The sequence below is a fragment of the Oncorhynchus nerka genome, linkage group LG9b (assembly GCF_034236695.1).
Source record: "Oncorhynchus nerka isolate Pitt River linkage group LG9b, Oner_Uvic_2.0, whole genome shotgun sequence".
NCBI lineage: Eukaryota > Metazoa > Chordata > Actinopteri > Salmoniformes > Salmonidae > Oncorhynchus > Oncorhynchus nerka.
This window is the reverse complement of record NC_088424.1, coordinates 29,922,499-30,057,036: the sequence shown is the minus strand read 5'-3', so window position 1 is coordinate 30,057,036 and position 134,538 is coordinate 29,922,499. Positions and strand designations below refer to the sequence as shown.

The window sequence follows — 134,538 nt, the reverse complement described above, 5'->3', positions numbered from 1 at the left end:
TTACAGGCGCAGAGATTGTCAAATAATATTTTTTGGCCTCAGACGAAATATTGCATGCTGATTTCACAAACAAGCAAATCAAGGGACTGCAACTCTCAGACTCGACCATAACAAGACGCATAGAAGATATCGGCGAGGACATCGGTAAGTAACTGATTACTGACATATCTGTGGCACCATGTTTTAGTATTGCGCTTGACGAAAGCACTTATCCTCTACAGGATTGCTGGGTCCCCCTCGGGACGGTTGAGCTTAACGTAGGCTAATGCGAATAGCATGAGGTTGTAAGTAACAAGAACATTTCCCAGGACATAGAAATATCTAATATTGGCAGAAAGCTTAATTTCTTGTTATTCTAACTGCACTGTCCAATTTACAGTAGCTGTTACACTGAAATAATACCATGCTATTGTTTGAGGACGGTTACGAACTTGAAAAGTTATTAATAAACCAATTATGCCCATCAAATAAAATAAAATAAAATTTTATTGGTCACATACTCATGGTTAGCAGATGTTAATGCGAGCGTAGCGAAATGCTTGTGCTTCTAGTTCCGACAGTGCAGTAATATCTAACAAGTAATCTAACAAATTCACAACGACTACCTTATACACACAAATGTAAAGGGATGAATAAGAATATGTACATATAAATATATGGATGAGCGATGGCCGTGCGGCATAGTTAAGATGCAGTAGATGGTATAGAATACAGTATATACATATGAGATGGGTAATGTAGGATATGTAGACATTATTAAAGTGGCATTATTTAAAGTGAATAGTGATACCTTTTTTAGATCCATTTATTAAATATATTAATAAGTGACATTGCCCAATTATGTGTTTGGCTCCGCTTCCCTCAAAACGAGTCGTTCAGAGAGGAACTTTTATGTTTACTTCCCCTTCAGGGACAAACACGAGGAGAGGATATTTTGAAAGCCCTTGTTACATTTTTTGCTTGTAATAAAATATTGACTGGTCAAATGTGGCATCTGTGTGCACTGACGGCGCCCCAAAAGTGCGAGGGAAGGAGAAGGGACTCAACAATGAACATTGTGAAACAAAAACAGAGAAACAGACTGACCTGGATTGCCTCACAACAGACAATAAATCTATAATTAATTCAGTCAAGGAGCCGAAGGAAAATTTTCGCTCATCCAACTACTGAGGTAATCCTTAATATGTGTCTTATACATGTGATTTAAAGATCTGTGTGGCAATCTGAATGAATGTCTCAACTCAAAGTGTCCCCCTTACAAAAAATATTAACACTGATTTAGACCTACACAATAATAATATTTAACATTTAAATCAACACTAGGCCTGCTGCTGCTCAAATACACTCACTCCCAAATGCAAGCCCCGCTCTCCTTGTGCACTCTTGAATTAGGCTAACTTTGACTTGCCCCATGTCCACAACCTTTCAATAAATGTGTATCTTGTAAATGCTACCCTACCCTTATTGCTAGCAAGTTATCTATGTAATTCGAGTGAAGTTATTTTCCTTCAATTTGAAAATGTATTTCAGGTGCTTGTGTCTGTCTTGTTTCTGTTCCCGGCCTCTTGTTGGTGCACTCTTTCCATGCCACTTCGATACAAAGTGATTTTGGTAGCAGGTTAGCAGAGGATTTTTGCTAACCCTAACCTTTTCCTAACCTTATCCTCAGTCTCCTAGCCTGCTACGTTAATTCTCCTAACCTGCTGTGTAAGTTATCCTAACATGCTTCACTGGTGTTGAAGAGGCATGAAGAGTGCTTCCCGCCGCTTCTTGGAGCTCTGCTCATGTAGCACCATTTCACACACGTGTTCTGTCATTTTCTAATGTATTTATTTGTTTAATGAGATCTCTCATATTGAAAATGTATACTGGTATGATGGAGAAGAGCCTGTAAATGTTATGTGATGCTATGATTAAGTCTGCTTCTGTACGTTTGTATAGGCATCAGCTTAAATGTTATAATTGGCCAGTTATATTGGCACCCCGCTTGGTGAGGCAATGGTTTTTCCCAGGTTGTAGCCTATGCAGAGTTGCCAGAAAACATTAACATCCAGTTTTCAACCTAACTTACATTTCCCCTGAAAAACTGAAGTGGGAACTCCGCTCAGGAGTATTTCCACCTCTGCTACGTTATATTACCCAGCTATTGGCACAAGATAGGCCCTATTTCTACCTGGCTTTACCAGTGTTCTGTGCTCTGATGGGGAGCGTATACGTGTTTGTAGGCTGTACATTTGTTTGACATTATACCGTTTCCTAGACCAGGAAATATCCTGGATTGAGTTCAGTTTGATTTTGATTTCTTTGGGGCCATTTGTTTTTTCATAGTTTCTTTGATTTTCATAGTTTCTTAGATTTTTTAAGTCCTTTTTGACCTATTTTGCCGACATTATTATATATCCTAACCACTGCACCATCGCTATCCTTATTTTGGGAAAGAAACCACAATTTGAGCACATTTTTGCATCCTTTTCCTCCTGCCTGCTGCGTCATGTCCTTTAGCCAATATCAAATCTAACGACTATCATCATTAGCTAATTAATTTAATTGGTTTGTGATAGCTGTTGATAGACGTACGATGCTCCTGTTTAGCTGTATCATTTTCGACCAACCTTTACTTGGTTGAAAAGACCGGTGTCTTTTAACCTCCCATGGCTAGTTGCAGGTAAAACGTTGGAATTGAGAAAATGCTCCATTATGAAACTAAATACATTTTTGCTCCATGAAGTAATCCAACAATGTATACTCCCCCATCTTGTTGTTCGGCGCTTCCTCTTTCACCTGGCAGTCACCGGGAGTATGTGTGTGTGTTTGTGTGTGTGTGCACGCCTGCACGTGTGTGCATATGTAGCTGTTGCCTGAGAGACTAAGCTTTAACACATCTGTCTCGATGTCTGTTGGGCAGGATATGATAAATGACCTGATGTCTCATTACTGAATACCACTTAATATTCACTCTCTAGTAGACAGCTTGCTGGTTCCGTAAGCAATAAGCATTATGCCTCCAAATGAAATTAACAGGAAAAAAATACAATTAAAGGGAGCACGATATTTCTATTATAGCATATTGGCTGACTGTAATTCATATTCCATTCACCCAGCTCAATGTCAAATCAATAGGTTTAGGCTACTTCACCATAGTCAATATTTTCCCTATACCCAGCATGAGACTGCTACAATGAATCTAAGGGAGTGCCAGATAAAGGGGAGGTAATGAGTGAGGTAATGGAGTCCAGGTGTGCCTCATGATGATGCACAGGTGCGCATAATCATAATGATTGATGCCAGGTGTGCGTAATGTTGGTTGCCTGGACCGGTGGTTAGTAAACCGGCAACGTTGGATAGGTGGAGCAGGAGTAGACTTGACAAAAAAATCTAATCAAAATCAAATCAAATTTATTTGTCACATACACATGGTTAGCAGATGTTAATGCGAGTGTAGCGAAATGCTTGTGCTTCTAGTTCCGACAATGCAGTAATAACCAACGAGTAATCAAACCTAACAATTCCAAAATTACTACCTTATACATACAAGTGTAAAGGGATAAAGAATATGTACATAAAGATATATGAATGTGTGATGGTACAGAACGGCATAGGCAAGATGCAGTAGATGGTATCGAGTACAGTATATACATATGAGATGAGTATTGTAGGGTATTTAAACAAAGTGGCATAGTTTAAAGTGGCTAGTGATACATGTATTACATAAAGATGCAGTAGATGATGTAGAGTACAGTATATACATATACATATGAGATGAGTAATGTAGGGTATGTGAACATTATATTAAGTAGCATTGTTTAAAGTGGCTAGTGATATATTTTACATCAATTTCCATCAATTCCCATTATTAAAGTGGCTGGAGTTGAGTCAGTGTGTTGGCAGCAGCCACTCAATGTTAGTGGTGGGTGTTTAACAGTCTGATGGCCTTGAGATAGAAGCTGTTTTTCAGTCTCTCGGTCCCTGCTTTGATGCACCTGTACTGACCTCAACTTCTGGATGATAGCGGGGTGAACAGGCAGTGGCTCGGGTGATTGTTGTCCCTGATGATCTTTATGGCCTTCCTGTGACATCGGGTGGTGTAGGTGTCCTGGAGGGCAGGTAGTTTGCCCCCGGTGATGCGTTGTGCAGACCTCACTACCCTCTGGAGAGCCTTGCGGTTGTGGGCGGAGCAGTTGCCGTACCAGGCGGTGATACAGCCCGACAGGATTGTGCATCTGTAGAAGTTTCTGAGTGCTTTTGGTGACAAGCCGAATTTCTTCAGCCTCCTGAGGTTGAAGAGGTGCTGCTGCGCCTTCTTCACAACGCTGTCTGTGTGGGTGGACCAATTCAGTTTGTCTGTGATGTGTACGCCGAGGAACTTAAAATTAAAATGTATTACCCTCCCCACTACTGTCCCATTCGATGTGGATAGGGGGGTGCTCCCTCTGTTGTTTCCTGAAGTCCACAATCATCTCCTTAGTTTTGTGGACGTTGAGTGTGAGGTTATTTTCCTGACACCACACTCCGAGGGCCCTCACCTCCTCCCTGTAGGCCGTCTCGTCGTTGTTGGTAATCAAGCCTACCACTGTAGTGTCGTCCGCAAACTTGATGATTGAGTTGGAGGCGTGCATGGCCACGCAGTCGTGGGTGAACAGGGAGTACAGTAGAGGGCTCAGAACGCACCCTTGTGGGGCCCCAGTGTTCAGGATCAGCGGGGTGGAGATGTTGTTATCTACCCTCACCACCTTGGCGCGGCCGTCAGGAAGTCCAGTACCCAGTTGCATAGGGCGGGGTCGAGACCCAGGGTCTCGAGCTTAATGACGAGTTTGGAGGGTACTATAGTGTTAAATGCTGAGCTGTAGTCGATGAACAGCATTCTCACATAGGTGTTCCTCTTGTCCAGATGGGTTAGAGCAGTGTGCAGTGTGGTTGGGATTGCATCGTATGTGGACCTATTTGGGCGGTAAGCAAATTGAAGTGGGTCTAGTGTGTCAGGTAGGGTGGAGGTGATATGGTCCTTGACTAGTCTCTCAAAGCACTTCATGATGACGGAAGTGAGTGCTAGTTGTTTAGCCCAGTTACCTTAGTTTTCTTGGGAACAGGGACAATTGTGGCCCTCTTGAAGCATGTGGGAACAGCAGACTGGGATAAGGATTGATTGAATATGTCCGTAAACACACCAGCCAGCTGGTCTGCACATACTTTGAGGACGCGGCTGGGGATGCCGTCTGGGCCTGCAGCCTTGCGGGGGTTAACACGTTTAAATGTTTTACTCACATCGGCTGTAGTGAATCAGATTGTTCGGACCAGCTTTGAACAGACCTGATTCTGTCGACAACATGTCAATTTATATTGCAAGAGCTTTGATAGGTTAGAGGATGTCCTCCCCGGAAGTTGTCATAATTACTGTGTAAGTCTATAGAAGGGGCTGAGAACCATGAGGCTCCAAGGTTTTGCATTGAAGTCAAGGTACCCAGAGGAGGACGGAAACTAGCTGTCCTCTGGCTAATGTAGATCACCATTGCAAAACAGTGTTTAAATACATTATTTGGTGAAGTGAATATATTTAGTATAGTTTTTTTCTAAAAAGGCTAACTTTTTTTTGTTTCACTATTTTGCTGAAATTCAATGAGGAGGATGGTCCTCCCCTTCCACCTCTGAGGAACCTACACAGCTACCACTACTCTTGCTCAACTAAAAAGGTTATCTGTCTCATCTACATTTTTTAAGTCAATCTAAAAAAAACGATTCTGAGGTAAGTTGATCTAATATTTTGTAATTTACAAAAAGTTGTATATATATATAATCTATGTTAGATCTATAAACGCTTTACATTAACCATTAGGGGAGCCCAAAGATACTTTAAATAACAAAAAAAAGTGTAATCTGAGGCCACTTATTTCTCTTCATAGTTTGTTTGCTTCCATCATCCACATGCCTAATTTTGACCAAACTTTGCTTTTTTGTGTCAGCAATTGGATATTGTTCTTAGGGGGGCTAGTTACCCCAAATTAACATATTAATGCTTCTCCCTAGCCACATTAATACTGCTGCTTATACAGTATTTGGATATAGTCAAGTGTAGTTATAGTGAAAGGATCATTGGCTACAGTTGTCCTCTATAAGCATGTGAGGAAAATGGTTGTTGGGTGAAAATCAATTATTGATACGTTAAGATCAACAGAATAGGCTGCCAGAATCAATTTGTGAAGTAATCAGTTTGTTTGAAACACATATGGTTTTTTCCAGCTTGGGAGAAGATTGTGAGATTCCTTATCCGGCTTGGATCTTATTTCCTGTTTCTCAGTTTCCCGTTGGGAGATCTGAGTGTTGAGCTGTCAAGGCAATAAGAATTGCTGTCATATTAGATTGAGATGCGGGAGGGCGGCAGTAAACTATTGTTCTGTTGCGTTCAGAGAGAGTGTTTCCCCACCTTGTTTGTTGTCCTGGAACAATAATTCAACCATAATTAGAGAGATAAGCCAAAGCCAAAGTATTATACTGTAATGAAGTGTTTATTACCATCGATTACCTCATATTTCTTTCGCAGAGTTAGAGTGGATGAGGGATGCAAGCAAACTGGAGGACCATGAGCTTTTACTATAACTTCTACATAATGTATATTGAACAAAGTGTAAAGGGTTGGTCCCATGTTTCATGAAAAGTGTTGATCCCAGAAATGTCCCAAAAACGTATTTCTCTCAAATGTTGTGCACAAATTGGTTTACATTGCTGTTAGTGAGCATTGCTCCTTTGCCTGACAGGTGACAGGCGTGGTATATCAAGAAGCTGATTTAACAGCATGATCATTACACAGGTGCACCTTATGCTGGGGACAATGAAAGGCACTTTAAAATGCACAGTTTTATGTGTAGAGTAATGCCACAGATGTTTCAAGTTGCATGCAATTGGCATGCTGACTACAGGAATGTCCACCAGAGCAGTTGCCAGAGAATGTAATGTTATTTTCTCTACCATAAGCTGCCTCAAAACATAGTTTTAGAGAATTTGGCTGTACATCCAACTGGCCTCACAACCGCAGACCACGTGTAACCACGCCAGCCCAGGACCTCCACATCTGGCTTCTTCACCTGCGGGATCGTCTGAGACCAGCCACCCGGACAGCTGATGAAACTGAGGAGTATTTCTGTATGTAATAACGCCCTTTTGTGGGGAAAAACTCATTCAGATTGTCTGGGCATGTCTCCCCAGGCAGGGGCGCAGCCATGGGTGGGCCTGGGAGTGCATAGGCCCACTCACTTGGGAGCCAGGCCCACCCATGGTTGAGCCTAATATATATTTTTTTCAATTGACTGATTTCCTTATATGAACTGTAACTCTTGTAGAATTGTAGAAATTGTTGCATGTTGCGTTTAAATTTTCTTTCAGTATATATTGTTTGGGAAACATGTACGTCATCTACGTGTTGTTGATTTTGTAGTAAACATTATGCTTAAGTTTGTGAAATTCAAGCCTGAGGATTGGATCAGAAGGTAATGTTTAGAAGGTAAAAAAACAATAGTGGAGGTCGTATTTTGAAGAAACTAAAGAATCAAGTGAAAATGTTGGAACGCAACATTTTAAAATCACTTCATTGTGATTACATCCTTCTCCACAAGACAACAAAAGTGATAAATGTATCAAACACATCTATATTCTTGATATATATATATATACTGTATATATATATATATATGGATATATATAGATATAGATATAGATAGATATAGATAGACTCTTCAATGATGATGAGAAGTTAAAGTGAAAAGGCTACGAGTCTGTCTGTCAAGCTGATAAACTGTGCCTTGTGTCACATTGTGCAGCTAGGGGCATTAACCTGGGTCCCACTCTCTCTCTCTTTCTCTCTGAGTTTCCACATCATTGATCATTTCCCCTTCACTTCAGGCATATCACAAGGCATAGCCTACATAGGAGTGAATGTTGTGCTCTCACCAAGCAGATGACATCTATACAACTGATTAAGCAAAGCAAGATGCTCAGGAGGAGATGCACCATGCTATTTCTTATTCTATCTACAATGCCCATTCTACCCAACTGTGTTCCCAGATTGAGTCTGTATTTTACACTTTCGGGGCCGCTGACTCATGACTGTCATCACTAAGGTGTCCCAACAAAAAAGTTATTGTAACTTTTACTAACAGTATCGCAAAAAAACCTTGCAAAACATTTGGTATAATCTAGATAATGTTTAAGGGTGCTTCCCAGCCACCATAAATGTGTCAAATATACAGCCAACTCAATGATTTTGGTTGAGAGTTGGTATAAGATACATGTGAATGTAATGGGTTGTGTTTGGACATTGCAGTCCAACAGAGAGTTGAACTTTTGACCCAATGTATCCAGACTAGCTAGGTCCATCAACTAATTGAGTTCAATCAATGGAGTGTGCCCTTGTCTAAATTCTTTCCACTCGCAACCACATTCCTAAAACCCAACCACACATTGGCATTTAATGACTTTGGGTTTTAATTTGTCCAAAGAGGCCTTACAAACCAAAAAAAGAGACGCATACATAAAATAAAAACTATATTTTTGTCAAAGAAAACAATAACTTGTTGGAGACCAATTCAGAGGAGTGCTGAAATACGTGTAGTGTTTAGCTGGAACCTTGTTCTCCAGTCTTCCCTTTGTGTTGCACAGCAAATTAAAAACTACAGTCTGGTTTGCTAGATTAGATCTGCTGCTTTTAATCACTGAATGTAGATGTAAAAACACTTTTCTTGGGGTCATCTGGTATTGAAGCATCAAATTCTAGTGACAAGTTGAGTTCATTAGATAGTTGTTGTGCTTTTAACTCCTCTTGACCTATTCAATACTTTCCTGCAGTCAAATGACCTAGTGGCCTCATGAGTGGAACGTTATTAATATTTTTCATTTTTCATGATTTTGTTGTCTTTCAGTCTCCTGTGATGTAAATAAAGTGTAATATTGGGAGGCAAATACATTTCGAACTTCATATCTGACATGGTACGGTGTCATCTGTTTTATTTCCATAGCCATCCATGGTGGTGAAGTGTATACTTTTGTTTCAAAGTAGATTTGTTTTTGCCCCTTGAAATGAATCCATTCCCCTGATGGTCACCAGGAGTGAGTGTGTGTGTGTGTGTGTCTGCCTTTCTGTTTGTGTCTGTGTTTGAATGTCTGAGTGAGTCTGTGTGTGTGTGTGGTGTGTGTGTGTGTGTGTGTGTGTGTGTGTGTGTGTGTGTGTGTGTGTGTGTGTGTGTGTGTGTGTGTGTGTGTGTGTGTGTGTGTGTGTGTGTGTGTGTGTGTGTGTGTGTGTGTGTGTGTGTGTGTCTGTTGGGGGTGGGGGGTTGCTTGTAAAGGATAGAACCATAAATATGAAGTCCATTGCCATTTCACTCTGCACTATTTTGCATAATAGTAGCCTTATTTAATTGATATGGTTATATTATTATGACATGAATTGTTATCATTATCTTGTTATGCACAAAGTTCTTACTGTAGCACACATGTACTGTATATGTTATTTAAAATATCTTGAGTTCTTTCTGCTCGTATCAGTATGTGATAATAATGCATACTTTATCATGCATATTTGTTCCTTCTATCTGTCCAATGTTGAGCTATATAAACTGTCAGTTAGAATGACATCAGCTACAATAATTCACTTCATGTTCCTTTATATTTTCTTTGTAGAGTACATATTCTATTATACAGTTCAAGTATTTCACAACAGTATTGTGATTCAACTGGGTGAGACTATCAATGGAGGCTGCTGAGGGAGGACGGCTCATAATAATGGATAGAACAGAGTCAATGGTGTGGTACCAACCATATGGAAACAACGTCTTTTATGTGTTTGATACTGTTCCCTTGACTATATTCCAGCCATTATTATGAGCTGTCCTCCCCTCGGCAGCCTCCATTGCTCTCTAGAGCAGTTTGCCCTATGCATACACAATACATACACAAGGCCAGTATTTCTCAGATGTCACCAGCTAAAAACAACCGGCTGTTCCAATGTCCTAGTCTGTAACCAAAGTATTATCATCCAAATTAGCCTGCATGCCACCCTGTTTCATCCAGCCAGTGGGACACCAGCAACGGTAAGGTTAGAGGGAGTACGGCATAGCACACAAAACATAAGCATCTCATTATTGAGTATGTTGCAATTTAATGTTTAAATATGTGCTTATTCATGCATATAAATGACAATTTAAATGAATGTTTAACTCCTGCAGGACTGCAAGCTAGATAAAATGTGAAACATAAGACTACATATTGTAGAGACTATAAAATGTGATATCTCATAAGCATAGCGTATGCACATAGGAGTGGCGAGATACTCTTAGATGCCAAATCTATGCTGTGTGACAATCTCTCTCAGTGTGATATACGGTTGAGCATTTCTGTGGCACAGAAGCATCATTCTCTCCCATGTATAATGGATATGGATTAGATGTCGCCTTAATCCAAATCAATCTACTCACCACACACATCACCTTGTCGCTATGTCTATCTGTTCTAATGAGTAAGCAGTAAGATGAATGGTTGTGTCAGTACATGCAGTAGGGCGATTTATCTTCTGAACTTGACCAATTTTTCTTCTTGAGTGCATTACCTTTAAGGCTTCTGTACACATTGGTGGTTGATAGTCTTGTTTATTCATGGTTTTGAAAGAAGAAAAAAAACACAGTAGGCACATTTTTTGAATTTGTCACCTGAATGTGGTGACATTCTAACAGTGCAAGAGTACTGCAATAGATACAAATGTTCCTCTAACAAAACCAATCAATGAACCAATATTGTTCGACATTGCACTTATTGGCGTCATTAAGTCTACGTGCTGACTCACAAATCTATACAGAATCTATATAAACGATATGGTTGTATGGAAATATGCCAACAAATGAGTACAAGTATGGTTTTACAAACACCATGTCGTTATTGTAGAAAATAATATGTTTTCAATGACATAAATGCTTAAATAAAGGCAATTAACACCATATAGTATATGTAGAACAGCCATATACACTGAGTATACAAAACATTAAGAACAACTGCTCTTTCCATGATAGACTGGCCAGGTAAATCCAGGTGAACGCTATGATCCAGTATTGATGTCACTTGTTAAATCCACTTCAATCAGTGTAGATGAAGGGGAGAAGACAGGTTAAAGAAGGATTTGTAAGCCTTGAGACAATTGAGACATGGATTGTGTATGTGTGCCATTCAGAGGGTGAATGGGCAAGACAAAAGATTTAAGTGGCTTTGAACGGGGTATGTTAGTAGGTGCCAGGCGCACCGGTTTGTGTCAAGAACTGCAACGCTGCTGTGGTTTTCACGCTCAACAGTTTCCCTCGTGTATCAAGAATGATCCACTACCCAAAGGACATCCAGCCAACTTGACACAACTGTGGGAAGCGTTAAAGTAATTTTTTATTGATTTGACCTTTATTTTACCAGGTAAGTTGACTGAAAACATTTACAGCAATGACCCGGGGAATAGTTACATGAGGATTAATGAAGCAATTGGATGCTGGGGATGATTAGGTGGCCATAATGGTATGAGGGCCAAATTGGTAATTTTGCCAGGACTTCTGGGTTAACAACCCTACTCTTACAATAAGTGCCATGGGATATTTAGTTGCCACAGAGAGTCATCTGTTTAATGTCCCATCCTAAAGACAACACTGTACAACAGGACAACACTGCCCTGTGGCATTAGGATATTTTTTTAGACCAGAGGAAAGATTTCCTCCAACTGGCACTCCAGCACCACTTCTAGCAACATCTGGTCTCCCATCCAGGGACCGACCAGGACCAACTCTGTTTAGCTCCAGAGGAAAGCCGGCAGTGGGATGCAGGGTGGTATGCTGCTGTCTGAACATTGGTCAATATGGGCAAGCATCCCTGTGGAACACTTTCGACACCTTATAGATTCCATGCCCCGACGAATTGAGGCTCAATATTAGGAAAGTTTTCCTAATGTTTGGTACACTCAGTTTAGAATACCTAGAATATCCATATACAGTGCCTTCGGAAATGTTCAACATTTTATTAGGTTACAGCCTTATTCTAAAATGTATTAAATAGTTTTTTCCCCTCATCAATCTACACACAATATCCCATAATGACAAAGCAAAAACAGGATTTTAGAATTGTTTGCTAATTTATTAAAAATGAATTCAAAAATTTTACATTTACGTAAGTATTCAGACCCTTTACTCAGTGCTTTGTTGAATCACCTTTGGCAGCAATTTCAGCCTTGAGTCTTCTTGGGTATGACGCTACAAGCTTGGCACACATGTATTTGGGGAGTTTCTCCCATTCTTCTCTGCTGTTCCTCTCAAGCTCTGTCAGGTTGGATAGGGAGCGTCGCTGCACAGCTATTTTCCGTTTGATTGGGTTCAAATCCGGACACTCTGACTGGGCCACTCAAGGACATTCAGAGAGGACATTCAGAGACCACTACTGCGTTTTCTTGGCTGTGTGTTTAGGGTCGTTGTCCTGTTGGAAGGAGAACCTTTGCTGCAGTCTGAGGTCCTGAGCACTGGAGCAAGTTTTCATCAAGGATCTCTCTGTACTTTGCTCCGTTAATCTTTGCCTCAATCCGGGCTAGTCTCCCAGTCCCTGCTGCTGAAAAACACCCCCACAGCATGATGCTGCCACCACCATGCTTCACAGTAGGGCTGGTGCCAGGTTTCCTCCAGACGTGACACCTGGCATTCAGGCCAAAGAGTTCAATCTTGGTTTCATCAGACCAGATAATCTTGTTTCTCATGGTCTAAGACTATTTAGGTGCCAACTCCAAGCGGGCTGTCATGTGCTTCCGTCTGGCCACTCTACCATAAAGGACTGATTGGCGGATTGCTGCAGAGATGGTTGTCCCTCTGGAAGGTTCTTCCATCTCCACAGTGGAACTCTAGAGCTCTGTCAGAGTGACCATTGGGTTCATGGTCACCTCCCTGACCAAGGCCCTTCTTTCCCAATTGCTCATTGGTGTTTCCAGACTTCTTCCATTTAAGAATGATGGAGGCCACTGTGTTCTTGGGGACCTTCAATGCTGCATATTTTTTTTACCCATCCACAGATCTGGGCCTTGACACAATCCTGTCTCAGAGCTCTACGGACAATTTTTTCAACCTCATGGCTTGGTTTTTGCTCTGACATACACTGTCAACTGTGGTAGCTTATATATACAGATGTGTGCCTTTCCAAATCATGTCCAATCAATTGAATTGACCACAGGTGGTCTCCAATCAAGTTGTAGCAACATCGCAAAGATGATCAATGGAAACAGGATGCACCTAAGCTCAAATTTGTAAGAAATGTATAAACATGTATAAAACCCTGTTTTTGCTTTGTCATTACGGGGTATTGTTGGTAGATTGCTGAGGATTTTTATTTACTTAATCAATTTTAGAATGGATTAAGATAACAAAATTAGGAAAAAGTCAAGGGGTCTGAATACTTTCCGAAGGCACTGTATGTTCTTGCAATTTCTAGTGTATTAAATTTCAGATTTATATATGAGAAGTAGTTTCTTAAACGATAGGATTCATGACTTTTTACTCACCAATGTAACAACACATTGTGGTCAAAGACATAGTTCCTATAAGTAAAAACACAGTTATGTTTTTGGCTATTACATTTTTATTAACTTATTTCTGGATATGTTCTACACTATCCACAATAAACTATTTCTGAACATCATATGGAGGATTTCCTCTGTGCTAACGTGTTCGTAGGCTAGCTCGGTAGCTAGCTCAAGCTGGCTAACGTGAGCCACTAACCATGCTAGCATGTATTTACATTCCAGACCAAGTGTTGACGGTGGTGAGCTACAATCCACCGATCACAGGAAATGGAATCTATCTATTTGGGATTTCCCTGACTCTTCAAAGACTGGTGAAACACCCACCCACCCCCCCATGGTAGCTAACTCAGCCTTCACTCTTTTAAAAGTTTTACCGTTGGATGGGCCCATCCATCAAGTCGCTGCTCTCTCTTTGCTTTGATCTGTGGTTATCTTTTAGTTGTGTTGTGTTAGTTGTATTCTAGCTGGTCTCCAGTAGTTGGGCTCTAGGTTGCCGACCATAACCGTGGTGGTTGTCTAGGCTAGTTAGGCTAATAGCTAGTTGGTTAAATAGCTAAAGTTCACTGGCTGGCTAGCTTTCTGGCCAAGATAATTGCATTTAGCTAACATTCTTTGATAACTGGTTAGATGCCATTATTAATTTCCAAAACTTTAATGTAGCTGTAAACTAGGTGTTGATAGCAACTGGATGACTCATGTAGTGCTAACATAACGTTAGCAGGCTGGTATGGCTAACGTTAGAATGCTAATTGGTTAGCAATCTTGCATGTTGATTTGTAACAGTAAATGTAGAAAGTACTGTATTTGCTTGTAATTTTGCTGAAAATGAAATTGAAACTAGTAGCCATGAGTGCAAACAATTTGGCTTAATTTGAAGTTATACATAGGAAGTTATTTCGGTTGAAATGTACTTTATAGGGAATAGGCTGGCTTGTCAGTTCCTCCATTGTCACGCCCTGACCTTAGAGATCCTTTTTATTCTCTATTTTGGTTAGGTCAGGGTGTGCCTATGGTGGGTAATCTAGTTTTTGCATTTCTATGTTGGCCTGGTATGGTTCCCAATCAGAGGCAGCTGTCTATCATTGTCTCTGATTGGGGATCATATTTAGGCAGCCTTTTCCACCTGTTGTTTGTGGGATCTTGTTTTTGTGTAGCTGCCTGTGAGCAGCTACACACTGTATTGTTTTTGGTGAGTTGCATATTTATTAAACATGTTGAACTCTAAGTACGCTGTGCCTTGGTCCATTCATTCCAATGATCATGACATCCATATTACATCACCCCCGGATTTTATTTTTAACTAAATTACTTCGGCATTCTTCGGAATTCTGAAAGGTTTTATGTAATAACTAAAAAAAACTGAGGTGTAACTTCGCATTGGGATTTTTGATGTGTATACTATTGCAAATCAAGATGTTACATGTGGTTAAGTTTATGCTACCTACCCTTCAGCTTTAGTGTAGCTTAAAACTTCTTCCATTATGAAGTAATTGGTAGCTCAACACTGCTGAAGATACAATAGTTGGCAATTTGAAAGATTGTAAATTGTACATTTATGAAGGGTCACTTACATTTGGAAACGTATGTACTAATATAGTAACACTAACAATATGTATGTCGATAACAATTATATTATGACATAGTGGACATATCATGTTAGAGGATATGCACAGTATGACTAGGCTACAAGTGGAAAAATAACAGTGTAGGCTAAATTTGCCTGGAACATTTTACATCTCCTCCCATACATTATCTGTTGATAGAAAATACAATAAAATATGCAAATGTTAGCGTAGTTTGCTGTAATAAACTGGCAACACTTAGAAATATGTTGAATGTGGAGATTGTGTGGAAAGGGGTGAGAAAATACTGTATGTCATTTTAGAGACGTGGTTTACTCTAACGCAAGAGAGCGCGGACCAATGAGAACCTTTCACGCGCTTCTCTAATACCTGCCTCTTTCATCCGCCTTCATACTCTCACAACTGGTGTGGAGCAACTGCCGTTCACATCTGGCGCCGCGTTGAATATTAGGGTTAACTCTTTAACTTTCTGATTTATTTCGAAAGGAGGCTGCCTTTTTAGATTTAGGTGGTTCTGAAAAAGCTGAAATGCATCAGAGTTTGGTTTGTCACAAATAGCGTAAGTGTGATCTTTATAGCCTGGTTTGCGATTTCCTTGGACTGTCTACACCACCATGCGTAAACAGAGCATGGTTACGTTTGTAGATTTGATACATCCACATAGAATGAATATAAGTATGAAGTTACACTTTTTATAGTTCGATACAATGTCTAGAATAGTTGGTCATTCGTATGCATGGTCCATCATCTATTCAGTTTAGAAATTAATGTCTGGTGGGACAGCCTACACGATAAAATGTTTCGTCATAGCACGAATCTTATTAGAAAAAGTTGATAATTCTATGACTAACATGACGCTTTGCCTTGAGATTCACTTTTCATTTTAACACGGCTTCCCGAGAAAAGATTATGTAATTCAATTGTCTATAGTTCTTCACTGTGACAGATGACATGATGAACCATGCGTTTGTGCACTATATGTAAATGATCTTAGGTCATATAATAAGTGCCATTTTCATATGATTTTGTCCACTTAACAATTAACATTTGGACGGGGTTCTTGGGAAGGAAATTTGGGATATGGCATAAAGGCGCACAGCTCCATACTGAAGTGTTTAAGTTAGTCTGAAGGGAAATTTAAAAGACCTAAAAATACAGCGCTGGTTTCTTCTCCACAAAGAATCATTTGAACTTCCCACCGCAGAACGAGAGCGACATAAATAGTTCTGACATGTGGATGTAATTTCAGAAGAAGTAAGAAAAAAACAGACATGCAGATAAATAAAGTGAGTGGGCTCAGTTTGAACGTATTACAGATTTAAAAAGAGGGAGGGAAAGCGAAGAGATTATAGTTATGATTTTACAAGCCACTATCAAGACCATAATGAGAGGACAGATAGAGTGAAAGATGACTTGCTCTTTTGAAGACAGTTTAAAGTAAATTAAGTCATTTTAACTGAAGCATCAACTCAACCTTGCTTTCTGAAACGACTATTGGAGGTTCGGCATGGTTGTCTCAGGGATGGGCCCCCCTCTAGTGTTCCACAGTGTGGGCTTTCTTTTCTTCAGCTTGGTCCTCAGTCACATCTGTCTGGTAAGTTATTCATTTCATTATAGAACATGTTCTGCATGTCATTCTTGTATTTTACCACATGTGTAGGCAGCTACTTAATTATGTCGGAAATTGTTTTACTACAGTAGACTATAATGTGTGTCATTTCAATTATGCATGAATCTTACTGAAGCCCCATCGCACTGAGAGATAGAGTGCATGTGTTAAATCACTTTGCCAAGCCTAATCAATAGTAATGTTGACATCTCTGTTCAACTATGTTGGATACAGTAACTGCATGTACATCATCAGGAGAGACAGAGAGAGTCTAAATTCAGTTGTAATAGGTTGAAGCTAGGCTATATATTTTTTAATAATTGTGACCTTCATTGAACATACCAGCCTGTTGAAGCTGAAATTATGTTGACAGATGATCCACGATATGAATAAACTGTCTAGAAAAATGTTTCTTCATAATGGAACAAATTAAACAGACACATTCCTTAATTAACATCTCTTCCCATAGCACTTGTAGAGCAAGGATGTTTTGTTTAGACATTGTACCTACAAAATTATATTCTGACCTATTCCACTGCCCTGCTCAGAGCATACTGTGGATACATATACTTTTAGAAAAAAGGGTTCCTAAAGGGTTCTTCAGCTGTCCCCATTGTAGAACCCTTTTTGGTTCAAAGTAGAACTATTTTGGGTTTCATGTAGAACCCTCTCGGGAATGGTTCTACCTGGAACCAAAAGGGTTCTACCTAGAACCAAAAAGGGTTCTCCTATGGGGACAGCCGAAGAATCCTTTTAGGTTCTAGATACCACCTTTTTTTCTAAGAATGTACCCACCCACTCAGTGTATTGCATTCACTCAGGTACATAATGCTATGCGGTGCAATTTCCATGAATTAATGCTATTAAAGAACCTCATAAAATGTAGGCATTTACTTAATTATGTGGGAAATTGTTTTACTACAGTAGACTATAATGTGTGTCATTTCAATTATGCATGAATCTTACTGAAGCCCCATCGCACTGAGAGATAGAGTGCATGTGTTAAATCACTTTGCCAAGCCTAATCAATAGTAATGTTGACATCTCTGTTCAACTATGTTGGATACAGTAACTGCATGTACATCATCAGGAGAGACAGAGAGAGTCTAAATACAAATGTAGTTTTTTACCATTCTTTGTATCCGGCATGGGTATTATATGAATGAAAACATGCATTCACATGTCATTTCAGTGTGGTGTTTTCCAAAGGAGAATGCTAGTGTACATGCACCGCATGGGGGACAATCCTCATTAACATTTTATGTCTGTGTAATATCATGCTCATGTAGGTTTTGTCATGTTGATAGGTGATGTTAACTTATTAGTAAAGCCACAAGGTTGATGATGCTATTTTCAAAAGTCAGTATAACAGTAGCTCTACTCTGTAGACTACACAGTGGCTTTACCGACAGCAGTACAGACAACTGCAAGTAGCACTGCTGGTCGTGGTTGTCCTGTGTTTTTTGGCTGAGTGTGTTGAGCGTTCAACAGGCAGTTTGCTGGGGCTGTGAGGTACAGTGTCTTTCCCTGGTGATGTGGTACATCACTGTGCCGCAGCACTGCTGGCATCATTGGTTTAGATGGCAGGGGGAAACAATTCCAACATAGCTAACTGCATTTATAGCTGATTCAACATTTGGTCCTTAAAGGCTGTGTCTGTAAATTTGGTTTACCCTTTCAGTTTTGATGTTTTGTTGTGTTATTTTTCTCAAAAAAGTTATATTTAAGAGTTGTGTTTTTTATAGTATATGTCCAATGATGATATCCAGGTAACTGCCAAAATTATGGAAAGACTTGAGTAAGTGAGGGATACACAGTATATTGAAATCAGGTGCTTCCACACAGGTGTGGTTCTTCAGTTAATTAAGCAATCATGCTTAGGGTCATATATAAAAATGCTGGGCAGGCCATTATTTTGGCTACCATAGGATGACAATGCCCCCATCCGCAGTGCATGAGTGGTCACTGAATGGTTTGATGAGCATGAAAACGATGTAAATCATATGCCATGGCCGTCTCAGTTACCAGATCTCAACCCAATTGAACTCTTATGGGAGATTCTGGAGCGGCACTTGAGGCAGCATTTTCCACCAACCTGAACAAAATACCAAATTATGGAATTTCTCTTGGAAGAATGGTGTCACATCCCTCCAAAAGAGTTCCAGACACTTGTAAAATCTATGTCAAGATCATTGAAGCTGTTCTGGCTTGTGGTGGCCCACCACCCGATTAAGACGCTTTATGTTGGTGTTTCCTTTATTTTGGCAGTTACCTGTAGATATCCCCCAGTTTACGTAGGCTGAGTAATGAAGCACTAACATCTAACATCTATAACTATATTAAGAAAGTCTAAGTCCTATGTCAGTTAGTATGTATCCTTCCATTAAGCTATACTTCATTTGAAATACTTAAAAAATAAAATGTACGTTGATATAAACTGATGGTGCTTGCTGTACAGAGGAAGGATCTTAATTTCAGTTTCAGGAAGCTAGGCGTATGTCGCACATCACTACTTCACAGGAGAGGCATTTCGATATATTTTTTGTTGTTGTTGATCAAAATGCGTTTTTTGGTAGAAATGCCTCCTGGAACTTGTGAACTTTCATGTGCCTTAATAACGAACTTGTATTCCATCTGTAAATACGAATAGAATTGTTAAGTTAGGAGCCTAGTTGGTTTAGCCACAGAAAAAGACAGGAACCTTACCACTAGCCATGATTAGCTGAGGTAATGGATGGGCTGGACATGCCGAGAGATGAGTTTGGATTGGTCTTCTATGTAGCATGCTTCTGTCTATAACGTGAGCTACTCAGTATATGTTGATAGTCCTTTCTAACATGGTGTTTTTTGAAAGATTTAATGTTAGCCATCGAGAACCATAATAGTTTTGTGTCTTTTCTCATCAACATTGATGCCCTGATGGGCTACTTTCTGCACACGCCACAGTCAGTGTGAACCAGAGTGACTTGACATAACGCTGGCCAAACAAGACGTAGCTACAAACAAAACAGAGTTAAATGGTTCCAGTCTGCTGTGAAGCATTCATCCATGTATACGGGTAAGAGTATAGCTACATTTTCAGATGTTATACGTTTCTAATTGTGTCAGAAAGTCATATTCATTGCAAGTTAAAGTGTACTGTTAGCTAGCATGTGTATGATCTGTGTCGTAATATTATTCTAATCAGAACTCCATTTGGATTGCTAGTTAGAGCCTAATGTAAGCCTGCTAACATTGCACCTAGTTGGTTCGCGTTAGCTACCTGCAGATTCATACTACAGCTATGACAATGTTTATATTGGTAGTAGTATGAGTTGGGATTATGCGGCTTCATCGTTTAGCCAGCTAGCTACATGTCTAAACAAAATACTTTGCCAGATGATTACATGACCCATCAATTTAGCCAGGTGTGTCTGGTGGTGATTACGGCCATCTATTGTATTTCATGAACGTGTGTACAGTACATGTCTAGACAATAGTGACCCATCCACTTAGCTAGATGTGGCTGGGAGGGTGGTTATAGCATTTCTTTCACATGACCCATTAATTTAGAAAAATGTGTCAGGTAAGCGTCATCTAATAGTTATAAAATATCCTTTGCATGTGACAAATACATTTAGATTTTATTTGATATAGTGTGTGTTTACCAGAGACGATAATGTAAAATATAACATGACCTGCACCAAAGTCCGATTAGGATATAGGCCAAGGACTAGATACATTGTATTTTTACATGGAGTTTTTCCTTACTGTAGGCTTCTACTTTTACCACTTTTAGTCTTGAAATCTTTGATTTTTACTACACTATTCACTCTGATTAGCACATGGCCTCACATGTGAATGCTTAAAGAGATGGGTGGGGCTAAGGCTTAAGAGGGTGTGAACGATGCTGAATGTGTGTAGACAAAGAATAACTCTCCAGTAGGTGTACCAAAACATTCAAGGGCAATTTTCTCAAAAGTGGGGTTACAAGTTTATCAACTTTCAAAGCATAATTATTTTCCCATTGTTCCTCAACTATTGTGCAAATATATTTTGTTTTCTATCTCTGAGTCTCTACTTTTTTCCAATGTTAAAAACACCATTTCAAATTACAAGGACCGAATCCAGGTGGTAGGTCATATTTGATTAGTATTGTCGTAGCAAAAGAATCCTGCTGCAAGAGGATTTGAGCGTTGAGTCCATAATATTGCTTGATCGGTGTTTAGGGTATTAGCTGGACGAAAATGGGCTTCAAGAAAAGTGCAGTACTGTTAATAAAAACCATGTGATAACATTCTCAACAAAAATGTTAAATTAAGATCCTACATTGTCATTCTCTGCTTTTTATTAATCTTGACACTCATAGTTTAGTGCCATCTCACAGAAATGGCCAACACACTGCTGCCTGCCTGGTAGGATTGTCTGTTATCAGACTGAGTGACTCAGACTCACTGGGTTATTGAATTTATTAAGAGGAAATGCTTCTTTCAGTAACCGCGGTCGGTGTGCATCGCCATCTAATTCCTACCTCATGACTGTGTTTTGGCTGTCTGATGACTTGCAAGTGTCATGTCTTCCTCCCAGAGTGAGAGTTAAACACATAAAGTATCTGTGAAACACAAGGTAGCCATGTAGGATATGTGATTCAGTCAAGATGTTTATCCAAGAAGCAACTTCATTGTAAGCACTAGTGACAGGGAAAAAAACACTGTTACATGTCGGGATATTATCATTGACGATATATCGTATAGTATCATTTTGACAATATCGCAATATTAATTTGGGGCTAGTTGGCTCTACCTCTTTTTAAACAGGGAGCCAATTTGTTTTCAGCACTTTTATTTCCATGACTGATCAAAACTTATTTTCTCATAGGTCTCTTTTGTCGCTCTGCAGCAGACATATCGTGAGCAATATGTTTGGAAGATTGAATTGCAATAAAATCACAGTATCGAATCATAATACATAAAGAATCGTGAGAATCGCAATACAGATCATATCGGCACCTAAGTATTTGTGATAATATCGCATCGTGATGGCAATTCCCAGCCCTGGTAAACACGTTTATATACAGTGGGGCAAAATAATGAAATTTGCAAATAAATTAGACATTTGATCTGGTCAATGCTCATCCTATCACACTGCCAGTTGCAATTGAGGAGACATCAGTTAGTGTCTGTTGGAGAACACTTTGAATGTGTCTCAAGTTAACCGTTTTTGCTGTTTCAATAGATATCTAATTATTTTTTACAACACAGTGTATATACCATGTATATTTCACAAAATAACACATAAGGCACTCAATTATTTCCCACGAAGGCAAAATAACAGCTGTGAGTTAACAATAGGGGTTTGTTCCCCTTAGTTAAGTGTACCACAGGAGGTTGGTGGCACTTTAATTGGGGAGGAACGGTTCGTGCTAACGGCTGGAGCGGAATTAGTGGAATGGTATTAAATACATCACACACAGGGTTTCCATGTGTTTGATGCATTCCATTCCCCCATTATGAGTTGTCCTCCCCTCAGCAGCCTCCCCTGAATTGTAGAGTCATTGAATGGTGATAACACTGATAGGATACGAAAGTACAATTATCTACTTACTACCTGCGTTTAGTCAAAACAATTAGCACCTGGCTTGTACCTGATAACACACTGTCCATTTAGTCAAAACAATGAGCAACTGGCTTGTACATGCTAATATGCTGTTTGGACCACATTACTGTAAGTATTATTAAGCCCCTAAGCTCTTAAGTAAAGACCCATTTTCTCTGCTTGGAATATTCTTCCAATATGTTAGCTTGTGTGTCTTTCGATTCTACACTGAACAAAAACATGAACGCAACATGTAAAATGTTGGTCCCATGTTTCATGAGCTGAAATAAAAGATCCCAGACATTTTCCATACACACAAAAAGCTTATTTTCTCTAATTGTGTGCACAAATGTGTTTACATCCCTGTTAGTGAGCATTTCTCCTTTGCCAAGATAATCCATCCACCTGAGAGTTGTGGCATATCAAGAAGCTGATTAAACAGCATGATTATTACACAGGTGCCCCTTATGCTTGGGACAAAAAAAAGCCACTTTAAAATGCCCAGTTTTGTCACACAACACAATGTCACAGATAAATTGACTGATTTCCTCATATGAATTGTAACTCAGTAAAATCTTTGAAATTGTTGCATGATGCGTTGATATTTTTGTTCAGTTTAGTCTAATAATCAACAAGGCAACAGTGAATGATGCAGCCCCCCCCACCCCACCCTTTTGGGCCATTTGAGATATGACTAAGACATTTCAATGAATTACTATAGCTCCCACCTTGGGCCAATCAGTGTCATTTTATAAAAGTTACGGATCTCTATGGCAAGATGCATAATTCACAAAAGTTTGCTGTCTGAGATATCGCGTGTGAATAACGGATGGACGGATGGACGATTTCATCGTGGGGGACAGCAATATCTGAGATCGATAGAGTGGAATGTTATCGCTAACCATGTTATTACTGTTTTAGAGCCCTAGGCATGTCATATCCCTAGATGCTTTGGGTGAATGTTAAAATACAAGCTGTGTTAAAAGTTGTTGCCAACATTTAACCCTTTCGGAATAAGTTACACAATACACTTGAGTGCTTGAGTGCTGAAATGGGATTCACTGTGCAGCGGATGTATGATGGACAAACAGTGTTCCACAGTATTATCTGGTACTGGATTGGTTGTTGTCCTTTCAACTGAAGTAGGAAGGTAATGCAGTATCATCAGATGTGCACCAGACAGACATCATTGTCTCATAGCTGTTTCTCTCTTTATCATTATGTGTATACTGTAGGTCAGCTTTTAAGGTGCATGTAAAGTGTAGTTCTGGAAATGATTTTAATGGGTCAGAAGATTTCTCCCAGACAAAAAAACACAAATGGAGATCTCAAGTGCCTTGAAAATATCTTCCTCAGAGAGGAGAGAGCTTAATACATGTAATGATCATGCATCACTGATCATCCTTTGACCAGCATCAGTACAGGTACACAGATTGATTTCTACTGGAATTGCTATAGTAAGACTTCCTGGTTGTTCTCTCTCTATTCTTCTAGAGGTCTACAGAGGATGGCGATGTTAGGACAGTACTAGGTAGTCATCTGTTGCACCATGTTTCTATGGATGCTACTGATAATAGCATCACTGTCTGCACATTCACAACAAGAATAGCTAGGCTTTTCTGTATACATTTGTATATTGTCATCAGACAGTCACCGTGGACAGTTTAGAACCTGGGTGAGAATTATTCTTGCTTGATTGGCGTTTCCATTTTGTGCATTAATTTCAAGGTAACGATGATTGCGATCAGACTTGATAGCTGGTAACCTTGCTGGCACTTGAGCATTTCTGAGGCAGCCTGTTGGATAACCCTGAATTGACAATGGATGTCACTGAGACAGAGGAGACCATTTTTGTTTCCAGGTAGATCCCTCCGTGGAAAGTTTTTTTTAAAGGGTTCTCTAGAGAGCAAGTGCTTTGTGCTTTTCTTTAGTTCTCTGTCATCATACAGGGTTATTTTTTATCTTTATTTAACTAGGCAAGTCGGTTAAGAACAAATTCTTATTTACAATGACGACCTAGAAACAGGGTCAGAACGACAGATTTTTATCTTGTCAGCTCGGGGATTCAGATCTAGCAACCTTTCAGTTACTGGCCTGATGCTCTAACCACTAGGCTACCTGCCACCCCATAATTATCTTGTGAATTATAGAAAAAACATCTTCCTGAATGTAAGATTATATAATAAGTGTACTAGAGACTGCCCTGGCTAGCACACCGATGTGTGTGTGTGTGTGTGTGTGTGTGTGTGTGTGTGTGTGTGTGTGCGTGTGTGTGTGTGTGTGTGCTGACAAAGTGAAGAGGACAGGAGGTAACGAAGTAGTCTTCAATCTGTATCTGTATAGCACTTTGTGACAATTTTACTGATGTAAAAATGGCTTTACAAAATACATTTGATTGATTGATTTCAAGTTTTCATAACAATCGGTAATCTGCATTTTTGGACGCCTATTATGGCCGATTACATTGCAATCCACAAGCAGACTGCGCGGCAGGCTGACCACCTGTTTACGTGAGTGCAGCATCAAAAGGACCTGGTGGCTGCAAGGAGCCAAGGTAAGTTGCTAGCTAGCATTAAACTTATCTCGTAATCACTAGTTAACTACACATGGTTGATGATATTACTAGTTTAACTAGCTTGTCCTGTGTTGCATATAGTCAATGCAGTGCCCGTTAATTTATCATCGAATCACAGCCTACTTCAACTTCGCAAAACGGGTGATGATTTAACAAAAGCGCATTCGTGAAAAAGCACAATCGTTGCACCAATGTACCTAACCATAAACATCAATGCCTTTCATAAAATTAATACACAAGCATATTTTTTAACTTGCATATTTCGTTAAAAGAAATTCATGTTAGCAGGCAATATTACTAGGGAAATTGTGTCACTTAATCTTGCTTTCAGTGCAAGCAGAGTCAGGGTATATGTAACAGTTTGGGCCGCCTGGCTCATTGCGAACTGTGTGAAGACCATTTCTTCCTAACAAAGACCGTAATTAACTTGCCAGAATTGTACATAATTATGACACAACATTGAAGGTTGTGCAATGTAACAGCAATATTTAGACTTATGGTTGCCACCCGTTCAATAAAATACGGAACGGTTGAATGTATTTTTGTATTATTTTGAGTTAAAATAAAAGTGTACATTGTTCATTCAGTATTGCTGTAACTGTCATTATTACAAATATATATTTAAAAAATTGCCCGATTAATCGGTATCAGCTTTTTTTGGTCCTCCAATAATCTGTATCGGTAGATTGATTGATTGATTTAATGGATGTGACACTAAACACTTAATTCACAACCACACATCCTAACATATTATGTCTTTAATGGTGCAATAGAAGCAATAAAGGTGGAGAAATGTAACCACTCTCAAATTCATAAACAGAGCTGTGGATGCAAGTACTGACCATCCATTATAGGTTCGGCCCTAATTTATGTATTCTCTGTCACCTGGAGCTGCATTGAAAATGATTCAGGAACAAAAGGACAATGCCCAACGACTAGTCAGCCCTTCCCCCTCTGAGGGGCCAAAATGTATCACTCTGTTACAGTATCCAGAGGACTGACTATTGTGACAGAATAATGCTATAGTAGTATGTTTGATATCTATCTGAAACTTGTTCACTGAGGATAACTCTGATGCTATCTTTAAGGATGTATGATCTCTGTGGTTACTTGTATCTATACAGGGTGAACTCTCAATTACTCTATTATGCAAAAAGGTTTTATGGTCTTCTCAGGAATTCTGTCTTATGTACACTGGTCTCATCCCCACACAAGCACCTAGATGCTGTAACATCCTGTAAAACGTTTACAGGTTACTCTGAAAACTTGGTATCGTTTGATTGGTCAATTGTGGTTGGTTTTTGGTCAAAAGGTTACACCTTCAGATGTTATAAATGGAATGAAATGCCTTTGTTCTCTCTCTTATCCTGTATTCAGTTCATGGAGGAAGGTTGTATGATCAATCCTCATTTACTAGGCTTCTAGGCCTTTGGCCGAATAGGCATTTCATTGTTCATGCTTCGTCCTGTAAATTAACCGTAGAATCTATATTAGTGATGCGCCGATATGGCATTTTTGGCCGATACCGATAAACGATATTTAAAATTTTAACGGCCTTTTAAGCATTCTAGTACAGTTAAATAGTTAACATACACATGGACACAGAGGTCTAAGGCACTGCATCTCAGTGCAAGAGGCGTCACTACAGTTTCTAGTTTGAATCCAGGCTGTATCACATCCGGCCGGGATTGGGAGTCCCGTAGGGCAGCGCACAATTGGCCCAGCGTCGTCCGGGGTAGGCTATCGTTGTAAATAAGAATTTGTTCTTAACTGAATTGCCTAGTTAAATAAAGGTTACACACACACCACACTGACCAAAAATATATTTTGATGGCATTTACACTACTGTTCAAAAGTTTGGGGTCACTTAGAAATGTCCTTGTTTTTGAAAGAAAAGCACATTTTTTGTCCATTAAAATAACAGAATTGATCAGAAATACAGTGTAGACATTGTTAATGTTGTAAATGACTATTGTAGCTGGAAACGGCAGATTTTTTATGGAATATCTACATAGGCGTACAGAGGCCCATTATCAGCTACCATCACTCCTGTGTTCCAATGGCACGTTGTGTTACTTTCAAATAGGTACTTATATTTTGAAGGCAAACCGCAAATTCCACTATTGTGCCTAATCCTTATTGTGGCTAGCTTCACAACACATAACAACGGTCAGGTCGAGCCTCACTAGCCAGATGAAGCTTGCTGACTGCTTATAACATTAGCTTTGGGGAACAGGGTTAAGTAGCTGGCTAGCTTTTTATTTTCATGAACTGAAGTTCAATTTCAATAGGCGAGCAACAAGTACTTACTCAGAAGGATTACTAAATCATTGCGAAGAATAGTGAAAATGACTGCAGTTTCTACTGGTTATTATTTTCAGGCTGGTTGTATTGGTGCCAGCTACAAGCTAAAGCTAGCTAGCTACCCCAGAAGTTGCCATTGAACAAATAATGCTTTATTACCAACATGGTATTGTTAACACATCGTTCGTGGCCGGTGTTAGCTTGTTTGCAGACTTTTTTGTACAGCGTTGATAGTGCTACTGATAGTAGTGGTGGCACTTGGCTTGTACGTGCAAATTCAGAACACACAACATTCTATAATAGAACTGTGTTATTTGACGTGTCAAATTAAAAGCTTATTTAACGCGTCAAATAATGTTATTGTCAAATAGTGTTATTTGACATGTATCTTTTTTGACACGCAAAGACCAAAAGGCATTCCATAGTATGTCGTGAAGCTAATAGCAGTGACTCTATTACTGATAACTCCGGTAGGGCAACATCTGAAAAATTGCGCAGTTGGTAACGTTAGTATGTACTGGGGCTCGACCAGTCGTGAAAGCCAACATCACCCACGACACAGAATGGTTGATTGTCAAGGGCAATGAATTCCATTATCTTGGCGTTAATGGATTAGCCTTTGAGTTGTCTCGCTGAAATGTCCTTACTCTTTGAAATGACTGCTCGACTTGTTGACTGCTCGATTCACACAGCAGACATTGTAGGCTAGGTTAGGAATGCTGTGTTGCACATGTAGCGCAACATTTTACGCGGCGTCATTACATCATGTACCTACGTTATATAGGTATGCACGTCAGCTTTGACATCGGTTTTGCACATCGGCGTTAAACTAGACATCGGGCAGATACCGCTGTTGGCATTTCTAGAGAATATCGGCCGATTCCGATAAGTTCACCGATGTATCGTGCATCCCTAATCTACAGTGGGGAGAACAAGTATTTGATACACTGCCGATTTTGCAGGTTTTCCTACTTACAAAGCATGTAGAGGTCTGTAATTTTTTATCATAGGTACACTTCAACTGTGAGAGACGGAATCTAAAACAAAAATCCAGAAAATCACATTGTATGATTTTTAAGTAATTCATTTGCATTTTATTGCATGACATAAGTATTTGATCACCTACCAACCAGTAAGAATTCCGGCTCTCACAGGCTTATTAGTTTATCTTTAAGAAGCCCTCCTGTTCTCCACTCATTACCTGTATTAACTGCACCTGTTTGAACTCGTTACCTGTATAAAAGACACCTGTCCACACACTCAATCAAAGAGACTCCAACCTCTCCACAATGGCCAAGACCAGGGAGCCGTGTAAGGACATCAGGGATAAAATTGTAGACCTGCACAAGGCTGGGATGGGCTACAGGACAATAGGCAAGCAGCTTAGTGAGAAGGCAACAACTGTTGGCGCAATTATTAGAAAATGGAAGAAGTTCAAGATGACGGTCAATCACCCTCGGTCTGGGGCTCCATGCAAGATCTCACCTCGTGGGGCATCAATGATTGCGACATGCTACTTGAAGGAGGAACAGAGGTTAATAATTTGGGACACTGTTTAAATTGAGCACATCTAAGGGAAGTCTATGCTTTGTAATGACGATATAAACTGATGGATGTGTTCTAAACATTTATGGCCATCCATATTGGCTGATTTGACAATCTGGAATGCAGGTCATTGTTTTTAAAGCGTTATGAAATGTGATAGTGTGTAATCCCCTCTCTCCAGTTTCAAGAATGATGTAGTTCCTACACAATTTACTGATTTTCACAGGCGGACCACTTAGAAGTTAAATCATGGGATTTTTTTTTTACCCACAGATAGAACATAGGCTTTCACCAAATTGACAGGAGTTCATGATTTTTATTTCTGTGGGTGGATTATCCCTTTAATGCTTGTAACTTAATCTTCATGCCTTGTATGTGAATCCATTCATTCTTACAAAGTAATTAAATAGACTTGTATTTACAATTCCACTCTCAGACATTTCTTGATGGCCTATTACTGTAACTCAACTATAGTGTTTCTGCATATTGCTGATTATATTTATGGAGTCAGATAAACATTTTAATAGGCTAATTGCTTAGTCTTAGTACGAGTCACATGTGAAGTACAGTGGGGCAAAAAAAGTATTTAGTCAGCACCAATTGTGCAAGTTCTCCCACTTAAAAAGATGAGAGAGGCCTGTAATTTTCATCATAGGTACACTTCAACTATGACAGACAAAATGACAAAAAAATCCAGAAAATCACATTGTAGGATTTTTTATGAATTTATTTGCAAATTATGGTGGAAAATAAGTTTTTGGTCAATAACAAAAGTTTATCTCAATACTTTGTTATATACCCTTTGTTGGCAATGACAGAGGTCAAACGTTTTCTGTAAGTCTTCACAAGGCTTTCACAGACTGTTGCTGGTATTTTGGCCCATTCCTCCATGCAGATCTCCTCTAGAGCAGTGATGTTTTGGGTCTGTTGCTGGGCAACACAGACTTTCAACTCCCTCCAAAGATGTTCTATGGGGTTGAGATCTGGAGACTGGCTAGGCTACTCCAGGACTTTGAAATGCTTCTTACGAAGCCACACCTTCATTGCCCTGGCGGTGTGTTTGGGATCATTGTCATGCTGAAAGACCCAGCCACTTTTCATCTTCAATGCCCTTGCTGATGGAAGGAGGTTTTCACTCAAAATCTCACGATACATGGCCCCATTCATTCTTTCCTTTACACGGATCAGTCGTCCTGGTCCCTTTGCAGAAAAACAGCCCCAAAGCATGATGTTTCCACCCCCATGCTTCACAGTAGGTATGGTGTTCTTTGGATGCAACTCAGCATTCTTTGTCCTCCAAACACGATGAGTTGAGTTTTTACCAAAAAGTTATATTTTGGTTTCATCTGACCATATGACATTCTCCCAATCTTCTTCTGGATCATCCAAATGCTCTCTAGCAAACTACAGACGGGCCTGGACATGTACGGGCTTAAGCTGGGGGACACGTCTGGCACTGCAGGATTTGAGTCCCTGGCGGCCTAGTGTGTTACTGATGGTAGGCTTTGTTACTTTGGTCCCAGCTCTCTGCAGGTCATTCACTAGGTCCCCCCATGTGGTTCTGGGATTCTTGTTCAGCGTTATTGTGATCATTTTGACCCCACGGGGTGAGATCTTGCGTGGAGCCCCAGATCGAGGGAGATTATCAGTGGTCTTGTATGTCTTCCATTTCCTAATAATTGCTCCCACAGTTGATTTCTTCAAACCAAGCTGCTTACCTATTGCAGATTCAGTCTTCCCAGCCTGGTGCAGGTCTACAATTTTGTTTCTTTTTGTGTCCTTTGACAGCTCTTTGGTCTTGGCCATAGTGGAGTTTGGAGTATGACTGTTTGAGGTTGTGGACAGGTGTCTTTTATACTGATAACAAGTTCAAACAGGTGTCATAAATACAGGTAACGAGTGGAGGACAGAGAGGCCTCTTAAAGAAGAAATTACAGGTCTGTGAGAGCCAGAAATCTTGCTTGTTTGTAGGTGACCAAATACTTATTTTCCACCATAATTGGCAAATAAATTCATTAAAAATCCTACATGTGATTTTCTGGATTTCTTTTCTCATTTTGTCTGTCATAGTTGAAGTGTGCCTATGATGAAAATTACAGGCCTCTCTCGTCTTTTTAATTGGGAGAACTTGCACAATTGGTGGCTGACTAAATACTTTTTTGCCCCACTGTAGATATACTGTATATACACATATCAAATATTATTACAGTACACTACACCATGATATACAAATGATAGTTTTAACCATGTTTTGAGGCTGTATTGTTTTTGTTGATATTTTATTCGTTTACAATGGTTGTAGTAAAACCAGCTAATATTTGGGGTTCTGATAGGGTACGACAGTTGAAGAAAGCTTATCAGGCATTTATAAGTTATATTATTCAAGAATCAATAGGCACATATTATTATTTATTAGTCCAAAAATTGATGTAGTAACTGCTGATTTCCCCTTTAAGGGTAAATGTTAATTAATAGTCAACATAAAGTTTATAAATAATTAATACATATTTATAGCTGAAATTGTGTGATCATCATTGGGTGCTTGCCTAAAAGTGATTGTATGTACTGAGAGTTAGTTGTTGACAGAGTAGAAGCATACAGTGTTTATGAAGATCTTACTGTAAGATTGAAGGCCCATTCTTGGGTTGGAGAGGAGGACATTTCTTATAGGTGTGAGAAAGTCACCCACAGTCGTCATTGCCTGGTCTCTTGGAAACGCGAGTTTATGTGATTCCTGGGATGAACTTTAGATTCCTCACACACAAGTACACTTTTAAACACTCCTTACAAAACATCTTAGATAACAAAAAAATATATATATATTTTTACTGTTCATTCCTTTTCTTCAAGGGAAATTCTTGGTGTTTGTTTCATTACTCCACTGTTGATTCAGTCTCGAATTAATTTCAGTCAGCTATCAAGTTTTCAAGAAATATAATTAGCAAAGTACAGAAAGTGTCACAGCATGATGCGTTTTGCAAATGAGTTGGATTTTCCTTTAATATTTGTAATTCTTTATTAAGAAATGTATCCTCAGCTCTCACACAATTGTTTTTTTTTATGTTGACTCACACATAGCAGGGCTTTTGAGAAGGCCCCTGACTCAGTCTCATAACAGACCTGTAAATAGTCAAGTCTTCAGTTTCCTTGGCATGGTAAGGTTATACCATGGCTGTGTTTGACTCAGGAAAGAGCTTGTTTTCTTGACTTCCCTTGACCTTCTCTTTTTTTCTCAACTTTTCCATTTAAAGAATGCAGGAGTGTGAGTAACTCAATGCCACTTTTACACCCCACTGAAAAAGTTACACCACAAACACAGATATTTTAATGATGTCTCTCTCTTTGCCGTAGTACTTTTGGAGGGTCTCTCTAATAATCTTTCTAGCAAAGATAAACCTGTTATTTGGGGTTTAGAAGGGAACATTTTTACAGTATATTTATTGACATTTCTTGACAGGATTACTCATGGCACCATACCATATTTTGGGTAACTGACTAAATTCATATATTTTATTACAGTATACAGTACATTTTGGAGAAATGTTGTTGCAGAAACCAGTACAGCAAGAATAGTGCTGATGGTGTTTACCTACCAGAAAGTAATGTCACAAAACTACTCACTCAATGTGCTCCCGCATTGTCTTGTATTTCCACCACCACTGACTGCATTGCACATAATTATGTTAAATCATCCCTGTTCTAATATTCAACTTTCCCAAAATCATAGCACGCTGCATAGGTGCATTTTAAGAAGTTAATACCCAAATCATAGTTTGAACATCATTAATTTAAAGCCCAGGAAGGGCCACCATCTTTATTAATACCTGTATGAAGAGCCAGGAGTATGTGAACAGGTATATAGTGAATATGACTGGACTGGTCTTTTGTACAGACAACCTATTGGAGGTATAGAAATAAATAGGTAAAGAAATGAAAAGAGTGGTTTTGTCACACGGGCAGTTGCCGTGTTTCAAAAGAATAACACGAGACAAAATGTATATGTGGGGCTGGTTATCTCTGAAGCTGTAAATGTGTGTGTCAATGGTTTAACTAACTTGTAGGAATTAGCACTCTTTCAGTGTGTATATTTGAGTTATTTAGCAGACATTCTTATCCGGAGTGACTTACAGGAGCAAGGGCACATCAACCACATTTTCACCTAATCGACTTTGGTATTCGAACCAGTAGGGCCAGTAACCGAATCCGACTCGCTTAACCGCTAGGCAACCTGCCACCCAATATTAGATAAGATATCCTGTGTTCATGATCCAGGATTAATTGATCTTAAATTGTTCTGAAGATACCTATGAACACTGTTATTTTGTTTTACAACATGAAACAAAAGAATATTACATTTTGTATTAGACCATGAAATAAACCATTTTTGATGAGTTGTTAATAATCACTAAGCTAATGTCTTGTCCTGTGGGGCTCTTCTTCCCTCTACCTAGCTACTGGATGAAAATGCTGCGATAGATTTCTAGAATTCCATGTGGTGTGCATTCCATAACTCCCAGGGTACCTCAATTGCGTGTTCTTAGCCATGTTGCTGCCTTCCACATTGACATAAAGTCCTGCAACGCCCTCCTCCACCGGCAAGGGATAACATTTCAAACACATAGGAGAACCCATGACATATTATGACATAGCCTCCCACCCCCAGCCCTCGTCACAACATCAAATGGGCTTTCACAGAATCAATTTCTCAGATCAATGCAGCACCTGAGATCTGTGGTTACTAGGAATTCTCCTCAGTTCTGATCCAGTTGTTGTTGATGTGATTTGAAGGCAGCTCTAGTTTTGGGCAGGTCTAACCCGCTTTCCTTGGCTGGCACATGGCTTATATGCAGAGAGGAGGGAGCATTTCTTAAAAGGACCTTTATTAGTTTCATTGCGAACCTCTGGGGTTTATGGGTTAGTAAGTATGCAGTTCACAGCTCCCAGATTTTCCAGCAAAGAGTAAGAACAGCATATTACAGATCCAAGCCAATTCAAATTAAGATAACAGTGAGAGGCCTTGCCTGGATTGCTGCAGTAGCGCAATTGCATTTAGCACATGATCCAAAGTGAAAAGAAAATATACAAGCTGTATAAGCTCACAGTCTGATGATCCATGTTTTTGTCTAGGGAATATATTGTAATTTCTTGAGTAAAATGGTACTTACATAGCATTGTGTTCACAATATGAATGATGTGGATGGTGCATTGCATCAGTGTTAATTTTGGAAGCTATTTTTGTTTTCGTCTTAGTTGTAACTTTAAAATGCAATTTAGTCTTAGTCACATTTGAGTGATTTCATCCTCTGTTCGTTTTGTCTAGTTTTAGTCATAGCCATTTTAGTCACATACTATTAAATAATAAATATTCAGGCTACCTCTACCTCTAACCTACTATCCCATCATATACCTTAACTGGCAACATTGATATTGTGGCAGATTGTAACCAATGACAGCCATAATTAACCATATAGGCTACAAAGCCTTAATCCCCATCATAGACGTCAAGGGGTGGGGGGTGGGGGGTAAATAACAGTGGTTTCCTTGAAAAGGGGAGAATTTGAGCTTTGTAAAAATGCCAGAAGTATGAAATATTCTGCATGCATGCTTAGGATTGGACAAAACAGACGAAAAGGAGCTTCCCGTAAAATGAACTGTCCATTAGACTCGCATGGAATTCTTGTCTCGTCACACTTTCGTAGTCTAAAAAAAGTCATTTGTAATAGTTTTTCCAGGGAATCTCATCTCATTATCGTCATAGTTTAAGTCAGGAAAAGTAGGTTGTTGATGAGTATTTTTCATCATGACAAAATGAACAATACATGAAAAAAGGTCAAAACAGAACTTGAAGTGCTCCTTCTCTTTGTGGAAGACACATTAACCCTGTGACAATGAACAGAGCAATCGAAGAGAGCAACCACTTGTGAAGCACATAGGTTTGAAAAGAGATGTGGAGATATTCAGTGCATTCGGGAAAGTATTCAGACCCCTTGACTTTTTCCACATTTTGTTACGTTACAGCCTTATTCTAAAGTGGATTACATTTTTGTTTTTGCCTCATAAATCTACACACAATACCCCATAATGACAAAGTGAAAACATAAATACCTTATTTACATAAGTATTCAGACCCTTTACTATGAGACTCAAAATTGAGCTCAGGTGCATCCTGTTTCTATTGATCATCCTTGAGATATTTTTACAACTTGATGGAAGTCCACCTGTGTTAACTTCAATTGATTGGACATGATTTAGATATGACAGTGCATGTCAGAGAAAGAAACAGGAAGGAATTGTCCATAGAGCTCCGAGACAGGATTGTGTTGAGACACAGATCTGGGGAAGTGTACCAAAACATTTCTGCAGCATTGAAGGTCCCCAAGAACACAGTGGCCTCCATCATTCTTAAATTGAAGGAGTTTAGAACCACCAATACTCTTCCCAGAGCTGGCCGCCCGGTCAAACTGAGCAATCAGGGGAGACGGGACTTGGACAGGGAGGTGACCAAGAACTCAATTGTCACTCTGACAGAGCTCAAGAGTTCCTCTGTGGTGATGGGAGAACCTTCCAGAAGGACAACCATCTCTGCAGCACTCCACCAATCAGGCCTTTATGGTAGAGTGGGCAGACGGAAGCCACTCCTCAGTAAAAGGCACATGACAGCCCGCTTGGAGTTTGCCAAAAGGCACCTAAAGGACTCTCAGACCATGAGAAACAAGACTCACTTGTCTGATGAAACCAAGATTGAACTCTTTGGCCTGAATTCCAAGTGTCACGTCTGGAGGAAACCTGGCACCATCCCTACTAGAGGTCGACTGATTAATCGGAATGGCAGATTAATTAGGGCCAATTTCAAGTTTTTATAACATTCGAAAATGGTTATTTTTGGATGCCAATTTTGCCGATTTTTTTAATATATTTTTTATGAAACGAAGCAAGTCAGTTAAGAACACATTCTTATTTTCAATGACGGCCTAGGAACGGTGGGTTAACTGCCTTGTTCAGGGGCCGAACGACAGATTTTCACCTTGTCAGCTCAGGGATTCAATCTCGCAACCTTACAGTCCAATGCTCTAACCACCTGCCTCACGAGGAGCCTGCCTGTTACATGAATGTAGTAAGAAGCCATGGTAAGCTGCTAGCTAGCATTAAACTTATCTTATAAAAACCAATCAATCAATCATAATCACTAGTTATAACTATACATGGTTGATGATATTACTAATTAATCTAGCGTGTCCTGCGTTGCATTTAATCGATGCGGTGCGCATTCGCGAAGAAGGACTGTCGTTGCTCCAACATGTACCTAACCATAAACATCAATGCCTTTCTTAAAATCAATACACAGAAATATATATTTTTAAACCTGCATATTTATCTAAAAGAAAGGTTAGCAGGCAATATTAACCAGGTGAAATTGTGTCACTTCTCTTGCTTTCATTGCACGCAGAGTCAGGGTATATGCAACAGTTTGGACCGCCTGGCTCATTGCAAAATTTTACATAATTATGACATAACATTGAAGGTTGTGCAATGTAACAGCAATATGTAGACTTAGGGATGCCATCTGTTAGATAAAACACGGAACGGTTCTGTATTTGACTGTTTTCGAAATTATAGTTTCCGGATTCGACCATATTAATGACCTAAGGCTCGTATTTCTGTGTGTTATTATGTTATAATTAAGTCTATGATTTGATAGAGCAGTCTGACTGAGCGATGGTTGGCACCAGCAGGCTCATAAGCATTCATTCAAACAGCACTTTTGTGCGTTTTGCCAGCAGCTCTTGCTTCAAACATTGCGCTGTTTATGACTTAAAGCCTATCAACTCCCGAGATTAGGCTGGTGTAACCGATGTGAAATGGCTAGCTGGTTAGCGGAGTGCGCGCTAATAGCGTTTCAAACGTCACTCACTCTGAGACTTGGAGTAGTTGTTCCCCTTGCTCTGCATGGGTAACACTGCTTCGAGGGTGGCTGTTGTCGATGTGTTCCTGGTTCGAGCCCAGGTATCCCAGGAGAGGGATGGAAGTTATACTGTTACACTGGCAATACTAAAGTGCCTATAAGAACATCCCAATAGTCAAAGGTATATGAAATACAAATTGTATAGAGAAATAGTCCTATAATTCCTATAATAACTACAACCTAAAACTTCTTACCTGGGAATATTGAAGACTCATGTTAAAATGAACCACCAGCTTTCATATGTTCTCATGTTCTGAGCAAGGAACTTAAACGTTAGCTTTCTTACATGGCACATATTGCACTTTTACTTTCTTCTCCAACACTTTGTTTTTGCATTATTCAAACCAAATTGAACATGTTTCATTCTTTATTTGAGGCTAAATTGATTTCATTGATGTATTATATTAAGTTAAAATAAGTGTTCATTCAGTATTGTTGTAATTGTCATTATTACAAATAAGCAAATAAAAATCGTCCGATTAATCGGTATCAGCCCTTTTTTTGGTCCTCCAATAATCGGTATCGGCGTTGAAAAATCATAATAGGTTGACCTCTAATCCCTACGATGATGCATGATGGTGGCAACATCATGCTGTGGGGATGTTTTTCAGCTGCAGGGACTGGATCACTAGTCATTTTAAACAATGCCACTTTAAATAATGCCAATTTAATAGTGTTTACATATCTTACATTACTAATATCATATGTATATACTGTATTTTATACCATCTATTTTACCTTGTCTATGCCGCTTGGCCATCTTTCATCCATATATTTATATGTACATATTCTCATTCACCCCTTTAGGTTTGTGTGTATTAGGTAGTTGTTGGGGAATTGTTAGATTACTTGTTAGATATGACTGCACTGTCGGAACTAGAAGCACTCGTATTAACATCTGCAAACCATGTGTATGTGACCAATAAAATTTGATTTGATTTGAATAACAGAGAATAGTATAGAGATATCCTTGAGATCCTCTGCTTCAGAGTGCTTACGACCTCAGACTGAGGCGAAGGTTCACCTTCCAACAGGACAATGACCCTAAGCACACAGCCAAGACAATGCAGAGCCTCTGAATGTCCTTGAGTGGCCCAGCCAGAGCCCGGACTTGAACCTGATCAAACATCTCTGGAGAGAACTGAAAATAACTGTGCTCTTAACTCTCCCCATCTAACCCGACAGAGCTTGAGAGGATCTGCAGAGAAGAATAGGAGATACTCCCCAAATACAGGTGTGCCAAACTTGTAGCGTCATACCCAAGAATACTTGAGGCTGTAATCACTGCCAAAGGTTCTTCAACAAAATCTGAATAAAGGATATGAATATTTATCTAAATGGGTTAATTCTGTTTTAATTTTTAATAAATACATTTTTGCTTTGTCATTATGGGCTGTTGTGGGTAGATTGTTGAGGAAAAAACAAACATTTAATCCATTTTAGAATACGGCTTTAACCTAACAAAATGTGGAAAAGGTCAAGGGTCTGAATAATTTCCGAATGCACTGTAAATGTAATGGTTGGGAGCAACTCACTGAAAAACATAATTTCAGTGATGTTTTAGGAAAACACTGGGTCTCATTTATCCCGGGCAGTGGGAGGCTTCATATGTTTCAATGACTGACTGCAATGCTGTGTGATTGTCACTTGAAAATAAAGTATTGCAATCAAGCCAAAACATGACAGGCATTGCACTCAGTTTTCTGGCCTTTGAGAAGAAATTCTCCAATGAAGATTTATGGAAGTCTTCAAATGGTTTGAGCATTACTGTTTGATTGAAGCTGGTATGTCTGAAATTGTATTTTTTGACACTTTTCTTTTTCTCTCATGCTTGAAAAGTAAAATCTACTTTATAGGGGCAGTGCAGTCAAAAACTTGATTTTCCAGTTGTTTTTCTTCTGATACTTCTACAATATGAGGTCAAAATAACACTCTGAAATTGTGAAAATTATGTTGATGCCCTTTTATTAAAACATTTTGAGTGGAATTTCAGCCTGCTCAGGTGGGATGGAGTTTTTGGCCCACAGCATGACATCATAATCTGATCTGATTATTCTGACAATTGACCAATCATCTTTTTATTTGCATATGTATTCTCCTATTTTGAAGGGGTAAGTGGGGTAGGCTCTAGAGTTTAGAAAATCCTATCTTCCAATGGGCTGTGTGTGTAAATATATTTACATTTTTATTAACACACCCAGACTGAGAATTTAAATTGCATAAGGAGGCTCAAGGAAATAAATGATCAAAAATATATTTAGTCATTTTCATTAAATTAACACACACAGTGATTTATTAGGCATACAGTGATGATTTAAAACATTTAATTCAAAATACTGCATGGGGGCTTTATTAAAGAGTAACATTTATGAAAATAACAAAATTAATCGAAAACCAAATATTTTAGGCTTATTTATAATGATACACGTCAATTCTGGTCTTCATTTTTACAGTCCTTTGCAAAGGTGATACATTTTGGTATTTTAATAGAAATCTAGCTCTTTTTGCCCCTAGCGGTTCAACTCTACCATTGAAATTGTGATGTAGTTGTACCCCTCTCAGTGGAGGGGTTCGGTATGAAATACACTACCTTCTGAATGTGCTGGGTAGTACCACCTCAAGGCTTACTATAAAAGCTGGTGACAGCGCGCCTTATTTGGCAATGGTCTTGGTGAGTGGAGGGCGCCAATATATTTTGCATGATGCTTCCTTGACTAGACTACTGACGTTACACAAAATATAAAAGGAAGTAAGGCACATTTCCACATATGACCAAATTCAAAGTTTTTGCTTACCGTTTCATACACATAGCTTTTTCAAATAAAACAACAGGTAGGCTATGAGGATTATACATTTATACTCATAGCTACATCCATTACAACAAGAACTAGATGAGAATGGAGGTCATGTCAAGTTGGTATATTTTTTTCCAAGCTGCTTTTGGTTGTGCAGTCTGCTAAGAAAGTTGGCTCATAGTTCAATTACTGTGAGTTCTAACCCCCAGATATCTATTTTTTCCTTAAATCCTGCTGAGCTTTCTACCTTTCTTACCTAGCGCTCTTTCTTAATTTGAGCTTTCACATAAATAAACCATCTTTGATTTGACTCCTCAGTTTTAGTGGGTAAAGAGCTCCTGTGTAAGCACTCCATGCTGCGTTTGACCTTCCCATCAAGGTTCACTTGCAAAAGACCCTTTAACAAGCTAATCAAAGGGGCGGGATGTTTGGGGAACAAGAGACACCTCGGATAATTAAGCAGACGCTGATTATACTCCAATTTGGGAAGCTGTCGCTTATTAGCGAGGCAAGCAGTCATAATTAGGGGCCTTACACAAATGCCTGGCCCTGCTCGGCTCTGCAGGAGTTTGTGCCCTTGGATGACAGTGAAAAATGTGTATTTAAGTAGAATTTTCACTGCTCAATTCCCCATTTTTCATCCAACAGTTGGGGCATAAACAGTTCCAAGGGATTGTTCCATACGCTTGGCCCATTCAGAGAAAGAGATGGTGATAGTAAAGATGCCGACAAAACATATTGATTGATAAAGCGGTGTCGTGAGGATTGTGGAGGTTTAAGATGGTTAAAATATTTCATTTTCTCTATAATGGGCATGTTGGCAATGCACCATTGCTTTTATGGGTTATCGCTCATCAAATATTCCAAACAGACATTTGCTAATGTGCATAGCACAAATTCCATGATGGGGGAAAAAACTGAGATTACCAACAACATTTTGTATGTGCAAAAATCTGACTATTCTATTAAAATGTTGGGTGCCATTTTAGTACTAGCTCAGTTATGGTGGTAATGCCAATATATTTACATTTTTCCTTTCCTGAATTATACTCTTGAACATGTGGAATCCATGTAATTCTGAAAAGCATGAACAAAGATAACATCTCACACGTTCTGAGGAATTTTTTAGAAACATATGAACTTAAAAAGCATGCTTGAATTAAATCAACCTCAATGTACTGCAAGGGGTGTGTTCATTCATCTGAAATCTTCTCTGAAGCATGACCTAATGCTCTCTGGTGAAAAATAGCTTAATATTTCATAATGTCCTATAGTGTTCTTCCTCTGGTTAAAACTACCTGACCACACATGGTATCTGAACAATCTATACTGAACAAAAATATAAACGCAACATGTAAAGTGTTTCCATACAAAACGCATATTTCTCTCAAATTTTGTTCACAAATTTGTTTACATCCCTGTTAGTGAGCATTGCTCCTTTGCCAAGATTATCCATCCACCTGACAGGTGTGGAATATTAAGAAGCTGATTAAACAGCATGATCATTATGCAGTTTTGTCACACAACACAATGCCACAGATGTCTCAAGTTGACTGCAGGAATGTCCAGAGCTTTTGCCAGGGAATTGAATGTTAATTTCTCTACTATAAGCCACCTCCAATATCGTTTTAGAGAATTTGGCAGTACTTCCAACTGGCCTCACAACTGCAGACCACATCTAACCACGCCAGCCGAGGACCTCCACATCCAGCTTATTCACCTGAGAGATCGTCTGAGACCAGCTGATAAAACTGAGGAGTATTTCTGTCTGTAATAAAGCCCTTTTCTGGGGAAAAACTCATTCTGATTGGCTCCCCAGTGGGTGGGCCTATGCCCTCCCAGGCCCACCCATGGCTGCGCCCCTGCCCAGTCATGTGAAATCCATAGATTAGGGCCTAATGAATGTATTTAATTTGATTTCCTTATATGAACTGTGACACAGTAAAATCATTGAAATTGTTGCATGTGTGTTTATATTTTTGTTCAGTATATTATAAACACTTACTACACTGAGTGCCCCAAAGAACAGACATAGAAAACCTTTTAGTTATACTTTAACAGTGAGTTACGAACTGGCTCATAGCTCGTAACAAAGAGGAAAACAATGTGGAGATAGAGAAATAACAAACATATTTATTAAATTAAGTAAACTACATCCATGTAACAATGGTGTGTATGTAGTCAGTAGTGTGAGTGAGTGGATGCGTGCATAGATGGTGATAATGAGGGTTGTTGAAAGGTGCCAAAACAAATGAACACCAAACAACAGTGTCTCTGCGTGGAGAGAGTCTCCTCGATGTATGGGGGAAAGGTGTATTTATCCCCGGGACACACCTGTATCCCATTTCGCTGACGACCCTCCCAGCTCTGTCCCCCGACATCCTATTAAGGAAAACAAGAGCAGAGAGAAAGGATTCGGCAGACAGAGTGGGATGGTCGTCACACATGTAAACTTATTACAGTTACGTTACAGGCAAAAAAATTGTAATAAGATTACAGATACTTTTGAAAAACTAGATGAGTCGTTTTTTTGTAATGATGTTTTTGGAAAAGTACATTATGACACCTTTCGATTTTTTCAATGACATTCAATTCAGCATTGAAAAAAAGTTGAAGTCTGTTCCACCTGAGCGAGTCTGACCTCAAGTTAGAGACCACTATGAGGACACACCAAAATGCATTTGATGGATCCTTTTAGTCTTCTAATGCCTTTTTTCTAATGCTTTTTATGGGTTATATAATGCCTTTTAAGGCATATAATGCATTATTACTAGTTATACGCATTTATGACTCTTTATGACTCTCCTTATGGGACTAATTATACTGTATGTTATGTCTCTATGTATCAAATTCATTATAATTGTTGGCTTTTACACTTGAAAGTGTTACTAAGTTTTTCAAAACAGGCATCCTAGAAATGTGTAAAATCCCTGTTAAATATGACAGGTCTGAGAAAGCAGTATGATACCGCTCAGCTGCAATGGAGCAGCAGGTAGCCTAGTGGTTAGAGCATTGGACTAGTAACCGAAAGGTTGCAAGATTGAATCCCTGAGCTGACAAGGTAAAAATGTGTTGCTCTGCCCCTGAACAAAGCAGTTAAACCATTGTTTAAAAACATTTAAATGGCAGTTGGAGGCCTTTTCATACAGTTAATGGCCTGTGGAAATACCTGTTTTTTAACAATGTGGACAACCCTTCAGAGTCACAAAGTGTGAACTGTTGCAATTTTGGCTAGGTCGCAGTTGTAAATGAGAACTTGTTCTCAACTGGTCTACCTGGTTAAATAAAGGTGAAATAAAAAAAATCAGTCCAAGCAGCAACCTGTCAATCCATTGGGTTGTAGACAGACCAACTAAAGCTGCGCTTACACAGGCAGCCTAATTCTTATATTTTTGTTCCACTAATTGGTCTTTTGACCAATCACATCACATATTTTCACATCGGATCTTTTTCAGAGCAGATCTGATTGGATAAAAGACCAATTCGTGAAACTAAATATCAGAATTGGTTGTGTGAACGCAGCTTTAGAGACTAACCTGGAACGCTAATGGACTGGTAATGTGTTTTTGTCCTAAGTACACACACAAGATACCACAAGACTTATTGAATTAGACTGAGCCAGCAGCAGAATGTTGATTGGTTATATTGTGGTATTGGATTGTCAGTAGTGGGAAAATCTGATGAAATGAAAAAGGAAGTGAAAGACATTGATCTCAAACGATGACAATGCTGTCGATGTGAATGGTGAAAATGAGTTATGATGAAACTTGAACCATTTGGGGATATTCTAAATTGAATTATCGTTAACCTTTGAGTTCCACTGTCCTGGCACTGGGCGTTCATTCACTGTCATCATTCATTTATGGTATTTTCTGTAAGGTAAAAAAAAACTACCTGTGGAAAGCTTTCAGATATTTCAGGCGTCCTTTTTTTCTTCTTAATGGGTTCTTTTTTTATTTTACGTAACTATCTTTAAAAAATTGATGGAGCTACTAGAACTCACCTGCTGTTCATCCATGGTAAATATTGTAGGATCTGGCTTTCTGACTCACGTATTGTAGTTCTTTTTCACAATGAGGCCATGGCTATGTGCAAGCGATTCAATGAGTTTGGTCCACAATAGTGTCTCTTTCCTCTGTTATCTCTGTTTCAACCAGTCTCCCCTGCATATAGTGTACTGAAACGCACATTTGAACCATGGCATCATTCATGTTGGGAATAGAGCTCTGATCATGTACAGGTATATCACAGCAAAGAAGATAAACATGGGAGTTAAAGAAAATATACAACGGATACGTCTGTAACACTTTACACTAAGTAGCAGATATACTTGTGCAGTAATGCTATTATTACTTCAGTATCAACATTGAATTTCACCAATGGTGTAGTAATGGAGTTTTTCTGTCATTACAATTATGTATCTTTCTCACGGTGTAATGCTATTTGTATTATGCTTCATCTTGGCAAGGTCACAGTTGTAAATGAGAACTTGCTCTCAACTAGCCTACCGGGTTAAATAAAGGTGAAATAATTCAATACAAAAAATTATGAATATTTATATGGAATCGATAACATACTGACCTGTATGAACAATGTCATTTGAAGGTTGACTTATGAAACTTAATGGGACACAGAGATGTATGATCTGAAAATACAGTTAGAAGGTAATGGACTGAGGTGGTAATGTTGTGTTACAGTGTCACAGTATCAAGAGTAAAAAGACCAGGATCTTAAAATAGAAAGCTTTTAGGAATATAAATAAATACATGTAAATATATTTAATCCAAAATCTAGATAATCTGTCAAATGTATGTCAAAAGGATCACTCCCCTTAACAACATACTTTGCAGATACTGCATTCCCCAGATGTATGTAAATATAACCTATTGTCATGCTGGCCACCCCACCCTCCATCCATCCTTCCCTATGTGATTTATTGAAACATTTCTGAAACACCCATTAGGATATTATGAAATGTCTGGTGTCTTTGATTGTTATATAACCATTAGTAGTGTTTAAGCTTTTGATGAAAATTAAAATGCGGTCATTCTGGCTGGCATTGCTTTAGTGACAGAGAGACAGAGAACTCATGCATGCTCTCTGTATTAAAGGCAAAGCGCTTATATAACTTAAAAAATATATATAAGTGCTCAATTTCCAATAAAAGGGAACCACACAGACAGAAAGACCTCTTCTGGCCCCATGGCCCCATGATATGTAGGGCTCTGCTGGTTTCCCAAAAGCACACATAATGTTTCCATCAGGGACACAAGTGCTGTTCTTCAGGCATATCTGGCCAGGCCAGGGTATAATTAGAAGCTGAATGCTGCTTTAAGTCAGAGTGTGGTTTGCAGAGCATTTCCAAAGGACAACTAGTCTAGTGGTCTGTGGTTTTTTATCATCAAATGCAAATTGCACATTTAAGGAGGAGTAGCACTGACTCATAGAGTTTATAATATCCAGGAACTTGCGTCCGCTAAAACATTCATGTGGTGCAATATGTCAAAAGTAAAATATTCATGTTTTTTTTACAGATAGTGGACAGGCCATTAAAAACAAGATTCGGTGGAGCTATAATTGACAAGATCCCCCTATTTTTTATTTGTACAAGTAGAGATACTGGGGTGCAAAGGAGCAAAAAATAATAATAACGGTATGGGGATGAGGTAGTTGGATGGGCTATTTACAGATGGGCTATTTACAGATGGGCTATGTACAGGTCCAGTGATCTGTGAGCTGCTCTGACAGCTGGTACTTAAAGTTAGAGAGGGATATATGAGTCTCCAGCTTCAGTGATTTTTAAAATTCGTTCCAGTCATTGGCAGCAGAGAACTGGAAGAAAAGGCGGCCAAAGAAGGAATTGGCTTTGGGGGTGACCAGTGAAATATACTTGTTGGAGTGCGTGCTATGGGTGGGTGCTGCTATGGTGACCAGTGAGCTGAGATATGGTGGGGCTTTACCTAGCAAAGACTTATAGATGACCTGGAGCCAGTGGGTTTGACGGCGAATATGAAGCAAGGGCCAGCCAACGAGAGCATACAGGTCACAGTGGAGGGTAGTATATGTGGCTTTGGTGACAAAACAGATGGCACTGTGATAGACTGCATCCAATTTGCTGAGTCTATAACAGCTTATAGATACATGTAGGTGGTTTCTTCCCTGTCTTCTCTCTCTGGCGGTGGCACAAATGATGAAGAAGTGTAGGCGTGTGTGCAGAGGCCCGTCGGTCAGATGCTTGACTACTCTACTTCGAGCGTGCCAAACCCGATATAACAAGAACAGCCACAGACAGAAAACTCTACCAGGGCAGTGGAGGCTATCTCATAATAATGTCTGGAATGGAATTAAACCATGTGTTTGATTTATTTATCTAGGCAAGTCAGTTAAGAACAAATTCTTATTTACAATGACGGCCTAGGAACAGTGAGTTAACTGCCTTCTTCAGGGGAAGAATGTCAGGTTTTTACCTTGTCAGCTTTTTACCTTGTCAGGATTTGATCTAGCAACCTTTCGGTTACTGGCCAAATCCTCTACCTGCCGTCAAGGTGTTTGATACCATTCCACTTATTCCACTCCAGCCATTACCACGAGCTTGTCTTCCCCAATTCAGATGCCACCAACCTCCTGTGTATCAGGGGTTGCTAAAACGGGTGTCCACAAAACAGTTTGTTATGGACTTGGAGCTCATGTACGACGCACTTAAACTCGCCCAACTGTCCGAGTGCTTAGCTTACAGAAACGTACCACCTCTATTGTGTATGCAGACAAACTGATCCCCCGCATGAACCTTATCATCACACCAACGAGATCTAGGATCCAAATTCACAGTGTGTCTGCATGGCTGTTAATAAAAGTCCATGGACACCTCTTACGCAGTGGAACCCAGAACGATATGTGACGACTTGGTTATGGTGCTGTCCTTTCAGCACCACGAATAGAAGGGTGCTCAAATCTCTTTAAATAACATCAAGTTCTGTTGTCTATGCCTAATAGTCCTACTCATCACTTATTATTATTATTATTATTAGAAATAGAAGATTTTTACTTCTCACAATGGTGTTTAGTAAAGTTAGATCAAAGCAAGATCACATAATGATTAGAGGTCGACCGATTAATTGGAATGGCCGGTTAATTAGGGCCGATTTCAAGTTTTCATAACAATCGGAAATCGATTTTTTTTTTTAAATGTATACCTTTATTTAACTTTATACCCTTATTTAACTGGACAAGTCAGTTAAGAACACATACTTATTTTCAATGACTTCCTAGGAACGGTGAGTTAACAGCCTTGTTCAGGGGCAGAACGACAGATTTTCACCTTGTCAGCTCGGGGGAGCCAATCTTGCAACCTTACAGTTAACTAGTCCAATGCTATAACCACCTGCCTCTCGTTGCACTCCACAAGGAGACTGCCTGTTACGCGAATGCAGTAGAAGCCAAGGTAAGTTGCATTAAACTTATCTTATAAAAATCAATCAATCATAATCACTAGTTATAACTAGACATGGTTGATGATATTACTAGTTTATCTAAAAAAAGCACAATCGTTGGATGACTGTACCTAACCATAAACACCAATGCCTTTCTTAAAATCAATACACAGAAGTATGTATTTTTAAACCTGCATATTTAGCTAAAAGAAATCCAGGTTAGCAGGCAATATCAACCAGGTGAAATTGTGTCACTTCTCTTACGTTCATTGCACACAGAGTCAGGGTATATGCAACAGTTTGGGCAGCCTGGCTCATTGCGAACTAATTTGCCATCATTTTACGTAATTATGACGTAACATTGAAGGTTGTGCAATGTAACAAGAATATTTAGACTTAGGGATGTCACCCGTTAGATAAAATACGGAACGGTTCTGTGTTTCACTGAAATAATAAACGTTTTGTTTTCGAAATGATAGTTTCCGGATTCGACCATATTAATGACCATGGTTCGTATTTCTGAATGTTATGTTATAATTAAGTCTATGATTTGATAGAGCAGTCTGACTGAGCAATGGTAGGCAGCAGCAGGCTCATAAGCATTCATTCAAACAGCACTTTCGCGCATTTTGCCAGCAGCTCTTCGCAAGCACAGCGCTGTTTATGACTTCAAGCCTATCAGCCTAATGGCTGGTGTAACCGATGTGAAATAGCTAGCTAGTTAGCGGGGTGCGCGCTAATAGTGTTTCAAACGTCACTCGTTCTGAGACTTGGAGTAGTTTTTCCCCTTGCTCTGCAAGGGCCGGGGCTTTTGTGGAGCTATGGGTAACGCTGCTTCGAGTGTGGCTGTTACGAATCCCTTTTGGCCCGACAGTCTAGGGGGGATGGTAATGAGACCCGTAACATAACTCATGCAAATTCTTATTGTGACAAAGTAAAAGTGTGCACGAAATAACCACGACAACAGAAATCTACCGTCAAACTCCAGGTTTATTTATAAACACACGGTAATGGGGGGAGCAGGAAAAGGGGCTGAGCTGGACCCAAGGAAAGAAACAATAAGTATTCAAAAACACCCCTAAGCTAGACTAGCCTACTTTAACAACAGCTAACTAACTAACCAAAAATACAGTGGGTGGTCCGCCCAGTTCTAACTAGTGTATTTAACAAAGTTCACCTACGGGTAGTGTATGCCCATGGGCGACTTGTCTTGGTTTCCCCCTTTTCCCACCAGCAACAAACAAACACCATAACCAAAAACAATACTCACAGGTGATGACAAAGTGCTATGAGGTGCTTAAACAAAAGAGAGGTTAAGACACAAAGCGAGAGTGAAACACAGAGACCTACAGACATGGCATTTACAGAGAGATTTAGCTAGAGATTGAGCTAAAGATTGCTAGAGATTGCTTTAGAACAAACAAATGATGGGGTTTTTAAACCATGGGGAAGGAACTGTGATAGGGTAGGAAATAGGAGGAGGTGTGTCTTCTGATTGATGATTGATTGTTGACTGATTGGGGAGTGATGATTTTCACCTGTGAGGGGAGAAGGAGAGAAAAGAAACACACACACAGGATACACACACACACAGGATAACTGTATCCGTAACAGTGGCTGTTGTCGATGTGTTCCTGGTTTGAGCCCAGGTAGGGGCGAGGAGAGGGACGGAAGCTATACTGTTACACTGGCAATACTATAGTGCCTATAAGAACATCCAATAGTCAAAGGTACAGTATTTGAAATACAAATGGTATAGAGAGAAATAGTCCTATAAATACTATATTAACTACAACCTAAAACCTCTTACCTTGGAATATTGAAGAACCACCAGCTTTCATATGTTCTCATGTTCTGAGCAAGGAACTCAAACGTTAGCTTTTTTACATGGCACATATTGCACTTGAACTTCTCCAACACTTTGTTTTTGCATTATTTAAACCAAATTGAACATGTTTCATTATTTATTTGAGGCTAAATAGATTTTTATTTATGTATTATATTAAGTTAAAATAAATGTTCATTTAGTATTGTTGTAATTGTCATTATTACAAATAAATAAATCAAAAACGGCTGATTAATCGGCATCTGCCTTTTTTTGGTCCTCCAATAATTGGTATCGGCAATGAAAAATCATAATCGGTCAACTTCTAATAATGATTCATTAGTATTTCACATAACAACCGAATATAATAGAATACACTTTACCATAGAAGGCCTATAAAATGTTACACCAAAAACACATCCTCAGTCAGTTCTTATCTGAAGCTGAAAAGTCGATAAAAGTCCTCATGTGGCCAAAACTCAACAGAGCGAGCCACTATACAGGATATATGCTTTAATTAAAACAAAATATGCATACAAGAAAGGCTCATAGTTTGTAAACACAATCTGCTTTAACTGGCTCACGAAACAGAACTTCAAGAAGATCTTAATGCGCATTCTCATGAAACTGATTGAGATCAAATGATTGGCATGCAGATGCAGTTTGGACATTTCACTGTAAAAACCTGAAGAATTATCATTCACACTTGACAGTGATGATGGCTGAATTTTGAAGTAAGGTATGCCTAACTTGGTGTATGAGTCTAATATTCTTAGGGCTATTCTACAATGATATTCAATAGGCTATCAGACAGTCTGCAAACTTTGACTGACAAATTATGACAATGTTTCTAAAAGAAATGTTGTGCTACCTCAACAAAAGAAGATAGACTACACCAATGGAATTGAAAGAAAGTTGGCGCCATGCACAGATACTGGGATTATTTTGGACGAACATGCGAAGGTAACCTTCTTTTGGAAGTGATTTGTTTGACAGTCAGATGAAAACATCATGACTGCTTGTGTTCATGCCACATTAAAAGGTAATACATTTGTAAAGTTAAATTGCATGTATTTATTATAAAACCCATTTAAAAAAGTTTTGCACATGCAAGCACGTGCCCACATTGGAGGCACCATGGAAAAATGTGCCCCCCCCTATGGAAATCAAATGCCTGTCCAATGCCTGTCCAACACACCTAGTGGCATATTGGTCTGCAGTAGGCTATTCTATCTCTCACTTTCATCTTTCTTAATCTTAACCATCCCAGGTTAGGTTTAGTTCCTCTTTGTTCTGTATGGTCTCCAATCCCCATTGTAGTATGCATGTATTTTTTATTTGTGCAATAATATGATTTCAGCAACAACTTACTTATCTGCTGTTGCATTTTATATAACATAATGTTAATTTAATCTGCTTGGAACACATACAGACATTGCAGTTCTGTTTTTGGATGGGAGTCGATTTATTCCACTTTCAGCATTTGAGTCACAAATACACAGAGTAGACCATTTCAGGAAATGCTTTGGTTTACCACAAGTTTCTAAAGAAATGTCCTGCCATTGTATAAGGCGGTCTATAATCAAGACTGTGGGTAATGCAGCTGAACCCACAGTCTCCACTCAGAGCTCAACTCGTTCTTCTTCTCTTGTCACTCGTCTTCACCCACTTCCTATCACATGTATTTCATTTGCAACAAAAGCTAAATCTTTACTTTCTGCAGCATTTTTGTAGAAACCAAATCTATTCTCTCCTGTTACTCAAACCGCATTGACTGACAACCTTGAGTGAGATGTAAAAGGGTGCAGTATGGCCACAGTGTAAAGCTTTATTCATTCTAGAAACTTAATAAAAAAGAGAGAGAGAGAGAGAGAGAGACTAGCCATAATTGGCTGTTCCAATGGTGTTGTCCCTTCAGCCTATATGCAGCAAACTCAATATTGGTCCACACATTTCCTTGAAAGGAGAGATTTTCTTTCATTATTTAACCTGGAGTCTGAAGACAAACAGAAACGAGTGGTTTATTCAAGTAATGTTTTTATTTAGAGGACTAATGATGAAAACGCATGTTTACTGTATGTGGTGTGTATTTAAAAAATAAAATAAAATGGGCATGCTGTCAAAGGTATTTTACAAAAAGAATACTGTATTTTTGAATGGAATGCTGGTAAATAAGAATGTGCAACGCTTCTCAATGTGAGAGTTATGTTTGCTTTGGCGGTTTGGAGCCCAGCCAGTGGAGAAGGAATATAGTTTTCAAAAATAATCAAGAGGCACGGGCTTATTAACCATGATCCTCCTCTAGGGGATGGCTCTAATCCGAAATTATACATCATGATATCTCGGCATGTATCTTCCTTACAAAGACGTGTGCAAGCTGCATTGTCTGCTAGTGAAATATTGACGGCCTCTTATTCTCTTTTACCTATTTCTGACTTAACACACTTAAAGGTCCAATGCAGCTGTTTTTATCTCAATATCAAATCATTTCTAGTAGTGATGCACCAATATGATATTTTTGGCCCCCGATACCGATAACCGATATTAAATTTTTTTGCAGCCTTTTAAGCATTCTAGTACAGTGAAATAGTTAACACACACACATGGACACAGCAGTCTAAGGCACTGCATCTCAGTGCAAGAGGCATCATTACAGTCCCTGGTTCGAATCCAGGCTGTGTCACATCCAGCCGTGATTGGGAGTCCCATAGGGCGGCGCACAATTGGCCCACCGTCGTATGGGTTTGTTATTTTAACTGACTTGCCTAGTTAAGTAAAGGTTACACAAACACACACACTGACCCCAACATTTTTTGGGGGGGGCATTTACGTATGTCCCCATTACCAGTAAAACATAATCAAAACCTAATTCTTTCACTTACTTGCTGTGCTGTTTCATTGTTCATTTGTTCAGTCGTTTCATTCTCAACCAGGATTTCATCATACATGTCAAGCAGTGAAGTTTCAGCTGTCTGTCCATGGCTTCTTTTCTTCTGTGTGCACTGTCACTGTGTCTGTTTCCATCTGGTCCAGCTGTGTATGTAACATTTCACATAAACCCTGTTTCTTGTTTGCATCTAAGTAGAGGTCCTTGTACCTAGCATCGAGCATGGTGGTGACACAGGAGAGAGAATGCCACCGAGTCGCTTGTTTTGTTGACAGGCATTTCAATGCCATGACAGAGGGAATCACGTCTGCTGCAGGTGCAGTTGATGAGCTTATTTCTCCAGTCAGTTGTTTGAATGGAGCTAGCTAGTGTGTTCAAGTTTCAAACATGTTGTCAAATGTCATTGAAATTGCAACAATGGTATGACAACCAGCACATTCATGAGCATGCAATACGACTTTTCTCAGTACGAAATACTCAACCACCCACTGTGCTGTCAGACTCAGCATGCTCATGGGGCTGACATCGCTGGTCCAAATGTCAGTCGTGAAGCTCATAGCAGTGAAGCCATGTTTAATTTATTTTCAGTTAAAAATATATATATTTATATTTTATCGTTTTAAAAAAATCGTTTTTGCACATCGGCATTAAACTAGACATCGGGCAGATACCGATGTTGGCATTTTTAGCTAATTTCGTCCGATTCCGATAAGTTAACCGATATATTGTGCATCCCTAACTTCTGGGTAACAATTCTGTAGCTTACTTGTATTTTTTTTAAGTGTCCATTAAAAAAGCCACATTTTCTTCCAGGCAGCCCTAAATACACATTGCGCTCTCTATACCTTGCAGTTATTCCTTAGATCTTCTTTCTCCTTCAACATCCTTGTGCATAGTTTGTTAAAACCTTGGATGGTTACTTAATGTCAAAGTAAATGATTTGCTGAATATGCCATCTTTAGATTTGGATGAAGACACCTGTCTAAGATGTTGAAGACACCTGTCTATTCAAGGGCTGTTTTCATGTTTTTCTGCCCTGTCACTGCCATTACCCCTGCATAAAGTAACAGAAGTCAGCAGCGATTTAGATGTGAACATTATCTTTGCTTCTCTGGAATAGACCTGTGGAATATTCTATATTGGCATAGCCAGTACAGTAAACAGGTTGTTTCTATCCTTGTTCGCTGTGTTGTGATATGTTGTTCCATCTGTGGTTGTTTACCATCCTAGGCCATACATTTCTCTTTTCCTCTGTAGCCCCATTCAGCTCTCAAAATGGACATTCTTATTTCAACCCTTAAACTTGGGAAAATATTGATGGATCGAGCATTATGGTGTCAAGTGTTGCAGTGCAGCCCTGTGTGTGGCTGTGGGCCTGGTATTTGCCATTTTAATATTATATCCCCTCCCTGAAAGGTCTGGCTATCTTATTTCCCAAATTATTAAAAGTCGATTTTTTTAAGTCATGCACAACATGGTGTTTAACTATACAGACAACAAGAGTAGACATAGACTGTCATAAAAATAATATAAAAATAAGAGTCAAGTTGATTTATGAAGGTACCTCTGAGAGTAGGCCTGCATAAAATATACAGTATATTAGTCCATGTAATTTACTGTTAAACCAAACGTCTCTTTCGGGTCAACGTGGTGGCACATTGGATCATACTAGCGTCTCCTTTAATGGTGTTCGAATCCATATCTGTGTAAAACATATGCTGACACCTGCAGGGTGTGACTTAACTGAGCTTGTACTGTACCACATGCTTAGATTCTCACAGTGGTTGAGGGATTAAAGTTATATCACTTCTTTAGTCACTGTGGGAGGATAGATACTAGGCAGTGTTCACCAACCTTTTCTGAGTCAAGATCACTTTAGCAGTCAATAGGCAAGCCGATATCTTCCGCTCTGAAAAAAAACAAAACATGCAATATTAACCTAATAAAAGCAGTTCTGTAGGAAAGAGGTTTGTGCAGTAGGGCTACATTATCACAGCATATTGGCTATATGCCTGGTCTGCCAATGTTCTTCTCAGATCATATTATATTTCAAAGCCTGAGCTTTGATATCAAAATAGATCAGTTGGTGTAACCCTTGCGAGGCACAGCTGAGCATAAATTTAACTGGACTGATGGTACCTGCATCTGATGGTCAGTCTCAGCGGACGAAGGGAGGGAGAGAGCATAAGAGGGAGAGACCACACCTCCGCCTTTCACAGCCCCTGTTCTCTCCTTTCCTCCAGTGAGATTGACCAGAGAGAGGGGACACTGTCTTCCACCTGATGATGAAACTCGAGTCGCACCACATCTGCCTCATGCACAAATTCATGTTGTTCCCATGGCCAGAGAAAGTGAAATATTCCTTGATATTAAAAAGATAGGAAGTGCTAATAATCATAAAAACGCAGGCCTATCGATACATTTGGCTACTCATTGATTGCAGCTGAAATGCTAATGGAAGTAGGAGGAAGTGCGTTTTGTTTTGTAAAAGTGTTGACAGTGCTGATTTAAAAACTTAAACATGAATTCAGAAAAAAATCCTCATAAAAACAGCTGCTCTTTTGCTGTATTCTTTGACAGTCTATCTCTGGTCATGGTTTTAAAAGTTATGAAATCTCATGTAGGCTGGTATCAAACTTTGTTGTGGGGTCGCGGAAGCAGTAGGCACAGTGATAAGGTATAAGATTGGCCAGCGCAGTAGGCACACTTGATTTAGCCACAGCTCTCCTGGTCTGCTGGGTAGGCAGAAATGTTCCCTTCAGTCACATGAAATGATTCAACATGGGAACACCTTGCCTACCCGGCGCGCAGGGCTTCTGAATCGATTGCATCTACCAACAACAGCGCAACGCAAAACAACAAAACAAGGCTTTATCCTTGGCTTTTCTACAGAAATGTTTGGTGATCGAATAGGATCGCCATCGACCGGTTGGTGACCACTGGTCTAGGGTCAACTTTTTATAACCTTTGACATTATCACGTCACTTTGGCTCAGTTAGACTGTTCTTCCAGCACGTACAGTAAAACCTTTTATGAATGAAATACTTTACAATGATTAGAAGTTATCATTGTGAGGTGCCACTCGTTTAAGTTTACAAGATATGCAAACGTGAGTTTGCATGAACAGTTTGAAAATGGGTCTGCTGGTAAATGTTTTTGTCACGAATGCCAAAGATGACACAAGTCAAGGGAAAGCTCCAGCCAAAGGTACCTATTAGGAGGGGGAAAGTTTCCTAGAATAGAAAACCACACCTGGATATTATGGCTCTCTCTCCAGAGCTGTGTTTGAAAGCTGAGCAAATGTTGTGAGGTGTAAGAGGAAACCGTTTGGTATGAAATGTATTTTTCCCTTTTCTGTGTCATATCTGATTAGTGCTTCAGGGTACACAAGCCACAGAGTGGCTAAAATCACAGGAATACCAGCTGGGTCTATAAACAAAGAGCGAAACTGATACTGTTTGGACAAGAAACAGAAACCGCAAGGTCTTTTATAACCCTTTGCCTTCATGGGCAGCTAAGACAGAAATAAAAATATGTAATCGGCTTTACGTTTGCACAACTCATTGTGACTTACAGTTGGCCAAATGCCTTTATTTTGGTTCATCTCAAATGTATCAGAGAAGAAAACACTGTCTTATGTTTGAGGAAATTGTTAGACTGAGACAATGAGTGACAGAGTTTTGATAATTGGGTTGCATTGCATGCATGCACACATTACACACACTACCACCTGCTGCTGTTCTCTAGGCTAGTTGTTTATATACAGTGTGTGTGTGTGTGTGTGTGTGTGTGTGTGTGTGTGTGTGTGTGTGTGTGTGTGTGTGTGTGTGTGTGTGTGTGTGTTTGGGGGGGCAGCTGTGTTTAATATTGTCCATTTTATGTATTTCACGAAGCTGTCAACCTCACTTAAAATGCTTATTGATATGGGAAATGAAATGTGGTTTCACAACGATGCATTGCTCCTCCGCTATCTGATGTTTGTTACAATTCAAGTTTCATGTTGTTTCAGATGCTTCACTTTTCCATTGTGTTGATGGAAGAATGATTGCTCCTCGCTCCACTAACTCAGTGTCATTGTCCTTTCTATGCAGGTGGAGGCAGATGATGTGCTCACCAAAGAGGAACAGATCGGTCTGCTGTTTAAAGCCAAACGCAAGTGTGAGGTGGCCATCAGTAACAAACACAAGCCTGGTGGTGAGTAAAAAACGAATCTCAGATCAAAGTTATGTAAACATGACGTGTCAACCTACCTGACGTTGTGTTTAGTTTTTTTCATTGACATGAAAACAGTCCTGCCACATTGGTAATGGATAAATGACATCTGTGGCTTCCTGCAGAGTTGTTGGTTCACTGCCTGCTCTGTTAACCATGCACACGTCTAGTTCTGTCACATTGGCACCTGAGGACACACCAGGAACATAAGCATTATTTTGTCTACTAGGTTGTCCAAGCAGAAAAATAACTCTGTTTGAACTGCCAACATCACTATAACAGTGTTGACAGAGCAGAGGAAGCAGTGGATATAGAGGCTGAGATGTACAGATTATTGACTGGGTCAGAACTAATATGCATCAGACATGGAAACAGGACAGGGTTTCTGTAGGAATAATTACTCGGCTCTGACAGAAAAGCAGAAAATGTAAATGTGTTTTTAGAGCCTGTCACAAGATGAATTATCTCAGGTGGAGAAAATGGTTTCCTTCCTTTGTCACCATTGACTCACATTATTCCAATTAGTGTGACTGCTGCTGGCATTGATCCAATATCAGATTGTAGCTTTAATATGAGGCATTCATACTGGACAAATACAGATACCGTGGCTGTACTGTAGTCTGAAATTAAGAGGGGGAAATGTATTATATTTCTTCCTGTATGGTTAGGAGGTTACGATGGTCAGGGGGACTTTTTGAGAGAATCCGGTCCATATTTGTTTACTTGTGGTTATGTGAAGACTGTCACATTCAGCCAGACCCCAGAATCCCCCTGTCTCTGTGGTCACTGTCGTTTTTTCTGGTTGATTATTCTAAAGAGGTTTTGGATTCCATATCCAGCCAGTCATATTATTTTCTCTTTAACCCTGGTTCATTGTGGTCTTCTTGGGTTCTTTCTGTGTTGAGTTCTCAGGCTTTCTAAACAAAACTTCTCTGTAAATGAAGCACAGCATTGCAAACCTTTATTTTAAAATTAAGAAAGCAAAAGGTATTGTTGATGGATTCCCAGTAGTTATATTATCTCTCACCACAATCCCCAAATGTGCACATATTCTGCAAATGTTCACAGTTTTAGGTATATCTGGAAATAGAACTTAAAATAACACATTATATGGTCATCTATTATCAACGGTCATCAAAATACTTGTTTGAAGGTGATGGTTTCAGTGTTTAAGAGGGAAAGTGTAAAGCCTGCGTGTGTATTGATCAGAATGATCGTAGACACTTGACACTAAGCAGGGCTGTTATAGCCACATTAGAGTGTTCTAAGATGACAGGCATCTTGTGTCCCCTGACCACCGTCACCTGTAATGCAGCCTGACATTTGTTGCATGTCACTGTTGTATGAGGTGTTACTCTTTTTCCAGGTATCTGGGGTACATTTCCAGGGTTCATTTCAGCCTTCAACAGTTTCCTTGGACTAGAAAGTTATCCTTCTTCATTTGGGAGAGTATTTTAACTGAAATTGTCTTGAGTAAGCATAATACTTTATAAACTTGGAGAATACACATCTTACCTCCAGTTTTTGTCGGTTTCTTTTTAAATGAGTCAATTTGTGAAATGAACAGAAATGCATATCACAAATTGAAATAATTGTCTATAAAGTGGTGGTAAACTTTCAAATATACCAAAGACAAATTGAAATGTTTTAATTATTCTCTTGATCAGACCAATTAATGTGCCACCAACCTCCTGTGCTCTTGATGGTTACTTTTGCTGATATGTTCACATATGCCGTATTTGACTTTTTATCACCTGGGAGAATAGAACTGTTACCTTCAGTTTGGGTCCGTGTATATTTAAATTAGTCATTTTGTGTAATGAATAGAAATTCAGAAACTGACAAATGTGGGTCATTTAATAATTTATTCAAAGACCAATTAAAACTCATGTTTCAATGATTTCTCTTGATGGATACACTTCTTTAGAGATCTACTTTGGATATGGTTTCTATACAAAGCTGTTGCTGGAGGGACAGTTTTCGGGCAAACGGTAGATGCGTCAGAGATGACCACTACTTGACCTGTATACCTGATGACGCTGTCAGAGAGTAGTAGACTCGACATAGCCTTTATCTGGTGGCTGTATCCCGGCTCCTTTTGGAAGGTTGCACACGTCTTTTGAATCATAGCTCAGTTGATGTTGAAATTAGTGTAAACATATGACCTACCTCTCAAAGAGAGGGAAAAGGCCCTGGTATACTTTCTGCCTGAAAAAGAATTCAAGACCTCATTTTGTGCGCTTGAGGTTTTTTTTCTTAATTATTTCACTCTTTGCGTTTTCATTTGAACTTCATTTCAACCTAATGTGCACATCTGTTGATCTGTTTATTGCTATTTATTTTATGTCGATATTCAATCAACATTTTTTATTTAGATGCCTATTACAAATATAATTGATTAAGGTAGAATGGCAATATATTATATTAGGTGGCAAAGACTTCCACAGAATTATGTTCTGGAAGGTTACAGCATAGCCTATGGTGTAGTGAGTCTAATGATGACCCTGTAGAAATGACGATGGAAACTGTTGCTGTTAACAGGCAATTATATTTTATGAATCGTTTTTATTTTTGTAATGTCGCATTGGCCAAGAAAAGAGTTCCCCTTTTTTTGAATAGGCTACTGCTAATTGTGGTCTCCTCTATTGTGGAAAAACCATGAAACCTGCATTCTGACTCAAACTCAAAGAATAGCAACTGAATGCAATTTTGAGGACTTTTCTTCCAGATTTGTCTTGCCTATATTGTGTTTCATCACCCTTGGGGTTCTGTGCCACTGTAAACTCTTGGTTAGCCTAACTATTATTACTGTGGAGGGGAGACTGTTTTGCAAATAGTAATGAATTGATCTTGCTATTCTAGCTATTTTGAAAGTGGTGGCTGGTAGGGTGGTCGGCCAACCTCAGCCCAAGGAGAGGGTCTTGCTTGGTATTGCGGTGTTTCACTGTGAAGCCCATCTATTTGTTATTATTTTTCATTTGTGCCTTAAATACTTGAGTTCTCATTACTTCCTTGACACAATGTTTTCATTGAGGGAGACACTGAGGTTTGCCTGGTTAGGACAGTAGAAGGATGTGGGTTCAAGGCCCTAGACCTTGCAGTGTTGAAAATAGCTCAGCATTCAAACCTGTAGTCCCAGTGTAAAATAACATCAGCACTCATCATAACAGCTTGTACATATCAAAACTCTACTGCGATATATGTTTTGACATCTGCAAGGCCTGAATCAAATGATTGCAGGGAAAAGAAAATGTTATTTAAAACCTCTAATAGATCACCAATACCAACGTCCCCCACAGTCACGTTTATATTTAAATCATGGTCATGGAATTTATAGGAAATGATATATGTGTGTGTTCTGTGTTTAATTTGAGTCTGTTGGTAGGTGGTCCAATGAGTATTAAAAGTACAGCCAAAAAAACTAAAACCTAAGACCGATTTCATTCTCACTTCACTCCCAGGACCATGTGGTCATTGTGATTTTGAAAAACGTGAAGCTTCTTAGGCTTTTTTTTCAACCCTGTCATCTCTCACAATCTAAAATCAGTCTAAATCATACAAAGTCTACGCTTTCATTGAGAGCTGGGTGACGGGCCATTTTGAAGGCACATGAAAAGCATTTTGTCATTGCCTCTGATGTTTCTTTGTAACTTTGATTACAGGAATGAGACAATAATAGATGTAAAGCAAGGAGAAAACAGTTTTAGTTTTATCCTCAACTAGTTATTAGTGGTGAGTGTGGGGCAGATGTTTTCAATAATAGAAAATAAAAGCGTAGCCAGAAACCGGCGTCTGCCAGGGATCTGTGGGGAGAGGGGGACTACACTCCCACTACTGCAGGGCTAGGGTTAATAATAACCTTCTAAAATGCTACTGCTGCCCGTATTAACGAACGTGAGGCTGCTGATCCCAGAAAAGTAAGGCGTCTGCCTTCCACTCACAACAATTCATTGTGAGATAAAGGCATTTTCACAATCCTGTACAAATAGCAACTTCACTGCACATTACACACACTCAGGGGACGGGGAAGAAACATTTTACAAGAGGGTGGATTTGAGAGCGGTTAGCAGAACAACAATTCTGCTTGACTCTGCTCTTCCACTGTGGTAGACTAGACTCGTGTTCAGTGTTGCGTCATAGTATCTTTGTTTCTTCCCAGGGAGCCAGAACGCTACAGCCTTGTCACTGTTGTTTTCTTAATTTTGCATGGAATCTCCACAAATAAGATCCATATTAAAACCACTTTGACAAAACAGATGCACTATAGCGTGTGAGTGCTGCGGTGAGATCATAAGCTTTCAATAAATAGCCCATTTAGGCCTATGCCGCTCCTATGGATCATTAGAAACACGTCTGCTTAGACCTACTCAGTTATTTAATGATTACAACATTTCAAGTGTCCATTTCAGGCAGAGGAAGCAACGTAGACTAGCAAACATGTCTTTCTTGTGGGGTGGACATAAACAGCCTACCATGACTGATTTGATATATCGGATGGGATTGAAGCAAATTGAAATAAAAACATTGAAATGAACACACATTTGCTGGCAAATATAGACATTTCAGAGGTGTTTGGGGAATTCAATGCTGGTTTGTTGAGCCTTAATTGTAAAGACCAAACATATCCAGCAGACAGAACACAACACTGCTCTGGATGGCTGGTGTTGTGAACATTCAGCATCACAAAGGACATTGCATCTGTTTCCTGCATACCCACCAATTAACAAGCCGCCAGGGCCGTCTTTCTCTACATGCTATTTATGATCATAACATTAGGCTAAAGTTCATTTGTGTATCGTCTTTAGAGGACAACACAATAAAAAAAACACAGCTACTCGCTGGTGCTCTGGAATTTAACAAAGAAGCCTCCAGCAGTGTAATGTTGGAGCCAAGGCAGTGAACACTCAAACTCACTACACTTAAATGTCACCATTGCTTTGTCTCTACTCCTGCAGATGGTTACTGCTCGCCAGAGTGGGATGGCATTGTATGTTGGCCTGAGGGGTCTCCCGGGAAGCTGGTGTCCACTGCCTGTCCAGACTACATCTATGACTTCAACCATAAAGGTAACACTGGCCCCTTGATAGCCTGCAGTTCAACAGTTCTCTTGCACAGAGCTCATTTTCCATTTTAGGTCATGGTGCCTCAATGCCCACATTAGTAAGATAGCCAATAGGCCGCTGAGATAGTGGATAATCTTTTATCTACTTTAATCTGTAACACAGCATGGGGCATTTATTTTCAATATATTTATATAGCTATGGCAATGCAACAAGATATTGTAATTTGTTATGTAAGTACTTTGTCTTACAAGGCTGTTGTGAAGTTGTTGAAATGCCCATGATTTCTGATGTGATTAGACAACGGCAATATGCACTTACAGGTGAAAAGAAATGACATGTGCATTGTGTCATTCTGTTGTTTTCTGTAATTGTGTTGTATTCTACAGGACTAGCCTATCGTCGCTGTGACAGCAATGGGACGTGGGAGCTGACCACTACCAACAACAAGACATGGGCCAACTACAGCGAATGTGCAAAATTCCTCTCGCACTATAACCAAAACAATGAGAAGGTGAGAGTCATGTCCATCCCAGCATGCATTTCTCTGCACCATTAGACAATGCCAACTTTGTCAGAGACGTGACACAATAGTAGTAGACAGGGACAGTGGCCATTGTGTGACATTTCTGGAAAAAAATGTGACATTTCAATCTATTCTATTCTTTGGGGGCTGTTGTGGCATTAGCATACATAATCAATGTGGAGGTATTAGAATGTTAATGATATTGGACGTGTGATTTGATTGGTCAGAACAAAGGTCCTTTTCACTACATCAGTATGCAGTGGGATGCTTTTCATTTCTGTCACACATCAGATGGTCCTGGAGGGGGCTTTGTGTCTAAGCATACTGGAGCAGCTACCTGGCTCACATTCTCTGAGTGTTCAATCATTCTATAACCTTGTCTGTAACTTAATGAGCATCTACAGTGTTCATTGTCTGTCTGTCATCCCCTTTGTTAGACTCATTTACCTTCTGCTTTTCCTGATGTTTCTACTCATTTGTAAGAAACCTAACAATAACAATATATATTTAGAAGATGAACATAAAAACCCTGTTTATAATTTAGATGAAGTGTCGCATAATGGAACAAAAGACATGTCCCCTCAGAATTGTTGGACTATTTGAAATGAAAACCAGACATGACAATTTACTTATTTCCCCCATGGAGATTATGTGAACACAACAGTAGGCAGGTAGCCCGATTGCTCGTTTGAATCCCTGAGCTGACTAGGGGAAAAATCTGTGGATGTGCCCTTGAGCAAGGCACTTAGCCCTAATTACTCCTGTAAATTGCTCTGGATAAGAGCATCTGCTAATACTTGTGTTTGGAAGTGACTTACAGGAGCAATGTTTCACCTAGTTAAACTTGTAGTGTATTTGAGCTTTAAAACGGCTTATGAAGTTTGTAATATCCACTTTGAAATACCAGACTGGATTTTCCCTTTTGAAAAATGTATCAACCCCTACAAAAATGTCCAATAATTATAATCCACATAATAATTGATTAAGTTGTTTTTTTGTGTCTTACGACTCAACTACCATACACTCACGTGGTAGTCGGGACTAGAAATATCCAACTAACTGAATGAGGCACGTGTATAACTACAATCAGTTAGCAGGTATAAAATTTCAGAGTTTCCTAGTTCCAACTAGCACGTGAACGCGGCATGAGCTACCGTACAGTGAGAGTTTGGACTTGTATTTCGAAGGCAAAGGATGTGCCTGAGTCTTATTTAGTTTTACACAAATAATTGTACATTTTCAGTAATAAAACTGACAATTATTTATTTTTGATTAAAAGTACTGAAGATGGGAGTACAGTTGCTTCATGCATTGTATGTGTGTGCTTACTGTCACCCTGATATTGGCTACTAGGTAGCTACTTCCCCAGCCTTTGCCGGACAGAAGTGCTTGTCAAGCGGAGTGAAAGGCATGGTGTCCCGGTGATGTTGCCGTTCATGCCCTCCCCATTGAGTAGTAGACTGCATGTATGTATCAAGGTGATATCTATATGGTTATCCATGTTAGTTATTTATTGTGTAGGCTGCTGTCCTACTTGAAATAAATTGATGGGAGGTGAATCAATTGCCATGTTAGCTACCGCCGGTGACACAACCGTGATACAATAGGAAGCATCTCAGGTCGGCACGTCAATACAACACTGGTTCACTGGTCGCTGGCTTATCGACTCGTCGTGCATCCCAATCAACCACACAAAATGGTGTTGAGTGGCAACAAATCAGCCCAATTAGCTGATTCGCTTTCCACACACCTACTCCTTTCCACACACCTAGTCACCCATACTCCAGTCTCCATGGGCTGCAGCGACCCATACTTGCATTCAGGGGCTGATTACCTACCGCCTCCTTATGAAGGCCCAGTGACGGAGCAGACGAACTAACCCATGGCTGCCCACTGTCCACTGGCGTAGAACTGAGTGTTAAGGAAATCCATTCGATCATTGAAATGAACACCTCTAATAACGGTTGTTGAGGACCAAGGGGTTTAACCCGTTACAATCCTGGGAATTGGCCTATATGGATAGGGACAAATATAAATGTTTCTAACATAAGAAATATGAGAAGCATATGCATAACCATGATTACAATTTAAATGGGACATTTTGGAGATTATTGGGAAATTACTGGACCAAAATTGAGGACGCAACAGTTCACCTGACACGAGACTGAATCCAAATTTTACGCTGCACTTTTTGCAGCATTTGACAATTATGAAATCTGAAAATACGCTGGACATATTCAATAACATTATAAGAATATTCATGGCAAATGTGGGGTAGGTGCAACATGACAAAGAAATTACAAGGGAATGAGTGAGGCCTAATTGGTGTGCACAGGTCATTTGAATGCAATTTCACTCAAAGAACAGTCTTAATTTACTTCTTTCTTTTTTTAGCTCCACTAGCTATGTATGTCCTTGAGGAACTGAAGCAAGCACACTTTTGTTTGTAACATAGGCCTGCACTGCTACAAATTACTGTTGTTGTTCACGCAATCTAAAAACGGTCCATTATAAATCACAATCTGGGTCAGGTGGGCATCATTTGAAAGCGTTTAGGCTCATTCTGTTCAGAACAACCCAGGGTATAATGGCATGTTATTCTTGGAACTGCACATCAAACAAAGTGATCAGAAACATTGATACTGTAAATTACATGAGTTTTATCATATTGAAATATGAATTGCACATTTGGACACACGGGTGTATGGTTTGCTTGTATGACATCAAAGCGGTATTTATTATAATGTTCAACGTCTGATATTTCATAACACATCAAATAATCTTAATTTACAGCATTCCTCTCGCTCAGACAACAAAATAAAAAATGGCAATTAGCAGGAGGGATGGGAACATCTTCTATTTCGGCATTATGCTAATTAGAACATGGTTCGAATCTTATACAACTCTGTATAGCAGAGACCCTAAGCTTTATCATACACTTAGTTTACAAAACATTAGGAACACCTGCTCTTTCCATGACAGACTGTCCAGATCAAAGCTATGATCCCTTATTGGTGTCACCTGTTAAATCCACTTCAATCAGTGTTGATGAAGGAGACAGGTTAAATAATGATTTTTAAGCCTTGATACAATTGAGGCACGGATTGTGTGTGTGTGCCATTCAAGAGGGTGAATGAGGGTATCAGGTAGCCTAGTGGTTAGAGCATTGGGCCAGTAACCGAAAGGTTGCTGGATCGAATCCACGGTATCCAAGGTAGAAATCTGTCGTCCTGCCCCTAAACAAGACAGTTAACCCACAGTTCCTCTGTTGGCTGTCATTGTAAATAAGAATTTGTTCTTAACTGACTTGCCTAGTTAAATAAAGGTAAAAAAAAATGGGTAAGACAAAATATGTAAGTGCCTTTGAACAGGGTAAGGTAGTAGGTGTCAGGTGCACCAGTTTGAGTGTGTCAAGAACTGCAATGCTGCTGCAATGCTCAACAGTTTCCTATGTGTACCAAGAATGGTCCTCCAGCCAACTTGACACAGCTGTGGGAAGCATTGGAGTCCACATGGGCCAGCATCCCTGTGGAATGAGTTTGACACCTTGTCGAGTCCATGCTCCAACGAATTGAGGCAGTTCTAAGGGCAAAAGTGGGTACAACTCAATATTAGGAAGGTGTTCCTATTGTTTTGTACACTCAGTGTATTTTTTTTAAATATTAATTTTACTATTAAGAACAGATTTAACATCCGTGGAATAAGTTTAGAGGGTGTAATACTATACAATACAATGTAATATTATTAATCTACAATTTCTGTTCTTAACCCTGGGCAAAATGGGCCTGGTGGGCAACATGAGCCTGGTAGGCTCACAGGGATATTGTGAGCCTACCACAATACAAATTTCAATTTAATACTTATTGCATTCCCCCAAAACGTTTTTGGGAACATGAATGCACTGTAATTTAAAACTGCAAAGTCTTCTCTATGCCTCATGGCAACATTTGTAGAATTGCAGGATATTAGCTTTAAAGCTACAACAACAAAACATTTCTCTGCCACATGACAAAATGTGTCGAATTTTTTGGAAATTAGCTTGAAAACTGCTAAATGTTCTCTACATTGCCAAGAGCCGGGATTGTAAAATGTTATTTTCAAGGGCCCGAGAGTTGCTTCATACTGCCATGCACTGCCGAAGTCTTAGTATGCTATTTTTATCTCACTCGAGTTGTGTTCTGATTATGGAGGGGGTCCCTAATGAATTTGCGACCACAAAAGGGATCCCCGGATCCAAAAAGTGTTGAGAACACCTGATGTATAGCATGTTACTGTACAGCCACTGTGTTCCAATTTAGGCGCTTATCAGTGACCAAATCTGCCATTTTCATACCGAGTGAGTGAATGGAAAGGACTACTGAATGGAATGGAATTAAATTGAAATGACTTCTGTGATAACAGCAGAATAAAGCAAAGGAGATAGATATCAGAATCAGTCATTTCTATGATTAAAGTTGCTTTGAAAAAAATCAGTGTTGAAAAAAATCTATTTCCATATGTTGAATTTTTCCCTCAAAATCCTGGCTACAGCACTTTGTATTATTTTGGGAGAGAGGTGCCTGTCATGTACCATTTTCTTCTGACAATCCAATCCAGCGCCAACCTATTTAAGTCAGGGGAAGAGGCTTACAGGAATCATATCAGATTGTAAGAATCCGTTTAATGAAGGTAAAGCTAGTGTGACAGGTAGCCTAGTGGTTAAGTGCGTTGGGCCAGTAACTGAAAAGATGCTGATTTGAATCCCTGAGGTGACTACTAACTTCAGAAGCCTTTTTAAACTTCAAATACACTACACGTTTGCAGGAAAGTTCTACTGCAACAGGGTGATAAAATGAAGATCCTAGGTTGGATAGTGATGAGATCTGCTCAGCTGACAAGGACAGGGCCAGAGAGCACAGGAGAAGTAGGCCATCAGATAAAACAAAGAGCGGACATTCAGCCTTTGTGATTTTTACTGTCCAATGTTTTTTCTCCCCAATAGGATCTGTTTTCTCTTCAGTGCTGCTCAATGCAGCTTTTTCTCCTGTTAACCCCAACATTTCTCTGGTCTCTCCCCACCTGCATTCTTCTCTCCTTCTTTTAAATGTGGCTCTCAACATTAAGGTTTTGGGTGGAGGAGATTGTGGGTATCCATCCACATTTTGATGAGGCCCCCTAATTTTCCTCCTTTTTCGACTTTGAATGTTTATGCCAATGGTCTCCCGGTTCCAGGATTCATAGCAGCAGCAATGAAACCCTTCAGCCGCGCACCACAACTTAGGAACCCTTTGGTTTGGCGCTGGTTTTCCATCCCTAAATGATAACAGCAGTGGAGGAGGCTCTGGTTACAGCAGGCCCCAGAGTAGCCCCTCCACTAGGCTGTGTTGATACAGGGACCACGGGTAGCTAGCTGGAGGCCAGACCTAGATTCAAACAGTATTCGTTTTCTTGCAAATACTTTCAGGGTTGATTGAGCCTACCTGGAGAGCCAGATGGGCAAAGTGTATTATTTTGGAACTATGCTGTTGGTTCCATTATGCCAGGCAAGCTCAATCAAGTGCAGCTAAAGTATTTGAAAGAAAACAAGTCCTATTTGAACCCAGGTGTGCTAGCTTCTCACCTCTCCAGCAGTATGTCCTCTGGCTGCCTGCTCTATGCTGTAATCTCCTGCTGGAAGCCCCAGCACTCTCCGCACCTCACCCAGGCTTTTGTGAGCACGGCACATCTCTCAAGCCAAATGTTCAGTTTATTAGAAACCTGGAGTCATCTCAGTCAGTCTCTTGGTGGGCAGCCTTATTGCTTGGTGGGCTTTAGTCGTCTGGTGGGCAGCTCGCTGTCAGAATCAATGCACCCCATTTCATTCAGAAACTAATTAGAGGCCTGGAACGGTCGCACACCATGGCATGACCTTTGACCTTGGAAAGTTTGCACACATTGACATAAGCTTCTGTGACCTTTGGTGTGCAGGCTGTTTAGTTTTTGGTCCACAGCAGTTTTCTATGTTGCAATGTGTAGCCTGCAACTGTATTGGTATTTGGTATTTATTAGGATCCCCATTAGCCGCTGCAAAAGAAGCAGCTTCTATTCCTGGGATCCACATGAAACATGACATAATACATAGTACAGAACATTATTAGTCAAGGACTGAACTACATATAGTTAAAATGTCACACACAGCCTACATGTCAGTACATACACACAATATATAAGTATAATACATAGTATATTGCAAATTAGAATACAAGATATATAAAATGACTGTGAGTCGTTTGTCAAGAGTAACATTATCCTCAGTGCTTCTGGAAAGCATGAAATGTGTAACTTATTTATCACAGATTTATTGGGACAATATTGTGTCATTGGAATGGTAGGTTGTATCTATTGTAAATTATAAATGTAGCACACAAGGCACAGAGGCCCATGATAGCTTGACATTATCAACAAATGTATGGGGACAATATTGTGTAATTGGAATGTCATTGGTCAGTGACTGTATAGCCATGTTTTATGTATTGTAAAAAGGTCAATCTAACACACCAGGCACATACTAGTCATGGATTTATGAAACATGTATCACTTCTACCACTTCCTCAACCAAACTACTGTAAGTAGGCTGACACCTCTGAGTACACAGTACATGATATGACATACAACATTTATCCTTCATATGTCCTTGTCTCTCTTGTCCCAACAGGAGGTGTTTGACTGATTGTACCTCATCTAGACAGTTGGGTCCTCCATCTCTCTAATGTTTCTCCTTCATATGACATTGTCTCTCTCAACAGGAAGTGTTTGACCGTCTGTACCTCATCTATACAGTAGGATACTCCATCTCTCTGGGATCACTTATGGTGGCTGTGGTCATCCTAGGTTATTTCCGGTGAGTGATCTACTTGTTGCCATTGGGAAAATTCCTTTCTCAGTTAATATTTTTTTCTTCCACCAAGCCCCACCTGGGCTTGAGGGCTGGGTGAATTAACGGTCCGAGTGGGACAGAGATTAGGGTTAGTGTCACAGTAATGATATTGGTACCTTCCATTAAAATCAGGACAACTGTGGTTTAATATTTGATGGGGTGCTGCTGAGCGTACATATTTAAACAATGCCGTTGGAGAAATAGTAAAATTACTGTGAATATGAGACAACAAAGAGTAAGGAACAATGAAGAAATATATCATCAAAGATGATTTTGATGGCAGTGAGTGACTTTCTTAATGGGAAAAACAGTCAATAGCCCTGGTGGTATCTTGCTACTGCCCTAGACTGTTTTTTAAAAACCTTTATTTAGCTAGGCAAGTCAGTTATAAACAAATTCTTATTTACAATGACAGCCTAGGAACGGTGCGTTAACTGCCTTGTTCAGGGTAGAACAACAGATTTTTACCTTGTTGGCACAGGGATTTGATCTTGCCACTTTTCAGTTACTGACCCAACACTCTAACTACTAGGCTACTTGCCACCCCAGGTAGCCTAGTGTTTTGTGTGGTGAAACAAAGAAACAAAATGTTCAAAATGTGTATGTAAACTCAGCAAAAAAAGAAACAGCCCTTTTTCAGGACCCTGTCTTTCAAAGATAATTCATAAAAATCCAAGTAACTTCACATATCTTCATTGTAAAAGGTTTAAACACTGTTTCCCAATGAACCATAAACAATAATGAACATGCACCTGTGGAACGGTCGTTAAGACACTAACAGCTTACAGACGGTAGGCAATTAAGGTCACAGTTATGAAAACTTAGGACACTGCTCTGAAAAACACCAAAAGAAAGATGCCCAGGGTCCCTGCTCATCTGTATGAACGTGCCTTAGGCATGCTGCAAGGAGGCATGAGGACTGCAGATGTGGCCAGGGCAATAATTTGCAATGTCCGTACTGTGAGACGCCTAAGACAGCGCTACAGGGAGACAGGATGGACAGCTGATCGTCCTCGCAGTGGCAGACCACGTGTAACAACACCTGCACAGGATCGGTACATCTGAACATCACACCTGCGGGACAGGTACAGGATGGCAACAACTGCCCGAGTTACACCAGGAACACACAATCCCTCCATCAGTGCTCAGACTGTCTGCAATAGGCTGAGAGAGGCTGGACTGAGGGCTTGTAGGTCTGTTGTAAGGCAGGTCCTCACCAGACATCACCGGCAACAACGTTGCCTATGGGCACAAACCCACCGTCGCTGGACCAGACAGTAGAGGCAAAAAGTGTTCTTCACTGACGAGTCGCAGTTTTATCTCACCAGAGGTGATGGTCGAATTCGCATTTATCGTCGAAGGAATGAGCGTTACACCAAGGCCTGTACTCTGGAGCAGGATCGATTTGGAGGTGGAGTGTCCGTCATGGTCTGGGGCGGTGTGTCACAGTGTCATCGGACTGAGCTTATTGTCATTGCAGGCAATCTCAATGCTGTGCATTACAGGGAAGACATCCTCCTCCCTCATGTGGTACCCTTCCTGCAGGCTCATCCTGACATGACCCTCCAGCATGACAATGTCACCAGCCATACTGCTCATTCTGTGCGTGATTTCCTGCAAGACAGGAATGTCAGTGTTCTGCCATGGCCAGCGAAGAACCCGGATCTCAATCCCATTGAGCACGTCTGGGACCTGTGGAATCGGAAGGTGAGGGCTAGGGCCATTCCCCCCAGAAATGTCCGGGAACTGCAAGTGCCTTGGTGGAAGTGTGGGGTAAAATCTTATAGCAAGAACTGGCAAATCTGGTGCAGTCCATGAGGAGGAGATGCACTGCAGTACTTAATGCAGCTGGTGGCCACACCATATACTGACTGTTACTTTTGATTTTGACACCCCTTTGTTCAGGGACACATTTTTCAATTTCTGTTAGTCACATGTCTATGGAACTTGTTCAGTTATGTCTCAGTTGTTGAATCTTGTTATGTTCATACAAATATTTACACATGTTAAGTTTGCTGAAAATAAACTCAGTTGACAGTGAGAGGACGTTTCTTTTTTTGCTGAGTTTATAATGTTTTACCTTTGCCCCTTCCGTGAGCGTTTGACTTTCAAAAGGATTAGAGATAGCTGCCTTTGAGGTTGTTGCCTTGGGGCCAGTGTGTGATTGTGTTACGTGCCTCATCTTGCTGACATTTATATTCTTAGTTATTTTCATACTTATTGATCTCAGGCCATATAGATCTATAGGAGAGCTGTGGTTAGTGTTTGCTGTTATTCTGTCTACTTAGTGGGATGTTTATATGAAGATATCGTTAATATATTGGTGTGCAGTTTCAGCCTCATCAAAATACTGTCATCTACAGGCTGAAACCTTTAAGGCGGGCTGAAGGGACACATTTATTCTGACAGTCAATTTTATATGTAGTGAATTGACTGGTTGGATTTTATAGAGAGAGTTACTTTGTTCTTATCATTGCCTTAGAACAACGTATGACTCATATTCAACAGCATAAACGCCAATCCTTGAATTCATTTGATATTTTTACAGTGAATCAGGTCCAGAAATTGGTGTAAAGTCGTGTTTACAAACGTTCCGCTCAACTTGTCTTAGTTTAATAAGGCGTTTCAGGGGTCCGTGGATGTCTGGGCTGAGGATCCAGCAGCATGTTCAGGAGCACTCCAGCCACGGCTCCCTCTTCCATTTAACGTCAGGCTTTTAAAACCCTTGGACACGAGAGAGGCAGGTTCATAAACGTTTTCTGGGGAGAGACCAAGTGATACATACTGCACATTAGCAGTAGTGTTCCTCCTCTTCACCCAATGCACTGGGGGACTGTTCACCTCACAGGAGACTGGTGGCACCTGAATTGGGGGGCACGGGCTCGTGGTAATGGCTGGAGCGGAATCAGTGGAATGGTATCAAACACCTGGGTTCCATGTGTTTGATTCCATTCCGTTCACTCCGTTCCAGACATTATTATGAGCCGTCCTCCCCTCAGCAGCCTCCACAGGTTCACATACAATATGATTTTCCCTCACAACTTCATAAATCAATATTCCCCAAAGCAGAGCTTGTCTAATAACCAGGTTACCTATTGGTTTGACTACAGAGGTTAGTCACAAGCAAATAGTGAGTGAATAATGATTCATGAGTTTTCTGCTGTCACTTATTATATAGCTCCCTCTGATTTAAAGATGTTGACAAGGGATATTTTGAGTGTAATGTGACAGATGCACTTGCTTGTCTGGGAGGAAATGCACATGCTCTTTGATCTGCTCAATACATCAGGGCTTGACATTAACTTTTTTAGCCACCTGTCCTTCAGACAAGTAGAACTGATCTTTTACTTGTCCGAAAGCTTAAGTCACTTTGATGGTCTGTCACACCATGGGCCAAAAAGGTGACTGAACATTGTGTTTTTGATGCAAGAAGTCACTTCACAAAATACAGTACATTCATTATGATCACTGGTGTTGACAATGGAACGCTGCTGGCCCATGTATTGTATCTCCTGCCATTGTGGCCTTGAGCAAGGCACTTAACCCCCCACAAAGTATAATACTACACTGATAGGCTACTGTATAAAATACATGTGGTCCGTCAACCGTCCATCTGGAGAGCTACTGGCTGTGAAGAATCTTCACCCAACCCTGCTCAAACACACCAGTCATCTTAGTCATCTTATCAAGGTTCTGTTGAGCAGCTGATTTTTTATCATGTGGGGTTTTCGAGCAGGGCTGGAGCAAACGCCTGCACGCACAGTAGCTCTTCTGGAATCTCCAGGAGGATGTTGGCCACCCTGCAACATTACAATTACCACCAAATACTTTTTATGTCTTTATAAAATAATTCCCTCACTCAATGAACCAGGGACCAAATGGCTAAGGTGGGCGAGGTTCATTCAATATTTGTGCTTTTCAATCCCCTAAATCTCTAGAATGTGTTATAGTCTGCGAGGAATTCAGCTGGCTCTAATTATGATGAGTACTCTTCTGAAGAGTGTGAAAACACACACCCACATTCACACACACATACTGTTCACACGCACACTCACTGTGAAAAAACTTCACCCCTCCACACACTTACCACCTTGATAACATTTCAACATGGGTTCCTAGTGTAGTAATGGCTTAGTGACAACACATTCTCTGATGTTTTGCACAAGGATTTAAGCCAACAGTATAACTTACAATTCCCCCAACATGATGATTGCATATCACGGTGCAGATTATATCATCATTTATATGATCTTTTTCTCATCTCCTCTCTTCTCTTCCAGGCGGTTGCATTGTACCAGGAACTACATCCACATGCACCTGTTTGTGTCCTTCATGCTCCGAGGCATCAGCATCTTCGTAAAGGACGTGGTGCTGTACTCTGGCTCTGCCCTAGAAGATATGGAGAGAGTCAGTGTGGAAGATCTCAAGTCCATCACTGAGGCTCCTCCAGCTGACAAAACCCAGTTTGTAAGTACCTAATCTTTTCTCCCCAGACTACAGGAAGTTTGGAGAATAGTAGGTGGCAGGCTAATGTAGTTAAGTCACTGACCAAACGCAACTGTGAATTATTTCCATAGAAAACCAATTCTGGAATACTTGCTGTTTACAAATTCTATAACTTTGTTATTTTGAAAGGTCCATTGTAAATTGGTTGGATCGTTGTAAAAGGCCTTCCTCTAAGGATATAGTGATCAGTGTAATCCAGGGACTATTGGATATGACTCAGTAAAGTCGTTCCAGCATTCAGTATTATGAGTCATCAGTCTTTTCATTATAATGATTATTTTTTCATTACTGTCTGTCGCAGCATTTCTAAATGAGAAAAAAAGTCAATGCTACTGGGAAAGACTTGCCTAATGATTATAAAACAGGGAGAGTGGGAGAGAGAGAGAGAGAGAGAGAGAGAGAGAGAGAGAGAGAGAAAGAGAGAGAGAGAGAGAGAGAGAGAGAGAGAGAGAGAGAGAGAAGAGAGAGAAAGAGAGAGAGAGAGAGGCTAAGTCTCTCTTGGCTCATGTGTATCATCCCTAGCTGGAGTGAGCATGCAAGGCTGAAGGAATCAGCTATGGACTTCAAAGTACTCTGGTAGAATAGACAGGCATAGAGGATGGCTTCTCTCGGGGCATACACAGGCTGAACCTCCAGGGATTCCCTGTTGTTTACAGTTTATCAGCATCTACAGATTGGAACAGTATTCATTAGGATTAGAATACATCTTTAATTGTACAAACCATGATTGGAACCTAGAGGTTAAGGTTTCATGCTGGACAGGCTTGAATGTTGGTTTACTCACTACAAAGGGATTTCACATTTATCAATGTACACACTACCCTTAGAGTTTCTGTATGTCGCACCAACCCAGCAGTAGAACTATATAACAGTGCGAAGCAAGAGTGGATTATAAGGATTCAAAATGGCTTCAGGTCACTATAAGAAGATCCAAGGCATTCTGAATTGATTGTCTGACACTTCTGAATTAGACATGTTCAGTTTTTAAGAAGACTGTAGCTATTTGAATAGCATAAATTATAGAATAACACTATTGTATCAGGATAGGGTCAGAACACATCATCAAATACATTTAGACATGTATTATGATCCTCAGATGAGTTGCTGTCATCACTGAACAACGATGTGATATCATTTACTGTAAGATTTCTGACAGTGTTGTTTTTTTTGCTTGCGTGCCTTTATTTCTTGCTAGACTAGATCATACTTAGAGGGAGATGGCAGAGACATGCGTTCTGATTCGTTTTGTATTTGTTCAGGCTTGTGATTGGATTGCAGATAGAACCTTATATCACAAAGTTCAAATTGGTTCATGCAGATAGAATTGGTTTTTTGTTTTGTTTTTACTTAAAATGTACTTTTTCAAAATGTTTACTTCACAGAGATATGAAAAACCATCTAAAGATCAGATAGAACCTTATATTACCTAGAACTCAAGGTCTAGGTCTCAAGGTGTTGGAAGTCATTAGTCATTCATCTACAAGTGCTTGTGATCATAAATAGGCTGCTGTATTTAAGGATGCTTAGTAAGCTCAGTATATTTGATATATTTGTCTGTTGTGTTTCCTTTAGATTGGCTGTAAGGTGGCAGTGACCCTGTTCCTATACTTCCTGGCTACCAACTACTATTGGATCCTAGTAGAGGGTCTGTACCTCCACAGCCTCATCTTCATGACCTTCTTTTCAGACAGGAAGTACCTCTGGGGATTCACTCTAATTGGATGGGGTGAGTGTTCCCAGAATTCTTTGGAGTTTTTACTGCAGATTCACTGCTACGAAGTCAAAAAATAAGCTAAACAAACTATCCCAGACAGATGTATTAATCAATCCATTTCAAAAGCCATTCCAATGTTGTCATGTTTCGAGGAAGGTTTAGAAGAAAGCTGATAATATTGTTGATTCCACAATTGTCTACAATTCATTGGTTTCACACATACTGTGTGAGTTCTACTATAATCAGAACTCAAGAAGAGTTCAGAAAACTCGGCTGTACGGCTCCTGCATTGTACACACTGTGCGTATCTGTTATGTAAGCACAGCGCATACAATGTGGATGCCGTGTCACCCAATTGCCTCGCTGCAAGAATCCGAAAAACTACATTATATTAGCAGTATATTACAAGGGTAATTTTGACTTGAATCCACAACGATAATTGAAAGAAAATTACTGTATTTTGTTTCTGAATCATTGTTTGTGTGATTGCAAATAATTATGCTCTGTTCTGCAGGGTTCTAGGCTGTTTAGTTGTTTTGAGATCTTTTTTATGTTTGTTGTTGTTGATTTACAGGGGTCCCAGCTATGTTTGTGACAGTGTGGGCGAGTGTGAGAGCCACCTTGGCAGACACAGAGTAAGTACTGCACTAAAATCCCAATGTCAGCTCTAAACACATAGTACTGTACATTTGCCAGAATCTTTCATGGGAATGTGAAACAGGACCTTAGAACATGTTCCAGAATCCTCTTAGATTCTTAGAACATTTAAGGGTGTGAGTGTACATCCTCAATTTCATATAAACACGCAATGCAGTATTTACACAGTAGTACCTCTCACAGATAGATTCTGACAGTTTTCAGGATAGGAAATGTGTGTACGGAGGCAGTAGTTTGTGTACAAGGACCATGTGTAAACATAGCCATGGCTGGTTGGATTGAATTCCAGCCTTGGACTCGGAGCCTAGGAACAGACTGTAAGCACTGCCAACTTCCCCATGTGTTGTTGCTACACTAGGATAAACTGAAACAGATCAGATCCTGAAAGCGATTAGTTAAACAATTATACCTACCTGTATTAGTTTTTCATAAATGCCCTGTTTATCACTTGCAGGTGCTGGGACCTAAGTGCCGGCAATCTGAAGTGGATCGTACAAGTGCCCATTCTAACAGCAATAGTGGTAAGTAAACATGTCAATTGAAAATCTTAATTGGCGTAATGGCATTTAACGTTTTCGATTGACACGTTTACTTACCACAATTACTTACCACTATGACCACCATTTGCTTTTTGAGAGATTTGGCCTTGGTGTTCTACATTGTGTCATTTTCTGTTTTCAAAGGTGAATTTTATGCTGTTCCTGAATATAATACGAGTTCTGGCCACTAAACTTCGGGAAACAAATGCTGGCAGATGTGACACAAGACAGCAGTACAGGTAAGAAGCATTACTCCGACTGACTGCTCCTCCTTCCCTGACTGCTTTATCATGACATTTGTATTCTGTTTTATCTCCAGCATGCTGATAGAAATATAGACTCTTTATCACACCAAAACATGCCACCAATAATGTCAGTGATACATAATATGTCTGAAAATGCATTAATGCAGTGAATGACCATGATAATATCAAACTTAATCTCCTCATTACAATAAATGTCACGCACAGTAAATCTAAAAATAAATGTTAAAAGTATAATAATAATAATCACATTGAAATCTGTACAGAACTGTAGAAATCTGTACAGAACTGTAAAGGTACAGTAGATGATCTTTGTAGCTGGCAAAAAAAAAAAAATGAACAATGGGGCAAAATGCCAATAAATACACAGAATGTACAAAACATGACAATCTATGTATTTCCATGACATAGTCTGACCAGGTGAAAGATATGATCCCTTATTGATGTCACCTATTAAATCCACTTCAATCAGTGTAGATGAATGGGGGGAGACAGGTTACAGAAGGGTGTTTAAGCCTTTAGACAAGACATGGATTGTGTATGTGTACCATTAAGAGGGTGAATGGGCAAGAAAATATATTTAAGTGCCTTTGAAAGTGGTATGGTAGTAGGTGCAAGGAGCACCAGTTTGAGTGTGTCAAAAACTACAACGCTGCTGGGTTTTCAAAGCTTAACAGTTTCCTGTGTGTATCAAGAATGGTCCACCACCCAAAGGACATCCAGCCAACTTGACACAACTCTGGGAAGCATTGGAGTCAAAATGGGCCAGCATCCCTGTGGAACGCTTTTGACACCTTGTAGAGTCTGACACAGTGAGACTGTTATGAGGGCAAAAGGAGGTACAACTCAATATTAGGAAGGTGTTCTGTTTTGTACGCTCAGTGTAGATTGTAAGAAAAAAGACTCTTATGAACATTTGCTTGTATTTATTCAGGAAACTGTTGAAGTCTACATTGGTCCTGATGCCACTGTTTGGTGTCCACTACATAGTGTTCATGGCGATGCCTTATACTGAAGTGACTGAAGTCCCATGGCAGATACAGATGCACTATGAGATGCTATTCAATTCATTCCAGGTACCGACTTAGGTTGTACAGCATGGATGGATGGATGGATGAATGAATGAACAAACAAACAAAATAATGAATTAATATACTACTCCATATGGGTTTAGTCACAGGCAGCCAGCAATGGATCCGAAACGATGGGCTACTACAGTACTTTAAAAAGATCCACTAAGGGGCACTGCATCTGTTCTAGTGGTGTGCTACACATAATTAGCTTTTGAGTTGTGATTAAACTGTGATGAGTTAAGATTTTGAGAGAGCACAGCTCAGTGTTTTCAGAGTAAGCAGCTGGTATCAATGATGTGAAGAAGTCACTTTAGATTGCATGGCATTCTTCCAGAGTGCTCTGGATAGATGCACAGGTCAACCTGTGAATTTTGAGGCTTAAGCAAAAATGCAATAATGTTTTTTTATCCTTTTCAGGGATTCTTTGTTGCAATTATATATTGTTTCTGCAATGGGGAGGTAAGGACTACTTTGAACAACTTTGTTAATATATTTCTTTGAAAATGTCTGCAATGACTCATTATAGTATTTTATTTAAGACAAAATATGTAATCCTGAAAGATAATATAATGTTCAAGATGAATTGCAGTCACAGCATGCACAGACCTGAGACTCAATTATTGTATGTCACAGTAGATTAGATCTATTTAGTGACAATCTCATTTCTTTCCATCTTTAGGTCCAAGCGGAAATTAAGAAATCATGGAGCAGGAGGACACTAGCGCTGGACTTTAAACGTAAAGCCCGTAGTGGCAGTAACACATATAGTTATGGACCTATGGTGTCTCACACCAGTGTAACCAATGTCACTGCCCGGGGGCCCCTGGCACTGCACCTCACCACACGCCTTGGGGGCCCCGTCACCGTGAACGGGCACCGGAATCTCCCGGGGTACGTGAAGAATGGTTCCATCTCCGAGCACTCCATCCCTTCCTCAGGACAGGAGTTACATGTTCCCGAGGAGGAGCAGCCATCCAGTAACGTGCCACCGCATTCTGTTGAGGAGGAGAAACCCTCGCCTGTAGTGGAGGAGGAGCGGGAGACCGTCATGTGACAATCATGTGACCTCTTGCGAGAGACCTTCAGGCAGCCTATAGCGCCTCCACTGTGAGGACGATCTCTGTAGGAATGAGTCATGGGAAAGATCTCAATTACATACTCCTTGTGTCCTCTCTCCTCGTCTCCAGAGGGACCTCTGGCTTTCTCATCCAATGAGTTTTGAAAAGGAGAAGAGGAGAGAGGGCGCAATTGAGAGCTTCCCATGAAACATAGCACCACATAGACCAGTCAAGCTTCTCAGTTGATTTTATTTCACTGCCTTCAATGTGTTGCAACAAGTACTTTATAATGGATGAATACCAACCATGGTCTGTGGATGAACAGTAGGCTAATGTGTCTGACTGAAACAGCCAGCATTGATTGTCCACAGGTCCTGTGGCTGAAGGTATCAACCGTATACTATAGGTCCTCATTCTGGCAGGAGCATGTTAGCTTATGTTAGTGTAGCAGATGGCTAAGTTAGCATACAGCTCACTAGCTCACATCTGCTACATTAGGCACTCCTAGTGATATGAGAATATGCCTGGCTGCAGTTGATTCTGCCTGCGTAGTTGGGGAGATCTCACTACGTTTCAATTTGTTTGAAAATGTGGATGTACATTGAGATGACCCAACCCACTTTGATGTAGCTAAAAGGGAATAAAACTCAGGTCCTCTAAACCCTCCATTCTAGTGCATCAGTTGGAGCTAGTCTGTAGTTTCAGAGGTGTGCTGGCTTCTAGAGTTGATTTATATGGAGAAAGGCCCAATGGATTACTTTTCCCCATGAGTATCAACTTTTTGTACAGTTTGTATTTTTGCTATTTAAAAGAGACTATCCTAATATTCAATGGCTAATGAAGGTTATGCTTTTTCCATGATGTGTTGATGATTACATTCTTCAATAATAATATTATATTTCACAATATATACTGCCACAAAAGTAACCAAAACTTGGAGCCCATTGGAGTCAAAACGTGATTTTCCTGTGTTTTATATATATTTCCACACTCTGAGGTTTGAATAATACTGTAAAATTGTGAAAATTATGATTATGCCCTTTTAATGTAAGAGCCGTTTGAAAAGACCGCCTGAAATTTCTGCCTGTTTTGGTTGGATGGAATTTTGGCCTGCCTGGCAATATCAATAAATTAGTTAATAGACCAATAAGAAAGAGAGTTCCAAACCTCTCTGCAAATAATAGCTCGTTTTCAGTTTTCCTCTCCCAACTCAGACTACTCCCAGATAGTCCTAGCAAAATTCTTGCTTGAGAAATTACTCTTTGCTAAGAAGGAATTTTGGTTTATTTTTGACCATTTTAATTGAAAACAATCACAGTAAGGTACTTAATTGTTACCCGGAAATGATTTGTTATTGAGATACAAACGGCTGCATTGGACCTTAAGTTTTGGGAGAAATGGAGTGGTAGAGACAGCTCAAAGAGGACAAAAAATGGCTATTATTATAATGGAATTGTAGAAAAATACTTTATTAACGTTTTAAAGGGAGGCACCCTCTCCAAAACTCAGGGTGCAGAAAACAGTAAAGAAATAAATACGGAATGTTAATTAGATGAGGAACTCCTAGGGATTCCCAAATTCCACGGGAGAATTCCCAGGGAGACTTATGAAGAGACGGACGGTATGAAGGAACACCAGAACTGAATAGTACACAACTGTTATGTTTTATATAGTCCAGTGTTTTGCTGCTCTTTTTGTATATACAGTATGTATGCATTTGCATAGAAGTCACAATGTTTACAATGATAATCAAATCCATTCTAGCTGTGAGCTAAAATAGCATCAAAGGTCATGTAAATGTATTAGAACTATAATTTGATATTTGTGCAGACTGTTGAAAATGTTAAGGGATGTTGAAAATGTAGAATGATTTATATTGTATTTAGTGGTAAAAACATAGAAACTGGATATATACTATAGGTGAGGGACAACATACTGTATGAGGATTCAGGACCATAGAGTTAAGATTTCAGTAGAATGCCTATCAGAGGTAATAACATTAGACAGCTATTTACACTATACTCACATGTAATTCTGTGAATATGGCAGTTTAGGTTGATGGGAGTCAAGAACTCAATTGCACTCCGCTACTGAATATCCACATGTATACACTTTGACCCTACAGTTCCCTCCCCCACTACTCTATATCCACATTTATAAAGTGGGAGGTTTGAGCCCTGAATTCTGATTGGCTGAAGGCCATGGTATATCAGGCCATATACCAAGAGGTATGAGAAAACATCTAGTTTTACTGATCTAATTACGTTGGTAACCAGTTTATAATAGCATTAAGTCTCCTCTGGGGTTTGTGATATATGGCTAAAATACCATGGCTAAGGGCTGTGTCCAGGCACTCCGCGTTGCGTCGTGCTTAAGAACAGCCCTTGGTCGTGGTATATTACGTTGGCCATTACCACACATCCCCAGGCCTTATTCCTGAAGTATATACTTTGCGAAAATATTTCTAGTTACACTTTACATTTCAGTTCCATCACACTGCAGTTTGTTTCCCAGACAATGTTCACGGAGTGAAGTGATTTGTTGGTTAGTTTGTCACAGAAGCAGAATGTGTGTCTTTTAGAGTGTGTCAAGTAGCCTGGTCCTATACAGTACAGTATGTGCTGTAGCCAACTCTTCTAGCATTGTCATGCCTTACTGTATGTACTGTATGTTTGGCATGAAAATGAATGAACACATAGAACACAGAGAGGAGTTGGCTAAAGCACAGACAGACTCATTCACCAGGCTATGTGTAAAGATGTCAAGGTCCCAACACGCAATGTACGTTTCATTCCAATCCATCCCAATAGGTTATATATATATTTTCAACCCTGTCCATCCCAATGTACGTTTCATTCCAATCCGTCCCAATAGGTTATATATATATTTTCAACCCTGTCCATCCCAATGTACGTTTCATTCCAATCCGTCCCAATAGGTTATATATATATTTTCAACCCTGTCCATCCCAATGTACGTTTCATTCCAATCCGTCCCAATAGGTTATATATATATTTTCATCCCTGTCCATCCCAATGTACGTTTCATTCCAATCCGTCCCAATAGTTCATATACGTTTTCATCCCTGTCCATCCCAATGTACGTTTCATTCCAATCCGTCCCAATAGGTTATATATATGTTTTCAACCCTATCCATCCCAATGTACATTTCATTCCAATCCGTCCCAATAGGTTAATAATATGTTTTCAACCCTGTCCATCCCAATGTACGTTTCATTCCAATCCGTCCCAATAGGTTATATATATATTTTCAACCCTGTCCATCCCAATGTACGTTTCATTCCAATCCGTCCCAATAGGTTATATATATATTTTCAACCCTGTCCATCCCAATGTACGTTTCATTTCTGATCTCGGTGTGGCTTGCTATTCCTATTTATTGTCATGATCTTATATGGTTAGGGCACATGATCTTATATGGTTAGGGCACATGATCTTATATGGTTAGGGCACATGATCTTATATGGTTAGGGCACATGATCTTTTATACTGAAGAGTAGAGCTAAATATAAAGGTGGAGATCATTTTCTGCCTCACAAAGATCTGTTGCGTGATATAAGCCTGATGTAAGGATACCATTGGAGAAAGTGTTACCTAAAGATGCCATCTAAGCCAACAAGAAAATGAAAAATACAGTAGAATATCCCCATTTTCTTATACAGTGGTGATCTTAAACCAACCTACAGCCAACAAACATTCCACTGGCAAGTAGATACGTTTGGGAGTATTATTAGTATTATGTTTTGTAGGTATGTCCGTCTGAACTTTAACTGTCCATGTTTGGTTCGGAGGGGGCAATGCTAGAGCCAGTGTTGATTAGGAAAACTTTTTTTTTTAAATATATATTTGAGCACTTTAATACCCTATTATATTTCCTATTGTTGGAGCTAGGAACACAAGCATTTCATTACATCCGCAATAACGTCTGCTAAATATGTGTATGTGACCAATAACCTTTCTTTTGATTTGATTTATTGATTGTATCATGTAAATGTATTGTTTTTTAAATGCAGTATGTAAACAGGCCAATACTTAACAGAGCTAATATTGTACTCGTTTTTTGAAAGTTACCTCTCATGGAAGTAAAAATTACATGATATTTTCATTGTTTTATTATTTATCTTATATTGAAAATGTGTCTGTCCTCAAAGAGATAGGAGTTGTTATTTTTCATTAATAGTCTTTATGCCATGTGTAGAGAGGGTGTGACTGTTTGTGTTTGAAATAGGACACATCATACCTGGTTGATTTCACTCAAAGTCGGTTGATTGAAGTCAATGTTGTAAATGTAAACGTGGGTTTAAAATAAAATAAAATTCCAATCTAATGTTCATCATTGCATTGTGAATAAGACATTAAAATATATAATTGTACTGTAACTGAAGTGTTCATTGAATTTAAAACATGACTGCAATCCTATAGTAATTCTGTTCTTGTTCGAACAAGAACTTACATACAGGTTGAAGAAATTAATGTACTTTTATTCTCATTATATACAATATTATACGCATTCCATATTTACAAAAAGTATAAAAAAATCGACGAGTAAAAAAATAAATGCGTGTTTCCGGCCCAGTGTTCACTTTTTCACAGCAGGTTTTTTGGCTCCCCCCTTTGCACCTCCTTTTGCACCTCCTCCTTTATCACCTCCTCCTTTCTCTATCTTCTTCCCTTTTACTTCACTTGCTTCTCCTTTCTTTCCTCCTTCCTTTTCACCTTTTTCTCCTTTTTTCTTAGTTGATCCCTCCTTTTCATCGTCCTTGTCCTCCTTGGCACCCTTGCCCTCTTTCTTTCCCTTGGTCTTCTTTTCCCCCTTGTCACCGTCCACTTTTCCTGAGACTGTTGTTACCGCTTCTTTTTTCTCCACAACTACAGCTGGAAGGATAAAAAGCACAAGAGGGAACAATCACTTGGAGGCCGCAACAACAGCATTTGTTATCATCAAGACCTCTGACAGCAATAATATCTGGTAAGTGGAAAGGAAAATATATAATCCCGGCAAAGAGAACCCTACCTTCAGTGGGTCACAGTATTCTAATGAATGCGCATCTGTCTTTCTCCATTCTAATGAACACGGCCTATATATTCTACTAATGAGGATTCATACGTTTACTGGGCTGGCTGGGAAACAAATTATGGCTATTTGAAATAGAAAAATATTTGATGAACTACATTTGAATCTACCAGAAGGCCATGAAGTACTGTAGGCAATCTGCACTCCAGAGGATTTCATAATCCTGGTAACTGATCACGACAAACATAACAATCTAAATGGCCTCTGTACTACACAACATCAAAATAACTATGTTCTATGCTATGAGTTTTGTTTGCTCCACCTCTGAGAACCAATCAAAATGTAAGGTGAACCCAGGTCAAGGTAGGAACGAGCTTCCCGCTGATGCTAGGACAGCAGAGTTCCTGTCCATCTTCTGAAAATGTTTGAAACCCTAACTCTTTAAAAAGTATCTTAAATACCACCCCCCCCCCTCCCCCCAAAATACTCCCCCCAAAAAACAATACAAATAAAAACTTAACACCCTTGCCTTTCATGAACTAACACTCGCACTTCATCTTTTACTACTCACACTGACTTTGCTGATAGCTACTTTATTGAGGAAATATGTGCTTACAATGACTGTGAATTGTGGTTGTCTCACCTAGCTATCTTAAGTTGAATGCACTAAATGTGAGTCGCTCTTGATAAGCGAGTCTGCTAAATGACTAAAATGTCAATCGAATGAGACTTTACTGCAAAGCAAATAGATCTAAAATATATGGAAATAATTCAAGACGTACAGTGCCTTAAGAAAGTATTCACACCCCTTGAATTTTTCCATGTTTTGTTGTGTCACGCCTACCTACATTACCACATAATTAATCAAAAATGGGGAGGGATGGTAGACTTAGAGGGGAAGGATCATAGGGTTAGAGGAAAATAATAAAGGAAAATGCATTTACAAAATCTAAATATATATAGTTGATATACAGTACCAGTCAAAAGTCTGGACACATCTACTCATTCAAGGGTTTTTCTTTATTTTGACTACATTGTAGAATAATAGTGAAGACATCAAAACTATGAAATAAAACAATTGTTTACAGAGAGATTATTTCACTTATAATTCTCTGTATCACAATGCCAGTGGGTCAGAAGTTTACAAACACCAAGTTGATTGTTTCTTTAAACAGCTTGGAAAATTCCAGAAAATTATGTCATGGCTTTAGAAGCTTCTGATAGGCTAATTGACACAATTTGAGTCAATTGGAGGTGTACCTGTGGATGTATTTCAAGGCCTACCTTCAAACACAGTGCCTCTTTGCTTGACATCATGGGAAAATCAAAAGAAATCACCCAAGTCCTCAGAAAAAGAACTGTAGACCTCCACAAGTCTGGTTCATCATTGGGAGCAATTTCCAAATGCATGAAGGTACCACGTTCATCTGTACAAACAATAGTACGCAAGTATGAACACCATGGGACCACGCAGCCGTCATACCACTCAAAAAGGAGATGCTTTCTGTCTCCTACAGATTAACGTACTTTGGTGCGAAAAGTGTAAATCAATCCCAGAACAACAGCAAAGGACCTTGTGAAGATGCTGGAGGAAACGGGTACAAAAGTATCTATATCCACAGTAAAACGAGTCTTATATCAACATAACCTGAAAGGCCGTTCAGCAAGGAAGAAGCAACTACTCCAAAACCGCCATAAAAAAGCTAGACTACGGTTTGCAACTGCACATGGGAACAAAGATTGTACTTTTTGGAGAAATGTCCTCTGGTCTGATGAAACAAAAATACAACTTTTTGGCCATAATGACCATCGTTATGTTTGGAGGAAAGAGGGGGAGGCTTGCAAGCCGAAGAATACCATCCCAACCGTGAAGCACGGGAGTGGCAGCATCATGTTGTGGGGGTGCTTTGCTGCAGGAGGGACTAGTGCACATCACAAAATAGATGGCATCATGAGGTAGGAAAATTATGTGGATATATTGAAGCAACATCTCAAGACATCAGTCAGGAAATTAAAGCTTGGTTGCAAATGGGTCTTCCAAATGGACAATGACCCCAAGTATACTTCCAAAGTTGTGACAAAATGGCTTAAGGACAACAAAGTCAAGGTATTGGATTGGCCATCACAAAACCCCAACCTCATTCCTATAGGAAATGTGTGGACAGAACTGAAAAAGCGTGTGCGAGCAAGGAGGCCTACAAACCTGACTCAGTTACACCAGCTCTGTCCGGAGGAATGGGCCAAAATTCACCCAATTTATTGTGGGATGCTTGTGGAAGGCTACCCAAAACGTTTGACCCAAGTTAAACAATTTAAAGGCAATGCTACCAAATACTAATTGAGTGTATGTAAACTTCTGACCCACTGGGAATGTGATGAAAGAAATAAAAGCTGAAATAAATCCTTCTATCTACTGTTATTCTGACATTTCACATTCTTACAATATAGTGGTGCAGAGTGCAGAGCGGTCGCATCTGCACTCGGTCCGCAGGAGACTCTGCTAGCTAGCCAACAGCTAGCCAACGTCTACCGAACAGAACTTCTGCACTCAACAATCCGGTCGCATTTCGCTTCGCTCCACAGGTAGTATCACATTTTTCATTTCATTTCATTACAGTACAACGGCTTGATTTGTTTGATCGTAGCTAGCTACATAGCTAGCTACACAGCCGTCTTTGTATCAAAGATAATTGTGTAGTCTAGAGCGACTTCCTAGGTTAGTTAGCCAGCTATTGTCGTTCTTTTAACGCAACGTAACGTAATCAACACTGCTAGCTAGCCAGCTAGCCCCGAATAGCAGCACAGTAGAAACTATTACACTCAACGGAACGACTTGATTAGTGTAGTGTCAACAACGCAGCCAATGCCAACTAGCCTACTTAGTCAACAACGCAGCCTCTGCCAGCTAGCCTACTTCAGCAGTACTGTATCATTTTAATCATTTTAGTCAATAAGATTCTTGCTACGTAAGCTTAACTCTCTGAACACTCGTGACGTGTAGTCCACTTGTCATTCCAATCTCCTTTGCATTAGCGTAGCCTCTGTGTAGCCTGTCAACTATGTGTCTGTCTATCCCTGTTCTCTCCTCTCTGCACAGACCATACAAAATGCCACCCTAATCTGGTGGTCCCAGCGCGCACGACCCACGTGGAGTTCCAGGTCTCCGGTAGCCTCTGGAACTGCCGATCTGCGGCCAACAAGGCAGAGTTCATCTCCGCCTATGTCTCCCTCCAGTCCCTCGACTTCTTGGCACTGACGGAAACATGGATCACCACAGACAACACTGCTACTCCTACTGCTCTCTCTTCGTCTGCCCACGTGTTCTCGCACACCCCGAGAGCTTCTGGTCAGCGGGGTGGTGGCACCGGGATCCTCATCTCTCCCAAGTGGTCATTCTCTCTTTCTCCCCTTACCCATCTGTCTATCGCTCCTTTGAATTCCATGCTGTCACAGTTACCAGCCCTTTCAAGCTTAACATCCTTATCATTTATCGCCCTCCAGGTTCCCTCGGAGAGTTCATCAATGAGCTTGATGCCTTGATAAGCTCCTTTCCTGAGGACGGCTCACCTCTCACAGTTCTGGGCGACTTTAACCTCCCCACGCCTACCTTTGACTCATTCCTCTCTGCCTCCTTCTTTCCACTCCTCTCCTCTTTTTGACCTCACCCTCTCACCTTCCCCCCTACTCACAAGGCAGGAAATACGCTCGACCTCATCTTTACTAGATGCTGTTCTTCCACTAACCTCATTGCAACTCCCCTCCAAGTCTCCGACCACTACCTTGTATCCTTTTCCCTCTCGCTCTCATCCAACACTTCCCACACTGCCCCTACTCGGATGGTATCGCGCCGTCCCAACCTTCGCTCTCTCTCCCCGCTACTCTCTCCTCTTCCATCCTATCATCTCTTCCCTCTGCTCAAACCTTCTCCAACCTATCTCCTGATTCTGCCTCCTCAACCCTCCTCTCCTCCCTTTCTGCATCCTTTGACTCTCTATGTCCCCTATCCTCCAGGCCGGCTCGGTCCTCCCTCCCGCTCCGTGGCTCGACGACTCATTGCGAGCTCACAGAAAGGGCTCCGGGCAGCCGAGCGGAAATGGAGGAAAACTCGCCTCCCTGCGGACCTGACATCCTTTCACTCCCTCCTCTCTACATTTTCCTCTTCTCTCTCTGCTGCTAAAGCCACTTTCTACCACTCTAAATTCCAAGCATCTGCCTCTAAAGGAAGCTCTTTGCAACCTTCTCCTCCCTCCTGAATCCTCCTCCCCTCCCCCCTCCTCCTCTCTGCAGATGACTTGTCAACCATTTTGAAAAGAAGGTCGACGACATCCGATCCTCGTTTGCTAAGTCAAACGACACCGCTGGTTCTGCTCACACTGCCCTACCCTGTGCTCTGACCTCTTTCTCCCCTCTCTCTCCAGATGAAATCTCGCGTCTTGTGAACAACCTGCCCGCTTGACCCTATCCCCTCCTCTCTTCTCCAGACCATTTCCGGAGACCTCCTCCCTTACCTCACCTCGGACCGCTGGCTCACGTCCCTTCCGTCTTCAAGAGAGCGAGAGTTGCACCCCTTCTGAAAAAACCTACACTCGATCCCTCCGATGTCAACAACTACAGACCAGTATCCCTTCTTTCTTTTCTCTCCAAAACTCTTGAACGTGTCCTTGGCCAGGCTATCTCTCTCAGAATGACCTTCTTGATCCAAATCAGTCAGGTTTCAAGACTAGTCATTCAACTGAGACTGCTCTTCTCTGTATCACGGAGGCGCTCCGCACTGCTAAAGCTAACTCTCTCCTCTGCTCTCATCCTTCTAGACCTATCGGCTGCCTTCGATACTGTGAACCATCAGATCCTCCTCTCCACCCTCTCCGAGTTGGGCATCTCCGGCGCGGCCCACGCTTTTGGAGTCCTACCTGACAGGTCGCTCCTACCAGGTGGCGTGGCGAGAATCCGTCTCCACACCACGTGCTCTCACCACTGGTGTCCCCCAGGGCTCTGTTCTAGGCCCTCTCCTATTCTCGATACACCAAGTCACTTGGCTCTGTCATAACCTCACATGGTCTCTCCTATCATTGCTATGCAGACGACACACAATTAATCTTCTCCTTTCCCCTTCTGATGACCAGGTGGCGAAGTCTGCAAGACATATTTGGATGACGGATCACCATGCTGAACCTCGGCAAGACGGAACTGCTCTTCCTCCCGGGAAGGACTGCCCGTTCCATGATCTCGCCATCACGGTTGACAACTCCATTGTGTCCTCCTCCCAGAGCGCTAAGAACCTTGGCGTGATCCTGGACAACACCCTGTCGTTCTCAACTAACATCAATGTAGGTTCATGCTCTACAACAAGAGTAACCCTGCCTCACACAGGAAGCGGCGCAAATCCAGGCACTTGTCATCTCCCGTCTGGATTACTGCAACTCGCTGTTGGCTGGGCTCCCTGCCTGTGCCATTAAACCCCTACAACTCATGACAGCCCGTCTGGTGTTCAACCTTCCCAGTTCTTCACACCCCGCTCCTCCGCTCCCTCCATCCAGTTGAAGCTCGCATCCGCTACAAGACCATGGTGCTTGCCACGGAGCTGTGAGGGGAACGGCACCTCAGTACCTCCAGGCTCTGATCAGGCCCTACACCCAAACAAGGGCACTGCGTTCATCCACCTCTGGCCTGCTCGCCTCCCTACCACTGAGGAAGTACAGTTCCCGCTCAGCCCAGTCAAAACTGTTCGCTTCTGGCCCCCAATGGTGGAACAAACTCCCTCACGACGCCAGGACAGCGGAGTCAATCACCACCTTCCGGAGACACCTGAAACCCCACCTCTTTAAGGAATACCTAGGATAGGATAAAGTAATCCCTCTCACCCCCTCCCCTGAAAAGATTTAGATGCACTAACTGGAGGTCATAAGGTGAATGCACCAATTTGTAAGTTTTAAGAGCGTCTGCTAAATGACTTAAATGTAAATGTAAATGTAAATGTAATGTAAATGGTGATCCTAACTGACCTATAACAGGGAATTCTTGCTCTGATTAAATGTCAGGAATTTTGAAAAACTGAGTTTAAATGTATTTGGCTAAGGTGTATGTAAACTTAAACTGTATATGGTTGTCTAGCAATGATCAACAACCAATTTGGCAGAGCTTGATCATTTATTTTATAATAATGGGAAAATATTGTACAATCCAGGTGTGCAAGGCTCTTAGAGACTAATCCAGAATGACTGTAAACACCGCCAAAGGTGATTCTAACATGTATTGACTCAGGGGTGTGAATACGTATGTACATTTCTGTATTTCATTCTCAATAAATTTGCTAAAATGTATTGAAACATGTTTTCACTTTGTCATGTTTTTTGTGTGTAGATGGGTAAGAAAAACAATCTATTGAATCCATTTTTAATACAACTGTAATGGAACAAAATGTGTGCTAAGTAAAGGGGTATGAATACTTTTTGAAGGCAATGTGGATGGTTATATCCCTTCCTTGATCCAGCATATCCATTGACGTGTATTTATTCATTGTTTTACATGTATTTATTCATTGTTTCCAAAGTCAAATGGTATTTTGAGATAGATGAAAGTATTGAAACTATTTAGATGAAGACTGTTGCGGATACAGGTATTCTGTGTGTGTATCCTGTGTGTGTGTGTGTGTGTATTTCTTTTCTCTCCTTCTCCCCTCCTCACAGGTGGCAATCATCATTCCCCAATCAGTCAACATGCAGTCATCAATCAGAAGACACACCTCATTTTCCCTTACCCTATCACATTTCCTTTCCCTTGGTTTAAAAACCCAATCAGTTGTTTTCTCAGGAGCTCGATCTCTCTGTATCTCAATCCCTCTTTCTCTGGATTGAGCTCTTTTTGTTTTGTTTTAGCACCCCCATATCACTTTGTCCCCACCTGTGAGTATTGGTTTTGTTATGGTGTTTGATGGTGGGAAAAGGGGGAACCAAGACAAGTTGCCCATGGGCACACACTACCCGTAGGACTACTTTGTCTAAGAACACTAGTTAGAACTGGGCGGACCACCCACTGTATATTTGGTAAGTTAGTTAGCTGTATGGAAGTAGGCTAGTCTAGTTTAGGGGTATTTTGGGATATTTGTTTCTTTCCTTGGGTCCAGCTCAGACCCTTTTTCCTGCCCCCCCCCCCCATTCTCACCATTACTTTGTCACTATTACACTTTGCATGAGTTATGTTACGGGTCTCGATACCACCCCCCACTAGACTGCCAGACCAAAGGGATTTTTAACAAAGACAAAGCTGTTTATATGCCATCTGTTACAACTAAACATGTGAATCAGCATGAAGACAAACACAGTGTGCATGTCTTACAACGTCCCCTCCATGCATGAGAGGATTTCTGAAATGAAAAATTCAACAGCTCCCACAATCTAGAGCTTTGAAGATTGCGAGGATTACCTCCCGAATGCCCCCTCCCTCTATAACATCCATGGTAACACCCTGGGTGTGCTAGTTCCTGCTCTAGGGGAAACCACTGCTGAGAGGGAGAGGATACTGCTGCTTCTTACTATACCTTCTTAAAGCAATTAAGCGCGACCTTAAGTGCAACAAATGTGTAAAATACTGTATGAATTGGATTCATAACATATCACACGAAAAAAGAACGTAACATACAGGAAATGGATGACGTAGTAGATTGTGCAACATTTTCGGGGACCCGTTTTGGTTTGTGAGCAGTACTTTCAAAGCAGTACTTTCAAAGCTACTGGCTAAAATGATACAAAACGTGTATAACGCAGTTTGAATACAGTAACAGAGGAGCAAACACAGAGAAATAGAATGGAAGTCCCCATTCAAGTCAGTGATGGCATAATGGGTGGACCGGCAGCCATTTTGAGTGAACTCATTGGAGCAAAGCAGGAAGTAAAAACAGGAAGTAAAAGTAGGAAGTGTACCCATCAATCTGTGCTGTGATTTGTTGATTCAACTCAACTGACATGCCATTATATGAGCCATATCAGTTAACATCATTTGAATGAACATTCCACATTACATCCAAGATGGTGTAGCAGTCAGTCTTTTGTCCTTGCCTTGTCGTGTCCCATGTATATATCTTTCGAAATATCTTTTTTTTTTGCATATATATTTCTCAACCTCAACATACTCTCCTGCAATCCGCCTCACCCAATGTGGTATGGATCTGCTATATTCTTTACTCTTTGAACCGTAACCCCTAACATAAGCTAGCCAGCTAACTAGCTACTAGCTAATAGTCAGCTAGCTACTGCTAGCGGTCATCAGCTACCTTTAGCCCAACTCTCGCCAGTCTGCACAGCGTGACTCAAACCAGAGCAAATCTGACTTATTTTTCTCCATATCTCTGGATTCCTACCTCAAGCTCTGAACCTTTTCACCTGGATCATCGCAACTAGCTAGCTGATATTCGAGTGGCCACTCCTGGCTAACATCAATGTCCCGAAGCAAGAACCTATTAGCCTGGAGCTAGCCGTTGCTAGGCCCAATTCAAGGCTAGCCGAAGAGGTCCAACAGCCACTCCTTTGGCTACAATACCTATTTTGCCAATTGGCCTGGACCCCCGCCGACCCATCATGACTGGACTACCGACGTAAATCACCCGAGGGAGTTTTTCAACTGGCTCCTCTGAAAGCCCATCTGCTAGCCTGCTAGCTGCGGCCGGCTAGCTGTCTAGAGCATATCGGATTGTTAGAGGCCCATCAGACAATTTCTTTGGCCACTATACCTATTTTGCCCTGCTGATACCATCCTAACCAAATACACCATCCTAGTAGTCTGGCTCAGGAGTGCGAAGGTGAACGGAAAGGCACTGGAGGAACGAACAACCCTTGCTGTCTCTGCCTGGCCGGTTCCCCTCTCTCCACTGGGATTCTCTGCCTCTAACCATATTACAGGGGCTCTAGCTTACTGGTGCTCTTCCATGCCATCCCTAGTAGGAGTACGTCACTTGAGCGGGTTGAGTTACTAATGTGTTCTTCCTGTCCGGGTTAGGCCCCCCCCCCCCCCCTATACTCGGTCTTGTCTCAGGATGGTAAGTTGGTGGTTGAAGATATCCCTCTAGTGATGTGGGGGCTGTGCTTTGGAACAGTGGTTGGGGTTATAACCTGCCTGTTTAGCCCTGTCCGGGGGTATCGTCGTGACCCCTCCTGTCTCAGCCTCCAGTATTTATGCTGCAGTAGTTTTTGTGTCGGGGGGCTAGGGTCAGTCTGTTATATCTGGAGTATTTATCCTGTTTTATCCGGTGTCCTGTGTGAATATAAGTATGCTTTCTTTTTCTTTCTTTCTTTCTCTCGGAGGACCTGAGCCCTAGAACCATGCCTCAGGACTACCTGGCCTGATGACTCGTTGCTGTCCCCAGTCCACCTGGCCGTGCTGCTGCTCAAGTTTCAACTGTTCTTCTTGCGGCTATGAAACCCTGACTTGTTCACCGGACGTGCTACCTGTCCCAGACCTGCTGTTTTCAACTCTCTAGAGACAGCAGGAGCGGTAGAGATACTCTGAATGATCGGCTATGAAAAACCAACTGACATTTCCTCCTGAGGAGCTGACCTGTTGCACCCTCGACAACCACCAACCTCATAGCCTGGCTCCTCTCTAGGTTTCTTCCTAGATTTTGGCCTTCCTATGGAGTTTTTCTTAGCCACTGTGCTTCTACACCTGCATTGCTTGCTGTTTGGGGGTTTTAGGCTGGGTTTCTGCACAGCACTTTGTGACATCAGCTGATGTTTTATTTTATTTTATTTTATTTCTCCTTTATTTAACCAGGTAGGCTAGTTGAGAACAAGTTCTCATTTGCAACTGCGACCTGGCCAAGATAAAGCATAGCAGTGTGAACAGACAACACAGAGTTACACATTGTAAGTCGCTCTGGATAAGAGCGTCTGCTAAATGACTTAAATGTAATGTATGTAAATGAGTAAACAATTAACAAGTCAATAACACAGTAGAAAAAAAGGGAGTCTATATACATTGCGTGCAAAAGGCATGAGGAGGTAGGCGAATAATTACAATTTTGCAGATTAACACTGGAGTGATAAATGATCAGATGGCCATGTACAGGTAGAGATATTGGTGTGCAAAAGAGCAGAAAAGTAAATAAATAAAAACAGTATGGGGATGAGGTAGGTAAAAATGGGTGGGCTATTTACCGATAGACTATGTACAGCTGCAGCGATCGGTTAGCTGCTCAGATAAAAGTCTCCAACTTCAGCGATTTTTGCAATTCGTTCCAGTCACAGGCAGCAGAGAACTGGAACGAAAGGCGGCCAAATGAGGTGTTGGCTTTAGGAATGATCAGTGAGATACACCTGCTGGAGCACGTGCTACGGGTGGGTGTTGCCATCGTGACCAGTGAACTGAGATAAGGCGGAGCTTTACCTAGCATGGACTCGTAGATGACCTGGAGCCAGTGGGTCTGGCGACGAATATGTAAGAAGGGCTTTATAAATGAATTTGATTTTATATTCATTACAGGTATGTGTAAATACACACATTTGCATTAGATCCATGAACACACTCAAACCCCCTCTCCTCATCCCAGAATTATTGCTTTGGATTACTGATTTAATGAACTACAAAATCGATCAAAACAGTCATAAATACAATGTCAGTGTACCCACATGTTCAGTTCCACTGTACCAGCCGATGTAATTACTATGAAAATAGTGGTCACACTTGGATTGAGTCTATCTTCCTCCATCCCACCGTGACGTCCCTAGGCTACGACTCTTCTCACTGATGGTGTTATTTTCTCAGTCTGAGACACACAGGCGCACTCACACACAGTCTTGCACACCCGCACACACACACACTCGCATGCACACTGTTAGTCTACACCTGTTGTTTACGAAGCATGTGAACAAATACTATTTTATTTGTCACTCTCTCTGGTTTTCTGTCTGTCCGGTGGAGGCCAAGGTGCAACATGCACACGCCCCCTCCTGACTCGTCTTTGCATGCGGATGTGTAGGGTCATCTGAATAATCCTCAGATGACCCGACACCTCTGTGGGAATGAAATGTGGTTGCGTGTGCATTTGTGACCATGCGTATGTGTGCATCAGAGCCAGTAAACTGACACAACGCAGTGCATGACTGATCAAAGTGTGCTGGAATAATGTCTACTTTCCATTTGAATAGCTTTTCCACTTGTCTGTAAGGCAAATAATTAGGGGAGTGAAGTTGCACTTTGTCCCTAATCCTCCCCTCATCGTTTCCTCCTGTCTGGTGTTTGCTTTACCGTCTCCTGTGAATGTCAAACACTTACGGAATTTAACATTTAGAATGATCTTTTCATTATCACTTTAACCAAGCTGTCTGAAACCATTTTTTAAAATTTAGGCCAGGGGGGAACCGTGAGGGCCTTCTACGTCTTCAGAGAAGGCCTAAGGACTTATAAAATAATTGTTTTTAATTATAAACGTCGTTTGAATTTATATTTCATCTTTTCAATACGATTTCAATTGTTTTAGAATTTTATTTTTAAATTATATTCTGATTAAATCTCTTCGAATAGTGCTGGAAAGGGTTAACACTGAAAATATATATGTTTTTACATACATTCATACAGTTTCTTTACTGTGTCCAGTTTGCTAATTATCCCCGAAATGAAAGCTCATCACATTTTGACAGTGAGGAAATAACAAATTGTCAATGTGGCCCTCAGGACATTGTTGAAGACCGAATGCAGCCCCCGTGAGAATTTGTTTGACACCCCTGAGCTTTATAAAAGGCATGTGCCATTCAATTTACAAGGGCCTTCTCGAAGGCCAAAATAGCGAGCAGTAGTTTTCCGACAGTCTAGCTAGCCAGCTTTTTTTATTGTAAGCTAGTAAAAAGTGTGTAGCGGCTGCAGCAGCTGTTATCGATAAAGATGTTGCTAATTTGTTAGATTCGCCCTTTTCAAGATGAACTTTAAACAAATTAAGTTTCAAATGATTATCATCTGGTGAGTGGAACCGTGTTTTTTTTATTGCAGCTTGATTGCTGTTGGTAGCTATCTCTTTGAAAATAGATTGTGTGTTGAACATTGTTCCACTTAAACTTTAGATCACCGGTTAGGCTACTTTATGTGTTGAATGTGAAAAGTATGTTTGCAAATGGAAGTAATAATTTCACATTTCAATTGGGAAATGCTTAGTATAATGGTTGTGTTTTTGTTTTCTTATGTGATTGGGACCTACTGGCTTATTATGTCTGAGTGAATGGGCTGCTTATCTTTCAACTTCATGCTGTGTGTGACTGCTGTCTTTCTATCGACCCTATGTGTTTTACAAAAAGTCTGCTCTCCTACATGGTGATAGTGATGGCATTAGGCTACCATAGGTTGTGTAAGCTGTGTGGTTGTTGTTGCTGGTAGCATTATCCGTGCGGGTGCTGTGTCTGTGAGTGGAAGCCAGTAGCATGGCTCAGCCTCAGGCCTTTTTTATTCAGTTGGGCGCATTAAGTGATGTTATGTTCCTGTTATTTTACTTGATTTTTGAGTTTGGTACAATGTGTTGGAAGATTTTCTTTTTTGTTCTAGGTAGAACCATTTGGGGTTCCATGTGGAACCCTTTGTGGAAAGGGTTCTAAGTGGGACCCAAAACTGTTATTCTTGGAACCAAAAGGGTTCTACCAGGAACCAACAAAGGTATTTCAAAGGGTTCTCCTATTGGAACAGCCAAACAACACTTTTAGGTTCTAGATATTAAGGTGCTATCTAAGAGTGTAGGTCCAATTGCCAATGTTCCCAACTGATTTAGGTCATGCAGGTAAAGTGTGCAGTAAAACCTTTGAGAAGGAAGGGATGTCAGTATTACCACAGCCTCTTTGCTGTAGGGGCCGATTCCAATTTAGGAAATTGAATGGATTCTTAAATGGATTCTTGAATGGATTCTTCTTTCTTCAGAATGGATTCTTAAAGGTTAGGCTTGGATGAATCCCGGGGTAAACAGAGAGTTGTGTGGGGTTCATGAGTCTCCACGATTATAAACCATATCTGTTAATCCTTTCCATTTATAATTGCCACTCTCTGTCTGTCTGTCTGTCTGCCTGTCTGTCGAGGTTTTGCTGCGTAAATGACTGCATATTAGATCCAGTATCCCCTTATGCTGCATTATAATATACAGCTGTAGATTATTATTTCTCTCATGGATTACACTTGTCTCTGACTGACACTTCATTATGGTAGCAATCCAAATACAATCAGTCCCCAAAAAGCATACTTTTGTTCATGTTATTATAAAAATAATAATACCAATATTGTGGGATGGTACTGATATTGTGCATTTTATATATATATATATATATGTGTGTGTGTGTGTGTGTGTGTGTGTGTGTGTGTGTGTGTGTGTGTGTGTGTGTGTGTGTATATATATATATATATACACACATGTATTTTAGACCCATATATACCTGTGTGATACTTCGAGAGGACAGAAGGCATATGCAGAAACAAGACAAAGATAACACAACAAGTACAGTTTGTCAGTGGCTACCAACCTTAGACCTGGATGATCTACACACAGTGTGCAGGCATGTTTTTCGATACTAAAACGTGCGATTCGACTAACAATTAAGACATTGTTGGTTCTAGGTTGAGAAAAGGCCTAAGTACCTTGTAGCTCTCCAGGACCAGGTTTGGTTATCACGGGTGTTACTGTATAAGCTTGCATAAAAGGGAAGCTATATTTATTCAAAGCCAAGTTTACAGATTGAGTCAGAGGAAGAGAAGGAAAAACAACGAATGACAAGGAATAGACATGCAATATCACTGACAGAAGCCTTAAAGATTAATCTACATTTTTTCATTATCCACAGTTGGCTACCAGATACTGAACTTGCAGTTCTGTGTCCAATGTACAATCAATGTACAGGGTAGCCTAGTGGTTAGAGCGTTCAAACCCCCGAGCGGACAAGGTTCTGCCCCTGAAAAGGCAGTTAACCCACTGTTCCTAGGCCGTCATTGAAAATAAGAATTTGTTTTTAACTGACGTGCCTAGTTAAATAATGGTAAAATAAAAAAAAATAAAAAATGTGTGATCGACAAGGATGAGTATATCAACAAAGAGCAGATGAGGAAATAGTGAAAACCCATTTCAAGTACTTAACACCTACAATTGTAACTCTTCAGCCGGCAATATTCTCAACAATCTCCAAGTCATTCTTTCTGGGAAGTAATGACTAACGCTGAGTTACTCAATGAACTATTCTATTCAGCTATTCATTCCTTTTTTTGTGAATTACTGAATGCTGAGCTTCATGCTCCAATATTCCCTCTAGTGGATTTCCCATTTTGTCAGAACATAAATAGGAATGTGGAGAGAGGGAAGTTGAGAAGAAACAATAAGAAGTAGGAAACGGAGGGATGGACGTAATCCAGTCTCAGGCTGAGTGATGGGGACCAGAAGGAGGAGAAGGAGGGAGGAAAGTCATCCAGTCTTAGGCTGAGTGAGGGGACCAGTGAGCACCAGCTCCTCTCTCACCACTGGGAGCTGGCTGCTGCTGGCGCTTCTAGTCTGGACCTGCTCAGAGACCGTCGGGAGGGATGCAGTGTCCAGGAGCGCTGGAGGGACAGGATGAAGAGGAAGAGATGGAGAAAGATGAGGGGGAGGAAGATAGGGAGGATAGAGTGGAAGACAAGTGTGAGAATAGAGAGTAGGAAGAGGAGGACAGGGAGGATGAGGAGGAAAAGAGGGAGGATGAAGAGAAAGTGGATAGTGAAGAGAGAGAGGAACACAAGGAAGAGAGGAGGAAAGACAGGGTTTGGAGAGGAAGGGTACAGGTCAAATGGAAGGGATAGGGTTGGAAGATGAAGGATTGCGGGAGGAAGAAGCCAAAGGGAAGGCATGAAAGTTAGAACAGTTGCAAAGGAGACAGACTCTGACATAGAAAAAGCTTTAATGCAAAGTCAATGAAACTTTGAATATCCTGTATTCATTAATCCAGAGTGTGTGTGTATCTCCAAGACTATATGTCTATGTTGACTCCATCTACATCTTCAGTCAGATAGGACAGGGACAATATGGGACATTAAACTAATTCAAAACACCATTTGCATCCAGAGAGATTCAGACAGAGGTGTGAGATTTCGTGCTGCTTGTTATCCATCGGAAATGAGAGAAAACATATATTAGCTTCGAATGATTGGAAGTGATGACCATTAGCATAATATGATGAAATCTGAGAGAAACATCAAATTAATGAATACAAAAGCTGTCAGGGGCCCAGTCTCGTTAGTGTGCCAAGTCAAACAGCTATGATTCTCCTACAGTATAAACAGGCCTAGCAGGTGGTATTTCATTAATAGCATCCAGAACTCACACTTAATTTTTTCCTTGCTGTGGATTTATTTCACCAAGGAGAGATGAGTGTGTGACTTTTTTACCATTCGTAAAGTTATAATGTAGTTCAAGAGAGTAGGGACATTTGTCACAAGGAGAAGGGATGTGCTAAAATGTACACCGCACCTGCTTCCTACGGACTTTGTCGTAGAGAGTAGTAGAGATGTCCTAAAATGTACACCACAACTAACTCCTTGGGACTTTTGTCATGGGCAGAAGGTATTTTCTATAATGTGCACCATATTATTCTTGAGGGGATTCTGAGAGGATCTTTAGCCTACTTACCGCCTGGGATCTCTGTGAGCTCGTTGAGAGGAGGCACTGTCTCCAGTGTGTTGGCGTAGTCCTTAGCTGCTACTCTCTGAGCATGTCGCGCCTCAATCTCCTTCTTCGTCCTGGGGATACGGCATTTGAAGATGCAGCATAGGGTTATGACTTACAAATGGAGAAAGAGGGAGACAAAGAGAGAAAGATAAAATATAATAGTATTTCCTATGTGGAATGTTATGTGTTTCTGAAGTACATCTGAAGACGTTTTGAATTAGACACTACTCAACTGTGTCACATTACAGCTATTATATAACTGTATACGTGACATTTCATTATCCGCTGTTATCAGACTATTTTCCTTTTTGTTGATTTGGGCTCTGTCATGACATGGTCAATTATTACTGTATAGATGTCTGATGGATTATCACTAAACTAGAATGCCATCATTGTCTTGTGAAGTGCAATTGCTGTCCTCCACCCCTTATTGAACCATGCATCATGTGGTTTGATAAACCAATCACAAACAGACGATGCCATTACCATTTGGAACCCTCCCTCATAATAACCATCATGACAATTCAGCGCATATAATATTACAGGACCATGATATTTATTTTACCTTTATTTTAGCAGAGTCCCCTTGAGACCAACGTCTCTTTAGCCAAGTACAAACTCAAATCCACACATTGTCCCGTGTAATTGAGTACTGTTCTTTGGGTGCTGAAATCCATAGTATTTAAAAAATATATATAAATATATTTTTGTACCCCTTTTCTCCCCAATTTCACAGTATCCAATTGGTAGTTACAGTCTTGTCTCATCGCTGCAACTCCCATATGGACTCAGGAGAGGCGAAGGTCGAGAGCCGTGCATCCTTCGAAACACAACCAAACCAAGCCACACTGCTTCTTGATGCAATGCCTACTTAACCCGGAAGCTAGTCGCACCAATGTGTCGGAGGGAACAGCGAACACCTTGCGACCGTTTCAGTGTGCACTGCGCCCAGCATGCCACAGGAGTAGCTAGTACACGACGGGACAAGGACATCCCTGCCGGCTAAACCCTCCCCTAACCCGGACGACACTGGGCCAATTTTGCGTCGCTCCATGGGTCTCCCGGTTGCGGCCAGCTGCGACAGACCCGGGACTCGAACCCAGAATCTCTAGTGGCACACACCACTGCGTTACTCGGGAGGCCCGAAATCCATTGTTTTTTATACAAACTTTTATGTGATGTAGGAGCTCCAGTCCGCCCACACTAGTTGCTGCTCAACTCTGTTGATGTGAAGTACATAATAGAGTTCAGTTTTACTTGGCTAAGGTCTAAAGCCTGCATCTCACAATTAAAACAACAAATTACACATTCGCCTCTCCATGCATCATGCAATATATCTGTTCAGTATGCAAACTAGTTGGACCATGAAGCCAAATACAGTGCCTATCATAATTATTCAACCCCCTTGGATTTCATCACATTTTGTGTTACAAAGTGGGATTAAAGTGGATTTAATTGTAATTTTTGGACAATGCTCAACACAAAATATTCTGTAATGTCAAAGTGGAGGAAAAATTCGAACATTTCTCTTAGAATTAATGAAAAATAAAACACTAATATACCTTAATTTGATGAGTATTCACCCCCCTGAGTCAATATGTTCAAAACACCTTTGGCAGCTAATTACTTCTGTGCAATATTTGCCCATTATTCTTGAAAAAATTCTTCAAGCTTGGTCAAGGTGTTGGGGATCATGGCTAGACAGCCATTTTCAAGTCTTTCTATAGATTTTCAAGAAGATTTAAAACTGTAACTTCAAATCAAATGAAATGCTTTGTAACAACAGGTGTAGACGAAAAGTGAAATGCTGACTTACGGGTCCTTTTCCAACAATGCAAAGTTAAATATAAAATATATAAACTACCAGTCAAAAGTTTTTTTTTGTTGTTTCATCTGTACAAACAATAGTACACAAGTATAAACACCATGTGGTCCACGCATCATTCATACCGCTCAGGAAGGAGACACGTTCTGTCTCCTAGAGATGAACGTACTTTGGTGTGAAAAGTGCAAATCAATCCCAGAACAAAAGCAAAGGACCTTGTGAAGATGCTGGAGGAAACAGGTAGAAAAGTATCTATATCTACAGTAAAACGAGTTTTATATCGACATAACCTGATAGGCCGCTCAGCAAGGAAGAAGCCACTGCTCCAAAACTGCCATAAAAATGCCAGACTACGGTTTGCAACTGCACATGGGGACAAAGATCGAACTTTTGGGAGAAATATCCTCTGGTCTGATGAAACAAAAATAGAACTGTTTGGCCATAATGACCATCGTTATGTTTGGAGGAAAAAGGGGGAGGCTTGCAAGCTAAAGAACACCATCCCAACCATGGGAAGCTTGTGGAAGGCTACCCAAAATGATTTAAAGGCAATGCTACCAAATACTAATTGAGTGTATGTAAACTTCTGTTGTGATGAAAGAAATAAAAGCTGAAATAAATAATTCTCTCTACTGTTATTCTGACATTTTACATTCTTAAAATAAAGTGGTGATCCTAACTGACCTAAGACAGGGCATTTTTACTAGGATTAAATGTCAGGAATTGTGAGAAACGGACTTTAAATGTATTTGGCTAAAGTGTATGTAAACTTCTGACTTCAACTGTATATATATATATATATATATACAGATGTATATATATATATATATATATATAGATGTTGGCCTGTGGGTAAGGTTTATGACCCCCCCATATATATATATATATATATATACAGAGTGACACGAGAAATAAATACACTGAATAATTAATAAAAATAACGAGTAAAAATGGCAGGGAGTATCAGTACCGAGTCGATGTGTAGTGGTACGAGGTAATTGAGGTAGCTATGTACAGGTAGTGGTAAAATGACTAGGCAACATGATAGATAATAGACAGTAGCAGCAACATGTGGTGAGTGTGAAAGTATGTCTGTGTGTGTGAGTGTGTGTGGTGTCAGTTTCCTTGTCTGCGTGTGTTATGTGTGTGTTTGGGCGTATGTGTGTGTTAGGTTGTCTATGTACGTATGTGTGAGCGTGTGGGTAGAGTCCAGTGTGTGTGCATAGTCAGTGCAGGAGAGAGAGTGAAAAAAAAATTATGTGTTGGGGTGTGTATGTGTGTGTTGGGGTGTCAGTGTAAGTATTTGTGAGTGTACCTACCCGCCCCCAGGTGGTGAGGGTAAGTAACAACATCTCCACCCCGCTGATCCTCAACACTGGGGCCCCAAAAGGGTGCATTCTCAGCCCTCTCCTGTACTCCCTGTTCACCCACGACTGCGTGGCCATGCACGCCTCCAACTCCATCATCAAGTTTGCAGATGACACTACAGTGGTAGGCTTGATTACCAACAACGACGAGACGGCCTACAGGGAGGAGGTGAGGGCCCTCAGAGTGTGGTGTCAGGAAAATAACCTCACACTCAATGTCAACAAAACAAAGGAGATGATCGTGGACTTCAGGAAACAGCAGAGGGAGCAGCCCCCTATCCACATAGACGGGACAGTAGTGGGGAAAGTGGAAAGTTTTAAGTTCCTCGGTGTACATATCATGGACAAACTGAAATGGTCAACCCACACAGACAGCGTAGTGAGGAAGGCGCAGCAGCGCCACATTGAGTGGCTGCTGCCAACATACTGACTCAACTCTAGCCACTTTAATAATGGAAAAATGTATGTAATAAATGTATCACCAGCCACTTTAAACAATGCCACTTTATATCATGTTTACATACCCTACATTACTCATCTCATATGTATATACTGTACTCTATACCGTCTACTGCATCTTGCCTATGCTTTTCGGCCATCGCTCATTCATATATTTTTATGTACATATTCTTATTCATTCCTTTACACCTGTGTGTATAAGGTAGTTGTTGTGAAATTGTTAGGTTAGATTACTTGTTGGATATTACTGCATGGTCGGAACTAGAAGCACAAGCATTTTGCTACACTCGCATTAACATCTGCTAACCATGTGTATGTGACATATAAAATTAGATTGATTTGAGTTTGTTTTGCTAGAGTCCAGTGTGTGTGCATAGAGTCAGTGTAGGAGAGTTAATGCAAAAAGGGTCAATGCAGTTCATCCGGCTAGCCATTTGATTGGCTATTTAGCAATCTTGTTTAGCAGTGTTATGAATTGGGAGTAGAAGCTATGGAGGGTCCTGTTGGTTCCAGCCTTGGTGCACGATCAGCTCCTTTGTTTTGCTGACTTAGCCAAGCAGGAACCTTCACTGTCTTCTTGGTAAGCAACTCCAGCCTAGATGTGGCCTTGTGTTGTACAGTAGGTTATTTTCCTGCTTAAAGGTGAAATTCCTCTCACAGTGTTTGGTGTAAAGCAGACTGAAGCAGATTTTCCTTTAGGGTTTTGCCTGCGCTTAGCTCTCTCCCATTTATTTTTTATAATGAAATACTCCCCAGTCGTTGCCGATGTCAAGCAAACACATACCATGATGCAGCTACCACCATGCTTGAAAATAAGGTGGCAGTTACTCAGTGACGTGTTCTGTTGGATTTGCACCAAACATAAGGCTTTGCATTTAGGCCAAAAAGTACATTCCTTTCTGGTGTTTTTGCATCATTACTTTGGTCCCTTGTTTCATGTTATAGAATATTTGTATTCTGTATAATTTTTTTCACTCAGTCATTTAGGTCATTATGGTGGAGTCACGACAATGTTTTTTTATCCATCCTCAGTTTTCTCCCATCACAGCCATTGAACTCTGTATCTGTTTTAAAATCACCAATGACATCCCTGAGCAGTTTCCATCCTGTCCTACAGCTCAGTTCAGAAGGAGGACTGTATCTTTGATGTGTCTGGGTAGTTTAATTCATCATCCACAGCATAATTATTAACTTCATGTTTCAAAGTTTCAAGTTCTAAGTTTATTTGTCACGTGCACAGGAAACAACAGCTGTAAAACAGTACAGTGAAATTCTTACCTTAAGAGCTCTTTCCGAACAATGTATTGATAGTAATAATAATATATATGGTGTCATGATGTTGGCCTGTGGGTAAGGTTTATGACCCCCCCATAAATACCTTTCTCCCTTCCCTCTCTCTTGACTAGCCTTTGTAAAACATAGAGAGTCTGGGAGCATCAAACAAGTTGGGGGAAAGGAACCATTTTTCGGTAATAGAACCAGTTGAAAATATGCGTTGGTACTTAATGAATATGATGTCAGTTCGGTTCTCATCTGAGACATTATGACTGATGACAGGATGACATAAACTGTATCTGGGAAAGTCTACACATTATAGTTATTAGATTCACATGGAATTGTTGTGCAATTCAAATGTTTAAATATAAAATGTATTGTGAAAAGATTAAATGTAATTTTAGCTTCCAAATGAGAGATTTGGGTTTTCATAAGGTTAGTGCTCTGCTCAATCAGTGGCCCGCCCCTGTGAAGAGACATGGGTTGTAAACTATGAAACACACCCTTCTCTCCTTCCACTATATAAGCCCTTGACGAAAATGTAACCTCCTCTTCCGGATACATTAGGATGACGGTCCGATGTCAGAAGGATTCAGATAATGACTACAGAACAGTTTGGTTGCGAATGGTATGAACTTTGAACTCTTATTCGCTACAGAAGTGATACCTCCTAGCCGTTGAGTTAGCAGCGGCCGCTGTAAACGTGGGCTAGGAAAAGACGGACAGAGTATCCCATCTACCACACAACGACGACACGACAACGTATCCCGTTCACCACCAGAGACACTCTTCAAAGGACAAAGGACTCTGTTGGGCAACACGGCCACCAACCAATTGAAGCGGAGCTCAGAGTAAATATAAATATAAATAAATATTTAGAATGCATAGGATATTGTATTTGTTCCTCAGTCTTCCCGCTCTTTCACTCAAACCCAACCCACTTCCCTTTGTGTAACCAGCTGTCATATCTGCTCCGTCCGCTAGGGACGTTTTCCTTTATCACATAATTTGCATCAAGGTATGATTCATTCTGTGTATATGTAATTCTGTGTGATTAGTTAAGTATTTAGTAATTAAATAATTCAACCCAATTTTGTATTGCTGATTCAACTTGTTAGCCAGGGTTCGTGAAGAACCAAGAATTTACAACTTTCAGATGAGACTGAAATAAGGTGACGGTTAATATTGACTGCTATTGATGAAGGTCTTTAAGAGTTTATTCGGAAGATAACTGCTCTATAAATATTATTTAGTGGTGCTCCGACTTTCTAGTTTATTACATTTACATGATTAACATGATTACATGATTAAATGATCAATCAGGTAATATTAATTACAGAGAAAAGATTTTATAGAATAGCATGTCATATCACTTAATCCGGCATAGCCAAAGACACGACAACTGAGTGTACAAAACATTAAGAACACCGTCCTAATATTGAGTTGCACACCCCCTTTTGCCCTCAGAACAGCTTCAATTCGTCGGGGCATGGACTCTACAATGTGTTGAAAGTGATCCACAGGGAAGCTGGCCCATGTTGCAATTCTTCACAAAAAAACGGTGTGTCTGGCACCTACTACAATATATTACTACAATATTTAATTCAAAGGCACTTGAAGCTTCTGTCTTGCCCATACACGTGCGTAATGTCTCAGTTGTCTCAAGTCTTAAAAATGATTCTTTAACCTGTCTCAGATGACTCACAAATCCTCAACTGGCCTCACAAGTCCTCATTAAATAGTACCCACAAAACACCAGTCTCAACGTCAACAGTGAAGAGGCGACTCCGGGATGCTGGCCTTCTAGGCAGAGTTGCAAAGAAAAAGCCATATATCAGACTGGCCAATAAAAAGAAAAGATGAGCAAAAAAACACAGACACTGGACAGCGGAACTCTGCCTAGAAGGACAGCATCCCGGAGTCGCCTCTTCACTGTTGACGTTGAGACTGGTGTTTTGCGGGTACTATTTAATGAAGCTGCCAGTTGAGGACTATTCTGGTTAGGGCCAGTTTGCGCTGTTCTGTGAAGGGAGTAGTACACAGCGTTGTACGAGATCTTCAGTTTCTTGGCAATTTCTCGCATGGAAAAGCTTTCATTTCTCAGATCAAGAATAGACTGACGAGTTTCAGCAGAAAGGTCTTTGTTTCTGGCCATTTTGAGCCTGTAATCGAACCCACAAATGCTGATGCTCCAGATATTCAACTAGTCTAAAGAAGGCCAGTGTTACTGCTTCTTTAACTTCTTATGGCTGCAGGAGCAGTATTGAGTAGCTTGGATGAAAGGTGCTCAGAGGTGGCCAGAGTAAACGGCCTGCTCCTCAGTCCCAGTTGCTAAAATATGCATATTATTATTAGTATTGGATAGAAAACACTCTGAGGTTTCTAAAACTGTTTGAATGATGTCTGTGAGTATAACATATCTCATATGGCAGGCAAAAACCTGAGTAGAAATCCAAACAGGAAGTGGGAAATCTGAGGTCGGTCGATTTTCAACCCAGCCCCTATTGAATACACAGTGGGATATTGTGGCTTTACTCCTAAGGCTTCCAATAGATATCAACCGTCTTTAAAAACTTGAATGAGGCTTCTACTGTGTTGTGGAGCCGGATAGGAGCTGTTTGAGTCAGTAGTTTGGCAGAGAGCCAGGTCCTGGTCACGCGCATTTCACATGATAGCGACCTGCGTTCCATTGCTTCTCTACAGACATAGGAATTCTTCGGTTGGAACGTTATTGAAGATTTATGATAACATCCTAAAGATTGATTCTATACTTAGTTTGACAAGTTTCTTCAACCTGTAATATAACTTTCTGAAGTTTTCGTCCGACGTTCGGCTGGACCTGCACGAGCGTTTGGATTTGTGTACTAAACACGCTAACAAAAGTAGCTACTTGGACAAAAATAATGGACATTATCAAACAAATCAAGCATTTATTGTGGAACTATGATTCCTGGGAGTGCATTCTGATGAAGATCATCAAAGGCAAGGGATTATTTATAATGTTATTTCTGATTTCTGTTGACTCGAACATGGCGGATATTTTTTTTTTCTTAGCGCCGTTCTCAGATTATTGCATAGTTTGGTTTTAACGTAAAGTTTTTTGGAAATCCGACACAGCTGTTGCATTAAGGAGAGGTATATCTATATTTCCATATCTAACAATTGTATTTATCAACATTATAATGAGTATTTCTGTAAAATGATGTGGCTCTCTGCAATATCACCGGATGTTTTTGGAACTAGTGAACGTAACGCGCCAATGTATACTGAGATTTCTTTATTTAAATATGAACTTTATCAAACAAAACATACATGTATTGTGTAACATGAAGTCCTATGAGTGTCATCTGATGAAGATCATCAAAGGTTAGTGATTAATTTTTATCTCTATTTGTGCTTTTTGTAACTCCTCTCTTTGGCTGGAAAAATGGCTGAATTTTTCTGTGAGTTGGTGGTGACCTAACATAATCGTTTGTGGTGCTTTCTATGTAAAGCCTATTTGAAATCGGACACTGTGGTGGGATTAACAACAATATTACCTTTAAAACGGTATAACATACATGTATGTTTGAGGAATTTTAATTATGAGATATCTGTTGTTTTGAATTTGGCGCCCTGCACTTTCACTGGCTGTTGTCATATCGATCCCGTTAACGGGATTGCAGCCCTAAGAAGTTTTAAACAGGACAACAGTTTTCAGCTGTGCTAACATAATTGCAAAAGGGTTTTCTAATGATCAATTAGCCTTTTGAAATGATAAACTTGGATTAGCTAACACAACGTGCCATTGGAACACAGGAGTGATGGTTGCTGATAATTGGCCTCTGTACGCCTATGTAGAAATTCCATAAAATATCTGACATTTCCAGCTACAATAGTCATATACAATATTAACAATGTCGACACTGTATTTCTGATCAATTTGATGTTATTTTAATGGCCAAAAAATGTGCTTTTCTTTCAATAACAAGGACATTTCTAAGTGACCCCAAACTTTTGAACGGTAGTGTATATATAATACACAAGAGTGGGGCTTCCCAAGTGCCGCAGCGGTCTAAGGCACTGCATCACAGTGCTTGAGGTGTCACTACAGACCTGGGATTGATCCCAGGCTGTGTCACAACAGGCCGTGACCAGTAGTCCCACAGAGCGGCGCACAATTGGCCCAGCTTCGTCCAGGTTAGGGGAGGGTTTGGCCGAGAAGGCTTTACTTGGCTCTTCGCGCTCTAGCGACTCCTTGTGGCAGGCTGGGCGCCTGCAGGCGGACTTCTGTAATCAGTTGAGCGGTGTTTCCCTTCAACACGTTGGTGCAGTTGGCTTCTGGGTTAAGCGGGTGGGTGTTAAGAAGCGTGGTTTGGCGGGTCATGTTTCGGAGCACACATGACTCGACCTTCACCTATCCCTAGCCCGTTGGGAAGTTGCAGCGATGAGACAAGATTGTAATTGGATCGCAGTTGGATATAACGAAATTGGGGTCAAAAAAATATATACTGTAAATGAAATAAAAAAATAACAAAAAAACAAGTGTGACAGTTAAGGTGTTTGTGTCAGAGTGGGTAGAGACCTGTGGATGGGCATAGAGCCGGTGTGGATAGTCTGTGGGAGAGGGAGAGCAGTAGCTGTTAGCCATTTAACAGTCTCATTGCCAGGGGCTAGAAGCTGTTTAGGAGTCTGTTGCTCTGAACATTGATGCTATGGAGTATGGAGAATAGTCAATGTTTTGGGTGGCTGGAGTGTTTGGCAATTCTTTGAGCCTTTCTCAGACACTGTCTGGCATGTCCTTAGAAAATCGTTCAACCCCTATGATTTAATTTTTCAATCCCCCTTTGTAAATGCAACAAAATGTGAAAAGGGGTATGGATACCCACTGTAGCTGATCTGTGGCATTGTGTCTTAATTGACTGACTGACTGACTGACTGATTGACTGACGGACGGACTGACTGGCTAACTGACTGAAGGACGGACTGACTGACTGGCTAACTGACTGACTAACTGACTGGCTGACTGACTAAATGACTGACTAACTGACTGACTGACTAACTAAGTGACTGACTAACTGACTGATTGACTAACTGACTAACTAACTGACTGACTGACTTACTGACTAATTGACTGACTGGCTGACTGACTGACTAAATGACTGACTAACTAACTGACTAATTGACTGACTGACTGATTGACTAACTGACTGAATGATTGACTGACTGACTGACTAATTCACTGACTGACTGACTGACTGACTGACTGACTGACTGATTAACTGACTAACTGACTAACTGACTAACTGACTAATTGACTGACTGGCTGACTAACTGTCTGACTAACCGACTGACTGACTGACTTACTTACTTACTGACTATCTGACTGACTGACTGACATTGAATAACTGATGGACTAACTAACTAACTGGCTGACTAACTAACTGGCTGACTAACTAACTGACTGACTGACTGACTGACTGACTAACTTACTGACTGACTAACTGAATAACTGGCTGACTAACTAACTGGCTGACTAACTAACTAACTGACTGACTGACTGACTGACTGACTAACTTACTGACTGACTAACTGAATAACTGGCTGACTAACTAACTTGCTGACTGACTAACTATCTAACTGACTAACTAACTAACTGGCTGACTAACTATCTAACTGACTGACTAACTAACTGCAGACTGACTGACTGACTGACCAACTGACTGACTAATTGATGGACTAACTGACTGACTAATTGACTGACTAACTGATTAACTGACTGACTGATTAACTGACTAACTGACTAACTGACTAACTGACTGACTAACTGACTGACATTGACTAACTGATGGACTAACTGACTGACATTGACTAACTGATGGACTAATTGGCTGACTAACTAACTAACTAACCGACTAACTAACTGATGGACTAACTAATTGGCTGACTAACTAACTGACTGAATGACTAAATTATTGACTGGCTGACTTACTTACTTACTGACTGACTAACTAACTTACTTACTAACTAACTGATTGGCTAACTAATGGACTAACGAACTGGCTGACTAACTAACAGATTGACTGACTAACTAACTGACTGACTGACTGACTAACTGACTAACTGACTGACTAACTGACTGATTTATACATACATTTTTATTAATGTGATTTATGTAAAATAGAATTGGAAGGGAGAATTGATGTGAGATTGATAGATTACATTTAAGTCATTTAGCAGATACTTAGATACTTAAGTGAATGTGTGTGAATATTCTCATCTCATAAATCATTGTGAATGATGGCACACGATTATGACAGGTTTGGAGAAATACTTACTGACTGCTAGAATAAACATAGAGAAGATGCCAATAACCTGCCATAACCGCAGTCCCCAGAACACGACTGTTTCTGAAGTGACTGGGTCTGGCTTCTTTGGGGGATCTGTCGGTAAAAGCTGAGGAAAAAGAGTCAAAATGTGCATTAGTTACTTATTGTGTAATCTAGACAGGTACTCTTCAAATCACTATGCAGTTTGAGAATCTTCATATAAATTAGTCTAATGCAAATTGGAAATATACCGCAATGGAAACAAATATCAATCTGATTGAGAGAAAAATAGTTTTCGCTTCCTTTCAGTTTCTGAAGAGACATGGTGGAAAGACAACTGGAGGAAATACAACACACTGGGCACACACTGGGCACACACTGGGCACACACTGGGCACACACTGGGCACACACTGGTTGAATTTTCTATGAAATGATGTTGAACCAACATGGAATAGACATTGAATTGACGTCTGTGCCCAGTGGGAAGTTTATGTCACTATGTGTTTAGGGAGAAAAGGGAAGATAGGCTTGGAATAAAACCCTCAAAAAGAGGATTTAGTAGATCATGCAGAATGTGGAACATGCCAGTCTGGTGTGACCCCTCATGACCCATTCATATTCTGAATATCTCAATCAACCTTAGGCCACTTGTGAGAGCTACCAGCACAGGCCTAAAATAAATCTAATCTGCCTCACAAATTGCCTCGAAAATAGAGAACAATGGGTTGAATCCCAACCACCTTTCACAGAAATAGAAAGATGACTATCTGAATAAGAAAAATTGAAGAAAAAAACAAGAGCATTGAACAACAAGCAGCAATAGACAAAGAGCAACATTATGTTTGTCGTGTCATGCCCAATCACTTCGAACACTACAATCTGTATTAAGTCATTTTTTCCCACCATTTTGTTATATTATGTTGACTAAACGCAACTTTGCAGAAAACTCAAGCTACAGAATGCTGAGAAATACTGTAAGAACACAATGAAAACAAAATAATGGCCTCACTGAGTGAATGGCACTGATGGAGGAGAATGAATCACACATCTTGGCACAAGGAGTGAATGGAAGAAAACATTAAACACTCTCCCCCTAATTAGAGGGATCCAAACACTGTTTGTTTGGTGGAGAGGAAAAGGGCACTTTTAAACTGAACATGCTCCTTCTTTAGTGTGACAACAATCTTAAGATATTGTTTTTGAGATATTGATCTGATATGATTGGAAGCATGTTTTTTGCTGACTAAAAAGAGTCTCTAAAGTGTTGAAGGTTAAAGTGTTAGTCTGAGTATTCACATTTCAACACTTGTTTTTATTTCAGATAGGTCTTGAGAAAATGGGGAAATTCAGCGCTAGCAGACAGACATGAATCAAGAAAGATAGGCCAACTCCTCTTAGATATGACTCAAAGTTACTAGTCCATTTCTTTGACATCACAATTAGACTACAGAGGTTATGCTGTTTTATTAATACAGTCATCATTATGATTAATTCAAAGCCCTGGTGAGGAGCCTTAAATTATCTATAGTGTGTGAAATGTTTGTTAAAAGGATAGTTAACCCAAACTACAAAATTACATGTTGGTTTAGTTTATACCCTGTAACCAGTCTAACAAACAAACAGTGCCAGAGAAATAAAACCAAAGCATGAATTGCTGTCACAACATGTTCATAGACTGCTTACAAGCAAACAAATGTGTATTGTGTGAACTCGTGTGAATTTGTGTGAACTATCCCTTTATGTGAATAGAGGCTATGAAAAGAACAGTTTGCATTGGCATACTTAACTGTAGGGATTGTGCCAGGTTTCCTCCAGACGTGACACATGGCATTCAGGCCAAAGAGTTCAATCTTGGTGAAATCAGACTAGAGAATCTTATTTCTCATGGCTTCTGTAAGGGCACTCTACCATAAAGGCCTGATTGCTGGAGTGCTGCAGAGATGGTTGTCCTTGTGGAAGGTTCTCCCATCTCCACAGAGGAACTCTGAAGCTTTATCAGAGTGACCATCGGGTTCTTGGTCACCTCCCTGACCAAGGCCCTTCTCCCCCGATTGCTCAGTTTTTGCCTGGTGGCCAGCTCTAGGAAGAGTCTTGTGGTTCCAAACTTCTCCATTTAAGAATAATGGATGCCACTGTGTTCTTGGGGACCATCAATGCTGCAGAAATGTTTTGGTACCCTTCTCCAGATCTGTGCCTCGACACAATACTGTCTCGGAGCTCTACAGACAATTCCTTCGACCTAATGGCTTGGTTTTTGCTCTGACATGCACTGTCAACTGTGGGACCTTATATATACAGATGTGTGCCTTTCCAAATCATGTTCAATGAATTGAATTTACCACAGGTGACTCCAATCAAGTTGTAGAAACATCTCAAGGATGATCAATGGAAACAGGATGCACCCGAGCTCAGTTTCAAGTCTCATAACAAAGGGTCTGAATACATTTGTAAATAAGATACTTTTTTTTATACATTTGCAAAAATGATTTTGCTTTGTCATTATTGGGTATTGTTTCTAGATTGATGAGGAAAATGTTTAATTTAATCCATTTTAAAATAACAGCGTAATGTAGCAAAATGTGGAAAAGGGGAAGGGGTCTGAAGACTTTCCGAATGCACTATATATAAACCCTGGATTGCTGATGCTATGTATTGGCTATTGAGAGGCTTTGAAGCCACCAGTCGGCCATATTGGCACTCCCCAGTAGAAGCAGTCCTCCATAGGAATTAATGGAATTCTACAGTATTTACATGTTTTAAAATTTGTTGTTGTTGTTGTAGTGGGGACAGTAACGTTAGTAATCAAAAATAATATGCGTACTTCAAGGGAAAAAAATATTAATAAATGCATTTCTATTTTTTCTAAAATATTTTTTTACAATGGTGGGGGAGTGCCAAGATCGAGGCACGGTGGTTTTAACACAAATCCCCCTATCAGTCAACTAGTGTGTATACAAATCATTGGTTTAATCTAGCCCCATAGTTAATGTCTACTGATCAATACATGATGGGTCAGGACATGAACACTTATTAGGTTTTCTGCCGTTGTAAAAATAATCTCACACTGTAATGGGAAGACGGTTTATGAAACAATACATCTGGGAAAAAGCCAAAACACTTACTTCAGATGACTGTCAAGCAAATGGGACTTTCATGTGAAAAATTACATTGTTTTTTAAAATTCAGAGTTCAATATTAGAAACATTCATAAGAGCACCTCCTCCCAGCTGCCCACTGCACAGAGGCTAGGAAGCACTGTCACCACCGATAAATCCACAATAATCGAGAATTTCAATAAGTGTTTCTCTACGGCTGGCTATGCTTTCTTCCTGGCTACCCCAATCCCGGCCAACAGCTCTGCACACCCCACAGTTACTTGCCCAATCCTCCCCAGCTTCTCCTTCACCCAAATCCAGATAGCAGATGTTCTGAAAGAGCTGCAAAACCTGGACCCGTACAAATCAGCTGGTCTAGACAATCTGGACCCTCTCTTTCTAAAATTATCCGCCGCCATTGTTGCAACCCCTATTACCAGTCTGTTCAACCTCTCTTTTGTATTGTCCGAGATCCCTAAAGAGAGGAAAGCTGCCGCGGTCATCCCCCTCTTTAAAGGGGGTGACACTGTAGACCCAAACTGTTATAGACTAATATCCATCCTGCCCTGCCTTTCTAAAATCTTTGAAAGCCAAGTTAACAAACAGATCACTGATCATTTCGAATCCCGCTGTACCGTCTCTGCTGCACAATCTGGTTTCCGAGCTGGTCACGGGTGCACCTCAGCCACGCTCATGGTCCTAAACGATATCATAACAGCCATTGATAAAAGACAGTACGGTGCAGCCGTCTTTATCTACCTGGCCAAGGCTTTCGACTCTGTCAATCACCGTAATCTTATCGGCAGACTCAACAGCCTTGGTTTCTCAAATGACTGGCTCGCCTGGTTCACCAACCACTTCTCAGATAGAGTTCAGTGTGTCAAATTGGAGGGCCTGTTGTCCGGACCTCTGGCAGTCTCTATGGAGGTACCACAGGGTTAAATTCTCAGGCCGACTCTTTTCTCTGTATATATCAATGATGTTGCTCTTGCTGCGGGAGATTCCCTGATCCACCTCGACGCAAATGACACCATTCTGTATACATCTGGCCCTTCTTTGGACACTGTGTTAACAAAACTCCAAACCAGCTTCAATGCCATACAACACTCATTCCGTGGCCTCCAACTGCTCTTAAATGCTAGTAAAACTAAATGCATGCTTTTCAACCGATCACTGCCCACACCTGCCTGCCCGACCAGCATCACTACTCTGGACAGTTCTGACTTAGAATATGTGGACAACTACAAATACATAGGTGTCTGGCTAGACTGTAAACACTCCTTCCAGACTCATATTAAACATCTCCAGTCTAAAATTAAATCTAGAATCCGCTTCCTATTTCGAAACAAAGCTTCCTTCACTCATGCTGCCAAACATACTCTCGTAAAACGGACTATCCTACCGATCCTCGACTTCGGCGATGTCATTTACAAAATAGCCTCCAACCCTCTACTCAACAAGCTGTATGCAGGCTACCATTTTGTCACCAAAGCCCCATATACTACCCACCACTGCGACCTGTATTCTCTCGTTGGCTGGCCCTCACTACATATTTGCCGCCAGACCCACTGGCTCCAGGTCATCTATAAGTCTTTGCAAGGTAAAGATCCACCTTATCTCAGCTCACTGGTCACCATAACATCACCTACCTGTAGCACACGCTCCAGCAGGTATATCACACCAGTCATCCCCAAAGCCAACACCTCCTTTGGCCGCATTTCCTTCCAGTTCTCTGCTGCCAATGACTGTAACGAATTGCGAACGTCGCTGAAGTTGGAGACTTATATCTCCCTCATTAACTTTAAGCATAAGCTATCTGAGCAGCTTACCATCCCAATGTTGTTTTTATTTACTTTTTTTGCTCTTTTGCACACCAGTATTTCTACTTGCACATCATCATCTGCACATTTGTCACTCCGGTGTTAATTTCCTCAATTGTAACTGGTGGCAAGGAAGTCAGACGCAGGAGAGGAGGATTGGGTAATAACCGGCGCAGTTTAATTGTCAAAACCAACGGCATCCAGAATAACAAAATATGGGTACAAAATCCTTCGCGCACCAGTCACAATGTGCACAAGTACTTACAACAAACAATTTCACACACAGACATGGAGGGAACAGAGGGTTAAATACACGACAAGTAATGTGAACCAGGTGTGAACCAAGTGTGTGGGAAAACAAGACCAAACAAATGGAAAATTAATGGTGGATCGGCGATGGCTAGAAGACCGGTGACGTCGACCGCCGAACTAACAAGGAGAGGAACCGACTTCGGCGGAAGTCGTGACACACACTGTATATAGACTTTTTTCTATTGTGTTATTGACTGTACGTTTGTTTATTCCATGTGTAACTCTGTGTTGTTGTTTTTGTCGCACTGCTTTGCTTTATCTTGGCCACGTTGCAGTTGCAAATGAGAACTTGTTCTCAACTGGCCTACTTGGTTAAATAAAGGTGAAATTAAAAAACAGAATGAACGGAACAGAATGAATGGAATGGTCTCAAACACATCAAACATCTGGTTTCCATGGGCTTGATACCATTCAATTAATTCACTCCATTCCATTAATTATTATGAGTCATCCTCCCCTCACCAGCCTCCTTTGGGTGAAATGTAATGTAACAGTCAATAAACAGGATGGGAACAATGTACAACTATGACATTATCAAAACATAGATTACTGTACATCTTGAAGCCATTGTTATTTATGTAGATGTGTTGTTTAGTCATTGGTGGATTGACCAACAAATAACATCATATGTCGGAAATGACTTTGGGCCAAACTCTTCTAGACAGCATACATGCTGAAAGACCATTGCCTTGGGGTACTGTATATTTCGTAAGGGAATTGTAATTCTTTGAAATGTTATATTGTAATTTTTCTCAGTATTATTGCCATGTTGTCTCTCATCTCAGTGTGACAGACAGGGGTGTGTTTGAAATGGCACCCTATTCCCCATAATACAGTACACCTTTGACCAAAGCCCATCTATTCCCTACGTAGTGTATGACTTTTGACCAGGGCCCTAGGGCTTTGTACAGGGAATAGGGTTCCATTTCACACTCAGCCAGGGTCTTACAGGGCTGAGTTTTTGGCCTCAGTTGGGAGCTGCGTGTTAGAGCTGATTGGCTTTGGTGAGTCAGCATGTTAACGAGATGTCATGGGCCTAACCTTGTCTGACTTCCCAGCTAATCTCCAAATGTCAGCAGTGTACCGTATGAGTATGTGTTCTATCTGCCAAGGCCATCAACCTGTTGCCAAAACCAAAACTAATAATGGATTTTTGATTAAAATTGTTTGTAGTCTGACATGACTTTACTCCAGAGTGTAATGCCACTTTAGGGGGGGAAACAGATTGTAACTCTGCTGCCCTTAATTCAAAGTAGTGAATTCATAGTATTTCAACATGATTATGTAATGCTAAAATGTATTTCTCGCTCTCCTATTTGATGTGGTGGGATTAGTAGATGAGCCAGATAACTTTGGTAAACATATTGAGACAACTCAGATCCAGTGGGAGAGTTGACTGGCTGCAGCTTGCAGTTGCTATGCTTGTCGAATTTTCGATGTCAAACCTGATTCAGGAAAGGCTTAGTTGAGATAATTCTGACTTTATGCCATAAAATGAACACACTCTTAGCATATTTTTTTCTAAGTAGAACCATACAGAGTTCTTTGGTTTGTCCCCATTGGGGAACCCTTTTTGGTGCTGGGTAGAACCCTTTGCAGAGGGTTCTATCTAGAACCCTCTATGTAGGGTTCTTCAAAGAATCCCCAGTATCCTCTATGAAGGGTTCTACCAAGAACCCTTTTATCTTAGGAGTGTTCTTCCTAGAACCCTCTGTGAACGGTTCCACTAGCCTTATTAGCCTTAAAAATGTCATTAATTATAACAATATATTACAAACTGTACATCATAAGGCCTTTCTTTGAGGGCCTAGTTATACCCTAACACAGTGGTGTTAGGAATCTCCTGGTTTACAGGCCACATCAGGCCTGCAAGTCACATTATACTGGCTTATAAAGTGATGTGTAATTCCTATTGGAATCCAGCCAGAGTTAGGATATCCAACAAGTGGAAATGTTAATCACCCGCAAACTGCATTCAGAATAGGAAAGGTTGAAAAGGTTGAATAGTGAGACTACCTCAATCATCCAAACTGGAACAACCATGTCAGTAACTGGTGCAATAAATCCAATTACTAACAGATGAAATTATACAATTCATCAATCAACCAATCAATGTACTGTACATGCAAAAACACAGATATTACAGTAAAACAAACAATTCTGAAAATCTCCCTGCAATAGAGCATGCTGGGAAATATTATATATGGTTCTATGTATAACCATTCATGCCTTCTAAATCATTCTTCTTCTCTTCTAAAGAATCAAATAACTCTTTCTTCCAAAAATAGTTATTATGATGTTAAAGGTTTTAGGTAGAACCCTTTGCCTTACAAAACCCCATGTCTTCCAAAAACGGTTCATCTGATCAAAACGGTTCTTGGTAGAATAACCCTATCCCTCTGCAAAGAACCTTTTTGGAATATTCAAACTGAAACGGATGTCATTCTTCAAGAGAGTATACATCACATGAGTATTGTAATTCAAATGATTTGGGAGAGGTGTCATGTTCATGCTGGTTATCTTTCTTTGTTATTATCTAAATGATTATAATTTCTCTAAGATTTCCCATGATTTAGATCCCTCTCGGAACATAATGAAATCTACCCCCTAAGTCAATGAAAATACATTGAGTATACAAAACATTAAGAACAAAACTAATTGGATTTGAAAAAAGTTAACGTAAGGGAATTTAGTTTTTTTTTCACCCACATTTTTACCTAAATCCAATGACATGATGACATTTTTTGTTGGTTTCACATTAGTTGACAACTTAACCAAATGTAAATCAAAACTAGATGCTGTAATGACATCTTGTGCACAATGGAATATGATTGACCTTGTTCACCAAATTCCAATTTCATTACAATCAATAATATATATATTTTTTAAATGGCTCATTATATTTATTAATGAATCAGCTTTTCCTACTGGATCTGTCACCTATTATCTATTAAACTCTCTACCAAAATCTTCTGAAATCAACATTTGAATATCAGAGACTGATAAGTACAAATACATGGAGCAACCACCTTGGGAAAACTCTGGATCTATTGAAGCAAAGTCAGGGAACTACATGAATATTAAAGCTACTCTTCCTCATCGGAGGATTTCATCACTAACGCCCACAAACTACAAATGCTGCTGGCGCTGCTGGTGCAGCATATCAACACAGAAATTGTCCACATGATCAACAGTCTGGGTATCCATCAGCAATAACAGTGCATGTGTTGTCACTATATCAAGACGGACATTTCTAGAACTTTCATGTTTATTCTCTGATCTAGCATGGAATTGTGTTGCTTGTTTTGTACAACACCCTGTATGTGGTATAACATGGTGTCACGGTCGTCGTAAGGAGGAGACCAAGGCGCAGCGTGGTAAGCGTACATACTTATTTAATCAAAAAACGAATACTGAACAAACTATTCAAAACAACAAAACGAACCGTGAAGCTAATATGAGAAGTGCAGAATAGACAACTAAACATAGAATAACAACCCCTAGACATACAAAAACCCCTAGACAATACAAAAACAAAACAAACCACCCTCGTCACACCCTGACCTAACCAAAATAATAAAGAAAACAAAGATAACTAAGGTCAGGGCGTGACAGTACACCCACCACCCCCCCAAAGGTGCGGACTCCCGGCCGCAAACCTAAACCTATATGGGAGGGTCTGGATGGGCATCTAACCTCGGTGGTGGCTCTGGTTCTGGACTCCGCCCCCCTTCTTTTCACTGAGTTCGCTCTTGAAGCACTGACCCGTGGATCATCGCCGGAGGCTCTGGACTGCGGATCCTCGTCGTAGGCCCTGGGCTGGGGACCCTCACTGCATGGATCGTCGCGGGATGTTCTGGATTGGGGACCGTCGCTGGAGACCCCGGGCTGGGGACCGTCGCTGGAGGATCCGGATTGTGGCCTGTCGTTGGAGGTTCCGTTCTGTGAACTGTCGCTGAACGCTCTGGACTGGGTACTGTCGCTGGATGCTCTGGACTGCCGAGGCGCACTGTAGGCCTGGTGCGTGGTGCCGGCACTGGTGGTACCGGGCTGGTGGCACGCACCTCAGGGCGAGTGTGAGGAGCAGGAACAGGGCGTACTGGACCCTGGAGGCGCACTGATGGCCTGGTGCGTAGTGCCGGCACTGGGCTGGTGACACGCACCTCAGGGCGAGTGCAGGGAGCAGGCACAGGATGTACTGGACTGTGGAGGGGCACTGGAGGTCTGGAGTGTAGAGCTGACACAACCCGTCCTGGCTGGATGTCTATTCTCACCCTGCAAATGCAGGGCGCTGGCACAGGACGCACTGGGCTGTGCAGACTCACCGGAGACACAGTACGCAGGATATCCTGGTCCAAGGAGGTACACTGGAGATCAGGAGCGCTGAGCCGGCACCCTCCTTCCTGGCTGGATGCCCATTCTAGCCAGGCCATTGCGAGGAGCTGGAATAGAGCGCACCGGGCTAGAATAGCGTACTGGAGCATTCCACCGCATAACATGGTGCCTGACCTGTAACACGCTCCCCACAGTAAGCATGAGGAGTTGGCTCAGGTCTCCGACCTGACTCATGCAATCTCCTCGTTTGCCCCCCCAAAACAAATCTTGAGGCTGCCTCTCTGGCTTCCATGCTAGCCGTGTACCCTCATATCGTCGCCATTCCTCCTGTGCTATCTCCACCTGCTTCCATGGCAGTGTCTTGTCCCCTGCCATTACCTCCTCCCAGGTCCAGGATGTCCTCCACTCCTCTTTCTCCTGGGTCCAAGATGTCCACTCCTCTTTGGCACGCTGCTTGGTCCTTTTTTTGGTGGGCTGTTCTGCCGCGGTCGTCGTAAGGAGGAGACCAAGGCGCATCGTGGTAAGCATACATACTTATTTAATGAAAGAACGAATACTGAACAAACTATACAAAACAACCAAACGAACCGTGAAGCTAATATGAGAAGTGCAGAACAGGCAACTAAACATAGAATAACAATCCATAAAATACCCAAGGAATATGGCTACCTAAATATGGTCCCCAATCAGAGACAACGATAAACAGCTGCCTCTGTTTGAGAATCAATCTAGGCAACCATAGACATATAAACCCCATGACATACAAAAACCCTAGACATACAAAAACCTCTAGACAATACAAAAACTAAACAAACCACCCTCGTCACACCCTGACCTAACCAAAATAATAAAGAAAACAAAGATAACTAAGGTCAGGGCGTGACACATGGAGTCTCACATTTCAAAACAATGCATTATTATTATCTATTATCTATTATTATCTATATTCTGCCGTGGTGCTCTCAACTGCCTGCCACAGTATTTCATTTTTGATTCCGCCACTTACGGCATCACTCCCAGCTTTAGAAAATACAAATGGCGGCAAATGGCTATCACTACGTCTGTGCATGCTGCAACGGCCTGTATTCGCCATGCTACTCTACGAAGAATGCCACCACAAAGTATACCATTACGACACATGTAGAGACTATTGTCTAAGGGGCCGCCCAACACTATAGCTCTATAGCGAACAGGCCCCATTCATTAATCACATGAAAACAAGCAACCAGCCTATAAACAGGGGAGGGAGCGAGTGTGACAGACACCCACACCTCCGTAAGCAGTAACCCGATGATGAGCCTCAACCAGTGGACAAAGACATGTATGAACAAACACTTTCTTACCTCTGGGTCTGGGACCTGGGAGAATACAGTGGAGATGCAGAAGGAGAGCAGCGCTGCCTCCAAGCCCAGCATCACTGGCTGGAGAGGAGGACAGGAAGAAGGCCGTTGCCCGGCTGCCATTATTTTCCACTTTCCTTTCTCCCTGAAGGCTACAGCTCCTTGCCCCCTCTCTCCTCTCCTCTCTTCTGCCTGCCTGGCTGGGTGGCTGGGCTGTGTGGTTGCGCTGCAGGCTACCCTGGACAGGACCACAATGGCCCTGGATGATTGATGGTCAGAGAGGGGTACTGAAGAGGAAAGAGGGTGTCCTCTCTCCTCTCATCTGGTGTACTGCCTCTGCCTCTCCTCCCCTGTTCTCTCCTGTTCACCACTATAGCACATCACACTGTCTTCCTGTAGACAGCTCCACGAGCCACTAGCCAGCCCCTTCAGGTAGGGTCATTAATTAATGAATAGGACCGGTGTAGTTTACAGCCCATTCTGCCAGGAACGAGAGGTAGGGAAGTTATAACACTGCTCTGTCTGGGAGACGAAAGGTTAAGGAGGTTATAACACTGTTCTGTCTGGGGGACGGGATGTAGGGAGGTTATAACACTGCTCCGTCTGGGGGACGGGAGGTAGGTAGGTTATAATACTGCTCTATCTGGGGGACGGGAGGTAGGGAGGTTATAACACTGCTCTGTCTGGGGGACGGGAGGTAGGTAGGTTATAATACTGCTCTATCTGGGGACGGGAGGTAGGGAGGTTATAACACTGCTCTGTCTGGGGGACGGGAGGTAGGTAGGTTATAATACTGCTCTATCTGGGGACGGGAGGTAGGTAGGTTATAATACTGCTCTATCTGGGGACGGGATGTAGGGAGGTTATAATACTGCTCTATCTGGGGGACGGGAGGTAGGGAGGTTATAATACTGCTCTATCTGGGGACGGGAGGTAGGGAGGTTATAATACTGCTCTATCTGGGGACGGGATGTAGGGAGGTTATAATACTGCTCTATCTGGGGGACGGGAGGTAGGGAGGTTATAACACTGCTCTATCTGGGGGACGGAGGTAGGTAGGTTATAATACTGCTCTATCTGGGGGACGGGAGGTAGGGAGGTTATAACACTGCTCTGTCTGGGGACGGGAGGTAGGTAGGTTATAATACTGCTCTATCTGGGGACGGGAGGTAGGTAGGTTATAATACTGCTCTATCTGGGGGACGGGATGTAGGGAGGTTATAATACTGCTCTATCTGGGGACGGGAGGTAGGGAGGTTATAATATCTGCTCTATCTGGGGACGGGATGTCTATCTGGGGGACGGGAGGTAGGGAGGTTATAACACTGCTCTATCTGGGGACGGAGGTAGGTTATAATACTGCTCTATCTGGGGACGGGAGGTAGGAGGTTATAACACTGCTCTGTCTGGGGGACGGGAGGTAGGTAGGTTATAATACTGCTCTATCTGGGGGACGGGAGGTAGGTAGGTTATAATACTGCTCTATCTGGGGGACGGGAGGTAGGTAGGTTATAATACTGCTCTATCTGGGGGACGGGAGGTAGGGAGGTTATAACACTGCTCTGTCTGGGGGACGGGATGTAGGGAGGTTATAACACTGCTCTGTCTGGGGGACGGGAGGTAGGTAGGTTATAATACTGCTCTGTCTGGGGGACGGGAGGTAGGGAGGTTATAATACTGCTCTATCTGGGGGACGGGAGGTAGGGAGGTTATAACACTGCTGCCTGCTTGTGTTGAACAATCAGGGGAATATAGAGAGGTGAATGACATCATCTTTCAGTTCTACTGTCCTTGTCCTCTGTGTGGCAGGATATAATATAAAGCATAGGTCGTAGGTGTCTGGCTTCAGATCACAGTGTTTGACTGACACTGTGTTGTTGCCAGTGGACTGTTGACAGGTATTTTGCTCCTGAAATTACAGATGGATAAATATAATCAATCACTTGGGTAATTTACTGACCTCAGAGATGCAAGTATGCTATAACATAGTTCATGTTTTTGTCCAGTTTCTTTGGTCTACAATGACCAGATATTCACACAAATCTGACTGGTCCATTTCACAGGATTGGTTGCTGCATTTATTGGTAAAATCGATGTGGAAATCAGTTGACTCTATACTCTGCTTTGACCATATGTAACACCCCCACCTCCACAGCAAGCAGGCAGAGGCAGAGGTGGTTAGCTAGTGGTCATGGAACACACAGATGATGGCTCAGTTACACAATAAGAGAACTGAGGCATAGTGACTGTCACTGTAGCAGCAGCATGGAGGAGGATCCCTTTCCCTTTAATCCCAGGCTCACATCTACATCACAGGAAGAGATCTACTGGTTGATTTAGTTTAGTTGAGTTTTTAAAGATATCCATTAGTCCATCAGGGATAATACTCCCAGAGTCTTTGTCTGGCTAAGCCACCTTTTCTCGACTGGCTAAGGAGTCACTTAGGCTACTTAGGCTCCGTTCACACTTTTTTCTACTAATTGGTCCTTGACCAATCACATCAGGATCTTTTCACATCAGATATTTTTCAGAACTGATTGTTCAAAAGACCAATTAGTGGAAAAAAAAAAAAACATCAGAATCGGGCTGCCTGTCTAAACGCAGCCAATGCCCTAGATCTGTGCTCTTGAATATTAAGCTGTCATGCTCTCTATGATTAACCCTTACAGGTTGTGAGAGGCCTACAGTACTCAATATGATACATTCATGTGCTGCTCTTAGTTTGAATTAGGTAGCATCTTGTTATGTAAAACAAGACACAATTAAGGATTTCATAAAGGGGGCCAACAGCCTAGGTCTTTTTAATGATCAAATACCTCACTTTGACATGTAAGTGCCCTTACAATGTGGAAAGAACGGCATTAAATTACTCATCATTCCCTTTTGAGTGTTTTGTGTACTACCAACTACCAATGCGCTTCTGATAATGGTATTCGGGAATGTCAAATGGTGGAAAATGTACAGGTTATTTTGGATCTGGGTTGCGCCGGCAGCGTGAGGTAGCTAACTGGGTGACAACATCACTTCCTGTGGGCAGCCATCTGGAACACAAGAATAAAGGGGTTTAAATACATATCACTTAGGTCAATTTTCCAATGGAAACACCTGCTGATTTCACAGGAGCAATTAGTCACACCTGTGACAGAACAAGTGACACAATCTGGCCTGATTCCTCTGATGGTTAGATGGCCTGATGGTTAGATGGCCTGATTCTTCTGATGGTTAGATGGCCTGATGGTTAGATGGCCTGATTCTTCTGATGGTTAGATGGCCTGATAGTTAGATGGCCTGATGGTTAGATGGCCTGATTCTTCTGATGGTTAGATGGCCTGATGGTTAGATGGCCTGATTCTTCTGATGGTTAGATGGGAGGATAAGGGGGTTACCATGACCTAGTGTAAGTGACACAAGCAAATTGGTTGGAAAACAAAATATGATTGAAAAGTGATTACTGGTTATTTTCTTCCAAAATAGGTAATTTTTTTGTTTAGTCTAAATGTATTTGATATAGATGAATGTGGTGATTAGGCAATAATTATTTCAAGGCATCATACAAACATTTGATCAACTAGTTTTATAATCCCCTCAGCGCTAAAATGTCACGCCCTGGTCGAAGTAATGTATGTTTGTCTTCATTTATTTGGTCAGGCCAGGGTGTGACATGGGTATTTGTGGTGCGTTTTTGTCATGGGGTTTTTGTGGGGTGTCTAGCATAGTCTATGGCTGCCTGAGGCGGTTCTCAATCAGAGTCAGGTGATTATCATTGTCTCTGATTGGGAACCATATTTAGGCAGCCATATTCTTTGAGTATGTCGTGGGTGATTGTTCCTGTCTCTGTGTAGTTTCACCAGATAGGCTCAGTCACTTGGTTTTTTCTTTTCAATTGTTTTGGAAGAGAAGAGAACGAGCGCCATTCTCCTTGCGGAGATGGTGCTAAATACATCAACACGGTCGGTCCCTGGGATTGGGCTGGCCAACACGATTCGGTTTGCTTGGAAGGAAAAGGAGTTTGAGCCTTTAGGACGGGAATCCTTTGGAAGGATAATATTGATGGGGATTCTAAAGCTGACGGTGAAGGACGTGTTTTGTTTCCAAGGCAACTCGTTGGAGGGAGCATACGACGTTGCACTATATACAGAGGAAAAACACGATGATATCCTGAGAAGGGCAAGAGCAGTGGGAGGTGAGAGGCCGATGTGCCACTACGAAATAACAAGCCTGGCGAAGAATAACTTTAGGGTTGTAACTGTAAACATTTACAACCCTTACGTTAAGGACGAAGAGGTGAGGGCTTTTCTGGGGAGATACATGGATAACGTCTCCTCAGCAAGGCACCTCAAAGACTCCCTTGGGTTTTGGAATGGGAGGAGAGGCTTCCAGGCCCTCCTCAGAGAGGACCCAAGGGGACATGGTGGCTACCTCCATCCTCCTGCTATGTTCTCCCTAGGGGCTGACAGGGGACGTTGTATTATGCACGTCAGCCCCCATTTTGCAGACGCTGTATGGCCTATGGTCACATATTCGCCTCATGCAGTGCAAGAAAATGCAGATTTTGTGCATCTGAGGATCACGAGGCGAGGGATTGTGACAAGCCTAAGACGTGCCATGGGTGTGGCTCGTCAGCACACCTGTGGAGGGGGTGCCCGGCCCGTCAGAGGTCATATGCGTCTGCTGCTGGGGGAGCAGGAGCGGGGGATGGGGAAGAAGAGGAGGGAAGGAAGCACGCCTCATGACCAGAGATCAGGTCCAGAGGGAAGGCCACAAGGAAGGAGGAGGAGCCAGAAGCGGCGGATGGAAGAGAGAAGGAAACGGAAGGCACGGGAGTAGGAGAACCAGAAAAAGCGGCGGAAGAAGGCAACCGAGTGGAGGAGCATGAGAGAGAAGAAAGCGAGGGAGGAGTGGTGGAGAAGGAGACGGTGGAAGAGAAAGTGGACTGGGGGAAAGTGCCATGGTGGAAGAGATGAGGGGTATGGTGGAGGAGCTGGCAGGGGGAGGGTGGTATCTCTTCACTGCCGCCATCACCAAAGAAGAGTATGAAGAGGAGGGGGCGATTGGCCGACAGTGAGGGGGAAGGGATGGCCAAGAGAGTGATGGGGCGGGAGAAACCTCTGGGTTGCTGCTGGTTTCCCCAGGCCCTCAACTTCTGTTGGGTGGGGACACACATAACAAGACTCAGGACTGGGTACAAGAGGAGGTGGGGAGTTTTTTGTTTGGGGACTCAGCCTCCCCAATTTTTTTCCAAACCAGCTGCAACACTGGGGAGGGGGAGGATTGTGGGGTAGACCCAGGGTGCAGGGCACTCCGGAGCCAAACACTATTCCTGCATCCTGGGAGGGTGTGATGGAGGAAGAGGGGGATGTCGGGATTACGGATGGTGTTCTCACCGGTAGATATGGAGCAGGGGAGCATCGGGTGAGTCTCCTGTTTTATGTTTTTTTCTGTCTGGGTTTAGAATTTGAGTGTATTACATGTATTTATTTTAATACAGATTTAGGAAGAGGGGGGGATAGCAGTGCGGGCGCCATTGCCAGGCTAATGGCTTGCCATGGTCTGGTAGATGGTGGTCTGCACACTACTCCGAAAATGGACGGTCCTACATGGCGTAACTCCAGGGGGGTTGAGCGGAGGCTCGACTATATTTTTGTACCCAGGTCTTTGGGTAAGTTGTCTGGGCGGCTGTTGCCTGTTTTCTTTTCGGATCACGACGGGGTGCTCCTGCAGGTGGGGTCGCCAGTCTGCCTCTTTGGTAGAGGGTACTGGAAGCTAGATCGGGATGTGCTGGAGGAGCAGGCTTTTGTTGACGGGTTTTATGGTTTCTTTTGAGGCTTGAGGGCCTCCGGTCCATGTGCGAGGGGTGTTAGAGTGGTGGGAATTAGTTAAGGTGAGGATTAGGGCTTTTATAATAGGGTATTGCAAGAGGAAAAAAAGGGAGGAGAGGAGGGAGGTGGATCGTATCCAGAGGTTAATTGAACTCGAATACGAGGCAGGCAACCTCGGCGGGTCGTTTGACTGGGAGAGATCCGCACCCTAAAGGCGCAGCTCAGGGAGTTGCAGGAGCGGAAGGCTCGAGCTTTCCTTGAGCGAGCGCATAGTGGCTTTCTAGAACATAATGAGACTTGTTCTGCTATGTTCTTTAAGTTGGTTAGGGCAAGACAGAGTAGGAAGGTAATGCATGGTGTTAGGGAAGAAAATGGTAGTATAGTTAGAGAACCAGAGGATATGGTCAGGGTGACAACTGATCATTTCCAAGGTTTATTTAAGGAAAGGGAAATAGATGTAGAGCAGGGAAATGTGTTTTTAGAACACTTGTCCAGGCGGTTGCCGGAGGACATTAGAGAAGTGATGGAGGCCCAGATCTCACTAGAAGAGGTTGAGAGCGCTCTTAGGAGGATGGGAAAAGGGAAGGTGCCTGGGATAGATGGGCTGCCGGCTGAGTTTTATCTCAAGTTTTGGGGTATACTTGGACCAGTGGTCCTCGAAGTCTTGAAGGCCATCCTTGAGACGGGGTCCCGGGGGGATCAATGGCTGTTGGTGTGCTGTCACTTTTATATAAGAAGGGGAAGTAACAGACCTTGGCAACTGGCGGCCGTTGACCATGCTGTGTGTAGATTACAAGCTACTTGCAAAGGTTTTAGCAGACCGGTTGCGCACAGCCCTTCCCTACGTCGTTCATGAGGATCAGACGTGCGGGGTAGAGGGCCGCTCTATTCGATGGAACCTACAGTTAATCAGGGACTCCATCGCTTGGGTTGAAGATAGAGGTCTGCCTTTAATGGTAGCAGCTAGATCAGGCGAAAGCCTTCGATCGCGTGAATAGATCCTTTTTATTCAGAGTGTTAGGTCGATTAGGATTTGGGGAGAAGTTTATAGGATGGATTCGTACATTATATGTCGGAGCGGGGTGCCGAGTTAGTGTAAATAGTCACTTGGGTGATGTTTTTGACCTCTCGTCTGGGGTCAGGCAGGGTGCCCACTCGGCTCTCCTCTTCGTTCTGTACATGGAGCCTCTGGGGGCTGCCATTAGGGCAGACACAGGGGTGGAAGGTTTGCTGATCCCTGGAAGTGGTGGGCTGCGTGTTAAGATGACGCAGTACGCCGACGACACTTCCTTGCTGTTGTGCAAGGACTCGTGCCTGACAAGGTCCCTTGCCATCTTTGGGGATTTCACCCGAGCGTCGGGAGCAGTTCTGAACCATGCAAAGTCTTCAGTCAAGTTTTTCGGAAGATGGCGCGGTAGAACGGATGTGCCTGGGGGGTTATCTCTCTGTGAGGGGGCCCTGAGGATTCTCGGGGTCCATTTTGAGACCTCCGGCTCAGCGACGCTAAACTGGAACATGCGTATCGCAGTGGTACAGAGGAAGCTAGCAATGTGGAAAGCTAGGTATTTGTCTTTTATGGGCAAAGTCCTGGTCCTAAAGGTGGATGTGTTGCCGTCTCTTTTGTATTTGGCATACATCTACCCATTGACGGCTTGTCTGAGGAGGCCTCTAGTGAGGCTTGTGTTTCAGTTTATGTGGAGTGGCAGGTGCGAGTGGGTCGCCAGGGCACGCATGATCTGTCCCATCGGGGAGGGAGGTAGGGGGTACCACATTTCCCCTCAAGCTGGACTCAATTTTTGTTTCCTTCTTGTTAACGGAGCTTGCTCAGCCAGTGATACACCCGTCCGGTTACCTCCTGCGGGTGTTTTTCTCGTATCAGGCGAGAAGCATAATGGTGTGGTCTAACACGGGTCCTCGGGCGGAACAGCTGCCGTGGCACTTTGGTCATGCGGCCAAGTGGCTGCGTGCGCACCCTGAGGTTGAAGTTGCCCGAGTAGGTTTAGATCACAGGCACCTGTACGAGGAGGTCAGAAAGGCAGGGAGTCCGGCGCCTGTAGTGGGCATCTCGGAAGTGGTCTGGGAGGGAGTGCAGGCGCGGGGTCTGGATAACAGGCTCAAGGACCTGAATTGGTTGAGCCTTCATAAGTGTTTGCCGGTACGTTCCATCTTGTACCGGTATAATTTGGTGCAATCCCCCACCTGTCTAAGATCCTCTTGTGGCAGGGAGGAGACTGTGCGCCATGTCTTTTGGGACTGTGCCTTTGCCGGAGTAGTATGGGCTAGGGCACGGGTGTTGTTAGGTTTGGTAAAAGGGGATTTTGTATTGACGTGGGCCAGGTTAGAGAGGGGTGTAGGGAGAGCGAGAGGGACGGATAGGGACAGGTTTCTGCTCTGGCTTCTCATGAGTCTCTTTAAACGGGGGCTGTGGGAAGCAAGGCAGAACATGGTGAAGACAGGGAAAGATTGGGGGTGGAAGGGATAGTGAGGAGGGTGGAAGGAGATTTGAGGGGAGGATGAAGAGGGAGGAGAGGAAGTGGGGGCAGCATGCTGCTCGGGAGAGGTGGAAGGGGGGTTTAGGGCTGGGTGTCATTTAGATTTGTAAGAGGATAGATTAGGGACGGGGGGAGATAGGGAGAGGTATTTTGTAGGGTAACGGGGAGGGAAGATGCTCCCCTGAGGTTTTGTTTGTGGTTTATGTTTTAGTTTAATTCGTTTATTTAAAATACCATTATTTGTGTATGTATGTAAATTATGAGTTGTAAAGAATGAATGGTATTGAAGATAATAAATTATTTTTATAAAAAAAAGATAGGCTGTATAGGTTTTCACATTTCCGTTTTTTTATTTTTTATTGTTCGTGGTTTTTCATTATTAAAGATGTATCGAACTAACCACGCTGCATTTTGGTCCGACTCTCTTTCGACGGAAGAAAACCGTAACAGAATCACCCACCACACCAGGACCAAGCAGCGTGGTGACAGGCAGCGACAGCAGAAGCAACAAAGAGAGGAATGGACATGGGAGGATGAATTGTTCGGAGAAGGACCCTGGGATCAGCCTGGAGAATATTGCCGCCCCAAAGAAGAACTGGAGGCGGCGAGAGCTGAGAGGCGCTGGTATGAGGAGAAGCAACAGCGGCAGCAGGAGCAACAATATCGGGACTACACTACTTGGGAGGAAATAGACAGGTGGGCGGTCGACCCAGAGAGAGTGCCGGAGCCCGCCTGGGATTCGCTGGAGCAGTGCGAAGCAGGTTATCGGAGAATGGAGTTGGCGAAGCAAGCATGGCGGCGCGGACGGAAGACCGAGAGTCAGCCCCAAAAATGTATTGGGGGGGGCTCAGGGAGAGTGTGGCAGAGTCAGGGTTCAGACCTGAGCCAACTCCCCCTGTTTATCGTGAGGAGCCAAGGAGGAGACCAGAACCAGAGCCGGTGTTGGAGGTGAGTGAAGCAGAGACTGTGAAGGAGTTAATGGGGAAAGTGGAGGAGAGAGTTATGAGGGAGTTGCTAGTTTGGTGCTTTAAATACGATATTCGCCCGACGGAGCGTGTCGGGGATTTAATGGCACCTGGGTCAGCGCTCCATACTCGTCCTGAGGTGCGTGTTAGTCGGCTGGTGAAAATTGTGCCAGCCTCACGCACTAGGCCTCCTGTGTACCTACCTAGCCTTGCACGTCCTGTGCCAGTCATGCTCTCAGGCTCTCCAGTACGCCGTCACGGTCCGGTCCATCCTGTGCCACCTTCACACACCAGTCCTCCGGTGGCAGCTCCCCGCACCAGGCTTCCTGTGCGTGTCCTCGGTCCAGTACCACCAGTGCCAGCACCACGCACCAGGCCTTCAGTGCGCCTCGCCTGTTTAGCGCAGCCAGAGCCTTCCTCCTCTACAGCGCTGCCGGAGTCTCCCGCCTGTTCAGCGCAGCCAGAGCCTTCCTCCTCTCCAGCGCTGCCGGAGCCTCCCGCCTGTTCAGCGCAGCCAGAGCCTTCCTCCTCTACAGCGCTGCTGGAGTCTCCCGCCTGTTTAGCGCAGCCAGAGCCTTCCTCCTCTCCTGTGCTGCCGGAGTCTCCCGCCTGTTCAGCGCTGCCAGAGCCTTCCTCCTCTACAGCGCTGCTGGAGTCTCCTGCCTGTTCAGCGCAGCCAGAGCTGCCAGCCTGCATGGAGCAGCCTGAGCTGTCAGTCTGCATGGAGCAGCCTGAGCTGTCAGTCTGCATGGAGCAGCCAGAGCTGTCAGTCTGCATAGAGCAGCCAGAGCTGCCAGTTTGCATGGAGCAGCCAGTGCTGCCAGTCTGCATAGAGCTGCCAGTCTGCATAGAGCAGCCAGAGCTGCCAGTCTGCATGGAGCTGCCAGTCTGCATGGAGCAGCCAGAGCTTCCAGTCTGCATGGAGCAGCCAGAGCTGCCAGTCTGCATGGAGCAGCCAGAGCTGCCAGTTTGCATGGAGCAGCCAGAGCTGCCAGTCTGCATAGAGCTGCCAGTCTGCATAGAGCAGCCAGAGCTGCCAGTCTGCATGGAGCAGCCAGAGCTGCCAGTCTGCATGGAGCAGCCAGAGCTGCCAGTCTGCATGGAGCAGCCAGAGAACCTAGATCCGCCAGTCAGCCAGGATCCGCCAGTCAGCCAGGATCCGCCAGTCAGCCATGATCTTCCAGATCTGCCAGTCAGCCAGACTCTTCCAGATCTGCCAGTCAACCAGACTCTTCCAGATCCGCCAGTCAACCAGACACTTCCAGATCCGCCAGTCAACCAGACACTTCCAGATCCGCCAGTCAACCAGACTCTTCCAGATCCGCCAGCCAGCCAGGATCTGCCGGAGCCAACTACCTGCCTGAGCTTCCTCTCAGTGCTGAGCTTCCTCTCAGTGCTGAGCTTCCTCTCAGTGCTGAGCTTCCTCTCAGTGCTAAGCTTCCCCTCAGTGCTGAGCTTCCCCTCAGTGCTGAGCTTCCCCTCAGTGTTGAGCTTCCCCTCAGTGCCGAGCTTCCCCTCAGTGCCGAGCTCCCCTCAGTCCCGAGCTTCCCCTCAGTCCCGAGCTTCCCCTCAGTCCCGAGCTTCCCCTCAGTCCCGAGCTGCCCCTCAGTCCCGAGCTGCCCCTCAGTCCCGAGCTGCCCCTCAGTCCAGTGGGGTTCTGGGTGAGGACTACTAGGCCATGGTCGGCGGCGAGGGTGGACTATCCTAGGACGTGAGGGGGAGGAACTAAGACATTGATGGAGTGGGGTCCACGTCCCGAGCCGGAGCCGCCACCATGGACAGACGCCCACCCGGACCCTCCCTATTGTTTTGATGTGCGTCCGGGAGTCCGCACCTTAGGGGGGGGGTTCTGTCACGCCCTGGTCGAAGTAATGTATGTTTGTCTTCACGTATTTGGTCAGGCCAGGGTGTGACATGGGTATTTGTGGTGCGTTTTTGTCATGGGGTTTTTGTGGGGTGTCTAGCATAGTCTATGGCTGCCTGAGGCGGTTCTCAATCAGAGTCAGGTGATTATCGTTGTCTCTGATTGGGAACCATATTTAGGCAGCCATATTCTTTGAGTATGTCGTGGGTGATTGTTCCTGTCTCTGTGTTAGTGTTCACCAGATAGGCTGTATAGGTTTTCACATTTCCGTTTTTTTTTATTTTATTGTTTGTGTTTTTTCATTATTAAAGATGTATCGAACTAACCACGCTGCATTTTGGTCCGACTTTCCTTCGACGGAAGAAAGCCGTAACATAAAATGATATGAGAGTCAATAACCACAGCGTGAATGGCATTGGAGGAAGCTTTTGGACATTTGCATGGTTACCAGAAGCCATAGCAGCGCAACAACTAAATGGATGTCAATGGTACCTTTTATTCAGCATTGCACTTGGTGCTACAGATTTTGTCACACAATTGCACATTTGTATTGCTTTTCTCAATACAAATTGCTGGCATGATCAGTTATCCACTCCAATCCTTTGCTGTACTCCGTGTAGACACTAGACAGTGGGCAAGGCTTTGACTAGACGATATACAGCTACGAAAATCATGTACTTTTTTGTAGCAGGTTAGGAGAACTTATGCAGCAGGTTAGGAGAATTAACATAGTAGCTTAGTAGAAATAGGTTAATGTTAGGAAAAGGGTTTGGGTTAGGGTTAGTTAAAATGATAAAATTCTCCCCGACCACTAGACCTACAGGCAACATGGGAATGAATAATTGGCCAATTAGGTTTTATTTTCTATAGTCACAAGATGCGAGGGGGCAGCTGTCATCTTCACAGCTCACAACAGGAAATAGGCAGCAGTCACGCTCAAAGACGTGCTGATATTCTGTTCTCTAATAGCTGGGTCTGGAACCACATGTTCGTGGAGGAGGATTTCCCTCATGCTCTTTTCTTCTTCATGACAGTTCCCATTATGGTCTTTTTCTATATATATATAACCATTACTTACTGATTTGTCACAATGTCAGTCTTACATAATGTAGTTATATACTGTATCTTTATTTGATTTTTAACATATCCTTATTAGATTTCTTGTACATTGGGAAATAGGGTTCTTCACTGTTTGACCCAGTGTACTTTGCACCCGGACTTCTCCTTCGACCTACTCTTCCTCAGATCAAGTGGATTACATCATGTGCTAGAAACACACTCACACACACACACACACACACACACACACACACACACACACACACACACACACACACACACACACACACACACACACACACACACACACACACACACAAACACACACAAACACACACAGGGAGCAACCTTTACCTTAAGGCCATTAAAGCTTGGGACCAGGAAGTAGAGGACAGATCAAGGTGAGAAACAGGAAGTGCCCTCTGGTAGCACTTGAATAAATGTAGTCTGACAATAATGTATTACTCTATATGACCTTCAGTGATTGGATCCATCTAACATGATTACATTGAGATGCTGTGCGTGAGCAAACGTTGTCCTTTTGACAGCTGCTTTTGACAGTATCATTAGCCTATGAATTATTATTCATCCTACAATTTTCAGGGGATCTGACATTTCCTGGTCTGATCTATTTCTCCTTCGGACTAAGATCAGCATTCTTATCTGAGCAGGGACTGGAAAGACAAACTGATTTCTACAACCACTGAGAGAGCTTGACAAGCCAAGAGAACCAAAGAAAATACCAAGAGAAACATGCAAAAACTAGCCTGCATTCTTAAAATAAAAATGAAATAACTTTGAGGAAAGAGAATATTCCCTTGATCAATGGTACTCTTCCTGCCGTTTGCTATAAACAAGGCAATTCCCCTGTATCTGTTTTGCCACAGCACTGTGATATAACACAACACCAGTCATATCCACCAACCATCTGTCGGTGGGGCATCATGGACAGCAGTGTGTGAATGTGAAGAGGAGTTGAGCTAAAACGCTCGCCAGGCCTTATCCCCATTTATCCTGTCTTGCTTGTTTAACATATGACTCATGGCTGTACTTACATGTCAACTGGGGTACAAAGGGTATCTGCGTCAGTGGCTATGGCAATCGCTGTGGGAGACACATAACACAGTCAGTCATTCAGACTTCCAGGCAGCTTGAGTTGGGCCTATTCATCCTTACTACCTCAGCCATAAAAAGTATATGCCCCTTTGCCATGAGGGATGATTGGTAATAATGTGTGTGGTGTCTTCTCAGTGAAAGGTGAAATACACTACCGTTCAAACGTTTGGGGTCACTTAGAAATGTCCTTGTTTTAGAAGGAAAAGCACCTTTTTTGGCCATTAAAATAACATCAAATTGATCAG

The 134,538-nt window shown here is 41.5% G+C and overlaps 2 protein-coding genes across 2 annotated transcripts; one reads left to right on the top strand and one right to left on the bottom strand.

The window, feature by feature from the left end:
• The first annotated feature begins 15,572 nt into the window (after nt 1–15,572).
• LOC115114575 (parathyroid hormone/parathyroid hormone-related peptide receptor-like) lies at nt 15,573–82,512 on the top strand. The gene is made up of 13 exons (XM_029642944.2): nt 15,573–16,744; nt 55,749–55,851; nt 60,825–60,935; nt 61,319–61,443; nt 68,220–68,314; nt 72,631–72,817; nt 74,429–74,582; nt 75,145–75,205; nt 75,682–75,748; nt 75,911–76,005; nt 76,964–77,105; nt 77,520–77,561; nt 77,782–82,512. Exons 1-13 carry the CDS (start codon nt 16,658–16,660, stop codon nt 78,154–78,156), a joined length of 1,644 nt encoding a protein of 547 aa, XP_029498804.1. The 5' UTR covers nt 15,573–16,657; the 3' UTR covers nt 78,157–82,512.
• Nucleotides 82,513–97,605: 15,093 nt separating this feature from the next.
• Nucleotides 97,606–121,324, bottom strand: LOC135565714 (transmembrane inner ear expressed protein-like). Its single transcript, XM_065013611.1, has 4 exons — nt 120,982–121,324; nt 110,085–110,202; nt 98,803–98,952; nt 97,606–97,739 (listed from the first exon to the last, which is right to left on the bottom strand). Exons 1-4 carry the CDS (start codon nt 121,099–121,101, stop codon nt 97,606–97,608), a joined length of 522 nt encoding a protein of 173 aa, XP_064869683.1. The 5' UTR covers nt 121,102–121,324.
• Nucleotides 121,325–134,538: the final 13,214 nt, after the last annotated feature.

Excerpts from the sequence above, each read along its gene's own strand:
- LOC135565714 (XM_065013611.1), bottom strand. The coding sequence starts at position 121,101 with ATGGCAGCCGGGCAACGGCCTTCTTCCTGTCCTCCTCTCCAGCCAGTG. Across the intron at positions 110,203-120,981 it reads CCCAGGTCCCAGACCCAGAG|CTTTTACCGACAGATCCCCC; the intron begins GTAAGAAAGTGT and ends CTTTTTCCTCAG. Across the intron at positions 97,740-98,802 it reads GCTCACAGAGATCCCAGGCG|CGCTCCTGGACACTGCATCC; the intron begins GTAAGTAGGCTA and ends CTGTCCCTCCAG.
- LOC115114575 (XM_029642944.2), top strand. The coding sequence starts at position 16,658 with ATGGTTGTCTCAGGGATGGGCCCCCCTCTAGTGTTCCACAGTGTGGGC. Across the intron at positions 75,749-75,910 it reads CCATTCTAACAGCAATAGTG|GTGAATTTTATGCTGTTCCT; the intron begins GTAAGTAAACAT and ends CTGTTTTCAAAG. Across the intron at positions 77,562-77,781 it reads ATTGTTTCTGCAATGGGGAG|GTCCAAGCGGAAATTAAGAA; the intron begins GTAAGGACTACT and ends TTCCATCTTTAG.